This window comes from Primulina tabacum, chromosome 5 (genome assembly GCF_025594145.1).
Source record: "Primulina tabacum isolate GXHZ01 chromosome 5, ASM2559414v2, whole genome shotgun sequence".
In the NCBI taxonomy this organism is placed as follows: Eukaryota; Viridiplantae; Streptophyta; class Magnoliopsida; order Lamiales; family Gesneriaceae; genus Primulina; species Primulina tabacum.
In genome coordinates, this window is record NC_134554.1 from 4444645 (window position 1) to 4584023 (window position 139379).

The following is a 139379-nucleotide window of genomic DNA, read 5'->3' on the forward strand; positions in this document are numbered from 1 at the left end:
AATCCCGTTGCTTCAAAAACTCAATTTTTTTAAATGACTATGTTCTAAGTTCATTTATTAAAAATGTTGTTCCAAGTAAAAAGGTAAGTCTTTCGGAATCTGTGGCCGCCCACAACTTTTCTGAATGAATATGAATATTCTTGCCCTCTTTTTAAATGCCTTATCTTGGTATCCTTACTTTATTTCTTTTCTTGAAAATCTGTTGATTATCCTCTTACTCCTCATATTTTATAACTTTCAATTTAGCTTATCATTTTAAATTTCTATATCGACTAGTAAATATGATTATTAGAACATAATAAGAAGCTTTACTCGCACGAAAAATAATCAAGACGTCGGATAGTTGGGAAAAATTACTTTGTGGTATTAAAGCTACAATTTCGCATTAATTAACTCAAAATCATGTTGTAAATACAACATTTAAGATGAGATACATCATTTAAATGTTGAAGGAATTAACTAGATAAAATAATGTTGGTGGTTAGTGGTTACACAAACTAATTTCAATGATTCCTTTCTTGGTGGGACGGGCCTAAAAGTTATATTTGGTTCTGGTATATACCATACCCAAACTCGAAGCGGGTGGGTTTTGGTGGGCCCAATTAAGCCCAAAACTTTTTACTGATTTCGGAATTATCGAATTAAATACTTGTCAATGTGTGTGTATATATATATAAAGTCGAGATTCTCCACTCTATCGCCTTTGTTGTATTCTTTCGTTTAGAGTGGTCGAGTCGAGAATGATTCTCAAAATTATTATATACCAATTTTTAGAAAAATGTGGACATAACAAAAATACAAGTGTAGCTTCAAGACTTACTAAAATAAAAGTAATTCGGTGACACTCCATCGTTTATATTTGAAATATGAGTAGGTTTTTTGTGAAACGTTCAAAATCTGTGAGACGGGTCAACCTTATCATATCACAATAAAAATTAATACTCTTAGCATAAAAAGTAATATTTTTTCATGAATGACCCAAATAAGAGATCCGTCTAATAAAATACGACTCGTTATACCGTCTCACATAAGTTTTTGTCTTGAAACATAGAGTAGTTCCTTAACATACAATTAGGTGGATAACTATTAAAAAATTAAGACCACTGGAAATGTAATTGATGTGAAAACATGGTATGAAACATTCCCAACATGGGAAAAAAAGGTTCTCATTGTAAAAGAAAATGGGTAGTTAAAAAATTTTGGTAAAAACTTGTGTAACACGATATCACGGGTCGTATTTTTGAGACGGATTTCTTATTTGGATCATCCATGAAAAAATATTATTTTTTACGCTAATTGTATTATTTTTTATTGTGAATATCGATAGGTTGATCCGTTATCGTGATCTACTTTACTCCTAGTATAAAATAGGTGCAAATAATGCATTTACTAATCTTATTGTATAGAAATAAATTACGTTTTGAAGTAAAACTACTAAAAATTTGGATGATCGGATGGGTCTCTCAATAATTTTGAGAAGGTGAAATCTATATTTAAAATAAAAATAATATATGTTTTTCTTTCTCTTTTTTAGCTCTAAAATAGCAATTATCGGGAAAAAACACTAAAATAGTATAATCTTGTTCACCCATGTCCTAAGTTCGTTTGAAAAGCCTATATTAACACAGCCAACCACCATTTCTTCCCACTTCCCCTCCAATATCCGCTACCCAAAGCGCCGCCGCCGCCTTCACTATGTCGGAGAAATCAAGCCACGATCACCACCATCACCACATCCTGTGGCCACGAAAAATCACCCGCCGCTTCTGCGCGTGGCTCATCATCTTCACCTTCATCATCCTGCTGACCATCTTCCTCGTCTGGGCCAGTCTCCAGCCCCAAAAACCCTCATTCACCCTCCAAGACGCCACAATCTTCAACCTCAACGTCACCGCCCCCAACGTCATCTCCACCACCCTGCAGATCACCATCAACTCCCACAACCCCAACTCCAAGATCGGCATCTACTACGACAAAATGGAGGTCTATGCCGCCTATCACCACCAGCAAATTACTTACCCCACCATCATACCTCCCGTCTACCAAGGCCACAGGGATGATAACGTCTGGTCTCCGTTCATCTACGGCACCACCGTCCCTGTGGCACCGTACAATGGCCTCTCCCTCAGCCAGGACAAAGCTAACGGCGCCATAGCCATGGTGATCAGACTCAACGGGCGCGTGAAATGGAAGGTCGGGAACTTTGTGTCTGGCCGTTACCATCTTCACGTCAGCTGCCCTGCTTATATTCCCATTGGAAATAGCAAGAACACCGGAATTGTGATCGGAAATGCGATTAAGTATCAGCTCTCGCAAAGTTGTAGTGTTAATGTTTGATCAGCGAGTTTCATGAATTGTCTAAACGATCGAGAGGGAGCCGTTTGGATAAACTAATTTTTATGTTGAAGAAATCCAGTTGTTATATTATTATCATTTAAAATAAACTAAAAAATTGTACATTTTTGCTAATAAATTAACTACATTATTTGGTTACATGTTTTGTTTCGGGCAGAATATACATTAAAATTATACATATATATATGTTTTCACGTGTGCATGTTTGCATACGTATGTATAAAAGGATTGATATAGTGAAAACTAAGTATTTTTGTTATGTACAGTAACTCACTGTCTCACGAATCAATTTTATGAGATTCTGAGCGAACTAATTCAGGAAAAATACTATTTCTTTTGTCAAAGTAATATTTATCACTATAAAAATATCATTTTTTTGTTAGTTATATTATGAAAAAATATCGTGTATTAATCTATGCGAATTGAAAATTATTATTTTTTCTATCAAAATTATATAATGTCTTATATGCTTGTTTGAGTGAAATGCATTATTCTTTATGTCAACGATATTAATTTTCACTGTTAACACAGGCGGATTGATATGTCACATAAATGTAAATATGTCAATATAATCGCACATGTATCCTACTCAAAAAGGTGATTTCCTTAATTAATAGCTTAAAAAAATATAGCTTACATCACATATAGATTCACCGGCAAGCAAAAGATATCAAAATATTCAGTTGGTGTAAAAGGTACATGTAAAGATTCTATTTCCACTTTTTTTCAACCATCAAATTACATAAATGCTTGTTGATTGATTAAATTAGTTAAGATATAAGATGCAGCATTTGGAAATAAGGCACGTCAGTATATGTAATTTCACCTTTTACGCAACTGGGAGTAATTGAGAGTTAAAAATGCTGGCATTATATGCCATCTATTTATTTTTATTTTTTGTAAATTTATCAATCTTACCTAATATAATGGAACTCGGAGATAAGTTGTACAAGTAATCGATCAAAACTTGAAATTCCAGGCTAAAAGATTTGAGCTGCTTTCGATATATATATATACATCAACATCATTGCCAAAATATCAGGTTGATTATATACTACTATTATCAACATCATTTTGTGCCAACTATATTAAATAGATGTGGTATGATACGAAACTCTGCAAGTTTCCGGCATCCGTGATATGTTCCGCGGGCACTTTGACGTTCAGATTCACCACCTGTCTCTTCCGTAAATCGAAAGGTTGCACTGAAGATCAGATACCCATCATGGCCTCCCTGTAGAAGAGACAAGATTTTACTTTACTGAAGTGGATATCGAGATCTTCGTTTAAGTTCGGCACGGTGACATTGGAGCCCCATTTGCCCGTAAAGGTCGTCTCCCCGGCGGTGAAGCTTGATAGATTGAGGGACGTAACTTGGAACCCGGAGATGTAGGTTCCGTAGAGGAGGAACCACATGACTAGACTCATGGTGCACATAATGGCTAAAAGAAGGATCATCAAGATTAGCATCACTCGGCCAATGTGGTCGTCTTTTTGGGCTCAGGTATCATAGGGAGATACGGGTTCTGATAGTTGTGTGCGTTGCACGAAAAAAAATGCGGATTCAGGGCGTAAATTTGGTAGTTTCCCTGACTACGGAATGAAGGAGAGTAGGCTACAGGGTGCATTGGAAAAGAATAGCCCGAAGGGACATTTGAGGGTACTGCGTTTGATCGTATCTGCCCACTGAAGGGTATCCGATTACGGGTTTCTCCTTCGGGTCGAGGGTTCCCATATTCTTGAACTTCCTCTCCCCGCGAATTTCCGAAACCAGACAGGCAGAGGAATTTGTTAAGAAAGAGGCGGTAGTTCTCTTCCAACAGTTTGAAATGACTGTAATTTTAGAGTTGAACAGATGAAAATTAATTTTCATGAGATGAGACCATCATGATAAACAATGTTCTTAAAAGACAGGAACATATAAAGAATAGAGCTCGAAATTGACTAAGAGGGTGATTAATTTTTTTGAAAAATCAATGCACTAATAAAATTTATTAATTATATAAAAAGTAATAATTCAATTGGGTTTGAGCTATACCTAGGTTAAAATTAATTTCGGCTGTGAAACAAGAAAAAGAAAATGTCTTTATTGAACCATGAGCGTGTCGAAGCGTGGAGCTTAAGATAGATTTTAGAACATATAAGACATACTTCTGTAATTGTTTCTGTAATGATTTTCTATATTTTAGTTGCCATCAGTTATATGAAAAGTAGTGGTAATAATAATAATATGATGTTAAAGTCGAAATACATTTTGCATATTTTATAAATTTATTTATTCGAACAAGTATTGTTAATAGAATCTGGAGTAAATGAACACAGCCGAACAAGAGTTGGTTGCCAATTAATTAATCTCGTAGAAATTTCAAACATAACGAGTGCCTTTGCAACCATGAATTAAACGTTTGAAACACAATTAATGTCACAAGATAAATAACCGTCAAACAGCTAGCGAACTTCTGGGCCAAGAGAAGTAATCACGACACATTCGTTTATTTCTAATTTTTCCCCATGGACAAATATTTGTACTCGAAGCGTACAAACAGAAAAGCTAATTTGTAGGTGGTGCAGGTACAGACGGGAGACCTGGTTCGAGTACCTGAAGCACACCGGTTGCTAGCCTCCGAGTAAGATCTTCAGCTGAAACTTTTAAGACATCCCTTCTCATGCCAATGTCAGCTGCGTAACGGCTAGCACAATAAACCCCAACAGCAGTTGCTGCCATCCCGTAAATATTAGTCGTCACAAGACGCAGTGGTGTAGACAAGACGGCAGCAAGGGGGCCACCTATATAAGACACGGCTTGTCCACTTTGTCCCATCGCGCTCTGATCCAGCACGAGCAATCCTGTCTTGCAGTAAATAGCAAAGTCTTCACAGTTATTCTTGAATACATTGTAGCACCCAAACCCATTATCAAGAAGGTATTTTGCTCGATGAACCACAGCGTCATCTTCATCAGAGATGGCGAGGGTGCATGTTCCTCCACGCGCTTTTGCAAGAAAGAGTGCAGGGTTGACAGAGTACTCAAAGCGGTACAGAACACCACCAGCTAGAAAGCAGTTCAAGCACGAGGAGACCACCCCATGACCCTCTTCTACATGGACACAAGTGGGGCATGGGACATGAGACCGAGCTGGTCCCGAGCTTACTAAGAGAAGATCTAAGACTGTACCGGTTCCAACTTCTTGGCCACGTCTTGTGAAGTGTACGACTTTATTGTCCCCGATATAGATTCCTGTGGCAAACATAGATGTTAGCAGACACAATAATTATGAAAAAATGTTCGACTTGAATAACACAAAAATTAACCTTTGAATACATGATATGCCACGCATTTAGAAGAGAGATAATGGTTGATTTAGCAGAATTCAAGAGATTATTATGATGCCACAATAGTAAGACTTCTACCATCATTTTCAAATGAGTAAACTTCTTCAACATTCCAGGCGCCTATCAGTTTTTGTCCAAAAGTGAGGATTTATTTCGTATCTCCCTCCACTGCCTTCGCACATATATCATACCAGCTCAACCGTGATACTATTCTTTTTTTTGTTGGTTGGGGTTGGGGTTGGGGTGGTATCGGAGAAGTAAAAGAGGGTAGAAGTGGGAGCTCCTTGACGTGTTAGATAAATGGAACATAGAGTCTGAAAATAAAGACTGAAATCTCTTAATGATGGAATGGAAATATTTTTGCATGATAAAAAACTTGGTACCATCCATACAGGTTTGAGAGAAGATAAAGAAGGGTTGATCAATTGATATGCATAGCAACAGTGAAAGTGTTTTCCAGTCAAAGGAAATGTTTAGCTGGCCCAAAGTCTAAACTTTGCTAAGTCGACACTGACACATATTGAGGCTGTGGAAAAGAAGAAGAGTCTTTATAAACTCGTACAGTAACCAAGAAACCAAGAGATGTGGATATAAAACAAAATCATAGTTGTTGCATCAGCTTTAGTTGAACAAATATCAAGAGATAGACTACTCCAAAATATGACTTAGCCACTTAGGTTGCAAACATTAAAGGTGAAGGAAATACAATCCTTTTGAATTTACAAGTATTCAACTCGGTGAGAGCAAGCTTTTCCTTCAAAGCCAGTTTAAATACATCCACTTCATCAAAATCTGAAACATGCTTTAATGAACTCTCCCTCGCATCTATGTCAGAATATTAGGAAATAAATTAAATTAATGGGTATTTAGCTGTAAATTTATGGATTCTGTTCACATAGAGACAAAATTCAGTTTTGCACATTAATCATGAAAACAAATCAGGAGGTATGAATGAAACTCAACAAAACCTAAATCTATCACACTGATTAGGCTATCGCAACCACTGTGATATCACAAAATTTTTTTACAAGCCGTAACCCAAAGTCCATCAAGAAAAGTGATTTTGTTGCATTGCCCTAACACACTAAATTTCATCTTATTATGTTGATACCATGGAATCCACATAACGGCGCCTAGTTCCCTGGCTTGCAACATCTCTAACTAATCAGTTAGCATCTTCTACTTCATGAATCATGTTTCTCGAGCATTACTTCCCCCACCCCACCCCCAAATATAAGAAATTGGGTCGCTTTGCTTTCCTAGTTTAACCTCACCTCATGCCCCAATCCTGATGTATTTGCCTGGTTCGGTTGATGTTAATTTCAATTATCTAATACCACACAAGTTCAGTTGGGATATATAAGCACGTGGATTGAAAAGTGTCTTAGCGATCCGAGATTTTTCAAGTGGTTTAAACCCATTTTTCCCAAAAGAAAAGTCCTTATAAATCCAAACACTCTTAGATTCAAACTCTTTTTCAAGGTTTCAGACCTTAATACAATGCTTGGATCCGGGATTTGTGGTGAGAAACATGAAGAAAAAGCAAAATCAACAAAAGAAAAAGATTCGAAAACATTGAGCTAACATAAATATGACTTATTTTTAGGTTAATTTGCTTATAAATAGGACAAATTTCAGGGAGAATAACTTATATATGCGACAAAAACAGATTGGCCAATAAGATTTTTAAAATGTGGATATCTTGCCAAAGTTTTGGGGGGAGTCTTCAAATTTTGCTCATTGACAGTAAGGACCATTAAATTTTGAAAAATTGTAAACATGGGTGACCATGTATGTCTGCACGACGAGACATAAAAAATGCAACTCTCTACCAATTAACTAAAAACTGTAACTTTCCCTAAAGTTCCATTAAGCAAAATACACTTCTCCGTAAAACAAATTAGCACCACCAACTTCTTATAAAACCTAACAAAGAAAAATGCCTTCTTTTCCCCAATAAAATCTAAAATCAAAAGGATAAGGTATCAGGCAGATGGAAAAATCAAACAAAAAAATAGCAGCATTCATCGCGCACAACTTGTTCCATATTCCGATCCAGAATGAGATCAAACCGAACAAAGAAAAGCAAGCAATCATAAAAAACTGACCATGGTGAGCATAAATATATGCTGTGCGCCAGGAATATATGTGATCGCCTGGTTTGAGGCTGCTCCTATCAACCCTGCCCGTTTTTATTCAGACACACCCAATTAAATTAAAAAAACCAAGAACAAAGTAATGTAAACAAAATTCGGAAACAACGATAATTGAAGTTTACCGGTTCGAGATCAGCCCCATCTGTTTTTATCCTTGATTGATTTCCTTCGGTACGAGCAAGACGAAATGAAGGGTTTGCTTTATTGAAGACGCGGGTGGAACATTTTACCCTATTTGCAAATTTCGATGCTTAGAGACTAAGGAATTAGTAAAACATATCGTGGGGCAGATGACAACTGCGTGTGTCCGCGTTTGATGTCTACGCGTCGGCAGTGAACGGCAATTATCTCTAATGGCTTTATTAATTAAGATTTTTATTGGTGCCTCACGGGCAATGAACGGCCCGGATCACTCCACATGAGTGATCTGGGCCCACCTCCCTGTAAAAAAAAAAAAAAAAATTGGCTCGAAAAAATCCGAGCCGTTAGATCGACCCCTGCAGGCATTGCCCGCAGGGGTAGGGTCGACCGAACCTATCCAATCTAATCCATAAGTAATGACATTTTAGAAGATAATAACGAAATGTTTTTTTTTTTAAAGTGAAGTCTTCCATAAATAAATAAATAAATCATTATCATAAGAGTTTTTTTTATAAAATAACAAAAATAATTTTATTACAAAACTTAACTCTCTTTTCATTTATTTGAATGAGTCTAATTTTTTCACACAAAAACAGGGGCAAAAGTGTCCATACAAAATCTCATTTATTTAGAGAAATATCTTTGAAAAATCAAAATGAGATTTTAATTCAATTGAGTATAAATATAAGCAAATTTGGAGGAGACGAAAAACGAATACTGTTTTTTTAATGAAAAAATGAAAGGATCATTTTTTTAGCAATTTACTCAATTAAATTCATTAAAGTATAACATACAATGTAATATAAAATATTGATAATTGTCTTTTATTCAATCTACAGATTTGAATTAACTTTTGACTCACTTACAAACTATTTCTCTCCCTCAACCCTTCAAAATACAGTTCTATATATACACATTAATTATTTATTTATTTTCATATTCTATTTTTCAGGCAACTGAATCGCGTAAATATTTTCTAAATTTCTAATTTGAAATTTAATCCAATGCGGAATTGTTTGAAGTTTGATAGTTGGAGTTTCGGATTTGATTTTGTGTAAGTTTTTTTTTTTTAAAATATATCATGTATACAACTAAATGTAATAATCAATTTTATAATAAAAAATATCCAACTATACAATACCGTTTGAATCTGACCAAGAAACTAAAAATTACACAGCATAAATGATAAAAATAAAATAACACTCTGAGCTAATTAGTAAATGAAGAAAAATAAAAAATTTCATGTTATAATTGGGAAAAAAGTGTTTCTTTTTTTCTTAACAAATTAAACATTTTTTTTTATTTTATGATCTCTGATCTTGAAATTTTGCGATGTCAAAATTGTAGTATTATTATTTTTTTAATAAAATTGGTATGCTACATATATATAGTAAAATCATAAAATTTTATTCTGCAAATTTAAAGTAATAACAATTTATTTTTAGTAAATAAAAATCCATTTTATCAACTTTTTGAATGGAAATTGATTTTCTGTTCTTTTTATATGTTTTTTTTTTCATTTTTATTTAAAAATCTCCTGATTTAATACTAGTGGTGTACTTTTAAAAAATCTATGAGCACACGAATATATACATACATATACATATAAGGTTAGTTATAAGGAATAAATACATCAAAATTTTGCAAAATAGATTAATTTAAAATGTATGTATGTTTTATTTTGTTTTTATGTACAAAATCCATTGAATTTCGTTTAAAAAATTATAAACGTCAATAGAAATCTTCAAAAACAATTCTACTACAAAGTCAATAGAAATATGTCACTTCACAAAAAGTATATTATTTATTAAAAAAAACAATAGATCTCCACCATGAATAAAACCTAATAAATTATAATTATTATTCAATTGTGTATTTCTCATTTGTTAAAATTTGGATAAGTATTTGTCAAAAAAAAAAAAAATTTGGATAAGTATCTAATATTCGAACAAAATATTAAAAATAACTTTAGTACTTAATAAAACTCCTTGTGTTCTTATATTTATAGATGAAATCTCTATAGGACAATTTTTTTTTTCTTTATTTTAAATGTGTTTTCTGTGAGAGAATGCAGGAAATCATACCAAGATTCGAGTTTTTAAAATAAAATAAAATTCTAAATTTTAGAGAAACTTAAAAATGTTCCTTCCAATTTTAGCATGCGCCAACAATTCAAATATTTTCATAGAAAAAATTTGCTAAAAAAAGTGGGCGAAAAGAACTAGAATTATATTTTGTTATTAATTGAAATTATAATAGATATTAACTTTAAAGTGGGCGCCAACTATTGTCCGAACTAATTAGGTTACGGCTCGTTAAATCCGCGTGCATGCGCAGCTAACCGCCTGATATATTTGACCAGCATCATGGTCCAGCCAATTGTGAAGTATATTTATTATTATTATTATAATTAATTAATGATTTTTTAATTATGTATTTTAATTAATTATTTGTTCCTAGTTTTGTCGGAAAAACGTGGATATATGACAGCCCCATCTTATATTTCTTTATTTCAAATACATGAGATTAGTAATTTTTTTGTGATTATAAAAGCAATAAGATATCATACTTATACGTAGAGTAGATCTCTTGTGAGACGGTCTCACATATCGGTTAACTTTATCGATATTCACAATAAAAAATAATATTTTTAACATAAAAAGTAATATTTTTTCATGGATGACCCAAATAAGAAATCTGTCTCACAAAATGCTACCCGTGAGATCGTCTCACACATGTTTTTGTCTTACATGTACACAAAACTTTTTGCAAAAAGTATATTATTTTAACAATAAAAATATAATGCATGTAAAGTCCATTGTTAATTCCTTGGTCAAAGCAACAAATCGGTTCAATATTATGGGACTCAAATGTTCCAAGAAAGAAATGAGTCATGCAAAACTATATTTTTAGTAGGACCAATTAGTTGTTCAACGTGTGCTAGTAATTATATCGGTGGCGAATGATCTAGAGCTGATTATATTTGGCTAATTTAATTATATTAATCTGTTTTTTTCATATTAATTGTATATATATTTTTTGCGGGTTTTTTAACTTTCAAGTTATGTCTATCTTCTTTACCACTCAAAATCAGAAACATTAGTTATTCATTGAATTCTAATTATTTGATGCCTATATTTGAATTTTGTGCATTTCTTCAAAATTTTTGTGTTTCTAGTAATCATAATTCTATGACAGATTTTAATGCAATATAATAATGCTCATATTTGAATAACACAGCCACGGAGCATGTGTGTGGTTGCGAAAGAAAGTCAAAAGATAAGCTGGCAAAATGCAAATACCATTCTGTGAACTTAGCCCGCGGATATGCATAGAGCCACACATAAATGAGACTTTGCACTCCTACAATAAATTATACTTCGAATCTTTGAACAGTCTTTTGTCCAAATCCCAAATCTAAACCAATTTTCAAATAAAAACGTAACTCCCTTCCCTTTCTCGATTTCTGTAACGCACACTAAACACACGAAAGTAACCACAATTGCGTGTTTTGACCTTTTGACATTCGTGAATCTCTCCTCTTATCTTGATGCATATAAAACCAAATCCATTCGTCACAATTCTTAAAACCTTACAAACAAAAGATTCATCGATTCATCGCAATTCTTAAAGCGTGCAAACAAAAGATTCATCGATTTATTCTCCACACTTCTTCATTTCCTTCAAAGTTTCCAAGATTCAAATCAATGGCTGAAATGGAGATTCCTCCATATTTTCTCTGCCCCATTACTCTAGACATCATGAAAGATCCGGTGACAGTCTCGACAGGGATAACATACGATAGAGACAGCATAGAAAACTGGATTTTTTCTCTGAAGAAGAGTACATGTCCGGTAACAAAACAGCTTCTTTTCGACAAGGAATTGACCCCAAACATCACTCTCCGGCGGCTGATCCAAGCCTGGTGCGTACTCCATGCCTCGCAAGGCGTCGAAAGGCTGCCAACCCCGAAAGCTCCAACCAGCAAATCACAGATTATAAAGCTTCTAAACGATGCTAACTCTCCAGAAATGCAGATCAATTGCCTACAAAGACTTAAATCCATCTCTTCTCAGAATCAAACCAATAAAAGATGCATGGAAACAGTGGGAACAGCTGAGTTTTTGGCTTTCTTGATCGTCCAGAAAACCCTTGATTTGGAATCGGAATCGACACAAGCCTGTGAGGTGGCTTTAAGCATTCTTTACAGTCTCCAGTTATCAGAATCAGGCATGAAATCAATCAGCAATCAAGAATTCATCGAATCCTTGACCAGGATTATGCAACGGGGAAGCTACGAATCTCGGGCTTACGCTGTCATGTTACTAGAGCCAATTCTTGAATCAGCGGATCATCCAGCTCAAATAGTAGCAAACATAAATCCTCAGTTCTTTCTCCAATGCACACAAATCTTGAAAGATGAAATCTCACAAAAGGCTACAAAAGCCACCCTTAAAGTTCTGATCAACGTCTGTCAGTACTGCGGGAGAAACATAATTCAAGTTGTGGAAGCCGGAGTTGTGAATCTATTAATCGACCTTCTACTCGATTATTCTGATAAAAGGGCCTGTGAAATGATGTTGGTTTTGTTGGATTTTATGTGTCAGTGTGCGGAGGGGAGAGCCGAGCTACTAAATCACGGTGCTGGACTAGCCGTTGTTTCAAAAAAAATTCTAAGGGTTTCTCAGGTTGCAAGTGAAAAGGCAGTAAAGATTTTGTATTCCATTTCGAGATCTTCTGCGACTCCTGTAGTTTTGCAGGAGATGTTAGAGATTGGGGTTGTTGCGAAATTGTGTCTGGTTCTTCATGCTGATTGCGGCTTCAAAATAAAAGAGAGGATTAGAGAAATGCTTAAATTGCATTCCAGGGCGTGGAGGAATTCTTCATGCATACGCAATAATTCGATTTGTTCATATTCATCTTGATAATTATAATCTGTATTTTTTCCATCGGTACAGAATTTTAGACGGGATAATCACTGTCAATACAAAAAGATTTTCTTGAAAATATTATGCTTGTACTATATTTTTTATATTCCAAACTTACTCTAGAATCAGATTTTTGGGAGGAGACAAACAAACTGTGTAAATGGGAAAAAAGGGGAGTTAATTATCATGTATTAAAGATAACAAATAATTAAGTTTTATGAGAAATTTCTGAAAAATAAATAACTTCAAATTTCTTTTGAACGTATGCATTTGATTTTGGAAGAAAATATTTTCTTTGGCACAACAATTATTATTTGAACATGCCAACCTAGCTAATATTGAATACAATATAGGAAATTTACTTGAAATTTCTTCATCCAAATACGTGAAGATCGAGGTCGATTTTCATGAATTCAAATACAGCCTTATATCATTATTTTTCATAATCACTCACCAATCAAGATTCGGTTATGTAAAAACAACCATAACTGAAATCATTTCATAGTGCAGCGATAGTACATATAAAAATTTGGTAAAATCCATAGAAGATTTTCTGTTAATTCAAAGAAGTTAACATCCTTATAAAAAGCCGGTTACCTAAAATCGTTGGACACCATTTTGTGTGAAGAACGAAACACCATTTGACGAACAATGACCCCAAAATGTATTTTTGTTGATACATACATAAAAAAGGTGGGAAATATATACCAGAACCTAGAACCTTTTCCTGCGAGGTTGTGCCATGAAGCCAAAAAGCTTTTGGCAAAAGCTTGCTACGTTTTAATTCATAAAGAGATATGTTCAAAATTTTTTAGTCATCCATTACATAATAAATTAGAGTCACCAAACTAAAAGATGATGTTCTGTATGTGATAAAACACAGACATGAAGATTTCATGGCATCAATTTTTTAATTTAATTTGAGTATTCAAACATATTAAGTTAACATCGAGATTTTTTTATAATCGATTTTCCTTATTTTCAAACAATAAATATTTGAGTCTTTAATAAAGAATAAAATTAAATGCATTTGAAATGTTGATGAAAGTGCTCCCTCTAAGTCAACAAACAACATAATGCTAGCACTTAAAACAATGGGACCATTATTTATCGTGGGGCTGTCTAAATATAATAATATCTCGAGTGTGCTTTAATCAGTTCACAACACGATGCGTGCTCATTTTGATGTTCCAAATCAAATAAATTTTTTTCCCATAAGTTTATATATAAGATTAAATTCATTGTATTTCAAAAAAAAAAAAAGATTAAATTTCATTGAAGCAAGACAAATAACATGATAGCGCAAATAATCGGGTCCTTTCGAAGATCAATACGTGAGAAAAATCAACTTTTGATGGTAAAAAATATCATCAAAATGTTTTTCCTAAATTTTAATTTAAATAATCATCATATTATAAAAGTTCATCGTGCACTCTTTTACGAATTGAACATCTGTCCCACATATTATTATTATAACATTATTATAATAAGTGTGTTATTGAACTTTGAGATGATTAAATTTAACTTCAAAATTTATAGAGTAATTTTTGTTGTATTTTTTTTTTAATGTGATTCTGCATTTTTATTAAAAGAGTATTTAACATAGAAAGAAAAAAGAAATAAGCGATGTGCTCTAGTTATGTGTTTGAATGGTTGATCTGAAAATTTAAACAATAAAGTACTTTATTAAAAAATAATTAAACAACAACTTTAAAAGAGCTCTAAGTAAATCTCAAACTCCTATTTCCCAACAAAATATAAGTAAATAAGTAATTACAAATAAACACAATAATCAAAATGATAATTACTATGTAAAAAAACTAATATCGGGTGTTGAAAAAACAAATGACTTGAATTTTCCTCATTTGGCCGGTGGCGTAGAGGCCGGCGGCGACTGAGCTTGCCCGCCGCTGCCAGACCCGCCACCGGAACTCTTCCATGGTTGAAGAGATAAAACAATGATCAAGATAACAATCAGTAAGATAATAATCCCAAAACAAGCCCATTTCCTGGTATTCTTCTGATGTTTCCTGGCAACCTCAAGCTGATGCGTCCCACCTCTGACAAAAGAATTAGCCCTGTTCACCTGGCTTTCGATATCATCGAGCTGCTCCCCCTGGCTCTGCACAAGAACCGCCATATCCAAAAAAACCTGGTGCAATTCCCTCAGATTTCTCTCCATTTCCTTAACCGCGTCGTGCCTTTCTTGAATCTCCATTATTGTATCCATAACCTGTCCCCTTCCCTGTTGCTGAATCGCCTTCTGAAGAAAAGTCTCGCTCTCCCCAGTTTCTATCAAATTATCCAGGATTTTCTCATCAGGATTCTCGCCGGTCACGGTGTAATATCTCCGCTGCACGGTTTCGCGATACTCGGATCCCATTTTCTGCCTCAGATCGTTGAATCTGGCCATGGTTTCTTGAAGCTTTTTCCTCAGGCCGTTGACAACTGAGGTCCGTGTCCGATCGGAGGAACTTCCGGGGCCGCAGCCGGGGAGGCCCCGATTTGCAGCATTAGAGCGATCAAGTGCTTCTAATCGGACTTTTATCACTTTTGCTTTCTTGAGAGAGGCAGAGATGTCTGAATCCATGCGGGAGCGGAGATCTTTCACGGTCTTGGCGTTGTGGAGAGTCTTGCTATGCTCGTGAGAGGACTGGAGCTGGGTGTAGAGGGATTCCAGGTCCCGGAGCTCGTCTTTAACAGCTTCCACATCTTCGAAAAACCGATCCAAGTTGACGCCGCCGGTGGAGCCAGAGTTCGTCATCTGGATGGAATGAGAATTCTGCGGCGGGGATTGATCTTCTTCCCGGAAACGGGAGAAGGATCCTGAAAAAAGATCGTTCATTTTCTCTTATGTATACATATTCTGGACAATTATACCAAGAAATAGTTCAGTTGGACAATTAATGTGGGGGGTGTCTGGTACAGGTGCACGAAACCGGGGAGCTGGTCGAACGGGTAAGACAAGACTGGTCAAAGGAGGAGTCGCCATGCGGGATTATTACAACTACTTCCAGACGGAAAAGTCAAATAACATTGAAATTTTAGGATGGAATAATTCTATTTTCTCACGCCAAATATTGCACATTTAATTAAACTTTAAAAATAAAAATTGATTATAAAACACATAAAATTGTTAAAACTTGCCGAAAAAAACCTGTTCAAGCTTGTAATTTACTAGTTATATCAATAATCCCGATATTTTGTTTATTTAGATTATATGGGTCGCATAAGTATACTTAATTAATTTAACAATATTATTAACTAATGAAGGGTTTAGATTGAATAACCCTTTCAAATTAATTTTCAATATCCTTAAGATTATTATATAATGAATTAATTGATAGACGAAAGTTGCATGGACATGGGATAGTAAAAGCAGTGGCCCAATAAATTGACATATAACTGGAAAAACGCGTCTGGGGAAAGGGCAGAGATGTACAAACATCAATGGAGAGCATACACGCGGAGTCTGGTCAGTGTCATTTGTATTCATCTCAAATTATAGAAAAGTATATATTAATATCATCCGTTCAAATTTTAAAGGGTTGTTTATGTTAAGGTGACAGTGTTACTGTCTGTATATTTTTATATAAAACACCGATGTTTATCTGAATTCAAAATAAAAAAAAAATGTGAAACTTAACAACGAGGATAATCATATCAATGTCTAGCATTAAATCAGATGGATATAGCAAAACCGTGTAACAACAGAATTGGTACATACGATATAAATGTGCTTGGCATTGCCCCAATCGTTATCTTCATATATATGTCTTAAACTGCGGATAAAGTTCACTGCTCGGAGACTTGTAAATTTAACGGCCGGCCTTCCACCTCCTAGTTGTATCAACAAGTAAAAGAGTATATCAGAAGAAGCAGAACAAGAAAACATGGTTGCATTGAAAACGAGAGGTTCTAGAAAGAATCCCATAACGCTATTCATCCATGAAAAATGTATGTAGTTTAAAGGGCCGGGGTAATTGTGAGTGCAGAAGTAGTTACTGCTCCTGCAAGTCTCTCAAAGAGACCGCCGATGAGTAGCAGAGCTAGAAGTTTAGCACGGCGGACAAGAAACTCAAATTTGGAAATTTAGGAGCTGTGATATTGTATTGTTATGCATGCTGTATGTATAACATAAAAATACGCGAGTCTATACAAAAAATTTTTATGTATGAGATGGCATGACATATTGTTCGAGCAAAAAAAAAAATTACCTTTTAGAATTCATAGATCTGAAACTTTGAAATTATCTTGTGAGAAAAATAAATCTGAAACATAAAATAATTGTCTGATAAAAAAATAAATATGAAAGTCGAAATTATTTTTTTATTCGAGAGGGAATCTAAATTCTCGCTTTGTCTACATCTGGATGCAGGAGTTAATAATAATCTTAAAAATTAAGTTTTTTCTTCTGTTAATCTGTAATGATTTTTTTTATTAAAGCCCAATCGGACATTTACTTTAATTTAGATTATTTACTTGTAAAAAAAACCTATCCAAATATGTGTTAAATTAATATAATAACCATCTTCTCCCCAGTTTGGTCCATACCGGACTTGGGGTATTTCTTTATATACCTCCAACAGCATTAAATGATGTGTCTCACTTTGTGGAACTCAGCTTTATGTATTGACAACTTTATGTATTGAGGATGCAATCTTCATGTTGAGAATTCAATGAACGGGAGAAATATTTCTCGTGTATCATAGATAAAACCCACCTGCCTGAACTATTTCGTAAATCCTTTCTGGAGTATTTTATGTCGCTACTACACAAATACTTATATCTCCGAAGACCTGCAGCAGTATTTCAATAGCAATCATTGAAGCAATGTTCGAATGATAGATACTTGGCATGCTAGGGTGGCACATTACACACTGCCACAGCACCAATGGGTTGGAAAAGGATGGTGGAAAGAGAGCAAGAATCGAACAACAAAAGGGTTAACAGTTATAAGAATACGTAGAATGATTGATATAAAAAGAAACTCCATAAAACCAAACAACCCAGGTCCACAAATGGAGTACACACAGGATATAATGAATACAAGAGAGTCGACTGGGAAAAGCCTTTTGGGTTATCCCCTTAACATGACAATGTCAAATTACTCAGCACAAAAATAAAAATCTGCATTTGTTATCGTTACACTAAAAATAGGTTCCTTCGGGAGGCTGGACTAGCTTACGGTTATGTGGAGTAGCCATCTCCTTCTTCAACTGTGTTAATATGTCTTCCATTGTGTACTCTCGCTGCCAATTGGCTAAAAGTCCAAACTTCTTTGGTTCCACCTTCACATCAAATATCATACTTAATTGTTCCATTGTATATGATTTGATAGAACAAGGGACTGACAAACTAGGGACGGACCAGTGAGGGTGAAGAGGAATGATGGCCCCCTCAACTAAGATCTATTTTTTTCAAATTCTATGCGTGGATTTAAAATCAAAGTTTCGCCAGCCCAAACTGTCCATTGCCCTCCCTCTAGGGAATCCTATGTCCGCCCTGTGCCCATCTAACTCTACAGATTTTTTTTTTATCATAAATGAATTAGACATGAGATGATTGGATTCATACCACTCCATTTTCATGGTTTACGCATGTCATATTGATCCGAGAATGAAAACGAACACTAGGAGGTTTCTCCGGGTAGTCTTTGTCACAGAACAGCTTCAATTGGTAAATGCGGCCTTCATGTACAGACTATCAGGAGGAAAAATCAGAAAATTAGTGTAATTTGCTTCGTCCCGGAAATTTTTTGATCAAGATCATGTCAAAATTGAACTTGTTGTTCTGCCAAGATACATATATCAACTGCAAAATTAGTACCTAGAAAATAGAACGAAGATGCCAGATTTCGAAAGGTGAAATAAAGCATACACTAAGCTTGTGTGTATTGAAATTTTGACTATGATGAGTTGCACCAAAAACAATTCAAGTTTTCATTGGCAAACACGGCGTGATACCTCAACAAAAAAGAAGTCGTAAACAATGAATTCTTGAGGATATAGTAACATATTTCGGATGAATCAATAAGAATTCCATGACCATTGTCTTAAACCATAAAGTCAAAATCGAAGTAAAAAGAAATGATACAATAAGACAGAGGAATTTACTCACATATACCACTTCACATCAAAATGAGACAAGAAGCAAAAGAAGTACTCACATTGTGAGGGCCAATTATGGTGCCAGTCCAGGATCGCATGTAAATGTCATCTCCATCATCCATTCCATAGCTGACAGTGCCATCTCCAATTCCCTTTTCTCCACGTTCAAGTTCCTCCAACAATCTGAAATTTCGGGGGACTGGAAAAAACTAGTGAGCCTTGAGATGCTAAAAGTTTGGTAATCCACAACTTAGATCATAACTTTATAAATAAAAGAGAGAGAGACTCTCAGGAAAGAGAGTTTCTTTGTTTATTATTCAGATCTGCCTCAGAGGTCAAAGGATATTAGATCAACAATATCAACTCCACCCCTTTTAAACTTGCCTTTGGACAGTGGGTCACAAAATCAGGGAATGACAGGAAAAGAACATACTATGAATCACCTGATACAAATTTGAAGAGAAAAATAACTCCAAGAGGAGAATGAACAGAAAAACAAGCCGGTAAATTTTATGCATGATTCAGGAGCTTAAATCATTTCAACTCACAAGGCCAAGAACGTTCAAAAACAGAGAGAGATACAAGAGCAAGCAAAGGCGGTCACCTCCCACCTCCAACAAAAATCTCTCCAACTTTCAGGTGATTTTTTATAAATGTCAATATCATACCCCTAAATACACTGAGGTTACATTTGGATGGAAATATTTGAAATCATGAATTTGAAATGAAAACCATCTTGGGTATATTCAAAATTCATCTCAATTATCATTGCTAGTAATGCGCGGATTTGAAATTCACGTAATATAAATTCATCTGAATCATAGGTCGGGAGCTTAAATCCTTTTTACTTGAAAGGCCAAGAACATTATATGTTTCTGAAACTTATATTTTCTAGCTCATTTTTCTAATCTATGCATGCCAAAACAACTCCATTTCCATTCAATAAAAATTTCCCTCAGGAAACTGATGTCAATGAATTCAGATAATCCGCAACGAACATAAATACAAATACCATGACATAATCTTGACAATCAGCATAACAGGAACAACTATTCTACCAAATTCCGAGTTTAACCCTTTTTCGAACAATCAAACACTAAACCTCACAAAATCCATCGACCCATTAGTTGATTTTTTCATTAAAATTGAAATGATCGATAAAAAGACATAAAGAAGACGAAAAATTGAAAGGTAAAGCTAAAATAGTAACTAAATAAATATTCTTCCCAATTGAAAAAAGGAATTACCTACGATACTGGATCCTCCAGAACCAAGGCTCATGGTGTCCAACCCGAATTCGGTTTCTTAGAAGAGATCGAATTTGATCGAAGAGAATTTGGAGAAGACGGTGTGGGGAAAATCTGATGAAGCAGAACACTGTGGTAGATGGCCTAAATACTAAAAAGGGTTGAGAATGGCGAGTAAAAGTATTGTCAAAATAAATAATTGGAATTTACTAAAAAAAAAATTAATGAAGTAATTATGTGATTGACAAGTGTTATTTGCATCTTATAATTCTTAAATCATATTTAAATTTATCATTTTATCTAACTAATTATCAATATTATTCTATCTAAATATTGACAAAAACTTGTGTGAGACGGTCTTACGGATCGTATTTTGTGAGACGAATATCTTATTTGGGTCATCCATGAAAAAGTATAAATTTTTATTGTAAATATCGGTAGGATTGACCAGTCTCACAGATAAAGATTCGTGAGAACGTCTCACAAGAGACCTACTCCTAAATGTTAGTTAATTTTCAAAACTTATCGTGCATTTTTTTTTCACATTCACTACTATAATAATTGTATTTTAAAATTTAATCATAATTTTTTATCATATATAAACATATTTTAAATTTATTTTTATTTTTTAATTTTTTTAAAAAAAATTAATATTCTAAACATGTCAATGTTTCAAAATAAATATATATGGTGTATATATTTTAAATCTTTAAATGTTTTATTTGATTATTGGAATTAAATTTTTAGACAATAAACAATTTTTTTTTATCATAATAAACAATTAGTTTTACATAGTTGTTATGAATTTGAATATATTTTATTTAGTCGGCAAACAGCTAAATACTTTAAAAATATAATTTAATTAAAATTTTAAAAAATAAAGATATATTTATTTTTTAAAAAATTAAGATTCCAAATAATATAATATATATATATATATATATATTTTATTGTTGCATAAATTAGTAAAAATTTGATTATTACGTACTCTAATAAACATAAATTTTTGTTATTTTATATTTTATTTGATATATAAAAATTATGATAAAAAATTTAAAAAATTAAATTATTAATTTTTTGAAAAATAAAATATTTAATTGCGAATTTACAAAAGTTTTGTATTTAGATATTTTAAGACACGATAAAGATTTTGTAAAGTGTAGTTCTCAACATATGATTTTTTTTATCGGAGATTAATTTGTTACAATTTGGTTCGAACCTGAGACAAATTTATTCATATGATTAATATTTGGTAAGTTGTCATAAAATATTAAAAATAATAGTAATTATTATTGGTAAATGGAATCATCCATAAACTAAAAGGATTATATTGAACATGATCTCAAGTATGGAGAGTCGATTGAAAGACAATACAAAATATAGGGGCTCAAGTGAAATAACTTATTAGAAACCAGAACATGCTTAGAAGTCTTGAAAGCCACTGAAGCACCAAATTGCTCCAACTTTTTCTCAGACATTGTCAGCAATCGCAGTTTTAACAAACAGTGGAAAGGATCGGTAATCCATAATCATCAACTGGGTCATCAACATTCTTCTTTTATTATTATTTATTTATTATTGGAGGAATTTATGCTAGACTGAATTTGTGTTCATGGCAGCTGCTCGCATCGTTTTGAGTTTATTGAAAGGTTTTTTTTTGTTTTTTACCTTCTGGGTATGGTAATTAATTCTTGTATGTATTGTACTTTGAGTGGGAAATCGTGTTCGAAGCTTTCGGTGTTGAGTTTTGGCAACGGGAACTTGAGAAATGGCGTGAAAGTTTCACGTGAAATTTTTTGCTGGTGTTGCATCATCGAGTTTGCGGATATGCTTAAATTATTTTCCATTGTTTTTTTTAATAAATGGGATATTGTATTTTGTCGTACTGTCTCTTTGTTTCAATTCTGTAGTTGTAAGATATTGTTCTTACTTACGAGAAATTTATTAATGTGTTAAATGAGAAACCTAAATGCACGTGTGCTGTTTAATCCTTGTAGTGTTATAGATGTCGCTGCATCTTGGAAATATATCACCTCACATTCGTAGAGATGACCTGGAACGTGTTTTCCGGAGGTTTGGGAAGTGTACTTTACGGGTGGTGGACAAATATGGATTTGTTGTTTTTGACTACCCTGCAAGTGCTGAAAAAGCTCTGAAATCACTTAGAGGCAAAAGGATATGTGGAGAGGCTATAAGTCTATCTTGGTCAAAGCGGCAACCTCGAGGTTGGCAGGGACTTCCTAGAGGTGGTAAAACATATGAGCTGCCAATCAGAAGACATTTGGTAAATGAAAGCGTTGATCAAAGATTGGGCTCAAATATGAAAGAAGGAAACAAGATGGATTATGAGCGGGAAGATGGTCAAGTCAGGAATCTCGTTTCTTTTGATCCGGTCGATGATTCACGTGGCCATCATCCGGATGATTTAAAAAGTTATGTTAGGGAGAAGGATCATGCTTTTTCAAATGATTATCTGGAAGTAGGTGTCGGGAAGAACCATTTGGAAGTTTATAGGTGGAGAGAACAGGTTTTGGATGAAAATGGTTTCGAAAATACCATGGAATTTGATCGGTATGAACCTCGTGAAAGTGACGATGAAAAGGAGCAGGAAGAAAATGAACATGCATCTCCATCAGATGGTTCTCCTTCTGCCAGGAAGTCTAAAGAGAGACCAGGAACTGAGCAAAACGGTCAGTCAAAATCTCAGAAGACTTGCTATACATGCGGGGAAGTGGGTCACAAAATGAATGTGTGTCCATTAAATCTGCTCAGATCAAGATCACGAGGAAGTCTGCACCAACGTAGTGGCATTGTTCCCATGAGGCAACAGGAAAGTAACAGGGAGCCATCCACTTCAAGAAGTCGTTGGAGATTTTTGAGACGCGGAGATTCACCCTTTCGAAGGATAATTCCTAAATTGAGAAGTATGAAACGAAATGATAAAGAATATGAAAATTACGAGAAACATCTTTCAAAGAAAGCTAGGGGGCTGTTGCCATCTTCAATTCGCGACCATACGACATTCAGATCTGAGTCACTTTCTAGATCTTTAAGGTCTTTGTCTCCATCTCCATCAAATTCCAAGTTCAAATCAGTATCTTCCAGAAACAATACCCAGTCTTTTTCTTTGAGGCCTACAACATCATGTCACTCTGGATCTAAGGCCCTCAAGTTAAGGTCTGAATCGAGGTCAATGTCTCCTACGTCTTCAGCATTAGCTGTAGGACTTGTTAGAGATTTATCTTCTTCCCAAAACAATAGACCAACAAACACCAAGGACTCCATTGTAAAGGTTGCTGGTCTTGTTCACAGTAACAGCAAGAATTTGTCTGAACAAGGTCGGGATGAAAGGAGTGTTTTTGCTTCCATTAATCCCGAAAAGATCACTGCTGCAACAGAAAATGAACATGAAGCTGGACTCTCTAAATTGGAATAGGAAGAAATGAGAAAGGATTTCTTGGAAAGGGATGATGCTCTGTGGGAGTCTGTCTCCAAAGGTTCGGGTTCACTGTTGGAATCTGAAGTACGAAAGTCAGAAGATGACTATAGTTCTGCAGGAAATTTTTTATCGTGTCGTATGAAGGATGTGAAAGTTTATCAACCTAAGAATCTTATGCTGGAAGATATATCAGCACCAGACCCTTGTATCACCTCAGGAACTAATGCTGTCAGTTCAGTGAGAATCTCCTCACAGGAAATATACATGATCTTAAAGCATTATGGCCTGCGGCACCCCGAGGAAAATGAAAATGACATGCATGTGGATACTTATTTCGGGTCTGCACGCTTATGGCCTTGGGAAATAATATACTACAGGAGACTGAAAAAGGGTTGTTCTTATCCAGCTGAGAACCATGCGCAGAGGGTTGCTCAGAATAAAGAATTTGGTATTGTTGATAAATATGATACAGGAGACTGAAAAGGGAGCTTGATTCGGTACATGCTTTGTTCTTTGCTTCACATCTTTGAGTGATTTGTTGAAATAATTTTGTATTTGTTCTCTGTTAGTATTACCCCAAAACTCTTACCGGATATGTGCCATTCTCTTGTCGTCCAAGTTCTCCCTACTTTTACGTACTACTGCATCTTCCTAAAAGAAAATGTATCCGCGTCTCTATAGCTCTACTTATTCAGTTTATTTGATGATATTGGAAATGTTCCTTCTACAAAGTTCACCAAATTTATTTTGGTTTGGAGGATTAGCTCTAAAGAAGTTAGAAAGAATTTCAAGTGAGGAAAAGGTTTCTATAATTCATGTTTGAGTAATCAAGATTATATCTCGGAGGCAGACTTTGTTGTCTTGTTTTCTCAGTCTTTACAAATGTTTTACATCTTTTAATCTTACAGCTTATAACCAAATACTTCATCTGCCTGGCTGATATATCTCTTTTTCCTTTTTTTATTAACATTAGGAAGCATACACCAATCACTCGTTTAGTGATTTTTTTTTAATATCGGCTTTTCCTCTGTTAGGATCCACTGTGAGCATGTCCTCTGTTATCACCTTTGTCACCGGTAGCCCGTTGCCCATTCTTTCCAATTAATCAGCCCCTGTTGTCGTCCAAAAAATATTTTTTGAACTTCAAAACTAGTTATGAGGGAGGATTGTTGTAATTCTGCAGCTAGCATTATTTGTCACCATTGGGACACTTAACAGAAACTTGAGTTGCATTTTATCTATGTTCCAATCTTACATATCATCCATTATTTGGTTCATTCCATGAGTCATCTGTTACACTACTAGCAACAAATAAAACAGTTTAATCTCTTATATGGAACTGGCAACTGGCTTGATGATATGAATTCATGCAGTTGAACATGCTGTGGTGTTCATTTTTCATACTTCCTCGGTGAAGAGCCTACGGAAATCGATGAACTGGAAGCTATTTCTACAAAGGAATCTCTTCGGTTGAAATTGACTGGCCAATTTCAGAACTGTGGAGCTAAGTGGCATTGTAACTACAATTCAGGGGTGAGATATATTGGCATATATTTTCTCTTTAATTCGGTATTGATAAAAGATTGAAGAAAACTATCGTTCTACAATCGACTATGTTTACCTTAGCAAAAAAATTTGGGTTTCTTATATGCTATTTCTTAATCAAGTATTGATATACTTTTTTTCTGCGTTTTTGGCCTAATAAGTTGCACATGATCGAATATGATATTGAGTTCGTCAAAGGGTTGGGACGATAGCTAGCAAGTCTTAAGTTTCAGTTGAGTATTTACAGTCAAAATTCATGAAGTTCAGTAGTTCCGTCTAAAAACCCAATCGAGTGTGCACTTTTGAGTTGCCTTGCCTACCAAAAAATAGGGTTTAGCCATGCGGGCAATTGATGTATCCTTATTATTAGGAATCAAACTTGCAATTTTTGTTGTGGTTTGTATTTTGAGATCCTAATGACAATTTTAGAAAGGGGAATTTTAAGTTAAAAGAAAGATAATGAAAAATGTACCATATGAGATTCTTTCAAGGAAAAAGCCAAACAAGATGTATATGGCATGCCTTCGATAAGCTTAATAGTTATATAACGTCTTACGAATATGTCATTAGCCAAGTTAAAGGTAAAGTTGGTGAGAATAAAACTTATATTTTATATATATAAAAAAAATTATCTATAATATTCTCTTTTTGAAATGAACACTGTTTAATTTCCAGTTCAATATCCCTGCCATCAGAAGTTGCCACCTTCCCAAGTCCCATGCTTTCTCGAAAAGATCAGTTAAGCGCAAATTATTAGAAGAAAATAACAAGACTAATGCTCCACCAATATTACTACTACATTGCTTTTCCTTTTCTTTTTGATTAAGGGAACGAGTTAGGAATTGATTAAAAACTACGTACGCAGCTAACATATATTACCATGATTTCGATTAATTTGTTACGCGACGGGCCCGACAAGCTAGCTAGCTAGCCTAAGTGTCGGATCCCAAAATATGAAATGGTTCACTTTTTCTGGTCAGACCCAATCTTGGCCGAGTTCTTGTTAGCGGTCGTGTTGTAATCATGGATGACATCGAGTAAAACGGTGGTCTTGCATTTTGGGCATCTGGGATCTTCTGCTGCCAGCATGACATACATGAGGCAGTTGGGGCACCCGACTAGCGTCATTGATGTGGCTTCGGGGCTGGTCGAGTATCGGAGGCACTCATCCGACGACAGGCTTGAGCTCGGTGGGGACGTCGGCGATTGGGTAGAGGATCGAGGAGACTCCACTCGAGGTTGGCTGATTGATCTTGGTGGTGACAAGTTGAGTTTCAGCTCAACTTTAGGCACATTCCTTCGACTCATTGCGAGTATGTTCCGACTGTCCAAATTCGTATAAAAACAAACAATAGGCTTAAATCTTAAGAATAAGGGTGGGATGTAAGAGGCTAAAATTAACAAAAAAAAAAAATTAAGAAACACGATATCTTATTTATTTATTTATTATATAGATTAGATAAAACATAGAAGTACAGATAAATTTCAAAATAAAGGGGGTGACTACCTACCACTCGCTCCTCAGATTTTTTTTAAAATTTTTAGAAATATTAAATTGATAAGACATGGCTTAACTTGGATACAAAAGTATTCTATTTTTTTCAAAATATAATTTTTGAGACTTTTATTTTCTACAAAAATAAAAGTAGAAGGCATTTTATGTCCAAGTGTTATTTATAATTAAAAACCATTACTTTCTATCTTTTAAAAAATTAAAAATCTCTATTTTATCTTTTGGATTTCAACTTCTGAAAACTTCGAAACTCCAGAATAAAGCCCATCCAAACCTTGATAAACTCCTCAAAATTCCTCTTCTTCTTCCAAGAAAAAAAAAATGTACAACTTACAATTTTTTTCGGATACCAAGCATCGTTTAAAGTGAAGAAATATTCTTTATTATTGCAGAACTCATAATCATAACATGCATATATATAATACCTGCAGATATGAGAAATCCTTTTTGCCAGCCAAAAACTCGGTCGAGTGTGTGTCTAAAAGAAAGGCGGGGGTTGGCGCCGTTAACGCGGCGGTGGGACAGCAGAAACCACCAGCTCCCACGGCTGAGAAAGCAATTTGAAGGGACTTGCAAATTCGTGGGTTTTGGATCAAAGAGGCCACTTTTATATACACAAACACACACATAAAAGAAGTGTGAAGATGATGGAGAGAGAGAGGATATATGGACTTGTTTAAAAGCCTAGTAATTATGATGCATAGTGAACAGTTGTACAAAAGGAGAGGAGGCAATTGAATTGGAGGAGTTAATGGTAGAAGACGAGAGTGTGTGTCAAATTGATCGATGAGCAGGAAAATGTATTTAATTGTTGGGGCGGAGGATCAATTGCACAAAAGGGAAAAGCTGTAATTACACAAAAACTGCACCAGGAAAGCCGTCATTCATTGCTGTCGGATCATTCAGTGTGTGTCAATGTGTGTGTTGATTCAATTCCAAGAAAAAGGTTTTGAACAACTTAAGTACTAAATTAGCAATGGCTTAGCCAAATAATTGGTTGGGTTAGAAAAACGATCGACACAGGACGATTGTGGTTCTCAATCATAAATACCTTATCATTTTAGTTTGTACCAAATTCAAGTTCTCGATAGTTTAGTGGCCAATTGTGTCTAGAATAATTTAAGGGCCGTGTAGTTATAATTTTTTGGATGATTGATGTATAAAAATATACAAATATAGAGATCAATTTATGTGATCTTTGTGTTATTATAATTACCATTAATATTTTTCAAAAAATGATTTTTTAAAACTCTGAACTAGACCCGAGAAACAATAATAACAACCACCAATAATAATAATAATAAATAAAAAATTATTATCACCAGGATGATCATATTTATTGAGTTTCAAAAGCCAAGAATAATCAAATATCATTAATATTTTAGTAAAACAATAAAATTAATTGCTATTAAAACAGTTAATTAAATCTTCAAGTTTTGCTTAATTGTTGTGGCCGTCAAAGCCGTGAAGATGATTTAGTGTATCATTTATTATTATTATTCAATATTATATAAATTGAATTATGAAATTTTTTAGTTACAAAATTGATTGATAATTGTTGTCAACAGGAAGTTGCAAATTACAATAAGCGGGGTTGTTAAGAAAGGTAACATTGTATGCGTTTTTAATTCTCTTTGCTTTAAATCTCTTCATTTATTCAAATCTATGAAGACCCTCTTAAATTAGAGGAAAATTAAATATATGATGAACAAAACAGTAATCTAAATATCATTTTGAGTTTAATAAGACATTTCAAAATTATTAAATTTCCTTGATTCTGTAATTTTTATATAAGGAATGTGTAATAAAGACAAACACAACTTGCGTGGAGTGATTGAATCGTGGAAACAGACGCTCTTTGAAATGATGCAAGAGATCAAGCAACATGTCCCCTTTCTATAGAAGACCCCATTCAACTTCAATTCAGCATTGTACGCGAAGTGCTATAAATTAGTTCATGAACTTACTCATAGTATGTTTACTAGGGGAAGTAATTTTGGTTTTGTTGATACTATTCCCCTGTTTCTCGGTACATGTCATTTATTGGTGATTTATCGACTTAGTATTGTCATTGATCTACGGAGAGTTCGAATCACATTCTTAACAGTATCTCATTTACTTCACTTATGATAATGGTTTATTTCATCTTCCACGACACTCAAACCGAGTAGCTCTAGGTCAAATCCATAATTTATTGAGTGTAAGTACCTCCAAATCCACACAATACAACGATGTTTGGCTTTATATTGGTTTCTTAGTCATTACGAGTGCATATTCAAAAAAATAGTGTTGACAGTAGTAGATTGTACAATTTTTTTTATAAAAATTCAAGGACTTAAACACCTATTTAATTTTCATGGGGTGAAATAAACATTTTCGATTTTTACATTACGTTTTGGTTATGAATAACCCTTATTTACTATAGGGAAATATATCATTTTTAATCTTTTTAATTTTTATACTTTAATCCCGTGAAATATTATGTAATACTTAACTCGGTGATTTAGGAAATTTATTTATCTTGTTTGGGTGATAAATTATAATTTTGATTATGAATATTAGAAAACGTTATTTAATATATGAAATATTATATTAAGTTATAAAAATTTTACTAAAAAAAGTAAGAATATATCCTTAGCAATTAAATTTATTAAACTTTTGACTTTTTTATATCGCGATTATTAAAAACTCTTTGTTTGTATTTATTTGTGTAAAAAAAGCTGAGTTTATATTTATTTCATCAGTCTATTAAAATTCTTGTTCGCGAGATCTGATAAAGATATGATCTTACATTTTGTCATAAGAACATATATATTTTGGCAAAAATTTGTGTGAGATGATCTCACGGATCTTATTTTGTGAGACGACTCTCTTATTTGGGTCATCCATGAAAAATTATTACTTTTAATGCTAAAAGTATTACTTTTTATTGTGAATATCGGTAAGGTTAACATGTCTTACAGATAAAGATTCGTGACTCACAAGAGATCTACTCATATATTTTCTATGATACCAACGTTTCCTATTTCATTACGTCATATATTTGTGAAAATATGATTCCGAAGTCATCGAATTTGTTGGATTTTAAGCCTTAATATTTCCTCCTCTTGCTAAAAAAATGTTTACTTCGATGCTTGTTTGGGCGGTACTGGGCCTGCCAAATTAAAATATTCATAAATAAAAAAATAAGGGATTATGTTTTTAAAAAAAGAAAAAGAAAAAGAAAGAAGCGATATACCACATATGAATATAAATAAATGTGGCAATTTATTTATTAAAAAAACCAATTTAAAGAAGCGAACATTATTGTAAATATTAATGGAAAAGGAAATCGATGCAACAAATTTCTTAATGATCAAACGGCATTCTATCAAGAAAGGAGTATAATATTAAATGGAACGAAAATACATACATGATGTCAAAATGTAGATTTTACTATTCTTTATGGACTTATTAATTATTCATATTTTATTGTATCATAATAATTATTATGTGCAGGACCAAACATTTTTCTATTTACCAAAAATTATAGTCAATGGTAACAATTTAACTAAAATCTTTTAAATTGTACAAATCAAGAACCATGTTTCGATTGTTTTGTCTAAGTAATTATACTTATTGAAATCAATGAGAATCAAACATGTGACATTGACTCTGATATCAGTTATAAGACCGAGTGATAGTTGATAGTGATTGTACAACTCAAATATTTTAAACTATAAATCAGTTCAAATATCTATCACATTTCGATTGCTCTACTGAGTAAATACAATTATTACGCTCCATGTTATGTATCTACATGCATGTGGCGGAGCATGTATCCCCGAGTTTTAGTCCGCGTGATCCAATTTTTTAAAAAAATTTATATATAAATTTTGTATAATTTTGCAATAATATGAAGCCCGAGTAGATCAATTTAAAATTTTTTTAAAAAAATTATAGTTTGAAATTGTAGATCTGGCAGAGCCATATTTCTGGCTCCGCAACTGTATACATGATTGGTATATATACGATGATTGGTCTGGCTCCTTACCGGAATATTATAATAAATTTAAATTAAAACGCCGTTTTTTTTCCTTTTATGACGTCTCTATGACTTTATTTCGGAACTATAGATGTGAGTCGGGTAGTAATTTTTAATTTAAATTCAACAACCTTCAATTACTGGCAAAAACTTATATGAGGCGGTCTCACGGATCGTATTTTGTAAGACAAATATCTTATCTGGGTCATCCATGAAAAAATATTACTTTTTATTGTGAATATCGGTAGGATTAACTCGTCTCACAGATAAAGATTCGTAAGAACGTCTAACAAGAGATTTACTCTCAATTATTACATTTGTTTTATTGTTACATCCTTTTTCAAAAACTACATTGCAAGCCCAACCTTGCTCAGTGAAAACATAGGCACAAGAAAATAGTTTTTAATTTCATAATTTAATTTAAAGAAAGACAATGGAGTAGACTATACAACTATGGATCTGTAACTATAAGTTTAATTCATTAATTATTGATATTGACTTGACTTTTAGTTTAGCAATTTATTAAAAGGAAATTGCTATTGTCACTCCCTCATATCACATCACAACACAACATAAATATTCGCGTTTATGACCAATAAATTGTCTGTCGGGAGATTATATAAAATATATAATGCTTCAAAATTCCCGATATAGATTAATAATTATTTTTTCAAAAAGCATTTAATAATTATTTTATGATAAGATAAAGTAGGATTAAAAGAGTGTGGTTTTTAAGAGGGAAGTATCCGGTTCCTAATGGGATTTGTACACACACATTTTATCTTATTATCAAAATAAGGATTTTTTTTCGTTTTCTATATCTCATGATTTACGATTTTGATCTACTATATTATCAAATTCAAATTTTATTTAATTAGTTTTTAGAAATTTTGTTCTTTTTTTAAAATATTTATCATTTTTTCAATGAAGTGTTTACGTTACACTAGACACAAAACATCGTTACATTGATAAATGACTAAAATTGCAAAAAAAAAAAAAAAAAACAAAGATGACGAAATAAAACTGAATTTGATAACACAGAGTACTAAAATCTGAAAAAAAAACATAAATAACCAAATTTACAATTTTTTCCCGTCAAAATATATTAAAATTAATGTCCTTTAGCTTTATTCCTCACCGCCTCCAATTCATGATGCCCGGCAATTCATGAGGGCATTTAAAAGTTTTGATGGATGATGAAGTCAATTTAATTTATTTTGTACAAGAAAAATTTATGTTTTAAGACATTATACTAAAATATAATGTGTTTTTAAAATCGAGTAAAGAAAAAAAAAACCATGAACCTTTGAACAATTTAAAGAAAAGATCGAGGAATTTTTGTTCAAAAGAGCTACTAATAACCATGTATTATAATTTAATTACCAAAATATAATCTCAAATACATTTACGTAACATTTTGTTTTATTAAATATTTATTAATTTGGTTTGGTGAAGATGCTTGTGTAATATATGTAGGCCCTCCAAAATTGATAAGAATGGGTGTTTTCAAAATTTCTTTTGTGAATTTATTGGTCATTAATTAATTACAGTCACGCTTTTGGAAAATGTATTAAAAGCCTTAAAATAAATGATACATTATAGTTCTGTTGAAAAATTCAGATCGTAAAAATCATATCAGTTGAACAATGAAACTTTTTATTCATTGCATTTCAGTACCATTTACTTAAATTTATTAGTAAAATATTACAATTTCGTTTGCAATAAAAGACTTCTGCAAATTGACAGAGCACAAGAATTTTAGAATAAGTATATTGTGAAACGGTCTCACGAATCTTTATATGTGAGATGAGTAAACCCTACAGATTTTCACAATAAAAAGTAATACTCTTAGAATAAAAAGTAATATTTTTTCATGGACGACCCAAATAAGATATTTGTCTCACAAAATACGACATGTGAGACCGTCTCATACAAGTTTTTGTCAAACTAAAATTCAAATATTAGAAAAGATTTTTCAACCTCTAAAGAAAATTGATTATTCACTTTTCATTTTAAAAAATCGGTTTTTTGTGTTTTTAACCAAATTTATTTGATGTTTTTAATCGGGTTAATTCAAACCCAGAAGGTAGTGTCATCTTGATTCTTATTGCTAAAAAGTGATTATGATAATTTGGAAAATAAAATAATTTATTTTCTAAATACTCTTATGTCCAGTATTTTTTCTGATCTAAAATTACATGTTATATTCGTTTACACCCATCAATCCCTATATTTTGCAAACACTCGTATAAATATATTTTTGGAATTTTTTTTCCTGAAATGACTAAGTACTAATTCTTTAGTTTCCTAGTATCGTTAATAAATATTGCTAAAATAATCATCAATAATCAATAATATTTAAAAGATTCATAAGAAAAATAAGATTTAAAATATAAAAATGAAATCACCGAGTTTTTGTAATATGTTAATTTACTCAAAATCTGGCACTTCATGTTTTCAAAAGTTGGATCACACCTTATTTTTTCTAAGGTTACGTCTCATGTTAAATGGTCTCATATATTTATATATCCGTGAGACGAAGTCTACATCCATAGTGAAAAAAAGAATATATTTGACATTGAAGCGAAAGTGGGAATTAAAATTTCTCAACTTCCCCTCCATTGAAGTGAATGCACAGAGCATTAAGTGATATATGTGTCCTACTACACAATTAGTCTGTTAAATACGGAGAAAGACTATTTTCAGTAAAAAAATTATGCAAATTGAAAGGAATCATTTAAATGTTGGTTTTGAAGCGATCACATCGGTAATCAATTCATTGTTGCTTTTTCCTATGAGGGCTTTTAATGACCAATTAAAAATATAATCTTTGAAAAATATATTTTTATGAACATATCGCTATTGAAAGCGGTTTAAAGATCTCGCAAATGAACAACCTATCGCTTCATCAAGTCACTTCAGATTCTCTACTAGCCATGCAAGTCGTGCAAGCAATCATAAAGTTGGAAGAGAATCTCAGTTACGTAGGATCAATTGCTACAGATATCAGAATTCTTCTGGACTCCTTAACTTACACTTCACTTAGCCATATTCGACGATCGACGAATGTAGTTGCACACTCGATCGCTTCTTTTGCTATTTCTTCCTCCTCTCATTTTGTGTGGGAGACTGGAGATTTTCCTATTTGGTTGATTCGTCTCGTAACAAATGACATTGTAGATATTCAATAAAGTACAAGCATTGACCTTAAAAAAATAATAATATTTGAAAAATATATTTTTATGATGAAAAAATTTATTTTGCTAAAGACGTCTTTGCCCAATCATGCAAGAGAAAGAAGAGGAGACAAACATCGAACCAGAAATCCTAACATCTCTCTTTTTTTTTTTTCCGAACAAAAATACCTACCTAAGAGGATATAGGTCTCCTTCAATGGGCTCTTAGCCCATACACTACGGGTTTCCAGGCCCCCATTGTGATTTCGGACGCAGCAATTTCTTTAAATATATAATTTATTTTTTAATTAATTTAATGAAAATTTAAATGTATAATTCATATTTATTAAGCTTGTTTAGGCTCGATAAAAGCTTGAATAAGCTCGTGAGCCATGCATATATTCGTTAAATAAAGCTTGAGCTCGGCTCGATTATAAACGAGCCAAGCTCAAACATTCAAGAGTTCGGCTCGGTTCGACTCGATTACATCCCTAATATTAATGTTATATTCTTCTAAGTTGAACTTTTTGTCTGTTAACAAGTTTTCCACTTTTTGTAGCAAATTTCCTAACGATGTGTTCCGGCTGAACTATTTGAAATGTAGAATTTCATAAGATTAGACTCTAATTTCAAACTTATTTGGATGTAGAGATTTCTTATTCACACTTGCATGAATAATTATAATAGATAGATTATCTTGGATAACACCAGTCTCACAAATTCGAGACAAGATCTTGAATTCGAGACTTAAATATAACAAACTATTTCTCTCGGGGAAAAAAAAATTTTAAAATCAGGACCAGATCAATCCACTCAAAACACATGATATCAACAAATAAAGGAGAAAAATAAACAAAACAAAAGCGGGCACCCACTCCTTAAAAGGTGGATAATTGAATAAAATAGCTGTATTACTTTGACTTGTAGAAATGTTCAGAATAATCCAAGTTAGGTATATATCCAATTTGCAGGCCTGCCCTTACTCTATATATGTATACACAAACTACGCAGGGAACTGAACAAAGCAGCTAAGAATTCTCCTGTCAGCCTCAGAGATTTCGCCGGAACCCGCTTCTGTCTCCACGGGGGTACGCGTCATTAAAACATTTTCATTTTTTCTTCAATCCGAAATATTAATCATTTCTCGTCTTTTTCGTTAATTTTAAAAAATCTGAATTCAATAACAATAAATTTATACTGCTCGGGATACAAAATACCATGTGTACTTTAATTGAATTCCGTTGGCTATATATTTAATTTGGCTCCTTTATTTAGTTCCAGAAAAAAAATAATTATATTCGTGGATGTTATTTGGCAGTAAACTCTCTGTCCAAGGAATCAACATGAACGGCAGCGCAGTCCACGGGAGGTAAAAAAACAAATACCCAATTAAATATTATATTTCTTTATATTAAATTTCTTATTCACTTAAATATAGGATAAATTTTTAAAATGATAGCACTAGAGTAATATTGTGATTAAATGATAGCACTAGAGTAAATAGTATTATTGATTTCTTGAAATTAAACAATTATTTAATTTTATAAAAATACATCTAGGTTGGAAGGGAAGGTTGCCATTGTGACCGGCGGGGCAAGCGGCATCGGAGCAAGTACCGTTCGCCTTTTCTTCGAAAACGGCGCGAATGTCGTGATCGCGGACGTCCAGGACACCCTCGGCCAAAACCTAGCCAACAACCTGGACAGCACCAACACGCACGTCTGCTACATCCACTGCGATGTTTCAAACGAAGACGACATCGTAAATCTAGTCGACACCACCGTTTCCAAATTCGGCCACCTCGACATAATGTACAACAACGCCGGCATCATGAACGGCGCCTTCGAGAGCATCCTCAACACGAAGAAGACCGACCTGGAACGGATGCTGGGAGTCAACCTGGTAGGCGCACTTCTGGGAGCCAAGCACGCCGCAAGGGTGATGATCCCGAATAAAAAGGGATGCATACTCTTCACCGCGAGCTGCACGACTAAGATCGCCGGAATCTCCACTCATTCCTACGCGGTTTCGAAACATGGGATCGTCGGGTTGACGAACAACTTGGCAGCGGAGTTGGGGTCTCACGGGATTAGGGTGAATTGCATCTCACCATTCGGGGTGTTGACTGGAAGTGATCAAAGCGAGGAAAAAGTGAGACAATTTGAAGGGTTCATGGGAGCAGTGGGGAACCTAAAAGGGGGAGTCTTGAGGGCTGAGGATCTTGCAAAAGCTGCCCTTTACTTGGCTAGTGATGAGGCATCCTATGTGAGCGGGTTGAATCTCGTGGTGGATGGTGGGTATAGTGTGGTGAACCCTACTTTGATGAGGGCTAGTACGAGGTGATCCAATTCTTCTGTCTTCTATCAGCAATGGGATATGATGAAAGTTTGACGATATACATAATGCAATGCTATTTTCTTGAGTGTACTCAGTTCCATCTAAACAAAAATAAATAAATAAATAATTTTGGTTATTGAATTCTTTGTGCTTTAATCGGTTACTAAGCATACTATTTTATTAAGAAGTTTGAGACATATAAACTAACTTATTTTGATATTTTTATAAACCAAAAATAACATCTTTTTCCTCAGATTTCAAAAAATTCTATTTTTTTGTTTAATAAAAATGCTATTAAACTCATTTTAATAAATTTGCAACTTCTCAAAACAACGGCCTACGAGTTCAAAGTTTGTGGTGCATGTGTGTCCTCTCTCCTTGTTGAGAATTTCCATCGTCCTCCTCCTCCATAACTTATTGTATACCTTCGATAAAACTTCTTAGAGCATCTCTATAAGCAGAGGCTATAAGCAGAGGCTATAGTCATGTAAACACGCTGCAATGCTGGCTTTAATGTCTCCATTCCTCCTCTGGCAGCCACACCTATATGTCGCAGTTATGATACAATGTTAATACTTGATATCGATAAATACGGAGAACACTTGTCACAACGAACAAGAGTAAAACAGTTATATATTAAAATTGACGCACATGGAACTTACAAAATTGGGAAGACAGAAACAGTGTACATTTTCAAAATACACGATAAGAAAGAAAGAAAGAAATTGATTACATAAAATTTGATTTGGCTCGAGAATTTGTTGAAACTTCCACTCCCCTAATTCATCACCGGAGTACGACATTATATATGCTACTCCCCAAAGTTGAGAATCTTTTGAAGGAAAAAATCACCATGCACACTGAAGAATCATCTTATTCCTCCCCTAAAATGAAAATTTATCTTCAGAAGTTCTCCATCATGTTAGGCTGTGTGCCAAGTATTTGAAAGCGAGCTAATGGGACTACAGAACATCATCTCGTATCTGTTCCTTACCAAGATCCTCAAATTTTGATGGTTCCCTCTCTTTTGGGGCACACTTTTCACCATTCCATTCAACATATCTCTGCCATCTTCTTTTGTCCTGTAATCATTTGGCCTGAGTCCTAGGCCAATATCCCCGACCCAACTTGCTGCATATAGTAATGATGCTTCCATCAGCACCTAAATTAACAATTGAATATGCAATAAAATTAGCATTTCACGCATGAATAAACAATAATAGAGAATATTCGACGAGGAAACTAATGAGGTATCGGTCTTTCCATGCAAGTTCAGGACGTTTCTTGACGTGAGGTGGAGCAGGCAAAGAGGGAAGGAAATGCTATTTCCTTGAGATCATGCCGAACATAATTGAAAACTTTCCTGCACACGACTTTCACCTTCATTGTGGCTCGTCACCCTGCATATTCAAAGAACAAACGGGTGATAAAAAAAAAAAGAGAAAGAAGAAGAATGGAAAGCACCACCCATTAATCACTTTTAAAGAGTATACTTATAAATATACTGTGTAATGTCATCAAAATCAGCTCTTGAAGATGACAGATAATGGATTCAATTCAATTACAGAAGGAAATCATTTCTTAAATTACTGAAGCACTTCATCGAGCAATTGGTATACATAAAAATACTGAAATTCCTCATGATGGAGATCAAGAAAATATGGTAGATTGAAATATCACCTAATTCGGAGACATAGCAGTCACGGAGACTCTGGGACTAATGTTCAGGAACTCTGTATCGATATTATTTTTAAACATGTTTACAACTCAAGGGGATTGACGTATTGCATGGGAGAAGACGGTACTGTTAATTATGGATAGACGCAGGTAATTTACGTAGTGTAATTGGGGTTTACTATGCTACATTGGTAGTCTTTATTTGATCATATGCTGTCTTTTTTTATTTTTATGGAAATTTTGATGATTCAAAAATTAACATTTGACTGCATCATATGAGATAATAGCGTTGTATAAAATAATCCGTGTGAATGTGTGATTAATTATAAACCGGATGGAGCCAGAAAAATGAAGTAGGCAAAAAATTATATTAAAAATTTTAGGAGTTAAATGCAAATTTTAAGGAAATGAAAGTGAAGTAAAAAATCGAGGGAGACGACCACACCCACCGAGCCCACTTTGGCTTCGTCTCTTATTATTAAATATTTAATATTTGATATGTTTTTTTTTTTTTTTTTACTCGGAGATTTGGTATTTAAGCTAAGTATTAATAAACTATGATCGTCATGGTTCTAAGCATGAAAAAACACAATTTAAGTGTGATTAAGTATGTGAAATAAATTTTATTTTGGTAAAAAAACGTGAAAAAACATAAATTTTAAGTTATTTGTAATACTTTTTATTTTGTTTAAAAAAATATGTAATTAAATATTTATTTTTTAAAATAAAATTTTAGAGTTAAAAATTTTTAACTCTAAAATTTTATCTGAAACAATAATTAATTAATTATATACTTTTTTTTAAACAAAAAACCTTAAAGACTTCGGAATAAAATTTGTCTTGTATAGTTCTCTTTTTTGCAATATTAGGTTTAATTTCTTTTAAACAATATATATATATATATATAACATTTAATTATCGAATTTTACTCCAAACGTAAAATAGAAGGTTAATATATATTTATATTTATATATGGAGTAAAATTCGATAAATGTGTTACACTTTGACTCAAATTTTATAAATCATCGGTAATCAATTGTGCATATATTATATAATTATTATAATTGCCAAGTCAAACGGTCAGATATTGACTATACCGACCAATAACGATGATGCTGGTTCTTTCGTGGTAAAATGAAAAAAGGTTTATTTTTGGGAAATAAATTAATGATGGTCTACACGATGACCAATTGGTGTAATAAATATTATATTTGTAGGATTAATAATGTAAACAAACTATTCTTCATATCTAATAACGGCACGCAGTTGTTGAATGGCTGACCACACCAAACTTGGTAAGCGGAAGCCCTGTATTCAAATTACACTAAAACCAATTTTACTTTCATCGAACGATATCATATTTTCAGTAATATGGCAGATATAAAAATAAAATATAATTTATCATTATAATTTTTATTGATAGTGTTTATGCTCTTATAATGTTCTGAAATTTAGACAATAACGAGAAAACCGACCCGATACTAATTTTCAATAAAATGTGATAAATGAGATATCATGTAGAGAATTATATTAGATACTGTTTTATGTATAAAATTCGAATTAAGTCAAAAAATACAACCGAGAAAAAAATCATTACTGTGTCTCTTTGTAAATTATTGCGTTTCAAACATGTACAATACAATAGCAATGGATGTATTTATATGAAATTTTTATTTAATGAAATTATTTCACATCTTAAATTAAACTTCGTTTTTGAACTGGAAAAAAAGAAAGAAAACAAAAGAGCATACATGCTAGGCTAATTTGGTAATTGTACCACTCCATATCTCGACAATATATAATGACCAAATGTTAACCAAAGTTTCCAGTCTTCTATTCAAAGAAATCAGCCACCGTAAAAAACTGATCATGGTCAATTCACCACCGCCAACCGCTGCTGACGCCACGGTGGAGATAGTAGAAACCACCGGATTTTCCGCCTTGCCTCCACATGTCATAGAATCCCACGTTCTCACACGCTTGGACGGCCCAGCGCTCGCCTCCGCCGCCAGCTGTTCCGCAACACTCCGCCACCTTTCCTCCCAAAACCACCTCTGGACTGAATTATGCCACTCCAAATGGCCTTCCACCACCTCTCCCCGCGTAACCCACGTCATCTCCACTTTTCCCGGCGGTGGCTCTCGTGCTTTTTTCTCGCGCGCTTTTACAAACGCTACGCAGAGTTTGATCAGCACCTCCACGGTTCCACCTTCGGAGCTGATCTCATCCGTGGATATTCACTACGAGGACAAACTAATCCTCTCCAAAGACCAGGAAACAGAATCATTAAGCGACTGGTTCCGGTGCTCACCGTTCAGAATTGATCTCCTAGAGCCCAAAGAATTTGTCCCCGCTCCCATCAAACACCCAGAATCAGGAGACGAAACGTCCACAGATATCATCAACGGCATGACTCTAAGTTGGATTCTGATCGACCCAATCTCACGGAGAGCAGTGAACCTCTCCTCCCACAAACCCGTCAAAATTCAACGCCATTGGCTCACCGGGGAAGTGAAGATCAAGTTTGCTTCAATCCTGGCCGCTGAAAACGGTTACGTACTGTGCAGCTCTGCTGTCACTCTCGGCGGCTCCGACTGCGGAAAGATGCAGTTGATTGAAGTGAGCTTGGAAATGGAAGACACGGATGGAGTCCACTTGAACGGGAAGGACAGTCTGGTCATTCTTCACCGTGCTTTGGAGTGCAAAAAGGGCAGTGAAGCGAAGTTGAGGTACGAGGATTATCTGGAGATGCGGAGGGAGATAAAAGAGAGAAAGGTGAAAACTGAGGAAGCTTTGGATATGTTCTGCTTGGGTTTTGGGGTTTCCATTTTGGTTACCTTTTTACTGTTTGTTTTCTGCAGATTGACAGCGTAGAGAAAGAGGAAAGGAATAGGATACTAAAATATATGTAGAGTGAAGAAAAAGAATATTGTACAAAATCATATGAATGTGTAAAAAAAAAAATACCATATTAAAATTAATTGATTTATTTTCATTTTCAATTTCTATTAATTTGACGACAAAAATTTGTGTGATACAATCTCACGAGTCGTATTTTGTGATGTTGATATCTTATTTGGGTCATCTATGAAAAATATTTATTTTTATGCTAAAAATATTATTCCTTATTGTGAATATCGATAGAGTTGATCTGTCTTATAGATAAAGATTCGTGAAACCGTATCATAAAATACGTACTCTAGTTTGATTTACGGAAATAGGATTAATTTCTCGATTATATTTCTTTTCGAGATGTCACGTTCTTATGGATAGGTTCCCAATAAATAATTTAATTATGACTTATTTGTATTATCACGTCTCTTGTAAAATATATAATTATAATATGTCAAAAAATGTATATAATGTCATATATAAGAGAAGCGATTCCAAATTATACGTTAATTATACACCTTGTACTAAGATTCGCAATTTTTAATAAATTATAAGATGATACTCACGGGAAATTGAGGGTCCAATCCCAGCGAGCGTCACTAGTCCAGACACGGGCTTCAGAATTACCCTGGGCCTGAAATCACAAATAAGACCGTTAGGAGGGGGCCAGGAGGGTGTCATGGCGTAACCCCTCCGACGCTACAGTCAGAGACTGAGGATATATGGGGGAGCAGCTAAGGGTGCTGCTGAAAACAATATAGTGAATTCATCAACTGAACACCCAAACCTGGTATTTATAGGAGAATACCTGGGCCCTTGGTGGGCCTGTCTTCCATTTGGGCTAGGGATGGGCCAGGGGTAGTGGGCTCATCCATGGGGTATCACCAGTCTCCCCCTCCCGAGTCGAACTGAATCGCACGATCGAAGTTCGATTAGTTGTGCTGTCCCCGAGTTACCGGGTGCGAGTTGTGCATGTTTTTTCAGCCGTTCGTCAGTCCCCAAAAATTTGGAAACAAATCAAGTCGCAATCTCGTCCTAAATGGCAAGATTTGGTTTGAACTCCCCTAAAAATAGAGGTCACCTTCTCATTTCATTCTCATTTCTCCCACAGAAACTTCACCAGCTCTTCCAGGCCCACGCTTCACCTATGCTTTAACCCTAGCACCACTTCACTATCATCACGCCACCACTCGCGCCGCCACCTCAATCCATCTCGCCTACCGAGTCCTCGCCCTTGGCCTGCACCAGCCTCGCCACGCCTGACGCCTGACGCCGCCAGCACATCGCCCCTACCGCGCGCACGAGCAGCTCGCCCGCCGCACGAGCAGCTCGCCCGGCGCGCAGCTTCGCCCCATCACCTCCCCGCCGAGCCCTGCCCACGCTCGCCGCGCGCGCCTCGCCACCCTCGCGCATCAGACCGCCCGTACACACGCTCGCCGCGCGCACATCGCCTCTACTGCGCGCCCGCCCGCCGCACGAGCAGCTCGCCCGACGCACGAGCAGCTCGCCTGTCACGCAGCTCGCCCCATCACCTCGCCACCCTCGCGCATCGGCCCGCGCATACACACGCTCGCCCTGTCACCTCGCCCTCGCCCCGCCCATCAGTCACCTCGCCCTCGTCCCACCAGCTAACCTCGCCTTGCCCTATCACCTCGCCCTCGCCCCAACACCTCGGCCAGCACCTCGCCCTCGCCCCAACACCTCGCCAACACCTCGGCCAGCACCTCGCCCTCGCCCCACCAGCTAGCCTCGCCTTGCCCTATCACCTCGCCCTCGCCCCAACACCTCGCCCAACACCTCGGTCAGCACCTCGCCCTTGCCCCAATACCTCGCCCAACACCTCGGCACGCTCGCCCAGCCCCGTGCCACGCTCGCCCAGTGATGAGAATTTTGATATATTCCCTTGCGAAGGGTTGTGTGATTTCTGAAAAAATTATGGGGGCGTTGCCCCCACACCCCCACGACCGGGTAGGTCGATCCCCGTAATTTTCGCAGCGGCAAACATTGTTCGTTAACGACAAACGAAATAAATTTTTCTAACACAGTATGCCCTCTTCGCCTCCATCTTCAAGGTCCTCTACTAAGCTTTTGAAGGGAAATAGTTTCCACTTCCCTGTGCCCTTGACTCATCTGCTAAAATAGTTCATAGCAGGAAAATAAAATTCAACACCTCCACCCTCTGACTCCTCTGCTAGGTGACTCCATAGCATGAAGATAAAATTCAACACCTCCACCCTCTAACTCCTCTGCTAGGCGATGCCTTAGCAGGAAAATAAAATTCAACGCGCCCACCCTCTAACTCCTCTGCTAGGCGATGCCTTAGCATGAAAGTAAAATCAACACCTCCACCCTCTAACTCATCTGCTAAGCCGGGCCTTAGCAGGAAAAATCAAACTCTCACCTCATCATCTCATAACTCCTCTGCTAAGCCGGGCCTTAGCAGGAAAATAAAATCAACACCTCCACCCTCTAACTCCTCTGCTAAGCCGGGCCTTAGCAGGAAAATAAAATTCAATGCGCCCACCCTCTAACTCCTCTGCTAGGCGATGCCTTAGCAGGAAAATAAAATCAACACCTCCACCCTCTAACTCCTCTGCTAAGCCGGGCCTTAGCAGGAAAGTAAAATCAACACCTCCACCCTCTAACTCCTCTGCCAAGCCGGGCCTTAGCAGAAAAAAATCAAACTCTGACTTCATCATCTCATAACTCCTCTGCTAAGCCGGGCCTTAGCAGGAAAATAAAATCAACACCTCCACCCTCTAACTCCTCTGCTAAGCCGGGCCTTAGCAGAAAAATAAAATTCAATGCGCCCACCCTCTAACTCACTCCTCTGCTAGGCGATGCCTTAGCAGGAAAATAAAATCAACACCTCCACCCTCTAACTCCTCTGCTAAGCCAGGCCTTAGCAGGAAAGTAAAATCAACACCTCCACCCTCTAACTCCTCTGCCAAGCCAGGCCTTAGCAGGAAAAATAAATTCTCATTTCATCATCTCATAACTCCTCTGCTAAGCCGGGCCTTAGCAGGAAAATAAAATCAACACCTCCACCCTCTAACTCCTCTGCTAAGCCGGGCCTTAGCAGGAAAATAAAATTCAACGCGCCCACCCTCTAACTCCTCTGCTAGGCGATGCCTTAGCAGGAAAATAAATATTCTCCGCCCTCACCCTCAAACTCCTTTGCTAGGCGACAACTTAGCAGGAAAATTAAATTTTTCTTCTCCCAAACTCTGCTCCTCTGCTAGGCGATGCCTTAGCAGGAAAATATTCTCCACCTCACCCTCTACTCCTCTGCTAGGCGATGCCTTAGCAGGAAAAATTTAACTTTTCTCCCCCCACTCTTCTCCTCTACTAGGCTCAGCCTAAGTAGGTAAAATAAAATTCATATAATCCTCATAATACAAGAACAACCACGAATTTAATATAAGAACTTGGCTTTATTAAATATCAACGGATAACATAAGACAAATTCAGGAATGAAATACATCAAAAATGAAGTAAAGATATTCTCTAAGGTGGTAAGCGTTCTCATGCCTCTTTAGAGCATTACCCAGTGCATTCTCCAACTTTCCTCTCAGCTCCTCTTGTACCTCCACAGGACAAAGTTACCCATTTAGAAGCTTCTCCGAATGACTCTACAACTGCAAGACTGAGCTCAAGCTTCCATGCGAATGCTCGTGACCTCTCTTTTCTTCTTCCTTCACGATTCTTTCATAACAACGACGTGCAACTTTTTGGTCCCCGCACATGACTCCAACTCCTCTTCCTACAGGAAACATAAGCTTCTGATGATAACTGGAAGCTACTGCTCTAAAATCCTTCAGGACTGGTCGTCCTAGAATTCCACTATACGCTGACGGGGTATCTACTACAGTGAAGGCTATCACCTTTGTTACCCGCCGAGGATCAGTCCCCAAGGATAGGGGAAGAACAATCTGACCCAAAGGCAAGATGACGTGTTCTGCAAACCCATACAGCGGGGTGGATACCGGCTCAAACTCAAATCCTCTCATCTTCATTTGATCCAACGTGCTCTTGAACAAGACGTTCACGGAGCTTCCATTATCAATAAATATTCTCGCCACATCATAATTGGCAATGGTGATCGTTACCACCAAGGCATCGTTATGTGGAGTCACAACGCCTCGGAGGTCTTCCGGCCCAAAGCTGATGACGGGGTCTTGTGGTAAGTCTGCATCCCTAGATATCTCAAAGTTCTTCAACCTTCTCCCATGTGCCTTCCGAGCTTGCCCAGAGTCTCCATCAGTAGCACCCCCCGAGATCATATGAATCATTCCTCTCGTAGGGTGGTTATCCTCATTCATTCCCCTCCTCGGTTCCACGAGCTCCTGAGGGACATCTTGACATCCACCTTCCCCTCTCTGCTCACCCATCCTCTGATTTATCCATGGAGGGCCTTGACCACGCCTAGGGGGCGAGCGAGACCTTTGTCGACTCCTTAATGAGGATCCTTCTCGTCTATCCCGTGAAGGCAATCTAGCACTGCACCCAACACTTCGCGACTTCTCCCACCTCCCCGCGGGCTCCCTCACCTCCATCACCTCGTCCCGACTCCTATCTAGGGGAACATGGGATGAGAATTGTCTTCTACTACTAGTTCTGTCTTCCTCTCTTTCCCCCGCATCCCTCTTCCTTCCTCCCTTCTCCGCTCCCTCAACTCTACTTCCTCCGGGCCGGCTCTCCATCCTTCTGTACCGTTGGGCATCTTCCAAGTTTACATATTTCTCAGCTCGAGCCAACAGATCATCATAGCTCAACGGAGGCTTCTTGACTAGCGACTTGAAAAACTCCCCTCCCCTCAGTCCTTGTGTGAAGGCACTTATCATGATGTCAGGGGTAGCCGCTGGTATTTCCAGCGCTGCACTGTTGAAACGCTGGACAAATTCCTGCAAAGTTTCATTCTCTTGCTGTTTCATCACGAACATGTTCAAATAATTTTTCTGGTGCCTCTTGCTGCTAGCAAATCGGTGCAAGAAGGCAGCTGAGAAGTCCTCAAAAGAACGTATAGAGCTGGGCTGCAAAGTGTTAAACCACTGCTGGGCTGACCTCACCAACGTGCCCAGAAACACCCTGCACCTGACTCCATCCGAATATTGGTGCAACAGAGCCGTATTCTCAAACCTCCCCAAGTGTTCTTCGGGGTCCGTATGTCCATCATATTCTCCAACGTTTGACTGTCGGAAATTTGGAGGAAGCCTCTCTTCCAAAATGGCGAGGGAAAAAGGACTTCCTTTCTTGAGCGCTGCAGCTCTGTTTCCCAACTGCTGCCTCATCATCCGTATCTCCCTCCACATCTCCTCCATCTCCGGATTCTCCTCACCGGGGAGGGGTCGCATCTCCTCTACCCTACTCTGACTACCCTCCACATTCTCCTCTCGCTCCTGGCGAGCGGCCTGCTCTTCTGCAAACATAGAATCTTGATTCCCCTTTATGGCCTCATCCACTGTCCGGGTGATAAATTGTCCCAACTGTTCTAGGGTCAAGTTCCCCACATTCTCATTGGGACGGGGTTGCTCGACCCTTGTCTCGTGAAGGGGCTGCTCGGTTCTTGTCTCTTGACGAGGTTGTTCATGTCTCGTCTCAAGACGCGGTTGTTCCTGTCTTGTCTCAACATGAGATTGTTCGGGTCCCCTCCGAGGACGCGATGATGCTGAGGTAGCTCTTCTACTTCCTTTCTTGCCTACCATCTCTACGCCTCAACTCAAGTGTTCCCACAGACGGCGTCAAGTGATACTCACGGGAAATTGAGGGTCCAATCCCAGCGAGCGTCACTAGTCCAGACACGGGCTTCAGAATTACCCTGGGCCTGAAATCACAAATAAGACCGTTAGGAGGGGGCCAGGAGGGTATCCTGGCGTAACCCCTCCAACGCTCAAGTCAGAGACTGAGGATATATGGGGGAGCAGTTAAGGGTGCTGCTGAAAACAATATAGTGAATTCATCAACTGAACACCCAAACCTGGTATTTATTGGAGAATACCTGGGCCCTTGGTGGGCATGTCTTCCATTTGGGCTAGGGATGGGCCAAGGGTAGTGGGCTCATCCATGGGGTATCATAAGATTTAAATACGGCAATTGCGTTTGTTTACGAAACCCAATCGGATGGTGTATGATCATTTAACTATTCAAATAATAGTTTCGAAAATTAAATATACCATTAAATCTTTTAATATGGAAACATCTCATCTTCGAAGTTTAATCTTTCCGTATCAGATTTTAGACGAAAACAAAATCAAAGTTTCATCAAATAGTTACTCTTTAAAGAGATACTAAAACAATACAAAAATGATTTGAGTACGAAAATATAACACTGTTATTATATAAAAACAAAAACTTGTGTGATACAATATCACAGATCGTATTTTGTAAGACGGATCTCTTATTTGGGTCATCCATGAAAAAATATTATTTTTTATGCTAAGGATATTATTTTTTATTGTGAATATCGACCGAGTTTACCCGTCTCATAGATAAATATTCGTGAGACCGTCTCACAAGAGACCCACTCTTGTAATAAAGAATTATACTATTTAAAGATTATTGGGAAAATTGTAATTATTCATAAATTATTACGGATGATTTGAACGCCAAATAATGCACAGAATAATACTTTCATCAAAAGAATAAATGTGCTCCTTATTTCTCCAAACCCTTGAACTTGCCAAACTTTCACAGGCTAATGCACTACTCATATACCTTAAATTAGATCCATTGCCCACACCATTTTGTAAACAAGCCACATGTATTTCAATAATCTTATGTGATTACACCGGAAGTATTTCTCCACCCGACTCATCTTTCTGGCAAAGTAAACAATTGCAGCTCATTCATTATATAACTCGAGGGGCCATCAATTATCCAAAGCTGGTTCCGGGGGTCCCCTAGCTATAGGCATGCCGCCACCATAGCCTGATCTGGGCTTAGCATAGTCCACAAATATAACGCGCCCATTTAGTGCCTACAGTAAGCATTGGTTTGGTTAAGATTAATAAGAAGGCTATAATGAGATCAGAAAGATAAAAAAAGCATAGGGAAACCTTTCCATCCATTTCTGTGATGGCTTTCTCTGCCTCGTGTTCAGATGCGTAGGAAACGAAGCCAAAACCCTTTGATCGGTCTGATATTCGATCCATCACGATTATAGCTGCCAAAACAAATAATTTAGACACGAGAGAGAGTGGCATTTGGCTTGATTGTGGATGAGTTCTAAGTAGGTAGTGATAGTTTTTAATGCACCTTCTATAACTTGACCATACTGAGAAAAGGCCTCTGATAATCCCTCTTCTGTGGTATGATATGAAAGTCCTGTGATAAATTCCTATTCATTAAGACATCATATATCTCCTTTAAAATGGGACTCATTGTTTTTATATTTCCTGTGAAATTTCGGTTGAAATCTCAAGTTCTCTAACCTACAAAGATGAAATTCAAGTATTTGATGTAACTTTAAATGGAATATACGACAAACATAATTCAACAGCGGATAAACCTAACGAATAAAAGAAAAATTATTCGAACATTACTAAGTCGATACAATTTTATGCCTAATTGTCTCGAGCTCGATGACGGCAACCCAAAATCATAATCATTCAGAAATGAATGTTTGATGTAAGAAAGACGGGTTGTCCTTCTAATTAAAGATCAACTTTCAGACAGTTCTCATTTGACTTTCCAACTCATGTTAAACATACTTGGGTTGAGTCATACTTTACGCGATTGTCACCTCAACCGAAAAAGATAAGTTTGTAGGCTATCTTTTGATAAAGATGACACTTACCCTGAGCACACATGAGAACTCAACCCCATGTTTCTACAAATCATCGAGAAGATTGTATTTCATATACTGACCAAATTTGAAGCATAGACACTGAATTTCTCTCCGCCAACCAGAATGTCCCACATTAGGGGATTCAGGGGTAGTCTCGTTCAGTGTTGAACCAAGGGTTCCGACTATGAGGGTCTTACACGGGGGCTGAAAAGATAGTTTTTTGAAAAATTACGCCAAGAGGTTTTAAATATTTTTGGGGCAGGCTTGTATAAGGAACTGTTTACACCTCTGGTATATTAAAGTTTCCTAGGCTTATATTTTGAACAGGTTGAAGGGAAACTCGTGGCATTGCTTTGACACTGCCAAATCTTTAAAATCTCTGACAAAGTGTGGATTGTGTAATTTGAAATCCAGGATTTTAAATCCATAATTTCTATTTGAATTGACTTGTTTGGATAGATTAAATTTGGATGAGTTTCACACTTTCACTCTAATCTAAGGTGGACAATTTTATCAACAATTGAGATGATTTTGAATTCACCCAAAATAGATGCAATTTGATATCCATGGACCATAATCAAATCAATTCCTTCACTTAAATCCATCCATCCAAATTCAACCTCTGAAAACATAAAACAATAGCCAAAACAGATGGCAATCTAGCAAAGAAAAAATAAACAAAATCAAAGACGAAACAAATCAATCACCAGGCATTGGATCAAAATCCAAATTAGCCTAAGAACTACGAATTTGAGAGCCAAAAAAATCAAAGTTCCAAGAAAAAATGATAAAACCTTCTTAAACCCCCGATTGAATAAAGTCTCCAAAACGGAGGCAGATTCCCAAAATTAATATCCAATTCCTTTCAGCTAAATAAATGTGAGCTCTTTGAGACACCTACCTCCGACGAAAAGCTTGGAAGCTATGCCTCGGCAAGAAAGTAGAATCGCCGGAGATGATGACAAAATGCTGGAAGTGGGATCAGAAATGCGACCAAACATGAAATTCTTCGATAGATTTCTCATGGCCGCCATGCTTGCTTCTTCCTCTGTTTTTTATTTTCATCTTGCGGCAGAACTAGAGAGAGTCAATTTATAATTACCAAAAATTGATGTAAATTGCAAACACACCCTTCAATTATTTACCAAAATTTGATGTAAATCACACCCTTCAATTATTTTAAATTTTTTGGTGGCTAAAATCTTTAAGAAAATGAATAAATTTAAGCTTCCTTAAATTAATTGTCGCAATTTTAGTAATTAGCTCAATAAAACAACGAATCTGGATTTATGCAATTCACCAAAATTTATGAGACTCCTTTTCTATGGGATAAATAATTCAGATATTTTTTTAATCATAATTTTTTTAAAAAAAATTAGAGAATAATCTTGAAATAAACAAAAGTAATATATAACAAAAAATTATACGTATGTCGGAGAGGCAAGTACTTCCTACACATGATAATCGATTGATTCTATTATTTATTTTTAAATATAAAATCAAATCATAATTTCTTTTTGAACCCCGCATCAACAAAATAGGGATCCGCCGCCGAATGTGTTAAAGTGTGGATGGCCTCAAATACAGACGGGGGGCCGCCGGAGGTTACTCTCGAGACCTCCATGGGTGCCATCACTGTTGAGGTATTCTCATTTCTCCACTCCTCGTGTATGTGTTCATTAATTGTTTACTGTTTGTTGTGTTGCGAAACTACGGCAGATGTATTACCACCACGCGCCGCGAACATGCGATAATTTTGTGAAGCTCGCTCGCAAGGGCTATTACAACAATGTCAAGTTTCACAGAATCATCAAGGTTTCTCCTTTTTTCTTTGGGTTTTTTTTTTCTCTTAAAGCTGCAATTATTTGCTCTAGTAGTGTCGAGTTTACTGATCCTAAATTGGGTTTTCAGGATTTTATTGTGCAAGGAGGTGATCCTACTGGTACTGGAAGAGGTGGAGAATCAATATATGGGTATTTTTATTATTTAATCGATATTTACATCGGAATATTCTTATCTGCCCAGAACATCGTCCATTGCATGAATCAGCTTTTGGGCTTTTTGAGCCTCGAAATTGCAGAAATCAAGCTACTTCAGCTTCTTGTTAAAAGAGTAGAAACGTGTCTTTTAACTGTGATACAGAAACTTAAAACTTCTTGCACATATTTTCAAATATCACTCTTAAAATCATGCTTCATAGAGTTTTTTTTTCGAGGTCTCTGCATTTATGTCCGAACTCACATTTATATCCAAACTCACCGCTTAAATTGTGTATTGCAAGGTGATGAGGTAATTATAGTGATATTTCAAGTTTGTAGCCTCTGAATTTCATTTTAGTAAATCTTTTGTTGCAGTAAGCATTTTGAGGATGAGATAAGGAGGGAATTGAAGCATACAGGAGCTGGTATTATATCCATGGCGAATGCTGGTCCAAATACAAATGGGAGCCAGTTTTTTATAACTTTGGCACCGGCACCTTCACTTGATGGTAATATAATCTTATTGTTTGCATTGACAATTATTTATATGTCTTTGGTGACCTCAAAATGTGGTATTCTACTGTCATGTTCGCAGCTTTCTCTACTTCCTTGAATTTTCACACCATCCATGTTATGGATTCGGTTTTTTATGTGTAATTTCACTTGTTACGAGATAAATCTCTAATGAGATCTTTGGCTGTGGAAAAATGCTGAAAATAGTGCGTTATAATCTTGTTCGACGTTTCGCCTCTCTGTTTAAACTTTTGCATGTCTATGTTTCATTAGCCGCATGTTATGACGTTATGATTCTATAACTTTCAAAGTGCCATTTTATAATAACATGTTAATGACATAAATCTCTGAAATTGTTTTTACAGGGAAGCATACAATATTCGGAAGGGTATGTAGAGGAATGGAAATTGTTAAGAGGCTCGGCAGTGTTCAAACTGATAACACTGATAGGTATGCCCAGATGCCTGTTTTCCGATAATCTTCTCTAGCATATTCTCTGTAATTAACAATATTGAGTGAGTGCATATCAATGATATATTATGATGGGTATGGATACGAGGACACAATCTAAAAAAAAATTAGGATATGACAAGGATAGAAATGCTTTCTACAGGTGTATATATATTACTTATATGATTGGGTATATATATTAATCACAATTTATGTCTACTATATTGTCGATGCATTGAAATGCTATATTTATGTGATAATTATTCAAGATGCAAGGCACACTAATGTCATTGAGTCTTATGCGCAAGGCGAGGCACACTTCTTATTAATAAAATGCACACTAGGCATGAATTTTAAGAATGTATAGATGTAATGAATTTCACTGTAATATACATTGCAACAAAAATATAGTTTATAAAATATTAAGCAATAATATAAATAAAAAGTTCATTTGGAAATAAATGGTGTATAAATTGTTATCGAAAAAGAAAGAGAAAGGATTGCTGTCAATGGGATTGGAACATTGAGTTGCTGAGAGAAACAAAAGTAAATGAACTGCTGGTGGAACAAGAAAACAAGAAACCCCAAACGGCACGCATGCTGGGTTTTGGGTATTTGGGCTTCTATTAATTTGCCAACCCATGCTTTTTTTATTTATTTATGAAGATTGGACCGCAATTCCTTCAGGCACTCTATATCCTGCTTTGTACGTAACTTTTACCTGGTTGCACGCCTGTTGCAAGGGCCGCGAATGGGTGGTATCCCAGAAAAAATGGGCTATACCTGGCTGCAACGGCAGAGCCAGATTATTAATCTATCCATGCTAGGATTTTAAACTTTAGAATCCTTTAGTTTTTAAAATCGAGTCACCAGGCTAATATCGAATTAATCCAATATTATCCCAAGTTAATATAGAAAAAGAATTTAAAAAAATTGGGCCAACCAGGCATATATGTGGCTCCGCCACTGCCCCGGCAGGCGTTCGCCTTTCACAACAATGATTTGCATGATTAAATTAACCAACAGGATGGTCGATACAGTCTGGATACGATGATTGATTTAGGAGAAAATATGACTGTTGACCATAAGAGTGTGATATTTGTGTTTATTCTTCTATGAATAATTCCAGAAAGGATTTAGTCGTATCAATAATGGCTTGTCCCTGTGACTATTTTTGCAATCCTGCACAAATTTCTGCTTATCCTAATGAGTGAGCTTTACCTTGGCAGCTCTTATGTTCATCAATGTCTTTGAACGCACTTTCGCAGCCTTTTTTTTATAACTACAATTTCAAGTTTGCTCTGCGGCATCCCCAAGTTTGTAAGTAATACTCTCGAAGTATCATGATTCTTTGTGAATGCAGACCTATACATGATGTGAAGATCCTTCGGGCAACCATCAAAGATTAGTTAAGCATTGCGTCGAATTCTTAAGCTGCTGAAGCCATGAGATGACTCGTTCATTTGTTCAATAAGAGATTGCAGAAAGGGAACAATGAAGTGCATTGACAAATGGTTTCCAGTGGGCATTCTGGGTTGAATATTTGGATGTTTAGTACTGCTTTTGTTGTTAGGATATGGACATGGTTTCTCTATACTCTTTTAGTCGTTACCCTTTGCCATGGAACAACATGGATGTCAGATTCTGTACTATACCTACTGTTTAATATTCCTTATTCGGCAACTCATGATGCATTAGGCAAAGCGTAACTTGTGCTGCATATCTTGTTAAATTGACTCGTACGTATTTACTACTTACAAATTTCGTATGTTTTAATTTGTTTAACCAAGATTTGAACCATAATTAGGAATGAAATCAAACGAGTCAAAAAGATATGCAGAGTAGTGTGTATCGAGTTAATGGAGGTGTATACGTTCCATTTTCTTGTGGCCCTTGAAATATATTGTTTGGACTCAAAGGACCCACAATGTGTGGGTGCGACTGCATTTTGTGTGTCCAATCTGATAATCCGCAAAATGTCTAGTGAAACAGAAAAATTCAGTGGACAAGAAAAGTATTTCTCTATTATTTTTATTTAGTTACAATTTCATTTTTCTTCTGTTTTTAGAATTCTTTTTTTAGAAGTTTTCATGATATTGTTATCTTATTTACTATTTGATAATGTCTTCACTCTTTAGAATAACTTTATTGATCATTTTGTGTTCAGATTAATTTGGTCTTACCATTTTCCAAAATATTTAAGAATTGAATTGAAAAAAATAAATAATGCTCGAAAACTTGTCAAATTTTCTTCTCACTATTTATTTATCTTACCTACGCCACATTATAATCATACAAAAACAAAATGTTTAATTAAATTTAAATTTACAAACGTTAATTTTAATTTCAAATAATATTTATATACTCTTACAAGTAAAACGGGAATACTTTCCTGTACACAAAAAAAAAAAAACGGGAATACGCATAGTATACGACTTTTCTTGCCAATACCATTACGAATTTTCATTTCTTTGTATTATTTTTCTCGAATCCGGCAGTAGTCGTTCGAATTATTCGAAAATCAAATCTCCGTTCTCAAGTTGCAGTATTGAAGCGAGATCATAAGACATATTTTACGGAAATGGCGATGACCGTTGAAGGTAGGTTTTCCGTCCCCCTTTGCTCGTTTACTTGTTAATCACTTCATTACTCTTCCTTTTATTTGAAATTGGTAGTAGCTGGATCAGATTTTTGGTATTTAAAGGCAGTAATTGCTGATAAATTATGCAAATGTTTAGCCGGCAGTTGGCCTTGAAGTTATACGTTTTGGGGGGAAAGCGCTAGTAGATATCAATAAATTGTCGCAGAAATGGCTCTAATCCTTTGTCCTAGTATTGATTGCAATTTTTTTTTTTGGGTTTTTAGTTATCGTGTATCGGTAGAGCTTCTTCGTCGTAAATATGATACACCAAGCTTCTTTTTTTTTTTTTTTTTCAATTTGGATAACTGTAGATGTAGTCTGAAATAGTCGGCTTAGGAAGTTGGCCCAGTCATCCTTTGAGATTTTGTTTTTTATTTCTGGGACTATTAAAAAGAACGTATCTTTCACTTGCATAACTGGTTGGTTGATGAAGTTGTTTTGGGATTTTGGGCCATGTAGCTGATAGATGATATCGTAGGAAATATGATAAACTGCTGAAGTATTTGCGAGGTATTGCTATTTATTTTGAGGGATTGAATGATTTTCACATTCTTGTGACTGAGATGGGAGCCTGAAAGAGCAGCTAGCTTTGTAGATTCCAATTACCTTCGAGTATGGGTGACAAAAGTATCAACATTCGTTTTATATGGACTTAAAATGCAGTGGTTTTGCCTCATTGGGTTGCTAGAGCATCCTGCTGATTGACGTTTACCATTACATTTTGTGTAAAACTTGTCCCAATTCTATTTAAACTTAAGCATCTACCAATCTGCTTCATCCATATTGAGATTTCAGGAAGCTTACACAAAAAAAACCTTAGAAATCAAATTGAGCGAATTTTATTAATCATATTTGTTTATCTTTTTGCTCTTTGAATTGAGATTCAAGAGAAAATGTTGTTATTACAGCCTAGTTCGTCTTTTGATTTGAACTTTTATTTTGTTCCCTTTTGCCGGCCTGATGCTTCACTCTTTGTGGTTGATCAATTGTTTCCTGGTCGATGAACACAGTGTAAGTGAAGTATGAATAAGTGAATTTAATTTTTTTCTGTATCATAAACCATCAATCATATTAGTTTATTGAACAGTCTCGCAGGACTTGCCTTCATGTTTTCATCAAGCATCCTGCTCCAGATCTTGGTGAGCTTTGCCTTGATGATCATTTTATGGCCCCAAAAGTGGTTTTTTTGTTCTCGATCGCTCCTTACAAACTATTTTTAGATTTAGGTGCACATATTTTAATATCACGAGGCTTATTGCAATCCCAGTTAGCTAACAGAATTTGTAAAACAAACAAGCATGCAAAAATTAGCTAGCATGGAAGGTTGGCTGTCTCTTTGTGTACCCTTTCCATTTTGTCCTACGATACCTAATCGTGACCTTAGGAAGGAAAGGACTAGATTCTTTTGGTTGATAGTTCCGGGGGCTTGATATAACTTCATCTGCTTGATAAAATCTGAACATGCAAGGAGCAGTAAATAATGATTGCTAGCTTTCTCATAATCTCATTGTTCATCATTTGTGTGATGATGGAATTTTGGACGTATGGCACTGTAGCCTCGTCTATGCTGTACTTGGTCATGATCATGTCTTCTTTGCTTATCATTACCTATCAAAAACATTTCAAATAATGCGTTATCATCATGTTCATGTCTTTTCTATCTTACCAAGTCAAGAGGAATATATCTTCTAATATTTTTCAGTATTGCCATGATTTTCTTTCAATACTGTCAGACAAGCTGTCTCCTGCATGCAGACTTTAAGAAAACCTTTTGCTATCTTTAAGCTACGTCTTTGTGGGCACCTATTTGTTGGTTGAAAGCTGTATGTAAAATCCTTTTAAAGCCTTTTATCAATGATCTACCTTTCTTCTTGCTTTTCTGTCATCGAAATGTTCACATGTTTTGCGTGCTTGCCACATGTGCGGTTTACAAATACTCGTATACACACCCATGTTTGAACGGTGCACTTCTTAATTGTCCCAACTCTAATTCTTTCTGAAGGCTTGTGCTATATACAGCAATTGGTGGCCGCTGCTTTCAGGTCAGTACGTGGCTCCCGTGTGTGTTTTACTTGCGTTTCATGGGTGAAATGCATGACCCCTTTGTGAAATGCATAAGTGGCAGAATATCCCTGTAATTTTTTAAATACTGCTAAAATTACCCTTTTGTCTACTAATGTGTCGGGGGTGAATAAAAAAAATTTAGTTTTATGATTTTGACTCTTTTATCCAATCCTGAAATCTACTAAAAATTAGGTTCCTTGTAAAACTTCATTAATTTCAGTATGTGGGAGAAAAAAATTATGTTTTCGTTTAGGTGTGTATAATAAATATATTCATTCATACATATTGTTGGAGGAATTAAGGGGGTATTTTATTTTTTAACCTCGGTCCACTGTTTTTTTTAAGAAAATGACCTCCTCAAGTGTATTTTCCCCCATTTTTTTTATAACATTTTTAGGGTCTTTTTTGTCAAATTTTTTTTCTCGACGCTTTTTTTTTATCAGTTTGCATTTCATTTCAGGGGGAAAAATATGTATGACCCTGTGTTTAACCTATAAAATTTTAGTAAAATTATTTATTTTCTGAACTTACTGGGTGAAGCTTCTTATGCAGCGCTTATGTATGTTCTTGTTCCCATGCCTTGTTTGTTTTTTGGTGGTGGATCCACTCAGTTTCTGATTAGTCGCGATGGTGGTGGGTAAGTATTTCAGCTCACACATGTTAAGGTTATCTTTTTTTTTTTTCCTTGCCAAGAAAATTGATTCATAATTCGTGATGCAGTTTTGCATCTTGGGTATAAATTTGAAAAATGTTGGGAACTTATTTTCAGCTCATGTATCATTTTATGACATATTAAGAGTTCTGAACTCTTTTACTGTATTACATACCAATGTTTGATGAAACTTCTTTCATGTATAAATGCCCTTTATCTGCAGATGGATCGACGGCGCTAAGTTCTTGACCGGGGCATCGGCAGTGGGGAGCATGGCCATTCCCATTATTCTTAGGCATGCTGGCTTGATTGGAACAGGAGCTATGATAATAGAATTCACTTCATTTATCATATTTGTGTGCACAGTACTTTGTTTTCATCGTGCCAGCCTTGATGATGAGTGGTAATATTTTTGTATATCGAATAGACAAAGGGCGACATTGTAAATCGGTCTAAAATTTGGACTGCATCAGAGAATTTTCCATGTAACAGCAAAATTCTCTTCGTTCGAAGTTCTATACCCTTGACCGTGGGTGACCAATAATTCCGATGGAGCAAGAGGTTTCTCAAGATTTGCATGCGGTGCTTAGTTATGGGGAATATATAAGTACCGTCTTTCATTAATTGCCCGTGTAAAACTTATTTTGTCGATTATTTTAAACATATGATTGTGTGTTGTTTTAATAATAGATACAGTCTAAAAATAGATTTCACCCTGATTAATTTGTTGTACAGTGGTGACTGGAATTGTCCTGATTTGTTTCCGAGTTAAAGTTGAGGATATCGTATTAGACTCGTTCTCCTGTAGGGGTTTCCCATGTAATTTATCCGCTGAATTATTTCTAAAACAAAAATATGAAAATGAAAGATACGTCCATGACGAATGTCAACTAATTTAGAATTTGGATGATATATACAGAATGAAAGCCTGCTGTAGATGCAAGACAAAAAAAGTATTTCGAAGTCTCTTATTATGTAGTGTGATTAATAACATCGGACACTAAAGTTATATGCTTTTTATTATGACTCAAAATTTTATAAATTGTATAACATATGATATAGAGATTTCATGATGATGATTTCCGGAGGCTAGATTGCATTTTGGAATAAGAATTTGATTTTAGACGAGATTTGAAATTACTGTCATCTTGAATGTATTTTATATACATCACAATTACACTTAAATATATGTTTTAATTAAAACATATTTAAATTTGAATTTCACCTAATATAAATCTGTCATATTATGTCTTCAAATCATTATATTTTTTAAAAAATGTTAAAAATATCACCCATTATTTTAAAATTTTATTAATATTTATCGAACAATGAATCTTCAAGAAAGAAAATCCTCACATATTAATCTTTTGTTTTGATTATATTATTTAATTATATAAATTTAATTGTCAGTAACTAGAGCAAACATGACAGTTTGGCCGAGTGGTCTAAGGCGCCAGATTTAGGCTCTGGTCCGAAAGGGCGTGGGTTCAAATCCCACAGCTGTCAATATATTATCACCCATTTTTTTTAATCCAAATTCCTAAGAAAGCGATGGTATTTAGGTACATTCACCTATTATCCTGTTGTTCCAACCAGCCCTGGTTCCATGGCTCCTTCTGTCCTTCAATTAGTGGCCCATGTTGAAATCTCTGGGCTGGGCCCCAATCAATCCAACCAATTTCTATCTTTATCAGACACGCTAGTGTTTTTATTCTCCTCAGTTGATTAGGGCTCTGAGTAACCGTAAAACGAACCCAAACGCCCTTCTCACATTGGCTTTTTCTGGGATTTGACAATGAGCAGATCAGGCCAGCCTCCAGATCTCAAGAAGTAATGATGCTATGCTCTTCAACTTATGATTTTCTCCAGCGTTTTGTTTACAGATTTTATTATTATTTATTTACTTTTGTTTTCACGGTAGGTACATGGACAAGAAACTCCAGAGTGAGTCCTCAGTCATTCACGTTTTCAATTTTCTCGTGAAATATCTACTTTACTGTTTATTAATTTGCTCCAGTTATCCAATTTCTGGGTTTTATGTATGTTGCATAATATGGCATGCGTGTAGAATGGATTATCGTTTTTTTTTCCTTTTATTTGTGTGTTCAGTTGAGGGATTGCTCCGACATTTGAAGAATTTGGATGTGTTTTTGGGATATTATCCTTCTAAAAATTGAAAGCTACGTATATTAGTATATTAGATTCAGTCGTGAACAAAAGGTGAACCCAAAAAGGTTAATGTTTGAACTGAGTCAAGCTGTCCGTTGGCAAGGCCATACAAAGCTCGTTCACATGAGAACCGTTTGTGATATTAACTGATGGTAGTAAATGGTCAATGCTGGGATTTGATTTCGGTTGGACCTTCCATTTTCTGAAAAATTAACTAGTGGTTAGCAACGTGTTGTACTTTGATTGGTTGTTTTCTTCCATTGCCTCTTGGTTCACATCTTTGAAGTCTTGTATAGCCTGTGTTCCATCTAATTGTATCACGACTTAATGATAAAGTTACATCGTCTTTTTTCCTCTTTCAACTCTCAAAACCCCTCATTCTCTCCATGTCTCTATCAGTATTTCTTTTAGTCCGTGAAAAGGCGTTCACTTAATTGAGAAGTGCGTTAATATTTTGGAGATTGAAATTTTTTACTTAACTCCTAATCTTCTGAAAGTGTTGGTATGTGAAATATGCGTTAAATGTTGTTTGATGAATCTAAATCTTTTGATTATGGTATATCTAAAATACCAATTGCATAAAAAGATCACAATGCATATCCAATAAATGTCATCATATTCTGTCATGAATTGCACGTCTTTGATCCTCAGTATGATATAATTTCCTGTGCTTGGGTTTGAATATGATAGTTTTCTTTTGGTTGATCGATATTTGTTCTCACAAGGAATTTATGTATAAATTAAACTTCGTGAAACTGTGCTGTAGTTAAGCTGAATGCCAATCGTACTGTGGTTGGAACCCTTCGTGGTTTCGATCAGTTCATGAACCTTGTGATAGACAATACTGTCGAAGTGAATGGAGATGAGAAAACGGACATTGGCATGGTGGTAAGAGTCTGTCTACTGGTTCCATATTCTTGCAAAAACCGTATCTTAATTTGACTTGGGGCTGTCAAACCTATGGATTATGTTCTAACATTTGCTTCTACTGTAGGTCATCAGGGGAAACAGTGTAGTTACAGTCGAAGCTCTTGAGCCCGTTGCCAGGCCACAATGATTCTCTGTCTTGTGTTGTGGCAATTCAGCCTCTAAAGTTGTAATTGCAATTTGGCTTGGATGCTGAAGTTGTAAGCCTAATATTTATGAACTTGTGATTGTGATCATCGACTGTTGTTATTAATAGCCTGTTTGCTAGAATATTTGTATTATATTAATGCTTTGTATGGAGGGGGATTTAGATAATTTTGTTCAAAGTTGAGAGAATTAAGTTGCAAGTGAAAGCTAATTTTGTTCCGTTTTAAGTGTTAAACTTTGCTGTCCAGCTACTTGTGAATTCATTTGGGTTAAAATTTAAGAATGACATTTATTGAATATCCCGTCAAATTAAAAAGTGAGAAATCTAATAAAATTATTATTTCTACTTGCAAATAAAATTTCAAGAAATTTCGGCGAATAAATTTTTAAATAAATAAGTAAAGGACATTTCAAGTCTTTAAAAATAGGGAAAAAGTTCGTCAAATTCAAGTTAATATCTATAAGAGTAAATTTAGGACTAATTTGAATGCATGATCAAATTGATGAAACAGAAGAAGTAAAATAATAAATTTGCTTTGAAAAGCCTCAAACAACCTATAATATTCCCAGATCATAACATAAAATATTTTGAAAAATAATCGTCTTTAACATTATATAGGGGAATTTAACTTAAATTTTAATAATTTAATTACGCAATTGTATTAAGTATATGGATTGAAAATTTTAAAATATTCATATGTATCAAAATTTTAAAATTTTTTGAGACGAATTAACCGATCTCTAATTATTATGATAATATATTTAACATGAAATACCACAAAATTAAGACTTCAAACTACTTAAGCCTTCAAGTCTTTCAATGTTTACTGGAATCCATGGCTGTCTCTCTGCATTCGACACCTCCATTTTATTCTTCCCTTTTTCACCTCAAATCCCATGGCCGTTTAGACCTCCAAAAAACCCTTGTTACTAATCGGTCAATCTCCATTTGTCTCAAATCCTCCTATAATCCATCCGCCGCCGCCGTCTGTCTTCCGTCTCCACCAATCAAACTCAGGTCTCTCTTATATCTCAGGCCCTACCTCCAATCGGAATGGCGCCCGATCCTCTCTGGCTGGTTCTGCAGCGCTGTTTCGGTCTACTCTCTCTCCAAGATCGTACCTTTGGTGGGCAGGTTATCTTCTCTGATGACCACTGCGGATTTAGGGAGTTTGAAAAATGAGGGCTTGGTTTTGGGTGTTTTTGTTTTCGCACGGATTCTTGCGAGTTACTTGCAACATGCCTTTTTATGGGAAGCTGCGTTGAATTGTGCATATAAAATTAGGGTTTATGTGTTTAATAGGGTTTTGGGGAGGGACTTGGATTTCTTTGAGGGTGGAAATGGTATTTTACCGGGGGATATTGCGTATAGGATCACGGCCGAGGCATCGGATGTAGCTGACACCGTATATTCTCTACTGAATGTGAGGATTGCTCGCTTTAAACATGAATCCTGAAATAGTATTCCTCCACTCCTACGTTACAATTTACACTCGTTGCTTCTCATTCAATTATAATTTTGTTCGACACAGACAATTGTACCCACCACTCTTCAGCTATCGGCAATGGCTTCTCAGATGTTAATGATTAGCCGCGTTCTCTCAGTTATTTCCGCTTTGGTAAGGAAGTACAGTGACATTTTTTGTTCTTCTTTGAAAATCATCCATCTAAATTTTTCTTGATGCAAGACTTATGGAGCCAAAGTTTTCTTTTAACCACAGGCGATTCCATCAATGGCTCTTATTATTGGATGTCTAGGAGAAAATCTCCGTAAAATTTCCAATGAAGCGCAGCTTAGTACTGCTGCTTTGTCAGCCTACCTAAACGAGGTATGACTCTGTGAACTTTTATTCAATGTAGTTTACTCTTTGTTGTGTTTTTCTGCCTGGATGGTCCTACTCTTGATCGGTAATCTGCCTTTTTCTTGGCTCTTTCTTCAGAGAAGCATGTATTTCTTGTTAGCTAATAAGTTCACTAATTTCATACAATTAAAGGTTTGCTCCTCTGTCCTAATAGAGAAATTCTCAACTCTAGGTCTTTGTTTTGATATATTGTTCAGAACAAAACCAACATTTTTCTCTTTTGTTACAGGTATTTCCTTCAGTTCTTTTCGTGAAGGCCAATAATGCGGAATCCCATGAACAAAAGAGGTTCCAGTCCCTTGCTTATACCAACCTATCTGCATGTTTGAGGAAGAAGCAAACGAAGGTGTTAATGCCTCAGGTTGTACAAATTATGTTTTTTGGGGTGTTATTCATGTTCAGTGCTGGATCCTTGATAGTCTCAAGAGGTTTGTTCGAATGTGCTTCTTTGATCTCTTTCATCGGATATCTGGTGTTGTTGATTGAGCCAATCCAGGTAGTGCTATCTATTGAACGAGGTTTACAAAGAGACTTTACATTTTGTTTCTTTTTTTTTTGTGATACTTTTGCTTGTTACGAATCCAACAACCTTTAAACTTTTACACCTATTTTAGCACCACCAATCACTTCGTCATTTTAGGTACCTTCATCGTCTTACAGCAAAATTCAGTTTTCAAAGTTTTCTAATGACATGTTTCCATGATATTATGGTTTTTCTTCTATGCAGCTGCATTAAAGTATCAATCTGAAATTAAAGAATTGCGCAGGATGTGGGAAAGGCATATAACGAGTTAAAGCAAGGAGAACCAGCTATTGAGCGGTTATTTGATTTGGCCCTGTTTAAATCTCAGGTAAGTTTTTATGTTCAAATAAACATTTCCTTCTTGTTTTTGGGTTCAGTGTGGGACAATCTTTGTCTTATTTATCCCGAAAATAGGAAACTTGATAAGGAATAAAAACCTTATTTCTAAATGCTACATGACAGTTTTATGTTTTTATATATTTTGTAATGTGTTAGAGCTTGAGAAGTCCTTTAAATAATTTTGGTCCACTCACAAGATCTCGGATAATGAGTGCTCGATAATATTAGAAATGCAAACAAATGTGTGGCTTATCCATTCGGCCATTCCGTATGATGCTGTGTTCAGGTGATTGAAAAACCTGATGCAGTTGAATTGCATTCCATTACCGGAGAAGTGAAATTTTGTGGCCTCTCCTTTTCATATGGAGATAATATGCCTCTTGTAATGAATGATCTGGGCCTCCACATTAGAGCTGGAGAGACAGTAGCTCTCATTGGGCCATCAGGAGGAGGCAAGACGACTCTTGTGAAACTTCTTCTTCGTTTGTATGATCCTAGTTCTGGTGAGCATTGCAGGCCCATTATTGATATAGTTTCACTCATACTGATTATTCTTCTAAAGAACTACTGCTAGCATCTCACAAGTTTTTATGAGATTGAATTTTAAAATTTTCAGGCTCAATATTGATAGATGGCTATGACATTAAAAATATACGGTTGGACAGCTTAAGGACAATCGTTGGGCTGGTCTCTCAAGACACGGTAAGCGTCTTGCACAACCTACATTTCTCCATTTTATTTCTTGCTAATAAAATCCGTCAAAAAAGAAATGTAATTTAGAAATTTATTCTGCTTAATACAAGAAAACTGCATGCTGCCGAGTAGAAAAAGGTCCCCTACCCGCCCCCCCCCCCCCCCCCCCCCCCCCCCCCCCGAAATTGTGAATACCCACTTCTATCTCCACTGTTGGGTTATGTTATTGAATGGGCCAAATAGAATTTACCCTTATTATGTCAATTTGTTTTGATAAAGTGAATTAACCATAAAAGATTGAAATTTAATTTTCATGCCTATAAAACCTAACTGGATGGATTAGTTGATTTGAACTTGTGAGGGTAAAAAATGCATATATTCTGAAAGTTGTGTAACGAGATTTTTCTCCATATCAGGTGCTATTTTCTGGGACTATTGCTGAGAACATTGGTTATAGGGATCTAATTAACGGTATTGATATGGGCAAAGTTGAACTTGCTGCTCGAACTGCAAATGCGGATGAATTCATCAGAAATCTTCCTGATCAGTACCAAACCAATGTTGGACCTAGGGGCTCAAATTTTAGTGGAGGCCAAAGGCAAAGGTATGTAATTTTCTCGATTTTGTGACTTTGGTGTTTATTATTTAAGATTTCCACTCTCATATACGTATCTCAGGTTAGCTATTGCCAGAGCACTCTATCAAAATCCATCTATTCTGATTTTGGATGAAGCAACTTCTGCCCTAGACAGCCGATCTGAGCTTTTGGTGAGACAAGCCCTGCAGCGCCTATTGAAAAACCGCACTGTAAGCTTCTCCTTAATAATCTTTAGCTCACGTTTCTTCGCATTTTGTGTGATGTTGTTGGGACCCGTTTTCCTCTATTATCTGCCATGTGATCTGATCACGTGTCACCAAAATTTTTTAGCACGATTCCTGTGATAAATGCTAATGATTATTTTGATATATTCAGGTGTTGGTCATTGCTCATCGATTGGAGACGGTTCTGATGGCTGAAAGAATTTTCCTTTTAAACAACGGGAAGCTGCAAGAGCTCAGTCGCACCTCTCTCATGGATGGATCATTGGCATCAACCGGGCTCATAGTTTAGTACAAAATCATGAAAGCCATGCGATGTTCTTGTTTCATCAAACATAGTAGGAACTCACGCATGGGCCAGACCTCATTCAGAGCAACTTGTAAGGCTCCAATGCAGCCAATCTTATATTCAGATGCTAGTAATGAATCCTTTTCGTTCACGTAGGGACGTGTATGCTTTAATGAAGGCAGAAATATCTGCATCTCCTTTCAGAAGGTTCACCGAGAACTTTGCTAGTTGAAAGCAACTCTTAATTCAGTTTATTCGGACACTGATGAAAACTCTTCACAACACACCAGTTATCTCAATATAAATGGATACGAGTAGTGCTCTCCAACCATCTTCTTTTGCCAAATTAAATTCTGATCGTTACCAGGATTTGTTTTACCTCGTAACACTATTAATATGTGTTTGGATTCGCAAAATTAATGGAAAAAAATATTTGAGAAAGCACATGAATTTTCTATTATCATTAATAGTTTTCAATGGCTTTTCTGGAGAAGAGGTGGCGGGGAGATTATCCAGAGTCAATGTCTGCAATTTGGATTGCATTTGAACTCAGATCAAGACACTGTGATCAAAGATCTTTGATACAGCTGAATGAGATCAGATAATAATAAAGTTCACGAGGTTGTCAGATCTTACGCAGATATGATATATGATTAAAGATCTGTAATTTCGAGTTCTTGGATGTCTCTTATTAAATATAGAATTACATATGTTTTTTTCAATTCATAGCAAAAAGAAAAATTACCAAAAACAAACATAATAATATTGAAACAAATTCTATTTGAAATAAAAATCATATCAATCAAACTAAATTAATGAATTGATTTAATTTAATTCAATCGAAGGCAATATCAGTGGCGGGAATATTTAGCGCCATTCCCCACAAATTCTCTCCCCAAGAAGCCGTCTCGTAAACGTCGAATCGAAGAGGTTTACGGTTTACCCCCTCAATCCTAACTGTCATTCTTTCCCTTTCTATTGTTTTCCAAAGGATATGGACACTTCAAACCCCGCGGTATTTGTGAACGCGGAGCTGTTGCGGATGCACGTAGGGCGGAGGGTTAGGGCGGCGATTCAGGTGCTCAGATCTGATGGCGGCGGCTCCGTTCTCGGGAAATCCACCGACGAACAGCAGCTGGTCATCAAAGGCCACCCCCCTGCCCCGCTTACCACTTTCGTTGAGGTCATCGGCGTTGCTGATACCAACCAGTCGATCAAGGCTGAGATATGGACCAACTTCGGTGACGCTCTAGGTATGTGAAACCATCTCACTCATTCTTGGCTTTTCCTTTCCCTGCTTAATTAATTTATTTTTGCATCGTTTTTGCTCAGTAGCTGGTTTCATCGGCCATTTTAGCGCACATATGTATTCACTTAATTTGATTATCAGATGCGAAGAGTAGAGAGTATGAGCCCCCTTGTATCCCCGTTTCAAATACCCTGCCTACATATTTATCCTCAGAAAATGATCGGTGATTGGACGCGCTTTCCTTTCCGGTAATATGCGTATCACCTGGTTTTCAGAGGGTGTCTGATTGTATCTACCACACATATCCTTGGTCTATGCTGGAGTTTTGTCTTGTGTTTTTGCCATATCTGGCTCAGCACGGATCAATTTTCAGAATATGCGTATCATAGGGTATAAGTGATGATTTGAGGGTGATTGCTAAACGAATCAACTGGTTTGAAACAATTTTCTACAACAGCAACCTTAAGTTTAGCCAAGGGATCTAGAATGAGCACGGTTGGCTTGTGAACTATTCGAATCAAGGCGGTCATAGAAAGCTAGTGAGGATCATTTATCGTAATTGTTGTTTATATATATCATATATGTTATGTAATGTGCGTAGATACCACGATCTTTAGATGTCGATAGAATTAATTTTTATGTATGATCAGCTTTTTGCTTGCTTTTTACGTCGTAGAATGTAATTTACAACTAAGTTTGCTACCGATGAAGCTGCATAGTTACCTATTCAAAAGAGTGTTATAGTGATTCTTCATTGTTGTATGCAGATACAAGCAGCTACAACTCCGTATGCCAACTTGCCAATGGAGATTTTAAACAATTATTCATTTGAGCAGCGGTTTTTCCATGATGTTGTGGACACAATCTGCATCAGGTTTCCATCATACCTAGCTTGCTTGGTTATCTTGTGTGTAACGAAGGAGTTTCTCTTTTCTTCTAATCAAAATTTCATGATTCAACCACAAATGATCCAAGCATATATGATGCTTAATTTGTATCTGTATCAATGAGGTAATTATTATAATCTTACCCCCCAAAAGAATCGAAAATAAAGCTGAAAAGGACTTGTGTAAAACTTGAATATAACAAAAAAAACTGAGATTCAAAAAGTAAAAATATATATAATGTACATGTTATCAAAGTCAAAAAGTTTTTTATTATCTATATGATATATATACCTTCTTTCCCTTTGTTTCTAGAATCAATAGGTGTGTATGAAGTCTGACCAAACAAGAAAGTGAGAAACAAAAGTAAAAGTTAAAGCCGTTCAAAATCCATTTAAAAAAAGCCATTCAAATACCTGTGGCACAGGCGCAGGTCTCATCGAAAGTAAAGAATTTTATTTGATCTCTTTTAATCTATTGTAAAACTGTAAATGGATATAACAAAATGAGACTCGGAAAAGGTTGTTTGCCGATTAATATGACAAATCGATACATGTTTACAGTTCACAACGACAGAGCATTTATTATTATTTTTATTTTATTAGGGTATTGTTCTACTCTAATTTATGTTATTCGTACTATTTTTTGAATACGTTTTATACATTAAATGTGGTTACAGCTAACATAATAATAACATTAGCTTTATTATTATTAATTAATTTTATTTTATTTTTTTCTTGTTAAATATTTCTAGCTTTTTCTAAAATTTCCTTTTATTTCGCTACTGCTTTATATATTCTACAATTTATTTATTTAGATGTACTTGTAAGTTTTTGTACAATGACATAGACTTAATACTATAATCGGTCAGAGCTTAGATTATGTTATTTAAAGCTTTGCAAGGTGATGTAGTTATCCAAAAGATAATTGTTGGGTACCGATTTATTTGGTGAATAAATGTTGAAGGTGTATAATAAGATGAAGATAAGAATTCAATATCTTTTTTTTTCTTTTACATCGAATGAAGTCTAATAATAATTATCCTAATAGAAAAATTATTTTAAAAAATTGTGATTGGATTGTGGTAAGATGTAGAAGGTACGAGTTTTTATCGTTTATCACTGGTCACTATCAATGAGGTTCGGACAACACTGGATTTTATCGTAAATTTAAAAAAAAAAATTCAAAAAAAGTTGTTAAAAATATTAAATACAAAGAAATGCGAAGAAAACATGACACTACTCTAAATATGAAATGTTTGCATATTATTATTATTTAGGCCTTCCATTCCCATTATCAACTCGTCCCTCACCTTAACTTTCTTCCCTGAAAGATAAATCTTTAGCACCGCCATTTTCCTCGTTTCTCCGATGCCTCAAGTCGATTTTGATGCCTTAATCACGGCCCGTTCAGGCGAAGGCAACGACCTGAAAATATCATGCAAAACTCTGGCCGACTACGGAGATGAAGAAGAGTACTCGTCGGAAGATCATGAAGACGTCCAATACGATATCGTGCATCCGGACGACCCACCGGAATCTTTCTGGCTATCGAAAGATGCAGAATACGATTGGCTCGATCGCAACGCTTTCTACGAGCGAAAGGATTCGACTAGAGGCAACTCGAACTCTACGAATTTGAACCCCCACATCAAAGCAACAAGCTCTAACCAAAATTCTCAGAGGTTTTCTGCTAACTTGAGGTCGAAGGCTTCCATTATCGGATTGCCCAAGACGCAGAAGGCGAATTTTGTAGACTCCAGCTGCAAGAGGACCTATAAGTCGTCGACGAATGCAAGGCTGTTCCCCAAACGGATGGCGTCCGCGGGGAAATCGACTGTTGCTGTCACTGAACCGGGTTCTCCGAAGGTCTCATGTACAGGGAGAGTCAGGTCGAAGCGTGGCCGGCGGAGGTCGAACTCAACGAAAAGAAGCGACAAGCCGGCAGAGAAATCTAGAGTCTGCCATGAGAAGCCAGCGGTGGAATCAAAGACAAGTGTTGCGAAGGAGGAGAAGAAAAAGACCGGTTTTTGCTCCAAGGTAATGAGTATATTCCGATCGAAGAAGAAACATAAAAAGCCGGCACGTTCCTCTAGTCGCAAGGTGGCGGAGGTCCAGGTGGAGAAACCTGCGGCGGTTGAAACGCGGCGGAAGAGTACTGCGAGTACCAAAGCAGCGTCCGAGCCGCCAGGTTTAGGAGGGATGAAGCGTTTTGCTTCGGGGCGGCATTCTGGGTCTTGGCTGGCGGAGGATCTCAACCAGGTGTACCCGGTGCCGCTTGATTTTGATCGGCGCGTGTCCATCACCGGTAGACGGTGATCGCGTGGCTGGAGTAGTGGCGGGCTGTACTATAATTAGTTGCTGTGTAACCAGGATGGATTTTGTGTGTGTAATCCAAAATTTTGAAAATAATTATTTCGCAAGCATTTCATAATTTATGAAGAATAAGTGAATATTTAATTTTTGAAAATTAAGTTGATTGGTAAAAATTGTATATGTGTGTGTGGGGTAAGAACAAAATAAGCAAAAAATTTAGTGATCCGGGCCGTTCATTGTCCGTGCAGGCAGTGCCTGCACGGGTAGGTTGAAACAAACCCCAACTGACTCACCTCGATATAACAATATTTTAGAGGACCACAACATTAATATTTTTCAAATCTCAATATATCATATTGATTTCTCGTATATCAATTACAGTTGATATATATATTGATTATCACGGACTAGAATTTAATATCATAAAACAGAAACATGTCAAATATAACGTAGAAAAATACATTTTTATATATATAGATGTGAATCATTCTCACGAGATGATCTAAATAACATAAATAATTGTTTGTGTATACTTTTCGTCGGAAAAAAGATTATATTGCTCCTAAGAAATTTAAATATAAAAGGTATGTAATGAGGTATCTTTTTCACTATATAATGATCTTTAGAACCAACGACGATCTTAAAAGAAAAATAGGAGTTAACCAAAATTAAACTGAAAAAAGATCACATAAAATCATGAATTATCTTCGGATTCTTCTCTACTCATCTGCAACTATTCTTGCGCTCATTTTTCTTCACTTTTCTCTTTTCACTTTTTTGGATATCTTATTTAGACTTTTTCTTTTCCATTTTTATGACATTTTTTCTTTGGATATTATTAGGATTCATCATACATGTTCGCCTTCAATTCTATTTCTTACTTAAGCACCGACTCGCGATTAGTCAAATTTTATGACGATAATTCTATACGAGAATTTTCATCAGGATGAACCTTTCGAAAATAACATCAATATCTTTAATCATAATAATATTCCCCCCAACTAGTCTGGTGTCATTGACGGGGGAACCAGTTACTCCTCGGAGGCTCCACGAGTACTGTCACCAGTCGTTACCCCCAATTAGACCACCCTCTTGTTTCGGATGACGTCCCAAAGGAACACTATTTATACTTGATACTACCCGCTTAATTTAAGGGGTAATGATGACTTATGGCTACGTGTTCCAATATTAACAACCAAGTCGCAGTCGAAGCATATGTCGAAGTAGCATTAATAGAAGACGATTTTAGAATGGAGTCCATTATGACCAAGTATACGGAGATTTGTGGCATTCTCCATTGTCCGCATAAGGGAGATTTTAAACAATAGAATCTATTAGTCATACGTGGCCCTGATAAGGGAACAGGGCACTTGACAAAACGTTCCCTATCAATAGATTGTGAGAGCTATCCTAAACTTTGATTTTTATTATAACGATGATCCCTATTTAGAAAAGATCAAATTTTTGGTTGGTTTGTAAAAGCTCGAAGTAAATTTTCTGGGAAGTTGGTGGGCATAGAAAATCCTACGCTTTTCCGATATTTTAGGAAGGAGAGTAGCTCCATCCTCTCACATATGCCCTTGCCCTCTCACGTACGCTTTTTGGGCTCACAGGGGCAGTGTCATTGATTTTTTGTACTAAAATATCTCCGGGCACAACACTAATTTTCGATCTACTTATTGTTTATAGATCGATATTAATTAAACATATATTCCAGTGTAATATATAACAAAGACTAGGACAAGTGGCATAATAAAATTTATTATATGATTTGATATATTTTTGTTTTGGAAGATTTTAACGTTTAATTTGTTAGTTTGTTTGTGCCGTCGTTTAAGAACATGGACTCCAATACATCACAATCTATTTGCTTCCACGTTCTTCGGATGATTCACACATGACTGATTAGTGGAGGTGAACTAATTTAAACATTAAGTCCAAAGGCGTAACCAGCTCTTTCAAATAAATAAACTAATAAATTCAAATTTCGTCAACATAAAATATTTAAACAACCATCTGTAAGAAATTTTATGCTTCTTTCTCATCTATGCTTCTGCTAGGTAGGATTAGTCATACTATAATAATATTACATTTAGTCGTAAAGACAACACTTGGATATTCCAATAGTTATGATATTTCCTTTTCAAAATTTTTTGAAAGACAGAGCACTCGCAGCCTTCATAATTGACTATGTCAATATGGATTACAACGACTGGTATTCTATTATTTACGTTTTACCTTTAAATTCCAAGGTTAGCCTGTCACACTCACACAGCATATGTTGCCCTTAAGTATTCGATAATATCTGCACTCTCAAACATTTGGATTCTTGTATTTGGATCTTCTAAATATGGAACCTGCAGCCAATAAATCAGAAGCTTCTTTAATTTATGTGTCCCAAATATTGTATTAATGTATCTAGAAATAGGCTCAATGATGGGCTATGAAGGGGACAAATAAAGACAGATTGAACTTTCAGTTTTGAACATCCAAGCTCAGCTTTCGTGACCCCTCGTAGCCTCGGTATGTATAACAATAGAAACGAAAACCTGAAAATGATAGACTCTCTGGTATAGTATGTCTTTTCGGGCTGCCATGTGCGCGCAACTGCGAACGAAGATAATGATTAAGCAGAAATTTAGAATCGTCACCCTTAGTGTATTTCAAAAATTCTGCTACACTAATCAGATACTCGTTTGTATCAATTGTCATGTATTCTGACAGGTTGTGGAGTTACAAGTCATGAATAAAATTCCAAGTGTCACGGAAGATTTGATAATTACTTATTATGGGGATGTACTCGTATGATTAGAAATGGGATTTACCTATGTAATATGTGTGGAAGTTCTACTCAACGAGCACTTCGGGTACAACTTTGCAGAACGGAGAAGCCTGAATTTATATACATGTTCTCAGTTGGCTAAGAAAACTTACCAAGCAAGAACATCTTACATATTCATGAAACCATAAGTTAATCTTGTGTGCCCATATCTCGAGAGGCTTGTGCGGCGGCTTTGATGGAGTATAGGACGAACCCTGCAGTAATTTAAGATAGAATTTTCCGATTTAAAGATCATGTAGCTAAGAACAACAAGAGAATTTCGGTTGAGTACCTTTCCCATACATCCAATCATCGTGAACCCTTTCGGTTAAAGTCTAAATGAGGGGGGGAAAGATGGGTCGAAAATGAGTTATTCTCGAAAAAAGCTTTTCAATTAGAGAGTATGATTCATTGCTTTGTCGCTTACAGAAAATAGGCCGAGAGAGAGCAGAAATGGGACTTTCCATCACCTGTAAAAATGGAACCAATAGGATGGATTAAATGTCTTGTTGCTGGACCAACAAGGTTAAGAGCGTAATGAGATAATCGAGACAAAGGCGCCTAATGTAGGAATGGATGCTAGGTTGGAAGAGTGTAATGATATTAATCGAGACAAAGGCTTTGTATACAAGCATGACATTTCATTCAGAGGGAGAAAACAAATAAGCAATTAATAGAATACGGAAACAACATACCATATTTCCCGTCAAGTATTTAATTGTCATCAGATTCATACATTGAAACTCCAGTGTTTGGATCGACCTGAAACAGAAGCGAACGAGAAAGTTAACTCTGTCAAGTTGAAGAGATATAGATGTTTCTGCCTTCTAATCTCGGAAAATAATTTCCCCGAGACTTCATGCCAATCTCAACAAAAATAATACTCATAGAATAATATGTTTGGGGCCAAGAACGCAAGATTAATAATCGAATCAAAGACATCAACAAAATCACGCAAAATGAAGAATATTTAGTTACCAAGATTAATTCATGTCAAAGCAACCGACACACTAATCATGTAAGGGAACTGTTTTTCCCCACCCATCTCTGCAACCTTGGGACGAAAATTTGGGCCATTTTTTGGACAAGGGTAATACAGGACATCAAGGTCTAAAACTTAAACAATTTCCCTAACCTGTGACAACCTTGATTGATAATAAAGCACAAAATCATCAATAATAGAAGTACAAGATATGAAAAGATTAGCAAGAATATGTTTTTCCTCGTCATACCTTCCGACTAAATGGGCAGCTAGAGGCATTTTCACATGTTCCATCAAAGTCCATATGTAATTAGTCCTTACATGTTAATACAACTGCAGACACAACATGTGTAATGAGTTAACATTTATAGTCAATCCCGAATTCAAAAGAATATACACATTCCAATTAGAACAAAGTTCATACCCTTTAAAACTCATGTATCTCAATTGGCATCTCAGGGCAAGGGCCTACTTTCGAAGTCTCTTTCAACTTAAACCCTGCAATAATTTGTCCTCTTACAACAATGCTATTTGAAATTTCGACAATCAAAGAAAGCTGCAGAGAACAGTTCTGATCAACGTTTTCTCTGGGAACAAGTTAAAAAAAAAGTTTATGATTATAGTATCAGTCGGTAATTACCAGCAAATCCTAGGGCATATTGATTGGATGGAATCTCTTTACTGGGCACTATTGTTACCGAGTACCTGCAATGGACACAGAATTTGGAAATGCTATTACCAAATGTATTAATACCAAAGAAAAACAGCGAAAGTATTCAATGGAAAAACTCTACATGTTAGGGAAGAGAAAATGAATTTTCACCGTACTGAGAAACAATTAATACGGCTAGCCTGGAAGTATGAGGGGAAAGAAATGACTATCTATTCTATCATCACCCCTTCAATAACTTAGGTTTCACACTTTATCGCCTAATCCCCCCCCTCCACGAGTAAAAGATTTGTTTTTTCTCCTTTAAAATCTATATACATTCCCCATATCTATCTCAATTATCCACGGGATATGTGTTATCTGACAAATGATTCATTTACATTCTTCTTCTAACGGAAGTAAGTGTAAAGGCACCAACAAATCACAAACTCATAAAACAAACGAATCTATCGAGAGTCGCAGATCCCCCCTCCCTTTCTTTAACTGGTGTTATACATTAGTATAACAATTATCCTTGATCAAATTGAAAACTTCGTTTTCTCATCAACAATTTTACGAACATGATCTTCTTATCTTGTCTTGGCTACACCAAGACTTGCGTCGTCCTCCTCTCCCTTCAGCTCATATGGAGTCTCAATCAAACAAGCTATCCATAAATTCGTTAGCTACATGGTGGAGTATAAAAATCTTGGTGAAGACGTAAACTAAGCAAAACAAATGGGCAGTTTGTGTTTAATTAAGCTTCATAGTATACATTCCAAAAATGACATCTGCAAATATGCAGTCTACAATCTGACTGAACAGTTAAATCCCACATAAAACAAACAAAAAGTATACACTTGCGCGTGAAATAATCAACAAGTGCATCACCAATCTAAAAGATATAGATGGATATATAAATACCCAGAAAGGAGACTGGTACTAAGGCGAAAGTAAAGAGCAAGAGAAGCCCCCAAAATGTCTAAATCTTTATCGGGTCGAACCGAAAAGGGCTTGGGCTGCGGATCCCTGAAGTTGCGCGGCGCAGATATTGAAAATTCCTGAACTAGGCTCTGCCTCCGTCCATGCTGACAGTGGGCTTTCTGAAGTAGTTGCCGATTATTTTCCAGAAAATAGCCTGTGGTTCGACGTACTGCGCCGTTAAAAAGTGGACTGAAAGTAGGTTCGTCGGTGAGATTCAACACTCCGGCCATAGTATCCTGGTGAGAGGCAGGCGAAGGATGCGGGGAACGGCAGCGACGGGTTTGGGCAAAATTAAGACAGGTAATTCTGTTATTTTGGTTAACCCAATAATATCTAGAGGATAAATATCTTTGTCCAGGCCCAACTAGTAAGGCCTTAGCCCTCAGAGGAATAAACTGGCCCAGCACACACACAAACACACACTTTAATACACACACACACACACACATTGATCATTCACTTCAAATGTTAATCATCATTCGTTAGTTATTCTAGATCAAAATAAATAATTTTATTAATTTTTTTAGTTATATAAAAACCTAATAATTTGAGTTAATTATAGTTGCGAATTTTTATAAATTAATCCAAAAATGTGTTTTGAAAAAGATTTAGTCTAAAAATAATTGCTAAGAATGAAAATATAAATTTAAGTTTCTTTAAAAATGAAAGTATTGAAAATTTCAATGATTGAAGATAATTGAGGATGTCACTTACTAACATAAAAAAAATAATTTAGTCAATTAAACAAAAATTAACCACGAGGAGGGAGATCGATGTCTAAGAACTATGATTGTTTATTACTAAATGTAAATAATATAAGGGGTCTCAGTTAAAATACCCCACATTCAAAATATCTAGAGTTAATGATCAAGAATTATTTGATTCCTATTTCAAATATATATATATATATATATATATATTATTCCTGTTTGAATTTTCATTAGAATAAATGCCTCCATTTCCAAATTATTCGAGCTTTCTATTGATGGTTCATAGGAATAATATCCATTTTTTTTCATCTTTCTATTTAAAATGATAACATAAATAGTCATGTTTGTGTACTAATAGTAACAAATAACTATAGAAGATAAACATTACTCCTAATCGATATGTACTCAATCGACACTGACAAACATTACTGAAAGCAAATGAATAATTGGTGATATAGAGTCATTTGTTATTTAGTGTTAATTCAATGGGTATATGATTATATTCCCCCATATATTCCCAAGAGATTGTATAGAACCAATTAAGAGCAAACTCAAGAAATTCATAACTAAAAATAAAAATATGGACATAGGAATAAATGCCTCCATTTCCAAATTATTCCAGCTTTCTATTGATAGTTCGTAGGAATAATATCCATTTTTTTCATCTTTCAAAAAAAAATATTATGAAGTGATTTCACTATATTTATTATTACTTATCTTAATATTAAAATTTAGTGCATCACATTATTAGTGAAAAAACTAGAGTCTAAAAAGGAGAGTAAAAAAACTGATTACCAAATTAATTGCCATAAAGGATATCTTGGGAAATTGAAGAAACCAAACCAAGATAACAAAGATAGTTAATAAATATCATCATGTGATCATGCAATGCTGACAAATAAATGATTAGGGTTGCTAATTAATAATTTGATGGACATCAATCAATTTTTTGTGTTATTCATATAAATAAATGAAATTTAAAAAAAAAAGTTTTTAATAATAACCATTATTATTACAAGGTCTATAGAGTCGTGTCAAAATCCATATTTACTATTGATATGTCATTGTAACCGCTATCATAAGATGTGTGTCTAGCACATGACATGTTACACATAAGATGTGGGTATGCCTATCACTTGGAAATATAGTGAGGATTATCATAAAAATTGAAAGGGGGAACTGGGAACCCATTTTTTGTGGCCTTTATCAAAGAATAACCAAGATTCTTTTGCCTTGAGAATAAGGGCCTTTAGCTTTAGTCGGTCTAGGGATTCTAATGTTCCATTTCTCAAGAATCTCACTTTCCTCCCCATTCATTCTTCTTCTTTTTTTTTTTGCCCTGCATGGAATAGCATTCTCTCCACATTTTATTATATTATTCTTTGTTAGGTCGAGTCAAATATCTGGTTTTTGCAATCTTGGTTTTGCCACGTTACACATCCTAATAGTAAATATACCATTCAAATGTAATCACAAATTTGATCTAGCCTAGCTAAAAAAATTCGTTTTTACAAGTACCAGTCACGCATTGGTCATTTCAGCATAAGATTTAAGCAATGATTGAATCCTCCGGGTAACGATTCTTATATGCACTAAGGTTCTTTTTAAGTATGGGAAACTCTACAATCAAACATAAGAATCTCCGAAAAAGGAAAGTTTTACGAGAAAAGAATACAGGGCTAGCTCTAGATCTCATTACTTTGTATTAAATAAAGAGCAGGAGAGGTGTAATATTAAATAATCAAATAGAAAAAAAAAAAGTATAATATGATGATTCCTATTCTTCAACATTCCACGTCGAATTATTTGTCTGTAAAATACCTAAAACACAATTGATTGGATTATGTTTACGAAAATAGCGTTACGTTTATCCACAAATAAATTTATTTCATTGACATGTAATTTCTCACATGCAAAACTTTATTCCTTGTTACTTATTAAAAGAGTACCAACAAGTGCTTGATTGCTTTTTATCGATAAAATAAAAAAAAAATTAATCATAACTAATCATCAGAAGAGAGACATAAAAAAAATACATACGACGAGATATACATGAGATTTAGAAGATAATGCCTGCAGATTTGTATACATGAGTGCACGCACAAATAACAAATGTGTCTCTACGATATAATGTGAGAGTAACAGTTACATCTTACTATGGCTCTCCTAGCATTTATATATTTTTTTTCATTCATGTTAATTCCTAAATGTGTCACAGTAAAGCCGGTTAAATGCGCTAGCAGGAAAATTTCTTCGATCTTGCTTAGCAAGTTAAATATTTTATGCTGTTTAAAAGTCTAAGTTCCACATTTCGATCGGGAACGGAGTCATACCTTAGCCTCCGCAACAATGGTGCTTGAATGTCGACACATCAAGCTCAACTGTTGTCTGCGATGAACTGTGATTTATATCAAACCACTTATTTTCTTTAATAATGTTTCAAATATTTTGGTTTGGTTCGACAGTAGTTATCATTGGATATTAGCCTGCACAACCTGGTGCATTAACAGAGACAAAACATAAATGTCATGTGGCATGAATAAAATCCGAGGATCCCCTTCTTTACTCGTACATATCCACATGCCAGAAAACTGTTGAGGAATTTAGCTTTACCACTTTGCATAAAGGTTCCCACAGATTCCTCCATCGTGAGTAAAATATGTAGCATATCAGAATCAAATGATCCTTCCTGAAAAACTTGGTTGGAATAATGCACAGACAGTGTTCAAGAGAGTAAGTTCAAGTCTATCGAATCGTTAGTAATTTGATGGCAACCAATAGTAAGAGTATTGTAATTTCTTGAACATATTATCAACAATGCTGTCAAACCAGGACCAAAATCCATGCCCCTTTTATGTCAAATGATAGGCCCATGGACTTTGATAAGGGGATGACCTTAAGAACGACAGATTTTACAGTTATAAGTTTTCATTTGAGGTGGAAACAGTCTGTATTATCTCTTGGTCATGCCAATGCCATGATGATGCATTTAGAAGTCGCTTACAATCTTTTTCACTAACAGAGATAAATTTGTCCATAACTTATAATGAGTTGCTTATTAAAAGATAGTTATTTACAGTAAGAAAGAAAGTATATTCACACACAGGAATCTGCATCCCAATAAAATTTTGACACAAAGTGAAAGCAAGTGGTCTTATTCTTGGTATGACTTGTCACACTTATGTCCGATGCAAGTATAGAAGTAAATACAATCCCATTCATTTTCTTTAAAGGGGTCCCGGTCCCAACTATTGGGACCATCTTCTTAATGCTATTTGAAGAATTTGAAAAGATCTTATTCTCACCTCTTTTCACTCTTTTATGAACCGTGTCTTGTTTGAATGAATTAGTACCAAACTTACTGAAGGAGACAAAAAAGAATGTATTCGCTGTGTCATTCCTGACCTTCAAATGAAGCGAAGAAGCAATATCCCCTCCACCCCCATCACGTAATGTATTTAATTAAATCTTTGATAACACGAGATATTTCTACATATGATAGAATGTGAATGCTAAGTTTTTCAGACTCAAATTCATCAACTGTAAATCAAAAGTTGAAATATATGTGTACAGTTACTTACAAAGTGGACGACCTTGAGCTTCCATAAAGAACTGCTAGCAAGTGTGTGATCAATCTCTCTTCACACGCTTTTTAACCCTTGGAAACCTAAAAAAATAGAGAGAGAGACGCACACACACACACACACTCCAATGCTAAATAGATGCTCCAGTCAACAGAATCTTTCTTGTTAAAAAAAATGAAACGGTTTTGGAACATCATACAAAGTAGATTCTTCCAATATTCACATCAAGGGAACAATATTCCACTATTCATTCCAGGAATAAGGTTCCTAAACTTTGCCAGAAGACGAATATGGGTAACTAAGGTGGATCTATTCTTGTACATACTGTAAGCTATTGAGTGAAAAAATAGCTAGTGCTGCTGTGTAGGAATGAAAAGGGAAACTAGAGGAGAGGACCCACTTACAGATGCTTGAAAATGGAAGGAAAACATCTCTTTTCATGTCGTTGTGAAGATTGGATTGAATCTGATTTTCTTTTGGGCCCGTGCAAGATTCTATGCTTCCCTTCCCCATTTCTCTATCCTGATATCTGTTTATAAGCATCCCCAGGCACAACTTAAGTCAAAGAAAACAAGTAACAAATAAGAGCATCACGATTGCAAGACAGGAAAAACGTACTTCGCATTCAAAGTAAATGAGGATTGGCATTTAAACAGTGCTGATATCGTTCTCAGGTACCGTTATTTTTTTCATTTTAGTCACTTCCTTTCAGCTTTGACATGGAGTTGATCCAAAGAAAATTATGATATTTAGACAAGAAAATGTACCGCCAACACCACAACCAAGGAAAGATCATACAACCTTCCTCGAGAATGTCAATTCCGGCTGAAAGGCACTTGTTCCTTCATGGTACAAATGGTGCTGGAGATTCGGGACTTGTGCTTTCAACTGATGCAAAGCCAAGACTGAAATGGACTCCTGACCTACATGAACGATTCATAGAAGCAGTGAATCAACTAGGTGGAGCAGAAAGTAAGCATATCAAATGTACCAAGTTCTGCAGCAACAAATAACATGCTCTTACATTCAGCTAACAGTATAGTTCCTTCTGTGCAGAAGCTACCCCAAAAGCAGTTTTGAAACTGATGGGAATTCAAGGACTAACCTTATACCACCTAAAGAGTCACCTTCAGGTTCATTCTTAACCAAGAAATTTCACACTAAAATTCTGCAGAAAATGTACTGAGAATTTAAATTATCATGTGAAATGAAGTTCTAAAGATTCTCTCACTTTTTCTGCCAGAAGTATAGACTCGGTAAAAACCTCCACGGACAAGCTAGCAGTGCAAACAACAAAACAGGTAAGAATTACAAAATTTCCAGTAAATATCTAGCGAAGATAAATGTACTAATTGGTGGCAAACTGATTGCAGCCACGGGAGAAAGAATAAATGAAGCAAGTGGAACTCAAATGAGCAATCACAATACTGAAGCCCAAACAACAAAGTATGAGCCAAAAAAAAAGCTTCCATGATATTTGTTTCTTCATATCAGTTATATATACTTACACAAGCATGCAACTTACATTTCCATTATGCGATTCTTGTCTCAGAAATGTGCATTTAGGCGAAGCAATACAGATGCAGATTGAAGTGCAGCGAAGATTACATGAACAGCTTGAGGTAAAAAAAGAAACCAGAGATTGTCATGAATGTAGTAAATACAACTTGTAACTCCCATACACATGGATACACATCTTGTCATTCAATAAATAAAATTCAATTTTGATGTTTCCAGCCATGCTCTACCTGCTTGGCACATACACCAACAATGACACCCAATACTAGAGAGTATTATTAGAGCTTGCCATACCACAGTTTTTACAACATCTCACCGTTGATTACAGAACGCTTCACACTTCTATCAGTTTTTCAGGAAAATATATACAAAGCATGCCTATTATTGATCTGATATCTTTTACAATGAAATTCTCTCTTTTTATTTCCCCTGCTAAATAGTTCAAACTTAAAATGGATGGAAGTTATATAGCTTTCACAACATTGAATTTCTATGCCTTGGTCATAACAAGTTTAATTCAACATGCATAGGTGCAGCGCCATTTACAGCTGCGAATAGAGGCTCAAGGTAAATATCTGCAAGCCGTGTTAGAAAAAGCACAGGAAACCCTTGGAAAACAGAATGTCGGAACAATAAGTCTGGAAGCTGCAAAGGTTCATTTATCTGACTTGGTGTCCAAAGTTTCAACAGAATGCCTAGATTCCGTATTTCCAGGAGTGAAAGAGTTGTCAAATTCATGCCTACAGCAAACACAAACAACTCAGCCAGCAGATTGTTCAATAGAGAGTTGCTTAACCTCGTGTCATGTTTCTGTGAGGGACCAAGAAATGTACAAGATGCCAATGGGATTAAGCCCTATCAAATTTAGAGCGCAGAAGGAGTCAAGGGATAACGACAATGAGCTGAGGAAAACAGAAAATAGATGGCATGGAGACATAAAAGAAAGCAGAGGGTTTTTCTCCAGGTCAAATGACAATGCATTTGTCTCGGAAGCTAATTCCAGCAATTTATCAATGAACATTGGACATGGAGGAAGTAAATGGAATGGTAGTGGCAACTATTTAGAGGACAGGTTTAAAGGGGAAGAAACAAATATTAATTTTTTCAACAAGAACACTGAGAACATTGGTTTAATCAAGAAATCGGCAGAGTCGACACTTCCGCTCTTTTCTACAAAATTTGACCTGAACACCGATGATGGAATTGACGGTGTCTCGAACTGCAAGCAATTGGATTTAAATGGCTTCAGCTGGGGCTGAGACCAAATTTTTCAAGAGCCGCAGCTCAAGATTCATAACAAGTAGAAAGGGATATCAATGCCAAAAGACCATGTGCTTTCGTTGGCTGAGAGGGATAGTCAGGTAAAAAAAAAAAAAGCAATTTCGAGCAATTTGAAATAATAAGATTGTGCTTGCCCGATTTTTTCACAGTAACATTTAGAAACGATAATAGCACAAGATGTTTCTTGACAATCTGTGATCGATTTGAGATTATAAAAACAGATTCAATCTATTTTTCTACTAAACACCTGAAAAGAAAAGGATAGAAGTTTTTGAAGGGGGAACTTACATTATTGAGAGTGGAAAAGAGAAAAATACATAAAAAATTTTGATATCGTTCATTGTAGGACTCTTTCACCAATCACACAAAAGCAAATTAATGCAAATAGGATAGTCATGGTAAATAGGGATAACAGTACAGGTGTTGCCACTCACAATATTGAATATTTAGAACCCCAATAATCATGGAAACGCGTGATATAAGTTGCAATTGTTGGATGTTATGAGAACAATACTGTTTGCAATCTACAACTTTTAACACCAGAAAAGATAGAATCAGGAATATTGTCTCAAATTAGCTCCTGGACTGTCTTAAAATATATCAGTCCCTTTTAAAATCTACATGGATTAAAAATGAAGAAATTGGAATGCATAGCGATTCCTAGGATCAAAACTCATTGAGTCAAACATAATACTTCACCATCTGGATTTCCTTCTTCTTGAAACCGCATTTTTCATAAAATGGTATGTTCTCAACACTGCAATCAAGAATCACCTTGTAACAACCCATGGCTCGAGCATGGTCAGAGAGGAAATCAACAATTCTCTTCCCTAATTGCTTACCTCGAACAACAGAATCTACCACCACATCTTCAATATGCCCAACTTTTCCACAATTCCTTATGAATTTCATCTCGATAAACACACTCCCAGTGGCAACAATCTTACCTGAAGTATAGTCCTCAATCACGCATATTATATGTCCATCCCCACATTTAGCAAGTTCATGAAATTGTTCATCGAATGCCTCATCGGATACGGAATCACAAACTGTCAGTTGTTGAAGCAGTTCAATGAAGCCTTTGTTTTTGTCCGTGATCTCTAATTTTCTGACCTGAAACATATCATTTTCCGCTGAGTTTGTTGTTTGCATCTTTTCCTGCACCCATACATGTACTCCAAAGCATTACCATCCCAAGTAAAAGCCAAATTCCAGACATTAAATCTTGATTAGTTTAAGGAACAACAAAAAATTCGAAACATTGAGGTTTGAGTTAAGCTTCAATTATCAAAATACACAGATATTTTGATAAATAACAAATTTTAACGTATTCCAAATCAAGTGTGGAAAAAATAGAAACCCCATAAAAGGGGCACCAGATCTGGAATCTGAGAGTTAATTATTGATCGGTTGCATAACACATGTTCGAAGAGTAACTAAAGCAGTTAAAAGAGTATACATAAATGTAAATCAAACTCCACAGCAGAGCATACAGAGAGATGAAATTTACGTTAGGGTAGAGGTGCGATGAGGGAAGAGCAAAGTTAAGTTAGGGTTTAAAATTTATATTCATAATTATATATTTATATAATAATAATAATATAAAAATAGATAAAACATTTGAATCAAATAATTTGAGTTCGAGTTCGATTCGAAAATTAATTCGAATATGTTAAACTCAAGTTCAAAATCTTTGAATTCGAACATTTTTTTTGAACTGACTCAATTTATTTATAGAGTAGGTTTCTTGTGAGACGGTCTCACGTATCTTTACCTGTAAGACGGGTCAATCCTACCGATATTTACAATAAAAAGTAATACACTTAGCATAAAAAGTAATATTTTTTCATGGATGATCCAAATAAAATATATGTCTCACAAAATAAAATTCGTAAAATAGTCTCACACAAGTTTTTGTCTTATTTATAACCCTTGTAAAAAAAAAAAGGTTGAGTTGTATGCACCACACCCTCGATCTCTCAGATTCACAGGGTGCAAGTCATTGCAGTAGGGCTTATTTTTGTTTCTCTTTATTTATTTCCTTTTTTTTAAGGTTTTTTTGGCAGTTTGCACCATCTAATATGATCAATTTGGCACACACTACAATTAAATTATTTTTTTTGCATACAACACCCTCAAATCCAATTAAAAACAAACGTTTTACACCCTTTTTATATTTTCAATTCAATTGGAATCTTTTACCAAATATCCAAATTAAAGTGGTAATTCATCATGAAATAAATTACTAGAATTATTATTTAATAAATGATTTTTCATCCTCTGAACTTTTAAAAGTAATAACTAATTATATTCAAAATACTCATAAAGTTATTTGAAAAAAACTTGAATTCTATACAATATGATTCAATTAACTATATATAAAAAGACTTAAATAAATAATAATCTATTTACATGAACAATAATTTTCCTCTATGTTGCATAAGGCAACTTTCTTATTTTTGATATTTATTTTTTCATTAAAAAGATTATTTTATTTGTTACATTTATTTATTTTGTTAGAAAGTTAGAAGAGCTTATATAATCTTCAAAAAAATAGAGAAGTACGTATGAAAATGTAAAAAATAACTGATCACAAATAAATTATATATTAATATTTGAAAATATATTTAGTACTAAATGACGTTTTTTAAATTCTATTTTAAATTACTTTATTATTATTTTGAGAATAGAAAATATATCATACACATTTAAAAGTAATAGAGCATAAAAACCTATTTTGTCAAATATATATTTTTAGTCATTTAATTTCCCCTTTAACATTGATATTTGAAAATATTCCGACAAAAAATATAAAAGAGTGCAAAACGATTACTTTAATTTCATTCTGAGTGTAGAATCTGTCAAAAAAAATAATTTGGTGGAGTCTGCCAAAATGGTTATTTCAAGGGGGTGCAAGGTATCAAAAACCATTTACTTTTTTCTTTTTATTTTCAAGTTTTGGTAATTACGTGTTGGTGATGAAAGCCAAGCAAATATTGAAAAGCTAAAAAAAACAGCAAAGATCAAAAAACAAAAAACAAAAAACAAAAAAACAAAAAAACAAAACAAAAATAAAATTATTCAGCCTTATTAAAATTCTACCAAACATAGTATGTTTTTTTTATCACATTTTATTTATTGTCTCTATCTTTATCTATTATTTGTCTATCTCATCCAATGTACCAAATGATGTTGGTGTCTATAAATAGGATAGACATGCTGCGATATATATATATATATATATATATATATATATATATATATATATATATATATATATATATATCTATCTTAATCTAAGGGTGGGGAGGGCTCGAACTCGAGCCACTGACACATAAAATTTCGGATGAGACCTGTGGAGGCTGGAGCTAAGCTCGGGTCTCGGAATGTGCATATTTCATGAGTATGCATTGGATTAAATTTTTATTATTGACTTTAGAAATTTTATGAAATATTTTTTGAAACATATATGTCGATAAAATATTTGACATTAATTTGAAGAGCAATTTCATTAATTGGAAATCTAATTGATTTAGTTTACTAAAAATAAACATTTTGTTTGAATTTAAACATGTTGGTATATATTTTATATCCGCAAATGGTACATCTAAAATTGTGTATATATATTTTTATAACATTATAACTTGTCCGCGCTATTTTTCGATCTACCCTAGATAAACATCTTACCAATGCAATATCTTGCGAATTACTCGACACGTACGAGGTTCATCGATTTATGGTAACCTCACATGTATTACTAAATATACATTTTTTAGATATGTCATTAAAGTATTGATGAAGATATCTTAATTTTTCGATAAATAGATTAAAACGGTCAATGGAATGGACATATTTATCAGTAAAGCACCGAATTTAGCACTAGCACCTTATATAAATATGTCACGATCAATAAAACTATCATGATTGAATAGAGGCATGCAAGTCAAAGAATACACATCTAAGCCCTTATCATATCTAGAAAATTCGGGTTTGATGAATGATGGAGGATATATAGGTGCAAAAGTTTTTTCCATTAAGGTAGGAGGAAGTTTTTAGTCCTTAAATTGGTTTGCTGTTATGTATAATTTTAATTTTGGTATTATCAGATGGATTTTTGTGGAAACACCGAACTTGAAGCAAAAAAAATCTGAATACTATCGTAAAAACCAAAATAAAAATAGCAGGTTTCTTGTAACCCGATCTCACGAATCTTTATGTATGGAAACGGGACAACCCTACTCATATTCACAATAAAAAATAATACTCTTATGATAAAAAATAATATTTTTTTCATGGATGACTCAAATAAGAGATACGTCTCATAAAATATTACTTGAGATCGTATTGTACAAATTTTTGCAAAAATAAAAGTTACCGTCTTCAAAAAAAAAAGAAAATGATTATTTTTTCAAGCCCGAAAAAATTCATGAACTCACAATCAACAACTATGCTCTATTCTGAATCGGGTTGAGTTAGCTCTCCTCGCTTCTTCAATCAAAGCTGCTCTTGCAGACATGATGCTACTGTTAACCAGGTTAGAATCAAACGCCGTGCAGTCGGTCCAATCCTTGAGCAAACCCTCGTGCCCCCATACATCCGGTATCCAAACCCGACCCGCCACCTCAACCCGGTGCCTCTTCAACCTCTCGCGCCCGCTGCAATCCGGTGCAATGCTGCTACTCCTGATTTTCGGGGAAGACGGCAAAGCCGATTCCGGTAGAAGAAATTGGTGAGTAATTACTGCTGTCATCTGAATTGATCTTCTTCGAGTACGAACTCGATTCCTCTAGTTTATGCTCCGGTGGATATGGATCCGTCGTTGCTCGATTGGATCCAGGAATATTTTTTTCAATTTTTTTGCGTGGATCGGTTGTGATCTGGAGAGGCATGCTAACGGATTGTTTACTTTTCTGCGTGGGATCGAACAGACTTGGCATTCAACCGGTGCTTGTGAATCTGAATCCCTATTTCTAATTGGATGCAAGAAGTTTTGCGGGAGAAGGAGATTACAAATGAGAACGAATGGGAATATTTGGTTACACGTCAATGGAACGTGTAGCTTTTGTATGGCAGGCGACAAATGTACGTGTCTTTTTCTGAGAGTTTGGATTCCAATTTGTGTGGTTTCATTTTCTGCTGCCTTATTATCAAATTGCTACTTGTTCTTTGTCCTATCAGTCTCATCTTAAAATCTCCCATTTCTTCGTTTTCCTTTTTTTTTTAAAATAAAAAAATTATATATATATGTGTTCCTTCTAAAACTATTGTATTATTGAGAAATTTCTGTTTCAAGATTGTATTTGAGTGTAAAAATGTTTCTGTTTGAGTGTGAGTTTGCATCTTGAATCATTAGTTTAGTTATACTGAGTTAAGTAAGAGATAAATTTGGATTTCAAATGTTTGAATTATATAATCGATTAAAATACATTTCAAATTACTCAGTTCAAATGCATCATAAAATTATTTGATTTGGATGACTAATAGATTAGAATTTCCTCATTATTATATATATCATCAATAAATTAAAGAAAATTGACATTGAAAATTTTGTGAATAAATGCAGTTTCAAAGTTTTGATTAAATAAATGATAGTTTGTTGTGATTGAAAATCCCTTTTCATACAGCTGGTTTATTTAATTATAATTTAATATTTTTAGAAAATTTATATTTATTTAAATATCAAATCCCATAATGGGACAAGCCCTTTTGGAATTTTGCAGAGAAAATGAGACGTTATTTTTCATTGGAAAGGAATTTTTGTGGATGTGTGAGGTTGATGTTGACCTTTACTTATTAAATAATTTTAGAAATGAGTTTTTGTTGTTGCAATGCTATTGCATGGATGCATCAAATCATTAAATGAAAGACGTGACTTGTTTGGAAGCAAACTTCACTGAGATATTTCCGAAAATGGAGTTTGGAATTTTGAGGAGAAAATGAAGTTAAATTTATTTGGGTCCACCGCTTAAATTTTCCTTCAATTATTTGATCAATGTTTTTTTTCACACGTAGATTTAATTAATGTCTTGAACTACCTATCATCGCAAATTGTCCTTAATTAATTATGAGATAGCACAGCTTAGGTCCTGCAAAAAAGGTTCTAAACATGTGATTCAAGGAAAACAATGGTATAATTTTCTACAAATATATCAGAAGGTGTTATTAACTCATGATTTTATTTAATGTGTGTTTTTTTTTTATTGTATGGTAATAATTCGAAAGAACCTTTATGATAACAACTTAAATTGTTTCATTGTCGACTGTGTATTCCATTTGGTCGCTCTCTCATAACTAACCAAACTCTCATCCACCACGACTCTCATAATATTGCTCGAATATTGTTTGAACTTAGGCACACTACACCAAAAAAAAAAAATAATTCTAATTAGGAATGTGCTAAATTTCAATTAAAACAAAATATTGAGAGTGTCTCCGTCTCAAATGATAATCGGCTCTGATGGAGTGTTCTAATTCATTTATCTTGTTTTGAACGAGCAGTAGTTTCACAACATCCGTGAAATGTTGCCGAACGTTGTCCCGTGTAAGTATTTTTCATCCCTTTAGCAACTAATTGTTATATTATCTCCAAATCAATCCTCAGGAGGCCAGTGTTGCTTTGACCATTACCAAGTGTTGGATTAGTGAAAGTATTGCACAATGCTTTTACGAGATGTCAATCTATGATATTTGTCCAATGTTTCTTTTTGACGCTTTCAAGTTTCAAGTATCGTCATGTTAAGACACAACCTTTTTTTACGTGGTTTTATCTTTGACCCTAATTAGTCTCGATATTGCCATGTCAGATCCGCAAGCAAGCAACAATGGGCCTAAGTAGTAACTTATTAAATGATATTCTCGTTGAGGCGATCAGCTTGTATAGATTTATACTTGAAGCTGACTGCCTAGAGAAGTTGCACTTGAAAGATTGCAAGCTCGAAGTTTTTGAGCTTGTTGGCAAGGGGATGTTGAGATTCTTAAAGATTGATGATGTTAGTGTAACTCATCTAGATATTGGTGAGAACGTTGAGAATCTCAAGGTCGTGGATGTGAGCAATTTCACAATCATGTTCACAAAACTTCATCACAGATCTCACGGCCATCGAGGTTGAGAAAACTTACTTCGGGGTGTCGTATTTGATGACGAGGATGAGATTGTTGACATGGAGACTATTTCTTCGTGTTTTCCATTACTAAACCATCTATCCCCCAACATTGATATCAAAGATGTTCGTTTTTTTAGTTAACGTGATTTTGTTGGAACTTGGGCGGACGATCATAAGCAACCTCTTTACAGTGTGTGTTATCAGGACTTCTTGAAACCAAAACCCACGCAGAGTGTCACGTGTTAGCCAACTTTACTTCATGAATCGTGAGACTTTTGCGAAAATTCCTACACAGAGGGGTTCAATTTGAATATGAGTAGGTTCCTAGCCTAGGTGGCAAGACAAGCCAGCCCACCATATAACCTTTGGAATAGGTCTGCCTATTTGCGAACATACACTAAGAACATTGTCCTAAATGTTCGTCAAATGGTATGGTACGAGTTACATCTAATTTTTCACGTTATCGAATATATCGAAATCGTTATATGTAGCCAATTGCATCAATGAAGATGCATCCTGTTTCATAATCTTTGGTGAGTTTTCAGCACTAGAGGTATTTGGACGAGTGTTTATAATAATCTTTCTGATGTTCAACTTCGTGATTAAATTTCTATAATGAATAAAGATATATTTTAGTAATTCCAGTTGCTTGTTATCTATATCACATGTTCAGGTTTCCAACTAGATTACACTGTCATATTTGGGGCTTATGCATCCTTTCTTCTTATTCACACGGGTGAGTCATCTGTCCTGAATGAGATTGCATGGAGTGCATTACATAAATTCCCATATTTCTTTGAATTACGACTTGGCATGATTAATGCATCTTGATATTTATTAATGGCAGGACATTCATCTGCTTCACTAATTGCTCATATATTTTGCAACTTTATGGGCTTGCCTGCAATGTTTTCAAGTAGATCTGGTATGTATCATTCTGGTTGCGAACTTCTATGAAGTAAATTCATGATTTTGGCTTAATCGATAACTGAACTGAATTTATGACAAAACTCAAGAGTACAAATGGAACCTGTTTTTGTGATATTGGTCTTACACCTTAAGGTGGCTTTTATCACATGAAATTTGAAAATTTTAATTGAGTGCGCTCACGATGTATGTTATATATATATTTTTTTTATCTTTGCCAAGTGTTTGTTTCTTATCTATTGCTCATGCCAAATAGCTTGCTTTTTTCCAGGGATGGTAAGTGTGGCATTTGTAGTGGGAATGCTGGGATTCTTGTGGCTACTTTTCCCATTAACGAATCCCCTATTGTATAACAATATAACAGAGAATTGCAAGTGTTGGCAGAGATACTGTAGTTGGAGCTAAGACCCAAGTATTTTTTGGCTGTATTGTTTTCAACTTTTGGGGAAAGTTTCTTGTACAATATTTAGGTTGAAGTGAAATATTTCCAAAAAAATTCTATTTTTTGATCTCGTACTTTATTAAGTGAAATTGGTTCTTATAAATATTTTACATACATGCCAATGTAGAAATTACGTGTTTTATTGAAAACAATTGAACATGGCATTGAAGTTGCTTAAAATTTCATGTCCATGTAAACCTTACCTTATATCGAACATCCTAGCTTGTAGGATGATCACGACTCAGTTCAGTTCAGTTCAATTCAGCAGTTTCGAGCTTGCCAAACTCCAGAATCAAATGAATTCTCGGGGAAGGAAACGTATATTTGCTTTATTTTGAAACGGAAGAATATAATAATTTGGGGCAAAGCGTAAGAGTCACCGGTACGTAAGCCTAAAGTAATTGGAAGAAATAAAGAGAAGCTCTTTTGACCAATATTGATTTAATTATTTGGCCCACCACTACCTGTAGTATATACGCTGACGAATAAAATCACTTTAGTCAACGCCTTTGACTTCTTCCAGTTTTAATTCTCAACGCTTGAATCACAAATCTTAATTCTTAAGTCAGAAGATAGGGAATTGGAAAAGGTCAGGAATTAGGACACTTAACTTACTACCAAGTACACAAGCAGACTATGATTCAAATCTGAACTCTTTAAATTTAAAACTTCAATAAAATTTGAATATCTTTAAACAAAAATCAACAATTTCCTTCTCATCAACTGTTCCATTGGATTTCTCTAACTGACAGGTACCGAACGCACTTAATGAAGCAGTTAAATTTAGCCAAAGTCAAAAGCACCTTCTCTCCTCACAGTCCAAGAGTCCTATGTATATGTACAAGAACTCCCACTCTCAACACATACACCAAAAGTCGGAAAATTATAGAAACAAAACACGAGAATTATATCGGACGACGGTTTTTCATTGTTCAATCACAGAGCCAACCATGTCTAGAGAAAATTCATCGTCGGTGGCATTTGCAGAGGCAATTTCGTGGTCTGGTTCGTTGTTGGTTGCATTAATGTTGATATTGAGCAGCTTTGAGCCGAGCGAAGGAGGGGAGCTTTTGGCGCAGGAATCCCCGGAGTACGACGTATTGTTGGGGAGGCCATGCGATGAAATTTACGTCGTTAGAGAAGGGGAGAGGCTGCAGGCTATAAGCGAGAAGTGTGGGGATCCATTTATAGTTGAGGAGAACCCGCATATTCATGACCCGGATGATGTGTTCCCGGGTCTGGTTATCAAGATCACGCCTTTAAAAGGTACACCACTTAAAAAGTTAATTAGTGTCATAGGAACGGACCAAGTTACACAAGAGAACTCACTTTTTCATGAAAGAAAAATTTGATCGGAGGGAGCTTGTGTATAGTATTTCAAATGGAGTTGAGTAGAATATGCTCTCTTTGTATTCTAGTTAAAATTCTCATCTTTTAGGTACAATTATTGCACACTGAGTATCGTTAAAATACACTCATCAATTGGATGTAGAATTTTTTTTGTGTCATATATATATATATATAAACACACACACACACACACGTATCCCCTTCATTTGGGCCTTCGGATAGAGCAATTTCGACCCAAGAGGATACCTTTTAAAGAGATAATTATTACTGGACTAGGGCCTGAGAGGCCCAAATGCCGTAGACAAGTAGCATATGAAGTTTAAAAGCTTTGAAGGGGAAAGAAGCAAACAAGCATTCATTTGGTGACCCAGTTAAAAATAAATAAATATGTTTCTATTAATTTTTTAAAAGAAGAAAATATTTTGTGAAGAGCATATATAACACATATAATGAATGATATAAAGTAATGATCCAAGTTGCCAAAAAACATGTCCATTCTTCATTCCAATTCTTCGAAAATTATGGTATTTTGATCAAATTCTAGATGATATATGGACAAAAGGCAACTATCCTGTTAATCGAACGTTTGCTCGTTTAAATGTGCAAACTGTACAAATCTAATTTTTTAAATAATGAAAACTTGACCCAAAAAAAGGGAGGAGAGATTAATAATGAAACTTTGACATTCCAAAAATCATAAAATTTCCATATATTTGCATTGATTCCCTTATTTAAATTTTTTTAATCAATTTACAAGATGGCCCCATTTTTGAAGATGTCAACGGAACATGGATGTCGGCTCTGTGCACGTGTTTATCAAGATGGCCGCACGCGTACGTGTGGCTTCCCTCAAAACAACTCGACCTCATGTAAACACAAATTAGACTTACTTGACCAATGCATTGTCATACACTAAAAATATGGAATCTTTCGTCTATTTTTATATTATATATGTATGTATGTATGTATGTATGTATGTATGTATGTATGTACTTTAACCATTATAAATATCTCCTTGCAATTTCGAAGCTACATTTCAAGAACAATTACAAGGAAATCAGAAATCAACAGCTCCATAATTAATTATAAACGGTAAAAACCAGCAAATCTATAACAAATTTTTATTCAATTATTGAGATCTTATTCGTTACACATTTATATATTATCGACCAAGTGCATGTGCAGATCATTAAAGTCTTCCAAACGGAAATTATCATCAAAAAGTTGACAGCCTGAATGAATCCTTCTTTTGACACCTTTTGGAATTGATCACTCGTATATATATAATTTGATATGCCTAAGGCATGGCGTCCATGAGTATCCACCAACAAACGTCAAACATAATATATATATATATATATATATATATATATATATATATATATATATATATATATAAAGACACACACAAAAATACATGTATTGTTTTTTACCCATGTATGGTGTATCAATTTAACGATTCCCAATTTAATAAATAAATTAATCACCTTCCTACTTTCAAATATAATGTGCCACGAATTTCATATATAATAATAATAATATATAATAATAATAATAATAATAATAATAATAAAACATATTTATAGAGTAAGATACATATACACGTATTCCATAAATTAAATAATAAAAAATATATTTTATAATTGATCGACCTTCTTGAACATTTTCAACTCCACCAGTTCAGTCAACTAAGTGAGAAACCAAATTTGACCAAACTTGTGATTTATTACGTTTAGAGCAGCTCCTTGAAGTTTTCATATTCATTATTAGAATGAAAAACCATTAAATATTTTATTTTTTCCAAAATAAATTTCTTGTTTTAACTTAATTATTTAATTCAGTTTGTGTGTATATATACGGTTGTCATGTAAAATGATCCATTTCATCCAACAATCTTTTTTCTTCTTCACAGTTTTACGTACGTACCTAACATTCTCTTTAATGGAGCTCTCTGCTATAATAATCTCCTTCTTCTGCTGCTGCTCTCTAATAACCTCAGGTACGAAATTCCATTTGATTAATTATTTATGATAAAACTTTGATGCATGATTTTTTCTTCAATGTTGATTTTTTCGTGTGATATAATGTGTGTAGGAGCACAAGGTTCAGCTCACCACCACCACGATGGCGGCCGCGGCAGCAGCCACGGTGGAGATCATGGCTTCAGACCCACAAAGCTGTTTGTGTTCGGAGACTCGTATGCAGATACAGGTAACGTCAGAAAAGCATTAGCTAGCTCGTGGAAGGTACCCTACGGAATCACTTTCCCGGGGAAGCCCGTCGGCCGGTTTTCCGACGGCCTGATTCTCACCGATTACTTCGGTATGTGAGAAAATAATTGATTAATACGATTATATATTGACTTGCCGTAACAAAGATGTGACATTATATCATTTGTAGCATTATTTGGTGTCATTTTCTCTTTTGCTTTAATTTTCTCTTTTATTAAGTTTGGTGGGCTGGTTGTGCACTTTATAACGAAACCCAAAAAAATAATAAATAAAATCTAGCCCAAGCATTGTTTGGTGGAGAACTTTGTTTCAAGTATATACACGAGTAGAATATAAGCTAATTAAATGGAAAATTTAAAATTTTTCAACAAATTAAATGCACACAAAAAATTGTGGTCGTGAAATTAGTGCGAGTTAGCTGAAATTCAAATATTTAATTCTTCCTATGTTTTAGAATTTATGGACGAGCTTCCATTTTTTTTTAATATTTGAACATATCACAAGTAACAATCTAGCCAGCCAGCCAGCCTAATTAGACCTCATTTATTTTGTCAGTTATATATGGTAATGATTCATTATGCGTCTCCCAACGTAATGCATTTAAATGACAATGACTTTTCAGTTTGCATTTAAATGACACTACTTTTCCACATACACCGAATTATCGGGAAAAAGCGAGTACTAATTAATTAAGCTGGCAGTATGATCCATTATACGTGTAGTAAATTATAATTTTACAGTTTGATTGAAGCTGCAAGCACTAAACTTTCAATTATCTTAAATCAAAAATTTAAGTGTCTGCTAGAAATTAATATAACAGTCATGTACGTATACGTAGTTGATTTACGTTTAATTATTTTCAGACATGCACATGCACGTGTAATTATATTTTTAATAAAAAGATTATATTGTACAGCGAAATCCTTAGGACTGAAGACTCCAGTAGCCTACGCATGGAGGAAAATCGGGGCCAAAAAACTGCGGTATGGGATGAACTTCGCGTACGGTGGCAGCGGTGTGTTCGATACGTTGTGGGGTTTGCTACCAAACATGACCGCTCAGATCGATTTCTTTGAGAATCTCACGAATGAATCGCTGTACACAAAATGGGATTTGCGTTCGTCTGTTGTTCTAGTCTCTCTTGCAGGGAATGATTATGGCGTTTTTCTGCAGAACGGGGGCACTATCCAGGTAAAGTTATTACGCGCCGTTTATAAGAATGAGTTGGTTGAGTTTTAGTTCTCAATAATATCTGCTGTCGGGATTATTTTATGTTTGAAAATTTCGACCATTTTTTGATTTTAGTCTTTTGACTCATCATCAACGTTTGGTTTTCATCTCATAACATGTTTGTTATTTGCACCTACTCAGGGTTTACAAGCCTTTATCCCTCGAGTGGTGAACCAACTAGCGGTGAACCTAAAACGAATTACCGAACTCGGAGCAAGGAAAATAGTGGTGACCGCGTTGCAGCCGTTGGGCTGTCTCCCTCGCACGACTCAGCTGACTTCGTTCCAACAATGCAACGCTACACAGAACACCGCCGTCCAATTCCACAATCTCTTGTTGCACCAAGCAGTCGCAAAGTTGAATAACGAGACTAAACGATCCAACGTATTTGTTCTTGATCTCTACGACTCTTTCACGACCGTTCTCTATCAGAAGAACGATTTGAAAGGTTTTAAATTAATCTCATGCACATATTATGTTCTTCATATATTTATGTTTGAAATTAGATTCTTACATGTCCAATGGATCATCTTATAAATTTTTTTTATTGGAAAGCAGAGAAGTTGAAATTTGAATCTCCATTGAAGCCCTGCTGCGTGGGCACATGCGCAGGATGTTTCTGTGGCAGTGTGGATGAGAAAGGCACGAAATTGTACACAGTTTGCAGCGATCCCAAATCTGCATTTTTCTGGGATTCGTCGCATCCAACTCAGGCCGGATGGCGTGCGGTCTACACAACGTTGAAATCTAGTCTCGAACAATTTATTTAAGTTTTGCAATTGTGAATGATTTATATTTATACATGTTCAAATTATTTTTTCTAGTATTTAATTCATGGTTGTGAATTTATTCAAATAACTACCAGCTTGTTCAAATCAAAGTTTGAATAATAAGAATGCTAAACTCGAATTACGATCCAAAAGATAATATTCTTTTCTCAATATCAAATTGAACATAAAAAACCGGGAAGAAAGGGCGTTGGTAGCAGCGGTGGAGCGGAGGAAGAAAAGAGAAAGATCCAAAAAATTAAGCTATATATGGTGATGGTGCGAGAGAGTGAAGCTATTTCCCTCACTAGTCACTTCTGTCTAATTGTAACTGCGTAAATATCTTTGAATTTTAACGAAGATAGATATAGGCTTTATTGGACTTTAATCCACGTCCTGTGAGACGAAAGGAACGGAAAGGAAAATGAGTCCATGTAAAGTAAAATTCCAGTGAAAAAAGACAGAAATAAATAAAATAAAAAAACAAATTTGTCGACCTTGAATTGATGGACAACGGATAAACAAAATATAAGTTAAACGATTCTATGACCAAGAATATAATATTTACTATTGCAAACTAGTCTACTATTTATTCTGTAAAACATGCACGTTCCTCCTTACCACAAAACATACTCCAAATTACATTGAGCCTCTATCTACCGGGAAATAAAATACAACGAAAGTATAGAATTAAAACATTGAAATGAAATCTGAGAGACTGCCCTCGTAGCCCGAGAATCAACCCATTGTTATCCTAGATCTCTGTCTCTTTCGACAGTTACAACAAGACAAGGGATATAAATTTATAAAATGGTAATCACTCACTAATTAAATGAGGCCGGTAGAGAAGTTTAATGAGATGAGATTTGGGTACTTATCGGGTCAGATTTGTGTCAAAAATTATTCGGACTGTCTGCTACACTTCGGGTTGGATTTATTTAGGCCGGATAGTGGTATCAAATAAACTGTTGGTGTTTAAGGGGAAAAATAATTATTTGGTTCACGAATAAGATGCGGCATCTGTATAAATCAACGTAAAGTTATAGTCAAGTGTAGCATACACACCCATATAAATTCATACCAATAAATATTATATAAATTTGAATATCATTTGGGACGATACGAGGAGTCTTGATCGTTAATCTAGTGCAATGTTCATTCGCGTTTTCCAGAATTTGAACTTTAAAAAGTAACGGACCAAAGAGGTCCACAAAAGCACCTGTAAAGTAATTTGATTTGACATCACGTCCGACGGAAAACAAAGGCACTTTAATTAAAAAATTCACCGGATCAGGGTGGGTTTGACTTGTTCGAAAGTCATCTTAATTTTTTAATGTATGGCGTCAATGCGAGCTTTCCAAAGAAACAAACAAATAACGAACGGAAATGATTCTCTAACATTGCCTGAATGCCACTTTTCCAAGCACTTACCATGACAAATATGTCATTAGTGTAAGGAATAAATCATACCAAGAAAGCACCTAAAAAATACCGAATCCGACACGTTATTTGAAATTTATTTGTAAACACTGTATAATCTAAATTCGTTCCTAGTCGATTCAGCTTCTAAAACATGGATAAAGGGACTAGCATATGTGATGTTGTGTACCGCATTTTTTGGTAAGAGCATAAAGATGTCCAAACATACAGAATCGTTGGTAATAAAAAGTCAATATCAATTCATATTATAGTATTATTGAACACACCCCACACGTGTTCAGAAATAATAACCCATAAACGGAAAGGGGTGGTTGGACATATACCTGAACTCAACTAAATTTACTTATTCGCTCACTGTTAGATTTCGTTTTAAATTAATTTTTATCATGTCAGTTTTATTTAAAAAGGAAAAATGTACATTCAGTTCTATATATTTATCATTTTACGAGTTTAGTAATATATTTTTATCAAATTTTAATCTTAGTAATGTATCTTTCAATTTTTGTCAATTTTTTAATATTTTTTCATGGAGAGTGTTGATGAGACACTTCACACGTCAACGCTGCAATGTTGGCACGACAACATCACGTAAAAAAAAAAAACTAAAATTGCCAAGAAAACAAAGATAACAGACTAAGACTAAAATTTGACAAAATAAATAATTAAAATCGCAAAGAAACAAACATACCGGACCAGAAAAGCATTTTTTCTTATTTTAACTCATATTGCATACACACTCATTCTATAATAACAGATTTTGATAGAGTCAATGAGGATATGTACTGCAAGAAATAATTTTATTTAATTATGATGTATTCTTTTTTTTTCCCAAAAGTATGAATGTATTCTAACAAATTATAATTGCATGGAAAGTTGTTAAATTTGTTTCAATATTGTAGTGCTTTAACATCTATAGATGTGTTAAAAATCAGTTTGAACCAGGATTAATCGGTTATGCATGAATGTGATATTATACTAATAAGGTAAAAATTTACGTTCTCGATTTCATAATACTTGAAAATCAGAGGAATTAACTCTTTCTTAACATGACTAGCTTCTTTCTTCGAGGTTGTGCTTGAAATATTGGAATGATTATTTCAAATTCATTAATTGATAAATTGGTATCGAAAATTGTTGAATTGTCTTGTGTCATGTCAGCGATTTGACCAAAATATCCGAAAATAGAAATTTAATGTTCCAAAACAAAACTTTGAAAAAATAATTAATCAAAACTCAAAATTGGACAATTGGCAAAAAAATGTTGTCCCAATTTAAAAAATATATAGATACAACATTTTTTCATTTAATCACAAAATAATAATCACTATATTTGGCACATATTAATATATAAAAAATTATTCTAACAAATAATTTTGATTTAGCACAAAGAAAATTTTTAAAAATAGAATTGCTGGTTCAAAATAAACTATTTAATAAATAATAATTATGAGAAACTAGAATGCCTCTTAACAAGTTTCAAAAACCGGCACTATCTTCCGAACTTCATTTTTGGAAATCGGAACTTCAGTTTTTGAAATAAGAATCAATTTGTTTTTTTTTTTTTTTTATCCTCCCTCCGGCAAATTATACTCCCACCTATTTATTCTTAAAAATCAAAAATAAAAATACTTCACATTGATGAATATTTTCTATTATTTAACAACAAAAGAATTGAAAAAATAAATCCATTAAACAAAAGCCCAAAATAAAGGAAGAGGAGGTCAAAGAGGCCGATTTAGGAATTTATTATAAAAATAATATCATTGAAGTTAATCGAGTCCAAATCTGGGCCGTTGAAATGAATTCAAACCATTGGGCTGAGATATTTAATTGATCATTACTGGGCTATGGCTAATGCAGCACTAAGCTAGCACACATACATTAAAAACGATGCTTATTTGTTTATTTAATACATTTATATAGTGGGCACTCTCAATTTCTTAAAAATTGAAATTTATATATATTTTCCAATATATAAATTTTGCTCCAAAATATATCATTGAAATAATTATCCAAGTTCACATTAAAATCCTGCCGAACGAACATACCGTACCTACACTTTCAGGAGCAGTCAAAATTCCATGCCCGCCTTATTTTTCATACATATTGTGACACCTATATTTCACTATTGCTTACTTTATTTCCATTCAATACACGTGAACTTACGTGTGATCGTCTCATATGTTAATTTTGTGTGACGTATTTTCTATATAATCCGACCAATTAAAAAATATTATTTTTTATACTAAAAATATTACTTTTTAATATAAATATGAATCAAATCAATATGTCTCGCTGAAAAAAATCTTTTCACAAGAGAGTCACTTATTTTATTAATGTCCACTGGCCACTCTCACATAACTCTTGTACTTTAGCTAGATGTGATTAAAACACACACATACATACATACATGTTTATGTCAGCAAACTTTTTCATTCCCAATTTTGGACCACGTGATTTTTTTTCTCTTTTTATTTGAAAAAATAAAAACTTGGAGATCTTGTACCAAAAGCATCCCTTTCCGGAGTAGAAATTCTGCAGGAAAGTGATAGTTCTGCACTTGTGACAACCGACGACTCCATTACAAAAAATACCAATATACATAAGAAAATAAAGCGAAATATATATGCTACTGATTAAGCAAAAGAAGTTCACAATTATTTCATTATTAATATATTAATAGCTAATTATTAGATAAACTCTTCTTTTGTACAGTAGCCGCACTCTAATAATCTAAATTTATTATCATTTAATTAAAATAAAAACAAATGTAAGGGACCAATTAGTAACAAGTGTGTACTTTGTTCATACGAATGAGATATGACACGAATTTATTAGTTAATTTGGATAAAGTAAGGGGACCAATCAGTAATATATTCCAGTAAATCGTAGGGTACAAGGACCACTTAAAAATTTATTGGTTTTGAATTTTAGGGCAGTGGAGTAATTTAAATTAGTTGCGCTGAAAATGGTACCTCAACTCGTATGGAAATAGACCAAATGAAACGAACCCCACCATAGCCAAGAAAAAATGTGAATTTTTTGTCGAGATTTGGCCATACACCACACGATATTGTTTGAACTCTGACAATCCTTTTTCCTCCTCTAGATAGAGAGATTGAAGCCACAAACGATTGAACTCCATATTTCAAAAAACAAACACAAATAAAAAGTTTAAAATTCTCTGATCCACACTTCACTTGCTAAAAAAAACAGCGAGGTAGAAAGCAAACATGTCGGAAATGGATTGGGATTGGACAAAGATTGCGATTTGTTTTATTTTGATGCAACGAAGGTGGGGTCACATAAATAGTGAAAAGTAATCACTTAATTAAAAATAACATATAGGTAATTATACACAAGTGAATACATTTGTGCACTGTCTCAAGACAAAATAATCATTAGAAAAGAAATCGAGTTTATAAAACCAATACTAATGAAGAAACAGAAAAAATATTATTTAACAAGTCAATGAAGTACATTACATCTTAAAATATCAATAACAAAAGTAACCAAAACACGATAATACAAATCTTTGTGGCCGAAATTCGTAGTATCAAAACAATTCTTCAATCAACCATATATGTGTGTGTTGACTTCAAATGTTTACAACATGTCACGTCAACACAGTGAAACAGCGATACTCCGTCTTTGCGAGTTTTTCAGAAAATTCTCTCTTTATTGTCTCGTATTTCGCTTTTTTCCGTGGTGCAAAAATTATTTTTCAATATATATAGACTTGTGTCGATTTTGATAGGAGTTATTGAATAAAATTTCTACAAGATAAGAAAAGCAGTATTTCGTAACGGAACGAAAAATTTTAAATATTAAAGATCAATAAAAAAAACTAAATATTTTAGAAAAACAAATCTCGGCTTGTAAAATCTTATTTTAAAAAAAAATTAAGAGAGAAATTGTGTTTTATTTTGCAAGACACGTTTCCTTTCAAATAGGATTTGTATGTAAGATCAAACCGATCTTGGGGCATTTACGATGGAGTACAATAACTCCCTCAAAAGACTGCAAAAGTGAGTAATGATTGGTACACATGTTAAATGGGCATTTACTCCGGAGAAGTACTAACCCAACGCGTAGAACATGGTGCAAGCTATCAATATTCACATGCGATACAATCATGTAATTCTCTACAAAATAGGCGTGAATTTAGATCCAATAAATCAAAACAAAACAAAAGTCATCGTACCCAACGCAGCTCCATCATGAATCAGTGTTGCATTATCTTCTTGATTTCAATAAATAGTGGGCCAATTTGTTGTGGAAACTCAACTAATTTAATCAATGGTTTGTTAAAAAGTATTGATAAGTTGATTTATAACCCCCGTCAATTTAACTTTAAAAGAGACTTGAGAATATCTAGTATTGGAGTAACTCTCTTGTGAGACGGTCTCATGAATTTTTATATGCGAGACGGGTTAATCTTACCGATGTTCACGATAAAAAATAATACTCTTAACATAAAAAGTAATATTTTTCATGGATGACCCAAATAAGATATCCGTCTCACAAAATACGACATGTGAGACCGTCTTACACAAGTTTTTGCTCTAGTATTGATCAGAAACATCTCCTTAATTTTGAGGTTCCACGATAAGAAGACCGTCAAAACAATAAAAGTTAAACATATATCATCAATAATATAATCCAAAAGCACTTAATTGATTGAGATATATAATATAACATCCCAAATGTTTATTCCACTTCATAATTTATTGAGAAGCTCATTTCATCTTCTTTAGGAACTAGCTAACATCCATGTCGGTTCAATTTATACGTCTTTAGTTAGCTATTTGATTATATATTACAACATATGTGTCATAATTTTTTCTGTCTGAAATATAAAGATTTATTTGTTTTCTCACACATATTAAGAGAATCGTTGGAAGATAAAAATTTACAAACAAACATCTTTTTTTTCTTTTTTTTTATCTTTACTCAACTCGTTCAAAAAATGTTTGCACATTTTTAAACAATTATTTAATAGGAGTATATTAGTATAAAACCATAAACAATGTTACTGAATTAGAAAATGTATTATATGTTTAGGAAAGTCAAAGAAAAGAAAAAGAAACATATATAATTGAGACAGATGAGTACATTTTATAACGTGGGAACACATAGAAATATATGTATCTTAATACGATTCATGATAATACAAGCATACAACCTGATGTCCATTGTAGTTGCATAATAGTCTCGCTATGTTATTATTTTTCAAGATTTATGTTGATTAGAAATGAGAGTGTAACTAGACGATTCATCGACGTGATTCGACTATTCGAATTAAAATGTATCCATTACCTTTGCGATTTTAAGTCGTAACTCAAATCACCGATCTTTGTTAAGAAGTGGATCCAAGAACTCAAAATTTAAAAAAAGTGGCATTTATTATTTACAAGGTCTTTGCATAGATTTATTTTATATGAATATGAATTTTTTGTAATATATATAATGCGTAGTGAGATTTGTTTTCTAATACCTAAAGTAAAAAAAAAAAAAACAAAAAAAAAAAAAACAACAACAACAACAACGTGTGGCCCATCGAATTCTTGGTAAGCATGGATTAGAATCATGCTGCCCATTATGCTCTTGTTTGTGTCTTCTACCTAATATGTAAGACTACATTATTTTTAGAAACTTTTGGGATTATTAAATTGATAATGGGAATAATATTGCTTTGAATTGGATACCGGAAGCATATTAGAAGGATTAACTTTTGCGCTTGTTCACTAATTAAAAATATAACTGTTTTTTTTCTCGTGCATATTGCATATATATAATTTATTATATTTATTTGTAAAATTACTTTAATATAATCACAAGTAATATAATACGAGACAATACGTAAAATAAAATTTAAATCAACTATGTATAGTTTTCAAATGAGAGAAATCGAAATATGTCTCTACATTTATATATCCTAGTTGACGCATTGGTCGGGATACTAAAATTTCACTAACAAATATGTTTGTCGATGATAGCAAAGGTCTATACGATTTGGATAGAATATATTGTGCTTATTTTTGTATATCTAACAAGTGGTTTTATTCATATTATTCACATGAGTATTGGTCTTGTCCATTCAGCACATAATATGTGTGTTCAGTAGATAAATCATCATAACTTATTTAATTATAATATTTAGATAAATGATTATGATTCATTACTCAGTGCATGTGTGACATAGGTAGATAAGATCCAAAGCCCGAATTGAGAGGTTGAACGATATATGGATAATTAAGTGATCATAATGACTTAACAACACAACCCAACCAAGCATCTATCACATCGATTGAAATTGACTGTTAATTAATTTTATTCCCTTTGTTGTGAGATTAGTGACTGATTTTGTAAATCCAATTAGTTGACAAGCCAATTGACTGTTGATAAAACATATACGTAATTTTGATACGTTGGCTATTAATTAATTTTATTTTCTTTGTTGTAAGATTAGTGACTAATTTTGTGAATCCAATGAATTGACAAGCCATTTAGTTTTGATAAAACATATGCATGATTTTGATATGTTGACTATTAATTGATTTTATTTTCTTCTTCCAACGAGTTGGCCAGTTGACTGCTGACATAAACATCTATCATATTCATCGTACGTATTTATATAAATAACGATGAAATGATATTAGCGTGTTTGAATGATTAATTTTTCTTAGTGATCACATTAATATTTTTAGTTGGGGAATTTGGCTTTTTTCTTTTTTATTTTTATTTTTTTCTTATGAGGCTCTCAGATTTTTTTTAAAAAAATATTTTTAAATTATTCGAGATAATTATCTAAAAATATTTATTTAATTAATCAGAAATATATTTTCTATTTTCATGAGCAGTTTTATTTTTGTTGGATAAATTATCAAATAAATAATTAATAAATTAAGACTTGATGTTTATTACAGAGGATCAAACGTATAAATTGTAAATGATTAGATCCAAAATCCGAATCCAAAGTCATTAAAGTGGGCCAATCAGAACGTCAGTGGAACAAAGTTTATGACCAAAAAAAAATGAAAACAGTAAATACCAAAAATTAATACAGAGATTGTAGTGAGAGAAACCCATCATTGTCCACCGAATAACCTTCGCGAGAATCAGAAGAACGCTACTTTTCTCTTTAGGGTTCTTTTCTTTTTCTTGTTTCTTATATGTATTGCGATGAACGATAAAGAAGCAGAGTGACGGGTTGAATTTCTTGGAAAATAAAGGAGAAAAGATTTTTTCCTGTTACTCTACGAGGAGTGGATCTCTTTAGGTACCATTATCTAGAACTTATCTTGTTGCTGATCTGTTCTTTTCCCCCCCTGCTGAAATGCTGTAGTTCTTGAACTATCCGTGTTTTGTTTTTTAGTTTTCTGTTTCCTAATGTTTTTTCTAAACCAAACACTTTCTTTGTGTACTATTTTTTTTTAAAAAAATCGAAAATATCATTTGCCGATTCTGATACTTGAACATAATGTTTCCCGATTTTATAATTTAACCGGTAATATGATACATCGTCTACAGTAATTGTTAGTTCAAAAGTGCAGTTTCACGGTTTTTTCTCCCAATCTGCTTGTGCTCACTTGGGACTTTCTATGTTTTGGTAATTTTTCTGAGGAGGACATTATATTATAATAAATATTAAAGATGCTATCTAAATTTTTGAAAAATGATTCTGGGTTTAGGAAGCACACAGACATGTAATAATATTTGTGGTTGTTCCGTGTAATTTTTTATTCAGGTTGCCAAGATTGAGATAACTGGATGCTGGGGAAGGAGTGGTGAAGGTTATAAAGAAGAAGAAATTTTTGCAGCTGTCGGAAGCTTTATTCCATGTACTGATGTGGTCCTGTGATCCTGAATTGAGTGTGGGTTTCTTCAGAGATGAACGGCTGTGATTGTCCGAGTTTAAGACTTTTTAAATATTTGTCCTAAATTCGTTGGATTCATCATCTTAGGCTGTTTAATGATATGGGTTCTTTCGGTAGATCTTGTGAAATAGTTGAGGTAAAGGATGATCCAAATTTAGTTCCGCGACATCACAGAGAGCCTAAGCCGCCAATCTTGAAAAAAGGATCAAGTAAAGGTTTGGAAGATGATATAAACAAGCTTTTTGAAGCAGTGAATCTCAGAGCATGTAAAAGTCTGGATCTTTCAGATTCATGGAGAAATGCCTCAAAGAAGCCAATGCGACCTGCTGGTTCTTATTCACCCGGAATTGGATTTTCAGAGCCCGTCTCTCTGAAACAGGCTCTAAGGGGAATGTGCATTTCTCAGGCAGCAGAGATGGCTTCCCTGAAACGATTATCGATGCCTGCATCACCTAGGATATCAGAATCTGGGAGGATCTCAAATTTCTCACTGCCTGCTGGAGGTGGATCATGCAGAACTGCAATTTCTCGGGTGCCAGAAGATGGAACCTTGCGTTCTTTTGAAACATCACCTTGTTGCGTTCAAGAATCTGTGGTGGGGTTGAATGCTGAAAGTTCCGGCCCATGTAGTAGTTTTGGTGTCAAACCAATCATAAAGAATGTTGGGAGTATTGCTACTGAATCCAATGGAGATAGTTCAAGGATGTCCCGGTTCTTGCCTAAGAATCTGCCAACTCCCAAGACCAAGTCCCCAAATCGTAGTACCAATTCTGTCCTGCCTTGGAACCTGCCATCGCCTAAGACCAAGTCCCCAAATCCAAGTACAAATACTTCTCCTCGTTTGCCTATTGCTGTAGTCATTCAGAGTACTAAATCGTCTCCTGTGCATCATAATAATATTTCACCCATTTCAAAACCTGAAGCAGAAAAATTATGTTCAAATGAAGAAAAACAAAGTGTACGGACCAATGGTCAACAAAATGTGAAAAAGCCGGATAAGAAAACTTCTGGTTCAAATAAGGTGGTCAATACCTCACGTGAGGATTCTTGCACTTCGTTGGTGGACAAAGAAGCACCCAAGCCAAGACGAAAACCGAGACACAATGTAACTCCGCCTAGTGCCGTAAAAAGTAATAAGGATGTCAAGTCAACACGAAGTGCTACTCGCGCTGTCAAGCCCATTATCATAAACAAGAATCTCGTTATAAAGAAATCAAAGAAAGTAGCGGTATCAGATGAAGCTGTTTCAAAAACATCTTCTGAAGTAGATAGTGGTTCTGGGCAATTAATCTGCGAAAGGTGTCAGTGTTCTTTAAGGGATCCATGTAAGGATTCGGAAGTGGATCCTTCGGAAACTTCTGATGCTAATGTGGTTACAACTACCCAGAACTTTGATGCAAAGAAGCCCGAAGTAATTCACAAAACTTGGGAGAATAGATGTGCACCTATCACCAAGGGGTGTAACATGACCTTGAAATCCATAGAGAAAGGAGATATCTCACAGAGCTCAAAGAGCAGTATTTGTGATTTTAGTAGTAGCACAACTAGCCTTAGTGAAGAGAGCAATCTAAGCGGATCAGCTTGCGGCAATAGACCGCACATGTCGAAGGATGTGAGGTGGGAAGCAATCAATCTCATAAGGAAACAATATGGTTTCATAGGATTGAGTCACTTTAACTTGTTGAAAAAACTTGGTTCGGGAGACATTGGTACGGTTTATCTTGCTGAACTTGTGGGGACAAATTGTCTATTCGCAATAAAGGTGATGGATAATGAGTTCTTGGTTAGGAGAAAGAAGATGCCTCGGGCCCAAACGGAGCGAGAGATACTCAGGATGCTTGATCACCCGTTTCTTCCTACACTTTATGCCCAGTTTACATCGGACAATTTATCATGTTTGGTGATGGAGTTTTGTCCTGGTGGAGATCTACACGTCCTACGACAGAAACAGCCTGGCCGGTACTTTCCTGAACAGGCAGCAAGGTATGTAATTCAAGTACTGAAAGATTTGCTAGTTATTTGAAATGCGTTGTGTTGATTTTATACTAATATTTGGATCTTACAGATTCTATGTCGCTGAAGTTCTTCTTGCTCTGGAATATCTGCACATGCTCGGTATAATTTACCGGGATCTTAAACCTGAAAACATATTGGTTCGTGAAGATGGCCACATAATGCTGTCGGATTTCGACCTTTCTCTTAGATGTTCTGTCAACCCGACTCTCGTGAAATCATCATCCTTGCTAATAGAGCCACCTAGGATCTCCGGTCCGTGCGCGGGATCCAACTGCATCGACCCTTTTTGTACCGGGCCATCATGTAAAGTATCGTGCTTTAGCCCTAGGCTTTTACCTGCCTCAGCGAAATCAAGAAAACTAAAAGCTCATGCTGCAGCACAGGCTAGACTTCTACCCCAGCTTGTTGCTGAACCAACCGAGGCACGATCCAATTCTTTCGTTGGTACACACGAATACTTAGCTCCAGAGATCATCAAAGGTGAAGGTCATGGAAGTGCGGTTGATTGGTGGACATTTGGTGTTTTTCTCTACGAACTTCTATACGGGAAAGCACCCTATAAAGGTGCTGGAAATGAAGAGACTTTAGCTAATGTGGTACTGCAGAATCTCAAATTTCCAGATACCCCAATTGTTAGTTTTCATGCCAGGGATCTCATCCGGGGTCTGTTGGTGAAAGAACCCGAGAATCGTTTGGGCACTGAAACAGGAGCTGCTGAGATCAAGCGGCATCCTTTCTTTGATGGCCTGAACTGGGCTCTTATACGCTGCGCCATTCCACCTCAAATTCCTGCGTTCTGTGATGTTGGAGATTCACATGCCCTTTCTCAAGAGAAGGGGAAATATTTTCTGGATTATAGTTCCACTGGAGAACATCTAGAGTTCGAGTTGTTCTAGTGAAAACATGTTAATCTTGACTTATCGATTCTAGTTGGTTCCTGGGAGAAAAAAATTGTAAAATCTTGATCCAGCTATGTAGTTTGTATCAAGTAAAATGTGTATGGGTAAAAATTGTTCCGGGATATTTTACGTGATCTCGGTGGTTTGATATGAGGCAAATGGACAGATGGTTGTCGATGAGGGTTTTGCTTGAACCTAAGTTATTTTTTTGTCTAATTCTAATTCAATTTATTTTATCATACATTTCATCTTTCGTATTATTAAATATAAAATCCATTTAATTGATCTACTTTAAAACATTAATATTAAGAGGAGTGATACATTTTTTTACTTTTACATCCGAAGGAACGAAATCTCCAAGGAATTGTATGAGTTCTGCATGGATCAGGGATATGCAGATCGAAACTTAATTGCAAAGTGGAAGAAGGTTTGTCCGTCTAGTTTAATTCTTTTCCTACTTTGTCTTGGAGTTTCTTCACGGCAGAGGGATAACTTTTCCATGCTTATTCATGCCTTGGACTTCCCTTTGTGCTTGAGATGGAGGGAGTTGTAAATTTACTCATGTTTCTGTTATATTTATTTTCTTCAACAATTTGAATACTTCAATTTGTTCTGGAAATCAATGGTATAGGATGGAACCTGCATTGGATTGATGCAGTTGAGCTTTTAGTCTGAACTCTTGGCATTCTTTAACCCACACATATTGTCTGATTTCTCTTCGATTACACGCTTCTCAATCGCAGCCTGGTTATGAAAGGCTTTGCTGTTTAAAGTGCATCCAACCCCGGGATCATAACTTTCAAACTACATGTGTGCACCGAGTCCCGAAGCATTCACGGGAGGAAAATGCTATAGAACGTGTTCATTGTGGCTGCGGGGGTTACGCTAGCGGAGATTAACTGAGTTCACATCGACTGCCAAAGTCCTACTGATTGTGTATCTGTGAAATGATTGGGAGTTCATATCTTGTTTTTAGGATTGTGTTCTGTTCTCTTTGTTGTGGATGCGATTTCTTGCTAAAACTTCAAAGACTCTCTGGTTGGCTTAGGTTGTATTGCTTTGTGATCAAAAGTATGCTATGCCCTGCGAGTTTTAAAACTCGCGCTGGACACTTTTTTTAATTTGTCTCTCACGTGCAATTCAAAGGCAATCCGATTTTAGGAGTCTTTAAAATTAACGTGTTGATTAAGTCATTCAAAATGTTCAATATATTAAAGAATATAAAGTATTTTTATACAAATCAAACTTAAACTGTAAATATGATTGTATATACTTCTAGATTAAAATTTTATTGTTGCAGCTACATTTATTTATTATTTTAAAATATTTTCACAATCTTTTAATGCAACAATAAGTAAAACATTTTCAAATCAAATGAAGATATTTCCTGTTAAATATTAATATTTCGAGACTATTAATAATGAGATTTTTAAATCTTACACACACACTGACATTGTGTATTTTGGTTTCCTTTTCTAATAAAATATTTTTTCCTACTATTTTTTGTGCAGATAATAAGTGAACACTTACTGATGATAAAATATAAATAAAAAATGAAGGAGACACGCAGACAGTTTTAACTGAATAGAATGTAGAACGCATGAACTGAACTTAGATCCGCCCGTTCATGTCGGATCCGACGGCTGACAAATTAAAACCCGTCTGTCCAACTTCCTCGAACTTTTCAGTGTTTTCACACACCACCCATAATAAATTAAGAATAATAGATACTTCAAATTCATCATCCATGATTTGATTATAATAATTATTATAAATAAATCAACCAATACTGTTAAGCTCCACAAAAGAAAATTGTTACTCTATGGCGGATCCCATTTCCGCACCAAAACAAAGAGTGGTCTGCGGTATCGGTGACATCCATGGATACATGGACAAGCTCCAGAACCTGTGGTCAAATCTCGAAATCGCCGTAGGCCCATCGGATTTCAACACAGCACTCATCATATTCTTGGGTGATTACTGCGACAGGGGCCCCGACACCCAGAAAGTGATCGATTTCTTGACTTCTTTGCCCACAAAATATCCCAATCAGACCCATGTCTTCCTCTGCGGCAATCATGACCTCGCATTTGCTGCATTTTTGGGGGTTCTTCCGAGCCCACCTGATGGGTCTCCATTTTCGGAGACGTGGAATGAGTATGAGATGAACGAGGAAAAAGAAGGCTGGTATAAAGGGGAAGGTTATGAAAATATGCATCTGCAAGGGCGGAGGTGGGCTGGCAGGATGGTTGGGTTCAATCATGTCAAGAAGACCGAGTACAAGGGTTCAATTTACGATGCAGGTCCCACTTTTGAGTCGTATGGGGTTCCCCATGGCTCTGCTGGTATGGATGTTTTCAAATATTTGAGCTTTCTTTGATTTGGATTTTTGGTTGAAAAAGTTATCTTTTTTGGTCTAATTTTGGAACCTGGGTAATGACTTGAGCTTCTTAAATTTTCCGTCACATGATCCAAAATTGAGTATAAATGAGATATCTACTATATTATGCAGGGAAGTTCTATCAAATTTTCATTACGAACAACTGTTATTACAACTTAAGCTCCAAGCTTTCGAACAATCATGTTGAACTTCGAGTTTGGTGAATCGAGTACATGTTGAAAAATGAAAACCGTTAGTCAATTAGGTTCATCTCACAATCCTAAAATGGATAGACGGAATTGTTTTTTCTCCTGATTCTAAAGGAGATTGTGGATGCCGATTTAGTTGGAAATGCAATTGTAATGCATTTTGTAATGAGTATATGGAAGGGTTTCTCATTAATTCGATGTAGAGATTTATCTTTTGACCACACTCGTGCGATCCTGGGTGTTATTTTAGGTTTGAGTACCATAGTTTGATCCCCAAGAATTCGAATTTAACAGATTTAATGAAGGCAGTCTCGGAGGAACACAAGAAATTTCTTGCTGATTTGGTTTGGGTCCATGAAGAGGTGAGGGAGCATCTACTCTTACCTTCCATCTTGTCTGACTTTTCCAACTAACCTTATTCAGGGCAGATCGATTTTATGTGGAGCGATGACATCTTGTAGTTCTGATGAACATCCTGTGTTTTCTTGATTTTGTAGGATAATGTCTATATCCAAACCGAACGAGGGTTGCAAAATTGTAAACTAATCGCTGTACACGCTGGCCTAGAGAAAGGTAAAAGAGTTGTAGAGCAGATAAATCATCTCAAGTCCAAAGACACGAGAATCCCCAAAGTTGAAGCTCTAAGTGGAAGAAAGAACGTCTGGAATATTCCCGAGGTAATTCCTATCTTTCCGTTACTCTAAAACAAGATATTTTTAAAACAAAACACCTATATTTTTGCATATTTTTATGTAGGAATTGACTAGAATTCCGACTATTGTGATAAGTGGTCACCATGCAAAGGTTCATATTGAAGATTTCAGATTGATAATTGATGAAGGTGGCGGCATTGAAACTAATCCTGTGGCTGCAATTGTTCTTCCTTCGAAAAATTTGGTTCGAGACTCTGATAAATTGGTAAAATAGTTTCAAATTTGTCGGGTCATTAGAATTTCTTTTTTGAGAGGCGGTCATCAGAACTTATTGCATCTTAGAATTGCAAATATGTAGCACCATACGCAATTTTTCACATTTGTACCTCATTTTTAGACGCAAATTTCTGCTTATCCAGGGCCATAAATCATAAGCTAAATGGGCCTAAATTTCTGAACATTCAGTAAAACAGAAGACGAACCAGAATTTGCCGCTCATGTTCATAAACAGATAGAATAGGACTACTTGTTTGATTCAGTTCTGAGAAAAGTCCGCCGAAGCAAAATAAATCTTAAACCAAGGGAAACAAACCTAAGGAACTTATAAACACTAAGAACTCATTTGAAATAACCAAATTAAGTTGATTTAGATGAAATCATATATGCTCCATCCAACTTCAAACCGCAAAGAAAGTGAAAAACCTCTTCCAGCACCATGCCGCAACAGCAAAAATGCAAAAGGAAAGACAACAAATACCTTCAACAACATTGCCATCGCACACGTTTCTGGTTCGGGGATTTTAACTTTTTCTTACTCTATTTGATATCTTGGTTATCTCCTACTCCAAGTCGATTGAGGAAATGGATATATTGGTTAACTCGCAATTTTTTAAATCTTACACGGTTTTATGGTTTCAAACTTCATCACAAGGGAGTTCAATAGTCAATATCAAACCTGCTGAAGCCATCGTATTCTTCAGACTCAACTGGAATGTTGGGGCACTATCAAACGCAAGGACTCCGCCTCCTGAATAGGATACTTACAGAGTGTTTACAACCTCTAAAACAAACTGATTTTTCAGTTTCGTGTATAAAATTTACACATGAAAGCTGAACAATCAGCTTCTTTTAGGGGTCGAAAATATTACCTTATAACTTAGAAAATTTTGGAAAAACAATATATGTAGAAAAATGATTAATCAGAACTAAATTTTCAATCTTTAGCATTAAAAATTATCATGATCATAAATCTGCAAATCGTGCAAGAGCAACCAAAACAGTCTAATCCAGAAAACATAAAAATGATAGCCAGATTCTTTATCAAGAGAACAATTGATTTGGTGTAAATATGGCAAAAATTAGCCTCCCCAGTCAAAACAACTGTCAATGTAATCAAATTGAAAATAACAACGCACCCAAAATAATAGAATTCTGGAAAAGATGATTTCACCTCAGAACCTGAGCTTAGCGAAAAACCAGCGATTCTTCCCAGTCTTGAACCTCTCCTCGAATCTGGACTTGATCTCCTTACAAGCGGTCACCTTCTTGCCACGCGAGACCAGCGTTTCCGAGGTGACAACGTTTTTGAGATCAACATCGAGAGTGTATCGCGTGGCCATGATGTGGTTGTAATTGACCAGCTTGAAAAACGCCTTAACGCGTGATTTCTTGGCATGTTTCTTCGCAGAATCCTTCCGGGTGACCTTGCTGGGATACTTGGCGACTCCGGCGACGAGGCAGTGGCCGTAGAGTAACGTCGTCGTAATTCTTCAGTATCGTCGCTTTGTGGCCAGCGAACCGCCCCTGCATGAGGATCACCTCCTTGTTTGGCTTCAGAAACTTCACCATTTTGCTCACCTGTGCGGTGGTTGGCCTGCTGAGGAAGCAGAAGTTCGGTAAACAGTGCGTGGTAGGGGTCAGTGTTTTTAGAACTCGAGGGCTTACCAACTACTTGGGCTTTCCATTAGAAGTTATATGGGCTTTCGATAATAGACCTAATCCTTCCCTGGGCCTTTGGCATAGGACACCCTTGAATTTATGAATACTTGAGGCCCATTAAGAAATGTCAGGTGCAGTTACTCGCTTTTCCCCACATTTTTTTTTTTATATCGAGTGCTTGTACTTTTTTTTTAACTCGATAATATTCACTATGTTTTGGATTGAATTATACGACGGTATTTATTTACTATTAATCGGAATATTCACCATAAATATGGGTTATTATTAATTTATCAACATTTAACAAAGTATATTCGGCATATTTGCGATAAATCCTATTTAGTATCTATCTTTACTTGCCCAAATAGTTTGAAAAACATGGCCCTCTGTCACATCTTGAAAAATCCCCATTTTCTCTGTGACCCAGAAAATAAGAAAGTAGGATAATTTCCCCTAAAGAATGGTAATTTCGGGGTAATAATGGTTCATACAGAACAAATTAATGTATAGAGAATTGGAAATTTTAAGTTGCTACAATCTATAGCTAGCTGGTCTAAATGAACAAGGAATGCATGTTATCCGCACGTTTACATACATTTTTAATTAATTAAATATCTACAGTTGTGATATTTTTCCGACAAAATATTGAATAAGCATAGTCATTAGTGTAAGCGTGCCAATGAAAATGAGACACGGGTTTAGAAGGTAATTATCATTCTAGAGAAATGATGATTAAGGTTTAGTGGTCCTAATAAAGTTGCTCAAACCTCTAATTATCTTTTATCTTGACTGCAACAAAATAATTCAAACTATTATTTATATATGAAGTGTAATTCCAAGTTTTTTTTTTTAGTCATCAAGATTAAAAAAAAATTAATTATAATAATGTGCAGATAAAGTAGCTAGGTCAAAGATTTTTTTTAAGAAGTACAAAGCATATATGTCTGTTCCTTGCATCCTCCATAATTAAGACCAGTTTTATATGTATTTATAATCCATTCAATCTTTTGTCAATCACTTATGTTTTTAATGTCTGATGGTACACGATTTGAATCAGGCCCGAAATTCCATGAATCGTCCGAAAGGTGAAGTTTGGTAAATTGATTATTTATGTACTAATAAATCGGATTGGGAAATGACTCTCCATCCGTAGATGCGTTGATTGCTTATTTCAACTAACCCCTTGTTGTTAATTTAATTTAATTAACGTAATTTGATCTTATACTCGAATATTATAAATATTAATATGTTTCTTATGGAATTTATTTGACCAGTTACGTTCTTATTTTTTTTGGATGAATTTAATTAAAATAATTTTTATTCGTATTTAATAAAATTCCAATGCGTTAACGTTAAGTTAAATTTGATTTAATATTCTAGAATCTTGCTAGTTTGTAATATATTTGTTATTAATTTTTCTATAAATATATCCAAAATAATAAGAGAAGGTGATAAGCTATTTGAACAAAATATAGCGAAATGAGCTTGAAATCGAATATTGAACTTGTAAAAAACCTAAGGTTGTGATTGGAAGGAATTATTTGATTTAGAATGGAATTGATTTGAGTAGGGATTTGAATAGTAAATATGACATTACACTTATTTTGGGTGGGTATCAAATCTATCATAATCATCAATGCATTTACATAAGTTAAAAGGTGTGGTAAATTTAAGATATATGATCAAATATAAATTCATCCAAGCAATCAAAACGGATTTGAAATCTATGGTTTCAAATCCCTCCATCCAATCACGGCCTAATTGAATTCAAATATTTTCAATTTGCCATTGAGTACGAATTAGCTCAATTTGAATAATTTGAGCTCGAACTCTCCAACAAAAATCTATATTGGATTTTCAAGTTAAAAATATCGTCTTCCCACTGTGTATATATTTATGAACAAGTACTTACGCCGTTTCCTCGCGCTTTAGTTCAAGTTAATGAACTAAAACAGTTAGGCTAATTATAGATGCATGCAGGTTCATTATTTTGATTATAATATTAATGCTTCAAGCCTAGAACCTGACAGTAAGGGCTCTTCATATATACTTTATTTTTTTTTTTGATTTTTTTTTAATAAAAAAACTAGACATTTAATCGGTGCTATATGAGCAAGTTGACATTTTAAATCCATATCTCGTTTAATGTTTAACTTTTTAAGACACGAGTACTGTAAAAACCATTCCGGTTTGTTAAGGCAAGTATTAGGTGTAACTAATATATCTTGGTAAATTTCTTGAAAACAAATTAAACAGGGATCATTAAATCCTTTAATTACAAGCAAACATACACACTGCAACTAGCATGATTTCATCCTTAATATATTTATTCTACAGCAGACCAAAATTCTTATTCTTGAAGTAAAATGCGACTTCGATTTGAAAAACGCGAACGGAAGTCCGGGTTTAATTATTTAAGGATAGTTCCAGAGGTTATCATCTTGTGTATTTTTATCTGCATCGAAACAAAGGGGTGGAGGACTCATCAGCATTCCCTGAGCCATATTTAACAGGACAAATATTGGGCAAAGATCAAATCCTCGTCAACAAATTCATTCACAGGAGGTGGTGTTTGGAATGTGTTCCTGTCGCTGCTAATAGCATCCACTCAGAGCCGTACCTATTGCGAGGCGAGAGAGGCTATCGGCTCAGGGCCTGACCATCACAGGGGCCCAAAAAAATCTCATGTTGATGAGCTCTGCACCTAAATAGTATGTGCATTGGACATTTAAAAAAAATTGGACATTGACCCATTGAAAAACATGATTAAATATGATGATTGTGTTCATTGATGATTTAATCAAATTATGTAGAGCCCAAACAATAAAACTACACGGCTCATTAATTAAATTTTTAAAAATTTTGTATGCATAAAATGGTAATGTTTGTCCAATATATTTATTTTTTTATCTTGTGTCAATTCGTGTGTTAAACTTTTATATTTTACTTGTCGATTATTTGACCTCTTTTCTTAAATTTATGTAGTTGGACACATTTCAAAAAATAAAACACAAAAAATTATGATACTTACCTATTTTACATATCTTTATTTTTATTTTCTTGAATAAAATATTATATTTATTATTTAAAATAAATCATATATTTTTACAATATTGGTTCATTATATTTATCATTTTGTATTTGGATAGTTTATATTGATAAATTTCAATTTTAGCAACATATCTTACAATTTTTGCCAATTTCAATCTTTTTTCAATATAATTATTCATATGACACTGCATTACGTTAGAGTCATGTTGATGTTATGGCGCACGAAAAAAAAAATCGCAAAAAGATAAATATATAGCTCGTAAATTATATTTTCCTTATATCTATTATTTGGTTATATATTTTTAATTTGCAAACTGAGCTTTACGGTTATTTATCACAATAAGATTTTTTTTTTAACATATCGTCTCAAGCCGTACGGCTCTGCATCCACTGCTGCAGCCACAGCCGCCGCCGAAGCCACATCATAGGCCACAGCCGCCATTTCAGCGGTGGCGAATGTCCCAAGCCATATTCTGTTTGGCGTTCTTGGCTCCCGGATTTCGGAAACCCATTTTCCGCTGCTCTTTCTACGTCTCACCCCGCGGAATGTTTTGCTGCCGGAAAAGATGTTCGCTTCTCCTTCAGATGTTGGCGATATGCTGCTGCCGCCTCCTTCACTTGATCGTGGGTACATTGTAGCAGTATATATATATATGTATAAATCCAATAATTATATGTATAATTGGTATTATTTTTGCATTTGCATGAAGCAGTGGACATCTAAAGATTAGGGCATCCATCCATTTATACACAGAAATCTTTGTTTCAGAGCTCAGCTTTGAAGTGCCAACCAGTTAATGAATGGTAAGATTTGAAAATTGTGGTGCATGCCAGTTGTGGTGTTGGATTTCTGGGTTGGATAGCGTGTTCATTCTTGAATTAACCCATATATATATTTATTTTAGGGTAAAAGAAGTGGTGATCGAAAATTGATAGAACAAAGTTTAATGATTTGATTTGAATGACATGGAAACTTTCTATTTTATTTATTTGATTTTGCTGGAATCGGACAATGATGTGGATGGATTACACGGATAGCTAGGACTTCATGCATATATATACAAAAGAAATTATAGTATATGGATGTTTAATAAGTTTAAGTACATTTATTGTTGATATCGTTATATAAAATATTACATTAACAACAATTAAAAAATAACATTTGATCAATTTTTAACGTTTATACCGTTTAAATATTAAACCAATTTATATTTAGGGTTATGATCTTGGAAGTGAAGAACGAATTTTTGGTGGATGGAATTATAATGAGGCCGTTTCTCCCCAATTTCCTTTCCATCACTTCTTTCGCAAAAGGAAAAGATATTGAGGAAATGTATTTTTAAATAGAATATATTAAATAGACTAGGGAAAATTATATTTTTGGTCTGTAATGTGCATTTTATCACTTTTGAACTTGTAACAATGAATTTTCACTTGTAGCCATGTAATTTGAATTTTTTTTTTCATTTTTGGTCATTTTAATGATAAATTTTCATTTTCAGTCATGTAATTATTTGTATTTCATTTTCTATTTTTAGTCATGTTAAACGTGAATTTGCGTAACTTGCATGTTTTTTTTTCTCATTTTTGGTCTGTTTTTAACGAGAATCCATCGGGCTACTCCCAAGTGATATTCTTAAAAAATTATGAAATGCATGTGTGTTTTCTTCCAAGTAATATTTCCAAAAAAATAAGCATCCACGTATACCAAAAAAAAATATCAGATTTTTTTTAAAAAAACTTTAGAATTAAAAATTATTATTAACATGACAAAAAATGAATTAAATACATATAACTTACAGGACTAAAAACGCAAACCGTTACGAGGATAAAAAACCAAAAAAATTAAATAACCGAAAATATAATCATCCCTAAAAACTATCATTAATTTCAATAGACAGTCAAGATGATTTTCTATCTACTTCTAACTAATAAATTTTTTTTCAATATTAGATAATTTACATTCAAGCTCTTGAAATTCCATTTTTCACATACAAAATATTCCAGATGTCGCATATCTTCCAAAGAATTGCTTACACATAAAAAAATAAGAGTTCATTCATCTCCATCCGGAAAATGAATATCATGGTAGGTAATGATGGATCTGATTTGATCCAACCAGAATTAATCGTTTTAAAGTGATTTTCTATATAATATCTGGTACCTTAATGAACAAGAACCATATAAAATCATTGGAGTTCAACTAAATTGCCTTAAGATGTATAGCAAGAAATGGTGGGAGACAATTTCGAAATATATACGAGCATTTAATTTTATCATGTAAAATTTGAGTCTCTTGCTCTATCAGATCAAATATCTTTCCAATTTTGCCCAAAATTAGATTGCAAATCAAGATTTTGTTCTTTCGACTTATTTGTAATTTCGCCATATTTTATCAATTTATTTCCATATCTTCTAAACTAAATCCTACATATTTGATTAATAGATTTGGATTAATTTACTCATCATTTTAAGTATAGAATGTCATAACTAAACCAAGCACTTGCAAATCTTCTTGTTATAAAAATTCATAACCAGATCAATTATAATTGGAAAGACTAAAAAAAATATTATACATAAAGAAACACAAAATGTTTATATCTTATATTATACACACAACATTGTGTCACGACGTTACTCTAAATTATTGTACAACAAACTAATAAATACTTGAAAATATGAAGGATCACAATTAACGTTTTATCCTTACTAAAAATGATTACGTTATTTCTAAAGTTTTCCTTCCTTTTCTTTATTTTTTTCCTTATAAGTCATGATTAATCTATGTATCCTCGACATCAATTTGTTAATATATATGTAATTGGCAATTCAACTTGCGGTTTCACAGTCAATTCATGCGAGACGTTCAGCATGTTGAAATGGATTAGGTTAAGGAAAATAGGGCAGAAGAAATCAAAAGATGAGCCAACCAAGTAAGGAAATATAGAAAGTCGAGAGAAGAACCTGGGGGACAGGGTTTATACATACATACATACATACATACATACATATATATATATATATATATATATATGATTTTAGTTTGTCAAAAGCTAAAAGAAAAATAAAATAAAGGAAATATAAAACTTTGCCCCTCACTTGCCAACTAAACATATACAAGTCTATTTCTTGGAAATGTGAATCTGATTACCCTTGCCTTTGTTAACTTGGCTCCACTCGATCGATTTATCAGTAAATTAAGTGCAAATTCATGGCAATGACCACAGTCTGCTAAATCTATGATCAAAAGTTTTTTTTATTACGAAATGCATCTTAGACTGTTGCGTGTATATCCGCAGTTGGGTAGGAAAAAGAATAGGAATAGGAATCAGTATTCGTTTTAAAAACAATTTACAAATTGGTATGTGACAATGATTTCTTATTTGCTAAATTCGTCGGCTTTGATACCCACAAAGGGAACACGGTTTCAAAAGCAAATTACATGGGCCCATTTTCAATTTTAATTTTTTTTTTGGTTTGTTTTTATTTTTCACAATCAAGAAGACAATGAAAATGAATTATTCGTAAAACAAATATCGGCCAAATTTTTTTTCCCATGGCAGCTTCAATTTTTTATTTTAAAATTTTCAATCAATTAAAAATAATACATATTATTAATAAAATATTTAAATGGTTATTATAAATATTAGTTTTATGATAGTATATAAATAGAGATTATAAATAAAAATAGTAAATAAAAAAAGTAGAATTTTGTGTGAATTTATGGAATCCAACAAAAAGTTGATTTTATGTTTATGGTTGTGTGAGGATGTTTATAAAAATCGTAAGTTTTTAGTTTTTGATGTGACGATGATATAGAACAATAAGTCTCGTAATAAAGTTAAAGTTTATAGGTTTAGAATCTCGGTTACACCATAGCGGAAAAATATTAATAATAATTCTCAATCTCCCTATTTGACACTTGTTTCGTAGTTGTTGGAATTTTGATGCTTAATGAATGAAAATTAAGCAAATAAATCAATGTGTTTGATTGGAAAAATTCGAAACGAAGAATGGAGCTTAATGAACGAATATTAAGTTCGGTGGTTCTGAATTAAACCCGAAACAAGTTCTTCGAATGTTGAAAGAACTTCAAACGAGTAGTCGCAACATGTAATGGACGGAAACGAAAAATAAAAATAAAAATAATTTGTTCGGTGAACAGTGATGAACAGTGCCCGTCGCACGGCTGCGCACGGATCTGCGCGCAGCCGCGCGGCCGTGCGCGGTTCTGCGCGCGGGCGTCTGGACGCGCCCCTTCGCGTTTTTTCGTGTCTCTTTGAGTTTTTCTGATGTTTTTTCATTCCCTTGGCATTTTTTGATGATTGTGGTCAGTTACATTGGTCAAGGGACATCCATATGAATGAAAGATTATGTCTTTTCACATAAAAAACATTAAATGTTTGATTTATTGAAAAACAAAAATACATACACAACATAACATATCATTTTGCATATTGTCTTCTTCTTTCTTCAACAAGAGAGAGTTTTTTCATTTTCTTTGTGATAGAACTTGAATATTTGAGTGCTCATTATTCAAGTGTTGTAGTTGTATATTGGGAGAAGATTGCCACAACATCTAGCACATTGTGAGGGGCAAATTCTTCTTAAGGAGAAAGTGTTCAACACTTGACTCCACAAAGCCATTCATTTAATTTCTTCTTGCTTCTCCTCGTATTTGAATAAAACAAACAACAGTAGTAATACCGGCAATCTGTTTGATTCAAAGTTATCACGGTGGTCATTGGGTGACAACTTGGATTAAAGTTCTTAAACGCTTTCATAAAGGAATTTTTTTTTTTATTTTTTTATGGAGACAACCTCAGAGCACAATCATCGACGCAATAAAAAAAAATGATAACTGTAATTACTTACTTTTATTAATTACTTATGCTTGTTGAACACAAAATTAAACGGGTGGCCCTTTTTTTAAAAAAAAATAATAATAACAATATTTATATCAGAAATATCTGCTAATGAAGTGGAAAAAAATATTTCTAATTGAAAATCCTTTACAAAAGCATGTAAAGAGGAGTTATTTTTTTTCCCTGTAATTCAATAATCTTCTTTAATGAGGGGCACATTTAATATTGAATAAATATAATTAAATTTAACGTCAGTTGCAATAAAAAGGATATTAAAAAAAAGCAGCGTAGCCCCAAATTTGTAACTCGTTTGTCCGGCCAGCAATCATATCTTATAAGCTCCAATAACACCATTATTCATGTTAATTAACTTCATATTAATTAAATTTTTTGGATTAAAATATTAATTTTAGTGAGAAATGTCCTTTTTTCTATTTAAACTACATGGGCAAAATACAAAAAAAAATGAGCTTTTCAACTTTAAGTCTATTTTTCTATTTGAAATACTCAAACTAAATACAAGTTTGACCAAAATCTTAATATAAAAAATTAATAGAAAGGTCCACCTGGGCTATAACCCGGGTGGACCGGACCATAAGGTGGCTTCTCCTTGATTATAATTGACACAAAAAAAATCCACATAATCCATAATAATTTTTTAATACAAAAAATTAGGTAAATTTGTTAGGGAGAACAACATTTTAGGTCAATATAGTTGCAAATTTTTAATTTTTAGTCATTTTATTAGTAAATTCACGATTTTATTATGCTATTTTAGGTCAATATAGTTGCAAATTTTTAATTTTTAGTCATTTTATTAGTAAATTCACGATTTTATTCGTGATATGCCAACACATGCACGTTTTATTTTCCTTTTTAGTTCACTATCTTGCACCTTTTTTTCAATTTTAGTAATTTTTTCTCGAAACGCTGACGTGGCATCGAACGTTATACACCAGCATCCGGCGTCATGTGTACATTTTTGTGTCATATTAATATTTTTTAGTCATCATTTAAGTGATAAATGTCTAAAATTGAAAAAAAAAATTATAAATTAGTGTTTTTTTAAGGAAAAATTAGTGTATTCAAGACTGAATTGACTGATAATATGAAAAAAGAAAAAAATAAAAAAAAATCATGATACCAAAAATATCATTATCTCGATCAATTAACTAGCATAAAAGAGAAGCCTGATTAAGTTTGGGTAGCGCCATGCGATATCGGTAGCATTAAAGAGTCGCGCGTGGGCTGATCGTGTCATAAATTAGAAGAGACCAGTCTAGCCGGTCTCAGCCCCACGTGTGTATTTGATCACAATTTACTAATTGCTCACTCCATAATTTTCTTTATTATTAAAATATTATTAATGGTGCATCGCTCAAAATCTTTAAAACATGCAACAAATTAATGTCATGATTTGAATGTGTTGCATTGAGAACAGGGCCGATCCTAACAATATTTGGGCCTGAGTCTAACTTTAAAAAAGAGGCCTCTGAATCATAATGTGTGTTCATATTTTTTTTAGTTCCATAACAATTTTTCAAATTAAATCAATACGTTAAAGACAATATAAAAAATAAATGAATAAAAATATCAAACATGTCCAAAATGATCACTAACAAACAACACGCCTAACAGTTTTAGAGCTAAAAATACTAATCAAGTATGTATAATCAAGTTGTTCAATAATTTTTTTCTCAATCGATAACATAGTCAATCCATTCAATCTTTCTTGTGACATGGTTGATCGGAGAAAAGTTTTGATGAGCTTTAACTTTGAGAAACTTCGCTCTGCACTTGCCACTGTGTCCGGGACAGTCAACAAGGTTTTATAAGCAATATGAGCATTTGGGAAACACCCATCCATTTTGTTCAAGTAATTCACTACATCAATGGCCGATTTTGCTTCTCTTGGTAAAGAGCACCTCAAGAATGTCAACTCCGAAAATAGATCATCCCCATTAATATCAGAACAACCTTTATGAGTCAAAGAATTTTCAAGATTCGTGCAAGACCTCAACAAGGTTTCATCGTCTGCACGTTGTAACCTCTCTAGATTGAACAAAAAACCAAATGTTTCTTCATATTTTTGAAATTGTTCAAATCGAGCTTTCATAGAAGAACGAGCTTGATCGATTATAAAGAGAAAGTAGTTAATTCGAAAAGATTCTGCAGCTGACTGTATCAGTTCTTCACTGTTACTTTCACCAAATTGTTTCTTTCTTCGAATAACACGTTTCTCTCGAAATACAGCTTCAATGCCCATCTCACATGCCATTTCTTTGGCTTCAACCATGGCCTTATCATAACCATCTTCTCTAAATTCTTCAAGAAATAAAACAATTCCTTGTAAAAGTTTGATAGCAACATCAATATCCATATTTTCAGATTGAAGAAATTTGCTCACAGTGTTGATAGCATGCAACAACTTGTACCAAATTACCACACCAAGCAAGAATTCAAAATTCTCAAGTTCATATAACGCTAAGGACTCTGCTTCACTCTCCGTTTTGGGATCTTCACTATCATTTGCCAAGTCATACAAAAATCTCATCAAAAATTTGCTATTAAATTTCCCAAACACACAGTTACCACAAGTTCGATTCTTCCAAGAACTTAACTCGAAATAAAGAAAGATACCCAAAAGAGAATATGATTGCGCGAAATAAATCATAAAACTACAAACCTAAATCCAATATATCAACAGAAATCAAATTATTCAAGTAGCAAGATTCAGGGGAGAAAGCATTATAATACAAATTGTCAAATTATTACTGTACATAACATTAATACACTTACAAGGGTTAGCAACTGATGCTTGAGTCGAAGAAGATGGAGAAGACGAAGGAATAGAAGAGTGGAGCGGTGAAAAGGAATTTTATAAGCTTTTATTTGATACTTTATTGATTTTTTATATTTTAATATTTATAAATTAAAAAAAACAATTTTTTTATATATAATAAATTTTTTTTAAAATTTTTGGGCCCAAAAAAAAATGGACCTGAGTCATTGGACTCATAATAAGCACGGCCCTGATTGAGAAACGGTTGCTATCTAATATATCACCATAATAATTGCCCTTTCATGATGTTAATACGATCTAGTATTTTATTGCGGTTTTTGTATTGTTGCGATAATGCGAGGCTAAAATTTTGTTTTAACGTGGGATCAAAATCACGTCTCTTTTCTATTATTAAAAGTTTATGTTACTTCATCAATAGTAATTAATGTCGGCTTCGTTTTGTTGCGATGGAAGATTATAATTATTGATAGTTGTACAATTCAAGTTTTTACCACCTGATACCTCGTGGATGGGTCTAGACCAAATGGTATACAGACACATCCTTAGCTCAAATGGAAGACAGACTCATCAATGGCCCAACTATCCTTCTATAAATACCAGGTTTGAGCATATGATATGACATTTCACTATATTGTTTTCAGCAGCATTCTTAGCTGCTCCCCTCATATATCCTCACTTTCTGACTTGAGCGTCAGAAAGGCTACGCCGGGACACCCTCCCAGCCCCATTCTAACGATCTTATTCGTGATTTCAGGCTCAGGACAATTTCGAAACCTACGTCTGGACTAGTGACACTTGCTGGAAACGAACTCTAAATTTTACGTGAGTATCACCACCATATTTTGATTGAATATACTATTTTTTTAAAGAGACTATACTATATTTTGTATTAAAATACATATACTTTTTTTAAGAATATATTTTTAAATTTTCAAAATATATAATTGACGATGTGTAGTTATATTTCCTTCAACTACAAGCCATCAGAATTTCAGATCTCATTTGTTAAATTTACACTGAGTTGCCCTCTCACGTGCATTGGCACTCACGCTCGACTCCACTGATTATTTTAGCTTGAAAATGTTTATTTTTGTGAACCAGATTGAGATTTAATTTGTATTTTCATTGCCATTTACTATTCCTTCTTAAATTCAGAGACAACCAAAGTTGAGCGCACTGCTACCTTTTAAATTTATACACACAACGAACCTGGTTTTAAAGGCGAGGGGGGGTGTCTAGGTCGTTCGGTATCTCACTAAACAAATTTAGGTTTTTAATTTATTCTAAAGATGTGATTTTTTTTATCCATTACTTTACTTCTTTAATCACAAATTCTTAACATCATCTTAAAATATAGCGGATTTCAAATTTATTATATATTAACTCAAACATTGTAAATAAAAATTGGGATGGACTTGTTTGAAATCCATATCTCAAATCACAAGTCAAGTTAAATCATTAACTCGTCATCAATCGGAAGAGAATTTAATTAAATTATTTAAAGTTTTAAAATCTATTTTTTTAATTACCACCGTTGATTTTAAATTAAAATCCCATAATTATCCGACCCACCAAGACTGATCAATACCATATCTCTTCAACGGTCAACGGCACCATGAACTGATTACAAGGCAAGTTGAGTCGTATTTAATATTGGTAGGCTATATTTGGTAGCCATGGTAAGAGAATTATTATTAAATAATCATTCTCTTATCTCGCATTTGGTTCGTTTTTTATTAATCTACAGGCCCTTGATTATGATTGAAAGCCCACACTATTCATGTTATTTGTGTGATTAAATATCCCTTCTCAAAGGGTGTGATAATCAATATTTTTTGAATAGTAATCATGATAAGATTGTATATTGATCATAATACCTTTGAATTGTTTTCTTCAATATAATATAAAAATTAAAATTAGTGAAAATTTAATAATTAAAATAATATTTAAATTTTTATTATATTTTTTTATAAATTAATTTCATATATTTTTAATATTTTCAATCATTTTAAAGAAAATAAATTGTAATGCAAATCTATCTTAAATTAAATTTTTATAAATTTATAATCTTGTTAATTAATTTTTTTATGAAAATAAATATTTTTTCAATTCTAATTTATTTTTTAATGATTTAAATTAATTTTAATAAATGTAAATTATAATTATAAATATTTAATTATCTATCAAATTATTTTAAGAATATTTATAATTATTTTAAGAAAAAACAATAATATTGTAATTATTATTATAACTTTATTTAACATTAACATTCAAAATATTATTGCTATTTTAATTATTAAAGTAAATGCATATTTACAAATTTATTTCTAATAAATATATTTAAAATAATTTTAATAAATGTAAATTATAATTATAAATATTTAATTATCTATCCAATTATTTTAAGAATATATATTTAATTAGCATTTGGGGCATTTTGATCATTACAATAAAATTTACAAAATTAAGTCATCATTTTAAAATCATACCAAATACCATGTTATTTATCCCACCATAATATTAATCCATATATCTCATTTTTTAATCACTCTAATTATTAATCATTCACTTATCCTATCACACGTACCAAACGGAGCCCTAAAGTACTATTATTAAGTGTTAACTAACAATACTTTCAATGTCCGTAATTAACTAATATCATTAAATTTCACATGCTTTTAGTATAATGTTGTCATCACAAATGTTTGTTGAAAGAATTTTTTTTCTTTCTATACTTTGAGTATTTTTCTCTTTTGATGCAGTGAAATTTTCATTCGCATCCAATCAAAAAATACTTTGTGCATCAAAAAAATTATTTTTCTTTCAATATACTCGAAAAATTGTCCTCTAAAAAGGAAAAAAAAAAATTTAATGAATTGATATTTGTTCTTGTCTTCTAAAGTGAAAAGGTTTCTTATAAATTATCGAAAGATTTGCTAGAATACGACACAACCAGGATTTTTAGTTTTAGCGGTTGGATCACAACATATCATGTAACTTCTATTAAAATACGAGAAATTCAAATTATCTAATGATGTCAGAACATGAGAATAATTATTTTTTATGGACGATAAACTAACTCTATTTTTTAGAAACTCCGCCGAATTTCATCAGTCGTCATTTAGAGGTCAAAATATGATCAACATAATAAACTCCAAGCAAACAGAAACATAGGAGACACTGTAAGTTCACTTCTGATCCGAACAAGTCAGTAAAAAGCTGTGCGAAAGCTATATTAAGAAACACTGCAAATGAAAAGTGAAATTCGTAAAGCCAAGTTAAAGTAAATACAATGTTTTATTAATGAGCTAGCTGAAACAAATTAAATGGTGGACCATTTTCACCATATTTTATATTAATTTAATGCGTGACGCGTTCAATGCGACCTCGTTAATTTGGGCAACATTTTCCGTACTTATTGAATATTTGCCGTCTCTTAAATATAACAATAAATGAAGAGTGCTAATATTTTTTAAATAAAAAATCTAAAGGATTTAGAGGTTTTTTCAAAAATAGAGAAAAATCGACCATATATGGATTATATATGCATCCTGAGTTACTTTTGAGAGTTTATTGATAGATTATAAATTCAAGCAAATATTATTTTGGTTTTTGTTTTTTTTTTTTTTTAAAAAAAAAGCAACCACTAGATTATTCGCGCATTATCTTAACTAACCTTGGTACGCGTATTAAAATTATCATAGTTTAAAAAATAATATAAAAATAAAATACACATAATTTTCTTAGAACTATCTGATTTGAGGTTAGACCAAAATCCAAGGCAACAACATCAGAAAATGTGTATATCAAGTAAAGTTAAATGGGGAATTAAATGTGCGTGTACGGATAAAAACTGTAAGTTGTTGTCTCACATGGACCGGTGGTTGTGCTGTATATATCTTTAAATTTAATTCGTGTGTGTGTATATATAGAGACTCAGACAATGGGTCCTCCACAGCACAACCTGCCAAATTATTCAATTATTGAAATTTATAATTGGCAAGTCCTGTACTCTATCCTTTGCCGGGCGAAGAAGTTTGCACTAAAAAATTGGAGACAAATTAAATACAATAAATTTTGCCAATATTTACTTTTATGATGATTTAATTATTATTATTATTATTATTATTATTATTATATATATAAACGGTACGGGTCTTGCTGTATTTTATCTTTACTATTAACACCAATAATAATTGTGACTTTAGTAATGGGATACGATATTGGTGGTGAAAATTAGTGAGCAATCATTTCAAAATCATTTATTGTGCTGTAGAAATAATAATAATAACAATAATACTAATATAATGATTTCTATTCAGACGAATCTCTGAAAAATTTTAAGAATAATTTGATATCAATTACTATTTACTTATGTATGAATTTGACGTAAATAAAAAAATATGATTGTGATATTATATTATATCATTAAGTCAATGATCCTCGTATAGCTACATTTAGTTTTAAAGCTAAACAAAGTTCTTCTATTAAATTTTATTTTTCCATGATACCCATAATTTTTTTATGATAAAAAACAAGCTATCTGATAAAATAAAAGGTCGAAAATAAAATTTGATGAGGGAAAATATTAATGTCATATAAATAAATTTACACAAAAAGGCATGTAATACATATAAAAAATATTATGGTTTATATAATGTAAATAATAAAATAAAGATAATTGTTCCATGTTATTTTACTTATATGTTCGATTGTTCCTCAACTTTAGATAGAGTTACTTATGTAACAAATTCCAAAAAAAAAAAAAAAAAACCAATGTAAAAGATTTTATAGTTCGACTCTTTGTGTGCCACTTTTCTAATCTATAAAATCGTAATACGTCATTATTGCGATAATTTTACAACAGAATGTAATTTTTGAAATTACTTCATAAAAATGTTTGGTGCCAATGATGAGACGGTAATTAATTACACATATTTGTTTTATTAAAAATTTAACTCAAATTCTTAAAAAAATTAGAGTTATATAAATTTATATATATATAGATTTATTAAATCAATATTATATATATTTCATCATCATATATTTTACTATTCTAAAATATAGAATACAAAACATATTAAATATGTAACTTCCTCAACTATATACAACATGGAAGATAAATCACCAATCCTAGCAAATATTAACGAATATGTCTTTTGTAAGACGGTCTCACAAATCTTTATCCGTGAGACAGGTCAACCCTACCGATATTCACAATAAAAAGTAATACTCTTAGCATAAAGAGTAATATTTTTTCATGTATGGCTCAAATAGAGACTCGTATCACAAAATATGACCTGTAAGACCGTCTCACAAAATACGACTCGTGAGACGTATCGCAAAAGTTTTTTACAATATTAACATACGTAGATTATCCAATAGTTTTCACCTTTTAATAAGCACATCGGATTATTTCAAGATTTTTACCTTTTAACCTTTTTGGCATTTGTCTTCCCTTTATAATTGTAACCTCAAACCCCACCACCCCCGGAACTTGTATGTGTATGTACCCTAACGCTATACTTCACAATACACAAGAAATACTAAACATGGAGTTATGGCTTTTATAATTTGCATTGATTCAGCAGTAACTGCACAGGAAATGGGTCCATTGTCCTCTACAATTATTCAACAACCTTTGTCTCTGTAACTACACGATCGGGTCCGCCGCTACTTTCACGTTTGCCCCCCCTTCCTTCACTAGAAACCCTTCACTTTCTTTCTTAAATACAAGAGGAGAAAGGTGATATCTCACATGATGGAAGATCAGTATGGGATAGCTGATCCCCGACAGTACATCAACGGTAAGCCTTTGTTTCCGCCTCCTATCCCCGCGCCGCCGGGATTTCTTGCAACCCACAGAGGTTTTTCTCCGTCCCACGCCTTGGAGATGTTTTTGGGTCCAAGGGGACTGCATCAGGAGTTTTGTTCTGATTCTCGAAACAGCGTTGGTGTGGCTCATAATACTGTTGCTGCTACATCTCATATAGGCGGCTTCAGCGTGTTTGAGATGGAACCCGGTGGGCAGAGCGGCGGAGGGGACGGTGGGACGGCGAGGTGGCCAAGACAAGAGACTCTTACTCTTCTCGAGATTAGATCGAGGCTTGATTCGAGGTTTAAGGAGGCTAACCAAAAAGGTCCATTGTGGGATGAGGTTTCAAGGTACGTATGCTTGTGTTAGCATGAGTTTTTCTTAACTTGACCTAGATTCTAAGTTCAGAAAACCACACTTTCTTGGTTCTAGAAATCAAATTTCGTTAGTTAGTTTTTTTTTTTACAAAATTTTCTGAATAATTTAAGAGGAACACATTCATGCGCGAAAACAATATCACAAGAGAAAAAAAAAATGTGGCTATATATATATGAACTTATATTTTAATTGCTCATTTTTACAGAAAAAGCTTGCTTCTGCTAACATTTTCTGAAGTTGGTGAATCCAGAAAATGATAGCTATTTTAATGAATTTGGTGTCTTCATTATCTTTATCGACTTTTTTTCTGAAGAAAATGATAGCTATATTAATGAAGTCGAGTTCAAGATTCCACTGTTACTGATTATAACTCTGGTTCTGATTTCTATATGATGATGTAACCTCACTATCACTTCTGCAAATAAGAACACCAGTATCTTTTTTTGAATAAGAACTAATGCCACTTTTTTGCTGCAAAAAAAGCCAATCTTTGAAACAATTTTTCCAGTTTCTGCTTTCATAAAAAGACGTGAACAATCAGCAGCAGCACCTCTCACAGAGAGCTTTCTGTATGACTTTGTTTGAATAATCATATTATTCCAAACGAGGTTTGTTTTCTCTACTTAATCAAAGAAACCACTTGCCTTTGCCCCATTATCAGCAAATATCATTATCATTTGAAGCTTTCATACACAACCCAGTACATGAACTGGAACTAGGGTTCATTTATATCAAGATCTCCTTTTCTTGGATTTTGAGTGTCAAAACGTCGGTTTTTTCGCTATAAATATTTTACGTAAGTTGGGATTTCAGGATAATGTACGAGGAACATGGATATCAGAGGAGTGGCAAGAAATGCAGAGAGAAGTTTGAGAATTTGTACAAGTATTACAAAAAGACCAAAGAAGGCAAAGTCGGAAGGCAAGATGGCAAGCATTACAGGTTCTATAGGCAACTTGAAGCTCTCTATGGTGAAACAATTAATATATCTTCAACTTCAGAAACCCATTTCAATGGTGGAAGTTTCCAATATGGTTATCAGAACAAGAACACTTTTTTAGCTGATAATCAAGTATTGTATCCTGGTTTGAAGCTCTCCGACATAACCCTTAGTCTCTCAAATTCATCTGATCATGATAATTCTCTATCAGATGATACTGATACAAATTTAGAAATTAATGCTGTTGATAATAATAACCATCGTAATGATGATAAATTAGATAATCGAAAAAGGAAGAAAAGAAATGGAAAGCGGAATTGGAAAGCTAAGATCAGAGACTTCATTGATTTACAAATGAAGAAGCTGATGGATAAACAGGAAGCCTTGATGGAAAAGATGATGAGAAATATTGAGCACAAGGAACAAGAAAAGATGATTAGAGAAGAAGAATGGAGGAAACAAGATGCAGCAAGGATTGAGAGAGAGCACAAGTTTTGGGCTAGTGAAAGAGCTTGGATGGAAGCTCGAGACAACACTTTAATGAATGCTTTGCAAAAATTGACAGCAAAAGAACTGGGGGCAGCTTCTCTTAAAGAAGAATTTATGGCTCCCGAAATTCGAAGCTTTAGCGAAAACCATAACGATGATGGTAGCGAAACCATGACTAATTATTCCAGAGTGGACGTTTGGCCGGAATCTGAGATTAGGAGACTGATTCAACTGAGGACTGGGATTGAAGCTAAGTTTCAGCAAAGTGGGATTTCAGAAGAGGTGCTGTGGGATGAAATATCACACAAAATGGCTTGTTTTGGACATGAAAGGAGTGGTTTAATGTGCAAAGAGAAGTGGGATAGTGTGAATAACTATGTACTCCAGTGTAACAAGAAAAGAAAGGAGGACTCTAAAGGCTGCAGTTCTAACTATCAGAATAATGCATCTATGTGTAATCAAGGAGGAGAGAAATTCAGCGATACGAGGGAACGAGGGATTAATTATCAGTTTCACGTGCCTAAGATAAATAATCCCGACGATTCTAGTCCATATGGTCATGGGAATGGGGGTGATACAGCAAGTGATGGGTGCTTCAAGTACTTCATGGGGGATGGTTTTGGAAGAATCATGGACTGATTCAACAAAGAATTAATCATCCAAGATCATTTATATGTTAGAATGTGAATTGGGATTGGTCCGAAAATTGTTCTTGTGTAGAAATATGAAAAGTTGATTCACTGATTGGATGTGGATCAAAGATGCTCATCTCGCAGGTAACTTGTAATCTGAGTTGGTAACTTAACTTATCTCGTCTGCAGTGGATCGGAGATGCTCATCCTGCGGTCACAGTATGATCTTAATTGGTAACTTGTATAATTTCTTCTATTTTATGTATTTTCTTGTTGAATTGATCTATGTATTTGTGTCACTAAGTTGATTAGGGGTAAAATTTAACGAGGAGTTCATTTGGGCAATGTTACTGAACGGTGGGATTCATCTATTCTATCTATATATATATATACTTGTATTAAACTCGAGCAAATGAGACCGATACAATTTGGTCCGTTGGTAAACTACTTTATATATATATATATATCGCTTGCTCTTATTGACTGATATCGCAATACTATTCCTAAGTGATTGGGCTAATGTACATTTTAAAATGTTGAATCTGTATCGTTATCATAAGCTATAGTTTTTGGTAAAAAAAATCAAATGCTCGGTTTTGCGGTCGGTATCAAATACAATATCACGTGTTCGATTGTCAAAGATTGAAGAGGTGCGATTATTGAAAGAGATTGTCGGAGGCAATAATTGTTTTCTATCGAAAGTAATCGAAATGTGAATCTTGAGATGTTTTATGATCTAAAAATTGAATTCACACTGTTATCACCGATTATATATTTTAGTAAATTTGAAACCGCTCGGTGTTATACAAATTCACTTCTCAAACACATTGTATCAATTTGATTCAAATCAGAACCAATGATTTTAAATCTCTTGTATTATTCACGTGTATTGTTTTATTTCAATTTCATATTAATTTTTCAACTTAATCATTTGAATTCTATATATTTCAAATCTCCTTCGCAATCTTAAAGACTGCTTGGATATGGTAACGTGGAGGATGCCTACCTAAGAGCTTCTTAATTTTTAGTTGTAGCAAACTTTGGATCCACCTCTACTTTATTTTTATTTTTATTTTTTAAAATCTCACTTCTACTTCATTTCGACTGCATCATAAATGTGTGTATCTATATTTATGCATGTAAAAGAAAAGCATTAAGTGCATGAAAAGTAATTAAAAAACCTATTCATAACTTAGAATAGTGAAAACCTTTGCAGAGGTTGCCTTCTGCCATACTCATGCATGTATGGCAGGCAGACATCTGGTAATCCCATTAAAGAAATTAACAGTGAGCCATTACTGTATCTTATACAATTTTTATTGTAATTTTTACATAAAGCATTTTTTTAAAAAAAAAATAATATATGAATACATATTTTAGAAAATGGTATACAATATTAAAAAATTCAAAATCACATCATTATTTCATCATCATTACTCAATCACATAAATTATTTGTTTTGATAGATCTTTTCAAATAATGAAAGCTATTGTTTTTCCCGAGGAATAATCCCTCGGAGACAAAATAGATATTAGCAGTCAAAAATGTGGGAACTAAACTGATCGGTCACAGCATCGGTGCAATGACTTAGAAATTGTTGCGTGAAATCCATACAGAAATTGCGTTCATCAGCGAGGAATGGATACCCATTTGGATTTTGACTACATACTGACATATCTGAGAACTTTGTCGTCGATTTTTCCTACTACACAGCCTTTTTTTCATCATGATTTTGAAATCCTACATTTAGAATTTTTTTTTTGTCTCTGGTTGCTATTTTTTATGTTTTAAAATTCTATATTATGTGGTGTTGTGGATCAATTAGGATTATCGGAATGATTCTCCTCACATGTAAAAGTAATTGGATGAAGCGTGTTTCTCATAAAAATTGTTAAATTTATATGATATGCTGAGGATTCAGTTTTACTTTCTCGATATTTGAAGAGAGCATTTGAATTTTGAAGTAGTGTGTCCAAGTAAGTATTACATTTGTATCAGTGTTACGTTAGAAAGTTTTGACATTACAAATAATTATAAAATATATTGTCGAAATTGTTTCAAATATCATAGAATGCCCATATATGATACATTTCGACATGTATGCGTTGCATTAGAATGTGGAGAAAATTATAATCAGATTTCCACACATACATAACAAAAAGTAAAATCAGAGATATTCGTACATATAAATTGATGAGATCTAAGACAAAAATTAAATAACGAGTCCCGTGATAAATAATTGAGTTAGCAAATAATAAATACAATAAAAAAATTACATAAGTACACAATAAAAAAATATATTACAAAAAAATCATTAAATATTTGAAATAATTATATAAATAGTACCCGTCTAATTGTTTTAAAGACAAAAGTATTCTTAAAATCTGCATAATCCGGTTATCAGACAAATTTTTGTAATTTATCTTGTGAAATTGTTGATCAAAGATAAGTTTTTATTAACTTCAACTTCGATAATTTTGCTGATATGATTAACAAATTCTTATTGGCAATATATTTATTTGGCGATAAATAATTCAGTTTAGCCAAACAATATATTATATACTCAAAAATTATTGAAGCTGCATATAATATTTCGTCATGCTGGTAAATGTTAATTCTTTAACTTTTTCAAACTCAATAAATATTAAAAAATCTCTTGATATTCTTTAAATTGTTCAAATCAAATTTAAAGAGAATATCGAATTTGATCAATTATGGATAGAAAATATTCAAATTAATCTTATTTTAATTGAACATTAAGCCAATTTTTTTATTTACGTACACTAACTCAACATATATATGTAATAAAATAAAAAAAGATTTGGGGCCCTCCAGGGCGGGCCCTAAAGTGGTGGCATCCTTAGCTTCGTAGAATATCTGGCTCTGAGTTAAAAAAAATCATCAAATTTAAAAGTTCTAAATTGAAAATTACAGTTAATTTAATATTATACAAATATTACATATAAATCTATTTTAATCTAGCAAAAATATTTCGAGAAATGGTGGAAAAGTGTTGTGATTTTTCGAAAATATATATAAATATAATTTTTATTAAACATAATCAAAATAATTGTAGAACTTTATAATCTCAATGGCGAATCAAGGCCGAAAATTAAAATAGGGCATTTTTCTACCTGAAACTCTGAGAAAAACAATCAATAAATAATACATCCAATATAGATTTTAATACTTACATCCTTAATATTTTGCAGATGTTGTCGATGGAATTGAAAAATAACAGACTGAATTTTTGGATTTCTGAAGTTGTATCTCGCATCATATACTTCTTTGCATAATGGACAATTTGAGTAAATATATCGGTTGTTTAGTATTAAAATCGAGATTTAGACTTAATTGAATTCTTAATATTAGTTTAAATACTCGCGATATTGGATATTTTTAAAATTCGAAAACCTACTGATGGAATAACATGTCATAATGGAGATGCTACGTGTCAACTTGTGTGGGAAGATAAATACCTTATGGATTATTATTTATATTATAGGGTTATTTTTGTAATTGCGATTAAGGCTTCACCAAACAGGAATATATAACATAAAAATATATATGTAGCTATTGATATAAATTAAGCAAAGCTTGACGCAATCTCGATACACAATAAAAACGGGTGATGAGATGCTATCATTAGAGTATTACTCTAATAATATATTTAAAAATTACATCTTTAGATGTACCATTGGATAATGTCATAAGAATAATATAATTTTTTTAAATTAAAACAGTGATATTATTACGCCAAATTATAATTTTGATAGGAATGTTAAGTTTTCTTTGGTTATCAAAGTTAAAATACGAAAAACAAAAACATAGGTATGCCGATATGTTTCATTCTGCGAGCTTTTGTTTGAATCTCTTTGAAATACACCGTCCATGATTTCTTTGAGGGCTTGGGCTGATCTTGTAGTTTGATACGTGTTTTTTTTTCTCCTTTTCCTGGGCTTGGGGTACTCCAAACGGGACATGTCTGGGCTGGGCCGGAATCATGGTGGGATCATCTTACGGCCCGGGACCCGCTCTGTTGACTTTCACAGCCGTCTGTTTTGACCGAATCAAGTTTCTTAATGGAAAAGTTTGCTTACGTGATGAAGTCGTCAGCAAGCAAAATATTTTTTTTTTAAAAAAAGGAAACTAGAAGTTTCAACTGCTTAATGAAGAAGTTTGCCCGGTGGCCCCACCCAATCTTGCCTGGCTCGACAGAGATCGCCTCCAAATGTCTCCCAGCCTTAAATCCCACGAGTCAGGTGAATCCTGTGGAATTAAACTCCCTAAACAACTGGACAAAGTACAGCTGTACACACAAAATATCTCAGCCCCTTGGAACTGGTGTTGGCCCCGGCTCTGCCACCGACCTTTTGATATTCCCGCGGAAACGATCTGCATGCTGTTTTTCTTCCTCGAATCTTTGCTTGGTGAATTATTTCTTATGATTGAGAGATAATGCAGAAAAATATTCTAGTAGAAGTGTTTCTTGAAGAAGATGACAGGAAACCAGCCTTCACCGCCTTACTGCTCGTCCCTGATTTTTATTTTGGCACGGTTGTCAGGGGAGGCTATATATATATATATATGCGTGTGAATCCCCCACCTCATCGGTCAATTTTCATCGCCTTTTGCTTTCTTGTGTTCTTTATGCTCTCACAAGAAAGCCCTTTTGGATTTATCAGCTGACCCAGCTTCATATCTCCGAGAAAAACTTGTTCACTTTATTTCGATATTACAAGAAAACGAATGGGCTCTGATGATATTGTGAAAGCTTCTTCGTCTTCTTGTGCTGAGGGAGAAGTTGATCGTGTTCCTCCAACTTCTGATTTTAAGCAACTCCCCCCTCCGTTTAGTTTTTCCGAATCGCCACCGCTTTCATCTTTCTTGGGCGTTGATTCTTCACAATATGAATTCACGGACGTTCGTTCGATAGAAGGAAGTGTAATGGAAGACGGAACAACGGGTGGGTTTAATTTGTTCGAGTCGCCGCAGCCTTTGGAGTCCTTACAGGGGATTTCGATTCCTCCGTTTTTATCCAAGACATTCGAGTTGGTGGATGATCCTTCATTGGATGCCATCATTTCGTGGGGAGCAAAGGGTGATAGCTTTGTCGTATGGGATCCTGTGGAATTTTCGAGACTGATTTTGCCAAGAAATTTTAAGCACAACAACTTCTCGAGCTTTGTCCGCCAGCTCAATACATATGTGGGTATTTGCTCTTATCTTACTCTGGGATGCTATTGAATTAATTCGTTACCGAACTCTTGATTGCTCTTATGTACATTTTGGATGTTCATATCATGTTAAGTATCTGTTTCATTTATACAATTCCTGTATTCGTGATGTATTTTGTTTTGACATTTGTAGAAATCGAAGCCATCTTGCTCACATAAATCGGAAATAAGTGATTTTTATCTTGCAGATCTATTTCATTTCTTGACTAAATTCTGAATAACATATCGTGAAGTCAAACTGTCTCCTAATTGTTTGTGAGACGTCGCTGTTCTTTTTGAACTCTGGTGATGCATTTGATTTCTTTTAGCAATTTAGGAAAATGCTGAGACGCTAAACCTTCTCCAGGAATCGGTCCCTGCAGACGATTTAAGCTATGCCTTCACAGGTTGGAATTAAGCTAACTTTTTGCATCAAACTAATTTCTTGCTTATGTTTGATGTGAAATGTAAAGATCTACGGATCATTGTGTGCATTGTACGACGTGTTTCCTCTTACTAATAAATTTACTGAAGTGGATATATAGATCATGACATGGAAGTTGTTTTGATGCTTGTTATCTGTTTCGTTCCATGCCTTTATTTTAGATCAATTTCTTTGGGTATGTCAATGCAGGGGTTTCGTAAAATCGATACAGAAAAGTGGGAGTTCACAAATGAAGGATTCGTGAGGGGGAAGAGGCATCTATTGAAAAATATCCACAGGCGTAAATCGCCTCAGCCATCTCAGCAGATAGGCAGCAGCTCCTTTGTAGCACAAAACAACACCAGCCAAGGTGTTTTAGAAGGCGAAATAGGACTTCTAAGGAGAGAAAGAAGTTCCATGATGATGGAGGTTGTTGAATTGCAGCAACAGCAGAAAGGTATGATTCAAAATTTGGAAGACATTAATGAGAAGCTCAAAGGAGCAGAGAATCGGCAGAAGCAGATGGTAGCCTTCTTGGCTAAAATGTTCCAGAACTCGACTGTTTTGGCTCGTCTTAAGCAAGCAAAGGAGCTAAGCAGTGTCACTTCCCCAAGAACAATGAGAAAATTTGTGAAACATCAGCAATGTGACACGAGTACTTCTGACTCATCCCCAAAGGGGCAGATGGTGAAGTACAAAGCTGAACTCCTTGATTTGCCTACCGCTGTAACATCAGGCATCTTAGTTTCGATAGAACAACTCTCACATATTCCTTTCCAGGCAGAGGGCGTCACCGAATTTTTTGGTGCCAGACATGTGCCTTTAGAGATGGAAACCATTGCTCAAGATGAGTCGGCAATGATAAATGAGCTGTTCCTCCCACCAGCTCAGCCTGCAGAAGTTCCGGTTCTCGCAAGTATTGATCCACTCCTTAAAGGAAAGGGCACATTCACAACTTGGCCACAATCCAATCCTGATCAGAATTTTGTCACTTACCCCGAAGATTTTATGAAAGGGAAGAGTATATTATCCGAATTCTCAATGCCAGGAGCCGAAAGTAGCTTCAAACAAGAAAATGTGTGGAGCACGGGCTTTGAAGCCACTGCCGGTATGTCTAGTTCCACTGCACAGTCTTGGAGCAGCCCTACCAATTTTGATGCTCGGGCGTTTGGTTTTAGTGATGACTTATTAGATGCTTGGGACATAGAGTCACTGGAGCCAGGAGTCGAGAGTTCGCCGAATGATGAGAAAATGGATCCATGATACATTGAGTTACTTCCCTTTAGTTTCTACTGTAGTCGGGATATATTGATTGCTGCGGATATAGGATTGTCTCACTATTTCATTATAAACTTTTTTATTAGTTCTTTGTGATTCTCATTACTAGCTGCATTACATTATCGAATTTGAACTTGGACAGATTTAAGAAAGTTTTGACATGCTATGAGAATTAAAAGGAAATTATGACCAGTGATATTTTGGTCAAAAATGAATTCTAAAAAAATAACATTAGTTTGTTGATATAGTCTTGATTCTAACTCATTTGGTAAATCATGCACGATTCCAAGTATAAAATCATGTGTTTTCCATCAAATGATA

General features: G+C 34.5%; 24 protein-coding genes, 1 long non-coding RNA gene, 1 other non-coding gene and 4 pseudogenes across 58 annotated transcripts; 21 read left to right on the top strand and 9 right to left on the bottom strand.

Annotated features, from left to right (window-relative positions):
- The first annotated feature begins 1625 nt into the window (after positions 1-1625).
- LOC142544610 (NDR1/HIN1-like protein 1) lies at positions 1626-2493 on the top strand. The gene has a single exon (XM_075651640.1). It carries the CDS (start codon positions 1696-1698, stop codon positions 2335-2337), a length of 642 nt encoding a protein of 213 aa, XP_075507755.1. The 5' UTR covers positions 1626-1695; the 3' UTR covers positions 2338-2493.
- A 2175-nt stretch (positions 2494-4668) lies between these two features.
- On the bottom strand, positions 4669-8167 carry LOC142545701 (protein LEAD-SENSITIVE 1). Its single transcript, XM_075653047.1, has 3 exons — positions 7966-8167; positions 7796-7869; positions 4669-5592 (listed from the first exon to the last, which is right to left on the bottom strand). The coding sequence occupies exons 1-3, from the start codon at positions 7983-7985 to the stop codon at positions 4907-4909; spliced, it is 780 nt and encodes a 259-aa protein (XP_075509162.1). The 5' UTR covers positions 7986-8167; the 3' UTR covers positions 4669-4906.
- Positions 5599-7601, top strand: LOC142545702 (uncharacterized). The gene is made up of 2 exons (XR_012820322.1): positions 5599-5912; positions 5999-7601. It is a non-coding gene; the product is annotated as an uncharacterized LOC142545702 (long non-coding RNA).
- Positions 8168-11576: 3409 nt separating the features above from the next.
- Positions 11577-13014, top strand: LOC142545703 (E3 ubiquitin-protein ligase PUB23-like). Its single transcript, XM_075653048.1, has one exon. It carries the CDS (start codon positions 11692-11694, stop codon positions 12907-12909), a length of 1218 nt encoding a protein of 405 aa, XP_075509163.1. The 5' UTR covers positions 11577-11691; the 3' UTR covers positions 12910-13014.
- Positions 13015-14634: 1620 nt separating this feature from the next.
- Positions 14635-15857, bottom strand: LOC142545704 (syntaxin-121-like). The gene has a single exon (XM_075653049.1). It carries the CDS (start codon positions 15755-15757, stop codon positions 14774-14776), a length of 984 nt encoding a protein of 327 aa, XP_075509164.1. The 5' UTR covers positions 15758-15857; the 3' UTR covers positions 14635-14773.
- A 2029-nt stretch (positions 15858-17886) lies between these two features.
- Positions 17887-20448, bottom strand: LOC142545705 (ubiquitin-conjugating enzyme E2 variant 1D). Its single transcript, XM_075653050.1, has 4 exons — positions 20270-20448; positions 19082-19221; positions 18490-18615; positions 17887-18203 (listed from the first exon to the last, which is right to left on the bottom strand). Exons 1-4 carry the CDS (start codon positions 20301-20303, stop codon positions 18063-18065), a joined length of 441 nt encoding a protein of 146 aa, XP_075509165.1. The 5' UTR covers positions 20304-20448; the 3' UTR covers positions 17887-18062.
- Positions 20449-21700: 1252 nt separating this feature from the next.
- Positions 21701-25243, top strand: LOC142545707 (uncharacterized; annotated as a pseudogene).
- Positions 25244-34946: 9703 nt separating this feature from the next.
- LOC142545708 ((+)-borneol dehydrogenase 1-like) lies at positions 34947-36444 on the top strand. The gene is made up of 3 exons (XM_075653051.1): positions 34947-35054; positions 35285-35335; positions 35526-36444. The coding sequence occupies exons 2-3, from the start codon at positions 35310-35312 to the stop codon at positions 36307-36309; spliced, it is 810 nt and encodes a 269-aa protein (XP_075509166.1). The 5' UTR covers positions 34947-35054; positions 35285-35309; the 3' UTR covers positions 36310-36444.
- A 3250-nt stretch (positions 36445-39694) lies between these two features.
- LOC142544611 (putative F-box protein At2g36090) lies at positions 39695-40938 on the top strand. The gene has a single exon (XM_075651641.1). It carries the CDS (start codon positions 39790-39792, stop codon positions 40852-40854), a length of 1065 nt encoding a protein of 354 aa, XP_075507756.1. The 5' UTR covers positions 39695-39789; the 3' UTR covers positions 40855-40938.
- Positions 40939-47482: 6544 nt separating this feature from the next.
- LOC142545709 (small RNA-binding protein 11, chloroplastic-like) lies at positions 47483-49737 on the bottom strand. The gene is made up of 4 exons (XM_075653052.1): positions 49560-49737; positions 48127-48195; positions 47928-48034; positions 47483-47848 (listed from the first exon to the last, which is right to left on the bottom strand). The coding sequence occupies exons 1-4, from the start codon at positions 49690-49692 to the stop codon at positions 47741-47743; spliced, it is 417 nt and encodes a 138-aa protein (XP_075509167.1). The 5' UTR covers positions 49693-49737; the 3' UTR covers positions 47483-47740.
- Positions 49738-50142: 405 nt separating this feature from the next.
- On the top strand, positions 50143-53309 carry LOC142545710 (peptidyl-prolyl cis-trans isomerase CYP18-2). The gene is made up of 6 exons (XM_075653054.1): positions 50143-50301; positions 50378-50473; positions 50570-50631; positions 51013-51146; positions 51516-51600; positions 52964-53309. Exons 1-6 carry the CDS (start codon positions 50230-50232, stop codon positions 53007-53009), a joined length of 495 nt encoding a protein of 164 aa, XP_075509169.1. The 5' UTR covers positions 50143-50229; the 3' UTR covers positions 53010-53309.
- Positions 53310-54206: 897 nt separating this feature from the next.
- On the top strand, positions 54207-57764 carry LOC142545711 (vacuolar protein sorting-associated protein 55 homolog). Its single transcript, XM_075653055.1, has 5 exons — positions 54207-55252; positions 55329-55380; positions 56244-56283; positions 56858-56942; positions 57181-57764. The coding sequence occupies exons 1-5, from the start codon at positions 55242-55244 to the stop codon at positions 57362-57364; spliced, it is 372 nt and encodes a 123-aa protein (XP_075509170.1). The 5' UTR covers positions 54207-55241; the 3' UTR covers positions 57365-57764.
- Positions 57765-58383: 619 nt separating this feature from the next.
- On the top strand, positions 58384-58463 carry TRNAL-UAG (transfer RNA leucine (anticodon UAG)). The gene has a single exon. It is a non-coding gene; the product is annotated as a tRNA-Leu (tRNA).
- A 174-nt stretch (positions 58464-58637) lies between these two features.
- Positions 58638-60323, top strand: LOC142545712 (putative small nuclear ribonucleoprotein G). The gene is made up of 4 exons (XM_075653056.1): positions 58638-58787; positions 58879-58901; positions 59893-60014; positions 60121-60323. Exons 1-4 carry the CDS (start codon positions 58753-58755, stop codon positions 60181-60183), a joined length of 243 nt encoding a protein of 80 aa, XP_075509171.1. The 5' UTR covers positions 58638-58752; the 3' UTR covers positions 60184-60323.
- Positions 60324-60999: 676 nt separating this feature from the next.
- LOC142545713 (ABC transporter B family member 29, chloroplastic) lies at positions 61000-64979 on the top strand. Its single transcript, XM_075653057.1, has 10 exons — positions 61000-61624; positions 61733-61819; positions 61922-62029; positions 62292-62558; positions 62830-62913; positions 63211-63427; positions 63541-63626; positions 64034-64221; positions 64295-64424; positions 64591-64979. Exons 1-10 carry the CDS (start codon positions 61037-61039, stop codon positions 64726-64728), a joined length of 1893 nt encoding a protein of 630 aa, XP_075509172.1. The 5' UTR covers positions 61000-61036; the 3' UTR covers positions 64729-64979.
- Positions 64980-65578: 599 nt separating this feature from the next.
- On the top strand, positions 65579-67043 carry LOC142545714 (replication protein A 14 kDa subunit B-like). Its single transcript, XM_075653058.1, has 2 exons — positions 65579-65978; positions 66742-67043. Exons 1-2 carry the CDS (start codon positions 65720-65722, stop codon positions 66804-66806), a joined length of 324 nt encoding a protein of 107 aa, XP_075509173.1. The 5' UTR covers positions 65579-65719; the 3' UTR covers positions 66807-67043.
- A 1185-nt stretch (positions 67044-68228) lies between these two features.
- On the top strand, positions 68229-69176 carry LOC142547375 (uncharacterized). The gene has a single exon (XM_075655633.1). The coding sequence runs from the start codon at positions 68229-68231 to the stop codon at positions 69174-69176; it is 948 nt and encodes a 315-aa protein (XP_075511748.1).
- Positions 69177-71284: 2108 nt separating this feature from the next.
- LOC142545716 (uncharacterized) lies at positions 71285-80059 on the bottom strand. Of its 26 annotated transcripts, none has more exons than XR_012820345.1 (8): positions 79928-80059; positions 79705-79826; positions 79522-79615; positions 77653-79432; positions 73617-73681; positions 72690-72756; positions 72287-72464; positions 71285-72209 (listed from the first exon to the last, which is right to left on the bottom strand). XR_012820345.1 is itself a non-coding variant. In XM_075653064.1 (5 exons), exons 1-4 carry the CDS (start codon positions 74837-74839, stop codon positions 72145-72147), a joined length of 465 nt encoding a protein of 154 aa, XP_075509179.1. In that variant the 5' UTR covers positions 74840-75036; the 3' UTR covers positions 71285-72065; positions 72126-72144. The 26 variants fall into 26 exon arrangements, 3 of the variants coding, with proteins under 3 accessions (XP_075509179.1, XP_075509180.1, XP_075509178.1); XR_012820344.1 differs by having other exon boundaries at positions 72690-73532; XR_012820340.1 differs by adding an exon at positions 74550-76658 and having other exon boundaries at positions 72690-73681.
- On the top strand, positions 79431-82428 carry LOC142545715 (myb-related protein 2-like). Of its 3 annotated transcripts, XM_075653062.1 has the most exons (7): positions 79432-79577; positions 79657-79875; positions 79960-80036; positions 80147-80204; positions 80277-80349; positions 80456-80525; positions 80952-82428. In XM_075653062.1, the coding sequence occupies exons 2-7, from the start codon at positions 79665-79667 to the stop codon at positions 81678-81680; spliced, it is 1218 nt and encodes a 405-aa protein (XP_075509177.1). In that variant the 5' UTR covers positions 79432-79577; positions 79657-79664; the 3' UTR covers positions 81681-82428. The 3 variants fall into 3 exon arrangements, with proteins under 3 accessions (XP_075509174.1, XP_075509177.1, XP_075509175.1); XM_075653059.1 differs by having other exon boundaries at positions 79431-79577; positions 80147-80349; XM_075653060.1 differs by lacking the exon at positions 79432-79577 and having other exon boundaries at positions 79615-79875; positions 80147-80349.
- On the bottom strand, positions 82182-86260 carry LOC142545719 (glucosamine 6-phosphate N-acetyltransferase-like). 5 transcript variants are annotated; one of them, XM_075653071.1, is made up of 2 exons: positions 86139-86260; positions 82182-82860 (listed from the first exon to the last, which is right to left on the bottom strand). In XM_075653071.1, exon 2 carries the CDS (start codon positions 82852-82854, stop codon positions 82384-82386), a length of 471 nt encoding a protein of 156 aa, XP_075509186.1. In that variant the 5' UTR covers positions 82855-82860; positions 86139-86260; the 3' UTR covers positions 82182-82383. The 5 variants fall into 5 exon arrangements, with proteins under 5 accessions (XP_075509186.1, XP_075509185.1, XP_075509183.1 ...); XM_075653070.1 differs by lacking the exon at positions 86139-86260 and adding an exon at positions 83213-83337; XM_075653068.1 differs by lacking the exon at positions 86139-86260 and adding an exon at positions 83079-83254.
- Positions 86261-88221: 1961 nt separating this feature from the next.
- On the top strand, positions 88222-89125 carry LOC142547385 (F-box/LRR-repeat protein At1g67190-like; annotated as a pseudogene).
- Positions 89126-89285: 160 nt separating this feature from the next.
- On the top strand, positions 89286-91591 carry LOC142544612 (uncharacterized). Of its 2 annotated transcripts, none has more exons than XR_012820069.1 (3): positions 89286-89541; positions 89653-89730; positions 90004-90258. XR_012820069.1 is itself a non-coding variant. In XM_075651642.1 (3 exons), exon 3 carries the CDS (start codon positions 91005-91007, stop codon positions 91524-91526), a length of 522 nt encoding a protein of 173 aa, XP_075507757.1. In that variant the 5' UTR covers positions 89286-89541; positions 89653-89730; positions 90927-91004; the 3' UTR covers positions 91527-91591. The 2 variants fall into 2 exon arrangements, 1 of the variants encoding a protein (XP_075507757.1); XM_075651642.1 differs by lacking the exon at positions 90004-90258 and adding an exon at positions 90927-91591.
- A 1685-nt stretch (positions 91592-93276) lies between these two features.
- On the top strand, positions 93277-95864 carry LOC142544613 (GDSL esterase/lipase At5g03610-like). The gene is made up of 5 exons (XM_075651643.1): positions 93277-93523; positions 93619-93846; positions 94672-94946; positions 95127-95433; positions 95544-95864. Exons 1-5 carry the CDS (start codon positions 93397-93399, stop codon positions 95753-95755), a joined length of 1149 nt encoding a protein of 382 aa, XP_075507758.1. The 5' UTR covers positions 93277-93396; the 3' UTR covers positions 95756-95864.
- Positions 95865-104237: 8373 nt separating this feature from the next.
- Positions 104238-108165, top strand: LOC142545720 (serine/threonine-protein kinase KIPK1-like). The gene is made up of 3 exons (XM_075653072.1): positions 104238-104474; positions 104943-107055; positions 107138-108165. The coding sequence occupies exons 2-3, from the start codon at positions 105173-105175 to the stop codon at positions 107982-107984; spliced, it is 2730 nt and encodes a 909-aa protein (XP_075509187.1). The 5' UTR covers positions 104238-104474; positions 104943-105172; the 3' UTR covers positions 107985-108165.
- Positions 108166-109736: 1571 nt separating this feature from the next.
- Positions 109737-111629, top strand: LOC142545721 (tyrosine-protein phosphatase RLPH2-like). The gene is made up of 4 exons (XM_075653073.1): positions 109737-110332; positions 110871-110938; positions 111074-111253; positions 111333-111629. Exons 1-4 carry the CDS (start codon positions 109810-109812, stop codon positions 111501-111503), a joined length of 942 nt encoding a protein of 313 aa, XP_075509188.1. The 5' UTR covers positions 109737-109809; the 3' UTR covers positions 111504-111629.
- A 79-nt stretch (positions 111630-111708) lies between these two features.
- On the bottom strand, positions 111709-113321 carry LOC142545723 (large ribosomal subunit protein eL27y-like; annotated as a pseudogene).
- A 2044-nt stretch (positions 113322-115365) lies between these two features.
- On the bottom strand, positions 115366-117337 carry LOC142547391 (ethylene-responsive transcription factor ERF024-like; annotated as a pseudogene).
- Positions 117338-122698: 5361 nt separating this feature from the next.
- LOC142547393 (uncharacterized) lies at positions 122699-123637 on the bottom strand. Its single transcript, XM_075655664.1, has one exon. The coding sequence runs from the start codon at positions 123635-123637 to the stop codon at positions 122699-122701; it is 939 nt and encodes a 312-aa protein (XP_075511779.1).
- Positions 123638-129448: 5811 nt separating this feature from the next.
- Positions 129449-132486, top strand: LOC142545724 (trihelix transcription factor PTL-like). The gene is made up of 2 exons (XM_075653074.1): positions 129449-130051; positions 130893-132486. The coding sequence occupies exons 1-2, from the start codon at positions 129645-129647 to the stop codon at positions 132145-132147; spliced, it is 1662 nt and encodes a 553-aa protein (XP_075509189.1). The 5' UTR covers positions 129449-129644; the 3' UTR covers positions 132148-132486.
- Positions 132487-136310: 3824 nt separating this feature from the next.
- On the top strand, positions 136311-139201 carry LOC142545725 (heat stress transcription factor A-2e-like). The gene is made up of 2 exons (XM_075653075.1): positions 136311-137348; positions 137991-139201. The coding sequence occupies exons 1-2, from the start codon at positions 136890-136892 to the stop codon at positions 139041-139043; spliced, it is 1512 nt and encodes a 503-aa protein (XP_075509190.1). The 5' UTR covers positions 136311-136889; the 3' UTR covers positions 139044-139201.
- The last annotated feature ends 178 nt before the right edge of the window (positions 139202-139379 follow it).

Coding starts and splice junctions, on each gene's coding strand:
- LOC142544610 (XM_075651640.1), top strand. CDS start 1,696: ATGTCGGAGAAATCAAGCCACGATCACCACCATCACCACATCCTGTGG.
- LOC142545701 (XM_075653047.1), bottom strand. CDS start 7,985: ATGGGGCTGATCTCGAACCG. Junction 7,870..7,965: donor ATGGGGCTGATCTCGAACCG/GTAAACTTCAAT, acceptor AAAAACGGGCAG/GGTTGATAGGAGCAGCCTCA. Junction 5,593..7,795: donor ATATATTTATGCTCACCATG/GTCAGTTTTTTA, acceptor TGTTTGCCACAG/GAATCTATATCGGGGACAAT.
- LOC142545703 (XM_075653048.1), top strand. CDS start 11,692: ATGGCTGAAATGGAGATTCCTCCATATTTTCTCTGCCCCATTACTCTA.
- LOC142545704 (XM_075653049.1), bottom strand. CDS start 15,757: ATGAACGATCTTTTTTCAGGATCCTTCTCCCGTTTCCGGGAAGAAGAT.
- LOC142545705 (XM_075653050.1), bottom strand. CDS start 20,303: ATGAGCCTTGGTTCTGGAGGATCCAGTATCGTAG. Junction 19,222..20,269: donor TGGAGGATCCAGTATCGTAG/GTAATTCCTTTT, acceptor AGTTTTTTCCAG/TCCCCCGAAATTTCAGATTG. Junction 18,204..18,489: donor TAAACCATGAAAATGGAGTG/GTATGAATCCAA, acceptor TTTGATGTGAAG/GTGGAACCAAAGAAGTTTGG.
- LOC142545708 (XM_075653051.1), top strand. CDS start 35,310: ATGAACGGCAGCGCAGTCCACGGGAG. Junction 35,336..35,525: donor GGCAGCGCAGTCCACGGGAG/GTAAAAAAACAA, acceptor AAATACATCTAG/GTTGGAAGGGAAGGTTGCCA.
- LOC142544611 (XM_075651641.1), top strand. CDS start 39,790: ATGTTAACCAAAGTTTCCAGTCTTCTATTCAAAGAAATCAGCCACCGT.
- LOC142545709 (XM_075653052.1), bottom strand. CDS start 49,692: ATGGCGGCCATGAGAAATCTATCGAAGAATTTCATGTTTGGTCGCATT. Junction 48,035..48,126: donor GTATGGTCAAGTTATAGAAG/GTGCATTAAAAA, acceptor TTGTTTTGGCAG/CTATAATCGTGATGGATCGA. Junction 47,849..47,927: donor TCACAGAAATGGATGGAAAG/GTTTCCCTATGC, acceptor TGCTTACTGTAG/GCACTAAATGGGCGCGTTAT.
- LOC142545710 (XM_075653054.1), top strand. CDS start 50,230: ATGGCCTCAAATACAGACGGGGGGCCGCCGGAGGTTACTCTCGAGACC. Junction 50,302..50,377: donor TGGGTGCCATCACTGTTGAG/GTATTCTCATTT, acceptor AAACTACGGCAG/ATGTATTACCACCACGCGCC. Junction 50,632..51,012: donor GGTGGAGAATCAATATATGG/GTATTTTTATTA, acceptor CTTTTGTTGCAG/TAAGCATTTTGAGGATGAGA.
- LOC142545711 (XM_075653055.1), top strand. Junction 55,381..56,243: donor GCATCCTGCTCCAGATCTTG/GTGAGCTTTGCC, acceptor TTCTTTCTGAAG/GCTTGTGCTATATACAGCAA. Junction 56,943..57,180: donor ATTAGTCGCGATGGTGGTGG/GTAAGTATTTCA, acceptor CTTTATCTGCAG/ATGGATCGACGGCGCTAAGT.
- LOC142545712 (XM_075653056.1), top strand. CDS start 58,753: ATGAGCAGATCAGGCCAGCCTCCAGATCTCAAGAA. Junction 58,902..59,892: donor CATGGACAAGAAACTCCAGA/GTGAGTCCTCAG, acceptor ACTGTGCTGTAG/TTAAGCTGAATGCCAATCGT. Junction 60,015..60,120: donor AAACGGACATTGGCATGGTG/GTAAGAGTCTGT, acceptor CTTCTACTGTAG/GTCATCAGGGGAAACAGTGT.
- LOC142545713 (XM_075653057.1), top strand. CDS start 61,037: ATGGCTGTCTCTCTGCATTCGACACCTCCATTTTATTCTTCCCTTTTT. Junction 63,627..64,033: donor GGCTGGTCTCTCAAGACACG/GTAAGCGTCTTG, acceptor TCTCCATATCAG/GTGCTATTTTCTGGGACTAT. Junction 64,222..64,294: donor AGTGGAGGCCAAAGGCAAAG/GTATGTAATTTT, acceptor TACGTATCTCAG/GTTAGCTATTGCCAGAGCAC.
- LOC142545714 (XM_075653058.1), top strand. CDS start 65,720: ATGGACACTTCAAACCCCGCGGTATTTGTGAACGCGGAGCTGTTGCGG. Junction 65,979..66,741: donor CAACTTCGGTGACGCTCTAG/GTATGTGAAACC, acceptor TGTTGTATGCAG/ATACAAGCAGCTACAACTCC.
- LOC142547375 (XM_075655633.1), top strand. CDS start 68,229: ATGCCTCAAGTCGATTTTGATGCCTTAATCACGGCCCGTTCAGGCGAA.
- LOC142545716 (XM_075653063.1), bottom strand. CDS start 74,839: ATGGCCGGAGTGTTGAATCTCACCGACGAACCTACTTTCAGTCCACTT. Junction 72,757..74,549: donor AGTACCAGTCTCCTTTCTGG/GTATTTATATAT, acceptor CTTCTGTTTCAG/GTCGATCCAAACACTGGAGT. Junction 72,465..72,689: donor AATACTTGACGGGAAATATG/GTATGTTGTTTC, acceptor CCATTTTTACAG/GTGATGGAAAGTCCCATTTC.
- LOC142545715 (XM_075653059.1), top strand. CDS start 79,665: ATGTACCGCCAACACCACAACCAAGGAAAGATCATACAACCTTCCTCG. Junction 80,037..80,146: donor ACCTAAAGAGTCACCTTCAG/GTTCATTCTTAA, acceptor TTTTTCTGCCAG/AAGTATAGACTCGGTAAAAA. Junction 80,350..80,455: donor ACTGAAGCCCAAACAACAAA/GTATGAGCCAAA, acceptor TTCTTGTCTCAG/AAATGTGCATTTAGGCGAAG.
- LOC142545719 (XM_075653071.1), bottom strand. CDS start 82,854: ATGCAAACAACAAACTCAGCGGAAAATGATATGTTTCAGGTCAGAAAA.
- LOC142544612 (XM_075651642.1), top strand. CDS start 91,005: ATGTATATGTACAAGAACTCCCACTCTCAACACATACACCAAAAGTCG.
- LOC142544613 (XM_075651643.1), top strand. CDS start 93,397: ATGATCCATTTCATCCAACAATCTTTTTTCTTCTTCACAGTTTTACGT. Junction 93,524..93,618: donor CTGCTCTCTAATAACCTCAG/GTACGAAATTCC, acceptor TAATGTGTGTAG/GAGCACAAGGTTCAGCTCAC. Junction 94,947..95,126: donor AGAACGGGGGCACTATCCAG/GTAAAGTTATTA, acceptor GCACCTACTCAG/GGTTTACAAGCCTTTATCCC.
- LOC142545720 (XM_075653072.1), top strand. CDS start 105,173: ATGGGTTCTTTCGGTAGATCTTGTGAAATAGTTGAGGTAAAGGATGAT. Junction 107,056..107,137: donor TTTCCTGAACAGGCAGCAAG/GTATGTAATTCA, acceptor TGGATCTTACAG/ATTCTATGTCGCTGAAGTTC.
- LOC142545721 (XM_075653073.1), top strand. CDS start 109,810: ATGGCGGATCCCATTTCCGCACCAAAACAAAGAGTGGTCTGCGGTATC. Junction 110,939..111,073: donor TGGTTTGGGTCCATGAAGAG/GTGAGGGAGCAT, acceptor TTGATTTTGTAG/GATAATGTCTATATCCAAAC. Junction 111,254..111,332: donor ACGTCTGGAATATTCCCGAG/GTAATTCCTATC, acceptor ATTTTTATGTAG/GAATTGACTAGAATTCCGAC.
- LOC142547393 (XM_075655664.1), bottom strand. CDS start 123,637: ATGAGATTTTTGTATGACTTGGCAAATGATAGTGAAGATCCCAAAACG.
- LOC142545724 (XM_075653074.1), top strand. CDS start 129,645: ATGATGGAAGATCAGTATGGGATAGCTGATCCCCGACAGTACATCAAC. Junction 130,052..130,892: donor TTGTGGGATGAGGTTTCAAG/GTACGTATGCTT, acceptor TTGGGATTTCAG/GATAATGTACGAGGAACATG.
- LOC142545725 (XM_075653075.1), top strand. CDS start 136,890: ATGGGCTCTGATGATATTGTGAAAGCTTCTTCGTCTTCTTGTGCTGAG. Junction 137,349..137,990: donor TCCGCCAGCTCAATACATAT/GTGGGTATTTGC, acceptor ATGTCAATGCAG/GGGTTTCGTAAAATCGATAC.